Source organism: Schistocerca americana, chromosome X (assembly GCF_021461395.2).
Source record: "Schistocerca americana isolate TAMUIC-IGC-003095 chromosome X, iqSchAmer2.1, whole genome shotgun sequence".
NCBI classification, from domain to species: domain Eukaryota; kingdom Metazoa; phylum Arthropoda; class Insecta; order Orthoptera; family Acrididae; genus Schistocerca; species Schistocerca americana.
Genome location: NC_060130.1, coordinates 626,679,973 through 626,824,151, shown reverse-complemented (window position 1 = coordinate 626,824,151; position 144,179 = coordinate 626,679,973). Strand labels below are relative to the sequence as shown.

At 41.2% G+C, this 144,179-nt stretch overlaps 1 protein-coding gene and 1 non-coding gene across 3 annotated transcripts; both read left to right on the top strand.

The window, feature by feature from the left end:
* The first annotated feature begins 36,905 nt into the window (after window positions 1-36,905).
* Trnat-agu lies at window positions 36,906-36,977 on the top strand. The gene has a single exon. It is a non-coding gene; the product is annotated as a tRNA-Thr (tRNA).
* A 28,416-nt stretch (window positions 36,978-65,393) lies between these two features.
* On the top strand, window positions 65,394-140,708 carry LOC124555472 (protein arginine methyltransferase NDUFAF7, mitochondrial). 2 transcript variants are annotated; one of them, XM_047129394.1, is made up of 8 exons: window positions 65,394-65,581; window positions 65,654-65,863; window positions 83,630-83,740; window positions 111,972-112,238; window positions 122,109-122,225; window positions 123,724-123,867; window positions 140,089-140,262; window positions 140,352-140,708. In XM_047129394.1, the coding sequence occupies exons 1-8, from the start codon at window positions 65,528-65,530 to the stop codon at window positions 140,529-140,531; spliced, it is 1,257 nt and encodes a 418-aa protein (XP_046985350.1). In that variant the 5' UTR covers window positions 65,394-65,527; the 3' UTR covers window positions 140,532-140,708. The 2 variants fall into 2 exon arrangements, with proteins under 2 accessions (XP_046985350.1, XP_046985351.1); XM_047129395.1 differs by lacking the exon at window positions 65,654-65,863.
* Window positions 140,709-144,179: the final 3,471 nt, after the last annotated feature.

The following is a 144,179-nucleotide window of genomic DNA, read 5'->3' as shown; positions in this document are numbered from 1 at the left end:
GAGGGAAGAATACCAAGAAGAATGATGGAGTTCAAGATTGAGGGCAAGAGGCCAAGAGGAAGACCAAGAACAAGATGGATTGATACAATAAAGATGAGTTTAAGGAGGAGACACCTGCTATGGAACCAAATTGTGGAAGAAGATTAGTTGAAAGACCGAGCAAAGTGGCAAAATACCATTGATACCCTAACCTGACCAGATGTTGGATAGAGGGGAAACAAAAATGATGATGATGATGATGATGATGATGATGATGTACAGGTTGGGGAAGATGTGGTACGCACCACACTTTGAAGAAAGCCAGCATGTTTGTAATCACCTGTTATGCTGGTCATTTTCCTTCTGAAATATGCAGTGTTTCCCAAATAGGTACAGTATTATAGGTCTTCCAAATCATATGGGATCCTAATAGTTTTGGTTTTTAAGCTTTTTATCGCACTCTCAGATATCTCTGGCCAAAACCAGATAAAGAGGATAGGGGACAGACTGTTTCACCCCCCGAACTGATTCTGACACCACACCCATGAACCTTACTTGGAGGTTGTGTTGGTGAGTGTTGGTTTGATGAGATTTAGGATTTTTCGGTTGAGTCTTTTTTCTTTGAGGATAACAAAAAGGGGCTGCCAGTTGACTGAATCATATGCTTTCTTGAAGTTCAGAAAGCACATATGATCAAGCTGTTCCTGAGTATTTTCTTTTTTAATGCTGTTTTTAAATTTAATATTTGCCCTATACAATTTAGATCACTGCAAAAGTTGGTGTGGTGTTCACCAATTTTGTGACTGAGTTGCCTCTGAATTCTTTGCAGGAGGCATGGTGACGGAATTTTGTAGGAAGAGAGAGTCCTTGGTGGTTATTTAAATCCATTTTGTGCAGTGGCAAGTTAGTATGAATTTACAGTCCTTGAGGAGTTTTTCTGGCTTCCAAATCTATGCCATGATTTGCGTGAGTTCTTTGAGGGAATTTAGTCCAAGATTTTTTAGCAGTTCTGTGGTGATACCATTTTCTACTGAAGCTGTTTTATTTTTAATTTGAGGTTTTCCTGATTCGTCGAAGGTTAGTGTTGCATCTGATTTTCTGAAACATAAATGTTGAGGGGTATATCCTCAGTTTATTCCTGCAAAAGTCCTATAGAAAACTTGCAAGTTGTATTTTCAAAAATTTTCTTTGATTGAGTTCAGTTGTTTGCTTCATGCATTTCCTCTTTATTTGTCTAATAGTTTTACCCCTTGTTACCAGATTTCATGGATGTGTTGATAACACTCTAATGTTTTCTTGCTATTATACTTAAACAAAGCTTCTTTGCATTCTTTCAGCACTTTTTCACATTTTGAATTCCATCAAGAGTGTCTGGAGTCCTTATTCAGTGGGATTAACACAGGGTGGAGTAAATAAAAGTGGCCTGGACAAGTGGATACGATTGGATATGAATGTGTGCATAAAACCACACCCTGCAATGTGTGACAGGTGGTAAAACTGCCCATACAGCTGGCTGAACCCTGGAGCACATTTACACAGTCATCATGCTGACAGAGTTGTTAGCAGAGGTCAGTCTGGTGATGGCCCTAGCTGCCCACCCAGTTCACCTGATCTGTCAGTGTGCAATTACTTTGTGTGGTGAGCCCTCAAGTCTAAGATGTATTGCAATGACCTTCATAGTCTTCAAGAACTGCAGCAGAACATTTCGGGTGAGACTGCAGCAATTCCAGCAGTCCAGCTTCAGTCCACATTCAGAAACTTGCTGACCAGGCCCCAAAAGTGCCATGAGATGAATGGTGGTCACTTTCAACATCTGATACAGTCTGTTTAGTTCTCTATTTCCTTTCCTCTGCTGTGTTTCTTTGTACCCTGGAACTCTGTTCTCCGGGCCACTTTTATTTGCCCCAGCCTGTACTTTGTACTTCTGTGTGGAATTTGTCTCATGTGTTTGCACATTTGTTTCCCCATTTTTGTTTATGGTTGGGTTCTTTGGTATTTCTTATGTCAAATCTTTGTTGGTGTGATTTCTCCTGGCATATTTTCTTTGGGGCACATTTCAATTTGGTTCTTGTTAAATAGTGGTCTGAGTCAATGCTCCCCCCTGTACAAAGTGAACATCACAGATTCCTTTCCTTATGGAATAGGAAATTGCTACTTGATTGATATGGTATTCACCAACTTCTTGTATGGGGGGGGGGAGGGGGGGGGGGGTTACAGTGGTTAGCACACTGTACTCCCATTTGGGACGATGATGGTTCAATTCCGCGTCTGGCCATCCTGATTTAGGTTTCCCGTTATTCCCCTAAATCACTTCAGGCAAATGCCAGAATGGTTCCTTTGAAAGGGCATGGTCGACTTCCTTCCCCATCCTTCCCTAATCCGATGAGACTGATGACCTTGCAGTTTGGTCTCCTCCCCCAAATCGACCCTTGTATGGGGATCTCCAAGTCTTTTTGTTTTTGTGGAATTTTCCTCAAAGATTTTGCCATGATTTTTATGTTATTTTGTCAGCATAGTTCAAAGAGTCTTGTACCATTTTTGCTCATGAATTTGTGAGCTGGATATTGGCATACAGTTTTCTCTTTCTCTGCTGGTTTGTGCATTGAAGTCACCCAGCAGAATCTCCACATCTTCTTTAGGGATTTTTTCTATGACATCCTAGATTTTGGCCTATAATTTCTCTGTTTTTGTGGATCTTTTCTGTTGTCTATATTTGTGGGCACATGGATGTTGATGAATGTTTACTACTTCTTGGCACATTGTATGTGCATGCTTATAAGACAGTTGTTTATGAGAGAGCTTTCCTGGACTGAGTTGACTACAGGTTTTTGTGTCACAAAGGCCAGACCCAGAAGCAGATGGCCATTAACAACTTGTTTTCCAGTTTTATTCTTCAAGATCCAATACTTACCATATTCTATTGTGTCTTCATCGGTGAACCATGTTTCTTGGAGAGTTAGTATGAGGAGTTTTTGTTGAACAAAGTCTGACACTAGGGTGTGTAATTTTCTGGGCTGAATTAGTGTGTTGATGTTGAAAGTGCCAATGTATGCTTGAATTGTAGATCTCTGTTCATGATTGCTCAAGTGCCCAGAATCTGAGAACCTGGTTGCTTTCTGTCAGTGGGTGGCTTGATTACCTCCTGGGGTAATGACGTCTTTACTCTCACAACTCATGATAGCTAGTGACAGTTTGTCCAATGATTCCATTGGCTACATAGGTCCATGGATTGTCAGTTCATTGAGCAGAGAGGCAGCCATATCCACTGGATGAACAGACACTGACCAGTATGTTGATGGTTTCCACTGCAAGCACGTCTTGGGCTTTTTTGATAATTTTGGCCCACCTTGGGCATCTTTTTTCTCTGGTGCCTGGGTATCTTTTTTCCCTGGTACCTGCCATATTTGATATGCATTCCACTATCTACCTCTTGGGGAGGTGCGCAGTGGGAGACTTGCAAATCCACACACTGTGTGCGTGTGTACGCGTGTGCGCGCGTGCGTTCACACCAACTGTAATAAAATTTCCATAATACAAGATCTGCTCAAAAAATTCCAAAACTTTATCCACAAAATTTTCTACACTTATCTTTTACTTATTGTGCATGGTCTCCTTTGAAATACTCTCCTCCCCAACTGATCACTGCTCCCATCACTGTTTCCACCTTTGGAAGCAGTCTTGGTATGCCACTTGCTGGCTAACTTGAAGTGCCATCTGCGAATTTTCTTTTATCTCATCCATCATTGCAAATATTTATCCTTTCAATGGGGTTTGTAACTCTGGAAGTAAAAAAAGTCGACAAGGCCCAAGTCTGGAGAGTATGGAGGATGAGGCAGTGCAGTGAATTCATTTTTTGTTCAATAGTCATGCACCAAGTGGGATGAATTTGCTGGTGCATTATCATGGTGCAAGAGCCCTGAATTGTCTCAGCATGTTTCAGGCTGTTTTCTTCCCATATTTTCTTGCAGGCATCGCAACATCTCCCGATAGTACCATCGATTAAGAATTTGTCCTTGTGGCATGAATTCATAATGAACTAATCCCTCAAAGTAAAAGAAAACTGTCAGCATGGCTATGACATTTGACCTGACCTGACCTGACCTGACCTGACGGACTTTTTTTGGTCTTGGAGAACCTTTCTTGACTCATTGTGATGATTCAACCTTCGTCTCAACATTATAACCATAGACCCAATTCTCATCACCAGTTACTATTCTATTAAGGAACATCCCATTCTCATTTCCGTGATGCAAAAGCTCTTCATAGATTGCAAGGCAAAGGTCTTTCTGGTCTTGACTCATGAGCTGTGGGATGAACCTAGCAGCTACATGATGCACTCCAAGATGCTGTGTCAGGGTTTCATGACATGATCCAACTGAAATGTTACATTCTTCTGCAATCTCTCAGACAGTCAGTCTTCAATTAGCACCCACAATTTCGTTGATATTCCTGACATGAGCATCATCGGTAGATGTCAAAGGGCGTCCTGAGCGAGAGTCATCTTTATCTTCGGTCAGGCAATTTTTAAACCATGCGAACCATTCATAACACCAAGTATGGCTTAAGCACTCATCACTGTATGTTTCCTGCATCATTTGGTGTCTTTCTGTAAAGATTTTCTTGAGTTTCATGCAAAATTTAATGCAGATGCTTTTCTCCTTGGACTCTACCATCTTGAAATTCACAAACTCTATGACCCAACATTCTACTCAATACAGCACTGTACAATAACTAACAGACATACAACAATGAAACTTCCAGCAGTTACACATTAAACAGAGGCATGTGCAAGGATGCCAACTGCATTTTGCTCCAACACACCATTGGCACGAAATTACGAATGTTCCAGAGCTTTTTGAACAGACCTTGTATGGTTAGTCTCACCATTAATTTACTGACAGCTATTAAGGAGATTTCACCTGTTACTGCCATATATGTTGTGATAGTGTATAAATGTGCAGGTATTACAGCTTGAATTTTCAAATTGTGTTTGTACCACGCACAGTTGTTGCTATTTGTAAGAGCTAAATTTTGTAAATAAGACTTTCCACTTAATAATTCTTTATATCTATATTTTTTCCCCATTCCTTCTGTAGCTTAGTGAACAATTCTGTTGCTATTTTGTGATATTCTGGTCTGTTTGTCAATTGTTTCTGAAAGTATTCATGAGACAAATGAGTTGAGATGTGGACAGAGGTTTAGGCAGACCATTTAGTTTCATTCCCTTTAGTGTTTCAAATCCATAGTTATAGCTTTCACCTTACAGTAGTATTGTCATATAGAAAATGGACTAGTTACAATTTAACAAGTTTCTTGTGGTGGTCATTTTTGCAGCAGCTGTATATAAATTGCACTAGCTGAAAAGAAAAATCTTCAATGGACTGTTTTAAATCTATAACCTGTATGTGCAAATGATAACCTATATATGAAAAATGGAAAAAATCATGTAATATTTCAGGACTCTCACTGAAGATGCCTTGTAACTAAGGTGAAACAATTTTGGGTGCATAAGTTAAATTTAAAAAAAAAATTAATGTGCAGCATGCAAAAGGTGTCTTTCTTTTGAACTACTGCAGTTTATAGTTATGAGTTGTTGCTACGGTGTTGATACCAGAAAACTGTATAATGCATCATCAGATAGAGTTCATTGTATCCCGACAAAGCATTCTAGAAATTAGACTCAAATGGCACTGACCAGCAAACACTTCCATTGCACTGTCACAGAATGTGGCATGCTTTGTCACTCTACTCGGTAGAAGACATGTTTCTGAGGGCTCATGTGTGTTACTGATTTTGGCAGTTTGACAACTCACCCTAACCACTTGCAGCATGTCATGTCAAGTCAACAGCAGTCTTTAACATGCTCGCTGTTTGGATTACGTGCTTTATTCTACAGCCCACTAATTAAGTATTTTTTAGGATAGTAATCAGTTTTGAGTGTTCAGCTTTTTTGCATCCCTTCCCTCTCTCTTTCCCTTTCTTGATGCTTTGTGTAACCTATGGAAACTGGCTGCAAACACTTCTTGACAAATGGTATCACTGCTAACATTACTGTCAGGGATTGTTTTTAATGACATTTGACAGTTTTACTTGATCATGTCTTAAAAAACATTCTTAAAAAGCTTTGGTAGTTCTTATTTCTCCCATATCAGTGTTGTTGATTAATGCTTGGGTGCTGTAGTGGCACTGCTGCTTGTAGTCGCTGAATACTTCCAACATTCCTTATCCACTTTCCTTATTCTGCACTCTGGATAGGCATTGTCATAGCTCAGAATATTTTATTTGTACCCTCTGTATTCATGTCAGATGTTCTTTTATTCAATACATATGTAAACACATTTACAGTTATGATATATTCTCATAATACAAACCTAACCCCGTTATTTACTACCTATTCTTTTTGGTACACAAAAGGCAGTGTGTTTAATTTCATTCTTTACACAGCAAGTGACAAAATGTGATGAGATTTTATCACAAATGCTACAACTGAATTGACAGTGTGTTATAAACAAGTTCACATCTCAAAACTTCTACAGCAGTCAAGTGCAACCAAGGGATGTGAGCTATAAAAATAAACTGGACCTGCGGAACAGCATACTTCCACTGCTGTGGCATTTCACCACAGTTAAAGAGCTAAATTACTCACTTTTGGAAGTGATATCTGAGACTTGTCCAAAACCTTAGTGATGGAACGATTAAGTCAGTGGGCACCAATAACGAAACTCCTTTTAGCTGGACTCTGCTCTTGACATTTTCTTATCTCAGCAGTGTTAGTGAATAAACATTTATGTTATATATGCCACTGACAATGCTCCATTAATAATAAGTCTAGTAACTTATTTGTTATACATAACAAAAAGCTTGTGGAGGAAATAAACTGTAGCCAAGCACATTAATATCTTCATATGGGTATTGATAATCCAGCTTTCCATAAATTAATTTGTTAGTTGTAGACTGGGAATGTCCAGCCCTTGCACTTACAAAATGTAAATAATTTACATTGGTCCTAAAACTCCAAAGTTCATAAAATTGGAGAAAATTTCCAACTTTTCTTCACAACCACAGAAATTAAGAAGGGCTATGATATTCTAAAGATGATTGCTCCATAGTTCATTTTGTGAGCAGTTTGGAAACTGGCACACACAAGGAATTCCGGCTGCATGATAACTGGGAACTACATTTGCACAGCTAATTGTCAGGTGGAAATTAAGTAAGAGATTGCAGTAGTACATTTCATGACAGTACATCCAATAATGTATAGAGTGCAATGCAGTAACTGTTTATTATGTAAATGCAATTTTTAAAATTTTACTTTGCTTTATTTATTGTGATTTGTGTTGATTCCATGACAGAGTTGTATTGGTAATGTCTGAAGAGAAAAATCATCCACACGCAGTCACACGTATCATGATTTTTACGATAAAGCATGATGTGTTTTGCAGTGGCAGCCAGTTATCATGGGCTAATGTGATACAGCACACTGTAAATATTGCACAACAATTATTTCATTTTGTTTCAAATGTACGCCAGAAATTGCTCTAAAATTACACCATTTCTGTTTTAAAGTGAGCTGGAAATTGCACTAAAATTATGCCATTTCTCTTCAAATGCATGCTGGTATGCAAATATAACAGACCAAATCATGTTTTATAGTACTCTCTCTTTGATAACTAGAAACCAGTGTTGAACTCTGAAATGACAATCAACCACACTATGCTCAACTCAGAGAAGTGACAAAGCTGTCTAGTTCTACTGCGCTTGCTCTTTTGTAATATCATCCCTTCTGGCAATACTAGTGCTACATTGCTTACAGCACCAGGTTACAATTTTTCTTTGAAATTGGATGTAGCATATCATGCAAGTGTAGAGTATGAGAACTTTTTAAATAGCCATTGTCATGACAGCACTGTGAATGAGTGGCATATAGTGCAGACGTAATTTGCGCACCTGGGTTCGATTCGCAGTGATGCAGTGATACCAACTTCTTTTCATTTTACTTTATTCCTTGCCATGTTCAACTGTTGGTTATAAAATTTAAAAATAACAGTTTAGTTTCTATACATAAATTTAATATATTCGATTTAGCTATGATTACTACTCTTGTAAGTCAAAAGGCTATTGGCTAGATGGTACTAAAACAAGCAGGTGTAAAAGGAAATTTGGTGTGAAAGTGTTTTCTGTAGATGTTATGTAGATGATCTGCTAAAGAGGCTGTTTTTCAGTAGGTCTTTGGAGGAGAAAGTGAGGTTTAAACAGCTAGGTAGATGTACTTCAAACGTAAATTTAACAACAGAGGGGCACGGGACTAGGCTCATTGATTTGGCTTACATAACATTGAAAACTTTGAAATACTTGCAAAATATTTTGATCAGCTTTTAAATTGTCCAGAAACAATTCATAAACTCAAACACTCATGAAAATCTAGAATAATATTTACCCCAAGTATCAAAGAAATTAAAAAAGTTATTAAAAGCTTATAAAGCTAATGAAGATGAAATTGTCTCTACCAAATATAAAAAAATGAACTAAAATTACTCTGAGAAATCTTGCTAAACACAAAAACTCCTAGAAGAGTAGAAGGTGTCCTTGACACACCCACTATACAAGAAAGGTAATAAGCAGGATATTCACAACATACGAATTTCTTTGCAACCAGATGCATATAACATATTTTACAAGAGCAGAAACAACACTGGACATTAATTTAGGTGAATATCAAGGTGGTTTTAGGAAGGACAGATCATGTTCTAAAGAAATATTTACTCTGAAGTCAGTCATTTACTAAATTCAAAAAGTCAGTATTTTTCTTTGACATTGCATGTAGTGTATTGGGCAAGCATAGAGTATGAGGGACTTTTAGACTGTCGTTGTCATGATTCCACTGTGGGCAAGTGGTTTAGAGCATAGATGGGCAATTCACAGATCTGGGTTCATTTCCTGCTGGTACCAACATGTTTTTCGTTTTATTTTATTCCTAATAATATTAAATTATTAACTATAAAGTTTAAATACATTGAAACAGTTCAATTTATATACATAAAATTAATATATTCAAATTAGTTACAATTACTACCATTGTAAGTCAAAAGCTACTGACCACCACATTGTTGCACATTGGTACAATTTTGCACAAGCTGCCACTGGCAGTTTGAGCCATGTGGATCCAACTACACATACTTAACATCATTGTGTAGTCATTATTAGTACATTTGTTCCCACTGATCTCGTTCAGTTATTAGTTACACATGCTTGTAATATGAATAAGTTTTATTATAAAATACAGATTTTGCACATTACTTTGCTTTGTTTAATACATTAACATCTTGAATACCTGTGTACATTACCAAAATATAAATGTGCCAAAGGTTAACTTTATAATGAGATATCATTAATATCTTTTATGTTTATATTTCTGTAATGTACACAGGCATTCAAATAGTTAACATGTGAGTTATAATGAAGGTGGTATAATGTACAAAACTGTGTTTTACAGTGTAAATTATCCATAACTGAAACCTGCACAGCCGATAACAGAAATAGATCATTGTGGGCTCCTGTGTACAAATAACATAAGTATGTTAATGACCTGAAGACAGGACTTTGGATTCAAAAGTCATTGTGATTTTAATAAAAACTGCAACCTGTGACTGAAGGCAGATGTTTTACTGTTCATATTTTGCAATTTTTAAATGCCCGCTGATAACCAAAAGCACCCTTGGGTGTATCAAAATTTCACAATCAATCTTCTCTGTGATAATGACAGATGATGGAGAGTTCAAAATTGTTGTAGAGTAGGACATGTGTACACCACACATGAGTAAAGGGAAGTGTGATATACAGATAAACTACATGGATTATATATGTCCAGTAGAGCATACAGCCTGCCAAGCTTACACAAATCTGTTAACGTAAATATGCTAATCCAACCTGTAGTGTTATCTGGATGTGATAGATGGAATATTCAGAAATGGGACTACAACCATCTAATAACAATTGGATGAAAGATTTTGAACAAGATCTTTGTCCCAGTATAATAAATAGCTACTGGAGAATGGCAGATTTTGCATAATTATGAACTCAGGGAGTCATATTCAGAAACAAATGTAGTGGACCAAATGAGAACAAATATCTTAGGTGTGCGGGTTGTGATGTCCAGAGTAATGCCTTGTGTTGGTCTTTAAAGTTACTGGATTTTGTGCCACACTGAAGGAGGTCACCTGGCAGAATGGTTGGTTGGTTTAAAAGGGGGGAGGGGAGGGGGGGGGGGGGGAAGGGACCAAACTGCGAGGTCATCGGTTCCTTGTTCCCAGTAAAATAATTACACAAGGAAAAGAAGAAAAGAAAGGAGACGTACAGCACAATAATAGGAGAAAGGAAGAATGACAAAGTGACAACCAACACTACCACAGACAAAACAGGAAAAGAAAACCACAGAGAAAAGCAAGAAACAGGTAGAAGGGGTAAAAAACAAGCGAGCACATGACCATGGCTGGCCAACCATGAGAATAAAATGGAAAAACCAGCCACTCTGCAACACATTAAAACATCCACCCTAAAAGCATTAGAATATAGAAAACAAAGGGACGAAGGACAAGCACTAAAATTTATATAGAATTATAAAACCCACTTTCACAAATAAAACGTAAAACTAAATTAGCCAATGAGGCGTTGTCAGCTAAAATTAATGGCAACGAGTCCGGTATCTGAAGAGTCTGTCGCAGGGCAGCCAAAGGAGGACAGCTCATCAAGATATGGGCCACTGTCAGCCGGGCGCCACACCAACATTGAACTGGGTCATCACGGCGCAGGAGGTAGCCATGTGTCACCCAAGCGTGTCCAATGTGGAGCCGGCAGAGAACCACAGAGTCCCTGTGAGAGGCCCACATGGAGGACTGCCACACATTCTTAGTCTCCTTAATGGCTTCAAGGCAGTTTGTTGTGCATGCTGTGGTTATGTCATTTCGACTCCCAAAGCCGCAAAACCTTGTGGCGGAGTATTGAATGCAGGTCAGTTGCAGAGAAGCTGATCTCCATAAGCGGTTTCCATGTAGCCTGTTTGGCCAGCCTGTCAGCAAGTTCATTGCCTGGGATTTCGATGTGACCTGGGCTCCAGACAAACACCTCTGAACGACTGGACCATTCCAGGGCATAGATGGACTCCTGGATGGTTGCTACCAATGGATGACGAGGGTAGCACTGGCCGATAGCTTGTAAGCTGCTCAAGGAGTCAGTACACAGAAGAAACGACTCCACAGGGCATGAACAGATGTGCTCAAAAGCACAAGATTTAGCCACCAGTTTGGCACTGAAAACACTGGAGCCATCAGACAAAGGAATGCTGTTCAATATGTCACCCATGGACATATGCGAAGCCAATGTGAGCGTCAGTCATCGAGCCATCAGTTAACGTGCCACAGCAATGCCTCGGCGACGTGCTTGGCGTCATCGCTGGCGGCGCAGCTTTCCTGTGTATCGCAGTTTGAAAGCTATTGACATTGATTTGGCTGGACAGTTCAATAAACAACAGTTGATTGGAGGTCCAAATGTGTTTCGTGTACTCCATTTGAACTTTACATGTGATTTTAATTTAAAAAAAAAAAAAAAATCACACGGGAGAGATAAGGATGGTTCTCGGGTAGGACAATCTTTATTGTCTGTAATACAACATACAATCACCATTGATCTTTATTTTACAATTTCCATTGCCAATCTTGCACCATAAAAAAATATGTTCATCAGCATTCAATTTCTTCTTCCTTCGGCTACTCAAAGTAAATGGCATACTAGGAACAACTGTACCATAAGGCTGCTTAGCCAAAAGTCCTGTTGTCTCTGCTATACTCCATGTCTTCCATGTTAAAATATTTCCATCTGGAAAGGCTTCAAGGCTTAACATGCCACAGCAATGCCTCGGCGACGTGCTTGGCGTCGTCGCTGGCAGCGCAGCTTTCCTGTGTATCGCAGTTTGAAAGCTATTGACATTGATTTGGCTGGACAGTTCAATAAACAACAGTTGATTGGGGGTCCAAATGTGTTTCGTGGACTCCATCTGAACTTTACATGTGATGTACAAGCAGTTTTCGGAGGTAGTACATGGCTTACTCTTGCTGTAGTATGGAGCAACCATGCAGTCTCGGTGGCCTCGGTGCATGTCAAGAATTGAGAGGAAGTGGCAGCGGAGAGCTGCGGGGTTAACTGAGTCCTTAGAGCCATGTGAAAGGTCCAGGTGAAGCTGCTGCCTAGGTGTACACCATGGAGGTGTACATGAATGGACCTCAGGTATAGGTGGTAAAGGCAAGGACTCCAGTTTGGAAAGAAGAGATCGGACATAAACTCCAATTGGAGGCCCTGACCTGGGCCGCCGATACGGGAGATGAACCACCGTGGGTGGGAAAATGAGACAGTGATTCAGATGCACAGGAGAACTATGAACGTGTGCAATGTAACTGGCGAACAGTTGCGCATGCCTAACCTGCAATGGAGGGACTCCGGCCTCCACAAGGACGCTGGTCACTGGACTCGTCCTAAAAGCTCCGGTCACTAGATGAATGCCACAGTAGTGCACTGGGTCAAGTATGCGCAATGCAGAGGGTGCCGCCGAACCATAAACCAGACTCCTATAGTCAAGGCAGGATTGATAAGTGCTCTGTAGAGCTGCAGCAGCGTAGAGTGATCTGCACTGCAGTTGGTGTTGCTCAGGCAGTGGAGGGCATTGAGGTGCTGCCAGCACTTCGACTTAAGCTGACAAAGGTGAGGAAGCCAAGTCAATCGGGCATCGAAAACCAGTCCTAAGAATCGCTATGTGTCCACTGCAGTTAGTGTATCATCATTAAGGTAAAGTTCTGGTTCTGGATGAACGGTAGACTGCCATTAAACAGCTCAACAGTTGCCATAGCTCAGCCAGGCAGTGGAAAAAACCACCGCAATTCCAATGGAGGATGACGTCATTGTGAGACTGGGAAGGCATGGAACATCCTGTGAGGCAGTTTACGCCTGAGGGTCATCTGCTGCCACTGACTTTTTGCTTGAGCAGTCTATATCCATTGTGTCTGAGGGTCTGGCAATATCTAGGTCCTAGGTCCTCAGCGAATGCCAGAATCTCCACCTCATCTGCAGAGCAGAACTTGTAGGTAGTGGTGGTGTGGGTACCATCGTAATTCCCTTGGTATTGGGGACCTTCTTTTCGGATTTCTCTCGCTGCTCCTTGGGTTTCCCTGGCTGGGAGGGCTTCACTGCTTCAGTCTCTGGGGGTGAGGATGAGTGTGCCCTACGACCAGCTGCTTTTGGGCTCTTCAGCCACTGGCGGCTGTCATCTTTTCCACTAGCAGAAACTTGGGAAGGGAGTGACCCAAGGGACCCCTTCTTAGCAAGAGGAGCTGGAGAAGACTTACACTTCTCGAGCTCAGAGGTGGGGACTGATATCCCCGATGGTTGGGGAAGGGGGGGGGGGGGGGGAGTGGGGTTAGTGTTGCTCCTGAAGTAAGTGGAGCGGGAGAAGCAAAGAGGGAAGTGCTGCCACCATCAAGGGGGCAGGCAAGTCTTCTGGTTCTGAGAGGCAACAGCAATGCGAGGAACTGATGGGGCGACAACTGTTCTCGTAGCAGCGGCGTAAGAGGAGGTCATAGCCACAGGATGTAGGTGCTCAAATTTCCTCTTAGCTTCAGTGTAGGTCAGTCAGTCCAGGGTCTTATATTCCATGATTTTCCTCTCTTTCTGTAAAATCCTGCAGTCTGGTGAGAATGATGAAAGATGTTCTCCGCAGTTGACACAGATGAGAGGCGGGGCACATGGAGTATTGGGATGTGATGGGCATCCACAATCTCGACATGTGACACTGGAATTACAGCAGGATGACATATGGCCAAACTTTCAGCACTTAAAACACCGCATTGGGGGAGGTATATATGGCTTGACATCACATTTTGGACAAGCCCTCCACCTCCCCAAACTTGTCCCCCAAATGCTCCACAAAAAACTGGGGCTTCATGGACATGAAAGATTCCCCATCAACTCTCATACATACAAGGTACCCGGGCGAATAAGCTTCACTGCCATCCTTAGCCTGGCATTCCTGCCATGGTGTGGCCAGGGAGGGGAAATATTTGGGGTTAGCACTGTAGTTAGACTCTGCCTGCTTAGAGACTGCTGGCAGCGGACCACCATCGAGAGATGACATACTATGCTTCATGGCATATCATCCGCCCGAATGACACCTAATCCGACCAAGGGCCCTCCCCACAGACACCACACAGCCTCAACAAGGGCCACGTGGCAGGATGGCCATTGCTGGGAGTATTGATGTCCCAGGCTGACGGGCATCTGCTCCTTGGCATACATGGGGAGTTAACAGCACAGGCATCAGCAGAGCGATCCATGTGTGGTCGGGGGGCTACAACCATCAGGGTACATGGCGGCCCGACCACAACGGACTGGCTACCATGCTGGATATGAGGTGCTAAGAAGTCCATGGTCATCGTCGGTGCAGAAAGCGACACTGCATAATGCATGGTGGAGAATGCACCCAGGAAGGTGTTGACTGCAATGAGACAACAAGAAAGTTGGCTAAAGATCTCAATGCACTATGGACATGATGCACCATGTAAGGCGCTCTTCCCCAATTGGCTCGCTCTTTGTGAAAATATAGAAAGATGGAGGTTAAACCCAACAGGGAACAATCACATAAAGACCGAGATGTGTGAGACTCATTTTAGTCACCTCTTATGACAGGCATAAATACCTCAGGCCTATTCTAACCCCCAGACCCACAGGGGGGACCTGTCAGAAGAATAAACCAATCAAATGATGAAATCTGGGATGGGTAACCAAGAGCAGTAAATGAGAACAAATGGAGGAGAAAGCGTGTAGCAGTGCATGGTCCCCTGGACCTGATTTCAGAATGATGATAATGCAAGCAGAGATGGATTTACAACTATAGATAAGTTAGTTATGGAGTCAGATTATAGACAAAGGAATGGAAAAAATTGATTCGTGTGTAATCTCAAGTTTTGACAGCACTTTATCAACAACTATATCAATATAAAATGCTCTCCTGCATATGCTTTTCTCCAAGTATTCAATATATTTGTGGCCTCACCATGGATGTTGGTGAGCCTAGTGTGCCTTTCATACAAAACCTAATTGTTGTTTGTCATCAAATCCTGACGAAAAGACATTTTTAATTGTTGACACCTAGGCTGGTAATTTGGTGAAAACAATTAGAAATGTCCTTTTTTTAGTATTTGACAGCTGCAAGATGCAATGTACTGAAAACTTTCTTCATAGTCTCTTCCTTCTTTTATGCCAGCCTTACAGACTTACCCTGGTCTTACTTTCGCACTCTCTTTCAAATTTTCTTTCAAGAGATTAGTAAACTGTTATAAGTGAAAGAGTAAATATTGATCTGCCATAACAAAATTGTTTGTAACAGTGTTCTCTATAATCTTGTTTTCTAAATATGTCCATTTTTTTTTCTCTCCACCCTATCCAAGACAATTGGAGAGAGGCACTTTTTGCAATATTCTATTTTTATGTATGCATAACATTTTCTATCTGATGTAGTGTAAATCCATAGGTACTTAATAATACTTACATATGATAGTCTCTCCTCATCTAATGATATCATGGCATTCTGTCTGCGTAAAGTTACTGTTTTTGAGACACTGGATTTAAATTTAGGAGGAGTGAGGCTCAAATCCCCATCAAATCAAACAACCAGATTTAGGTTTTCTGTCTTCAGGCAATTTGCAGAATAGTTTCTTTCATAGAATTATGGTTGACTTCTTCTTCTATCCTAGTCCAACAATGCTTGTACTCTGTGTGTAACGATGTTGCTGCTGACAGGACATTAAGTTCCAACTTTACTTCCTTCAAAAGTCTGTTTGCCATCTTGCCTACACTCCACAATTTTGATTTTCTTGTTACTTATTTTCAATCTGCAGGTTTCCCTTAGGGCTATCCTATTTTGTGAGATTACTCTTTGGTGTTGGGAAACATAGCAATGGCATCTGCAAGCTAAATGGTCTTACAACACTCATCAATAATCCTTATTATGCCCTTGTTAGTTTCTGAGGATATTGTATTGCATATTCTACCCTATAAGTGAATGTTGAATATTTGAGAAAGTAAGCTACATCATTTTCTGGCATTGTCATGAAGCAAGCTGAGATAATTTTAATTCCCCACTTGTTTTACCATCTGCCTCCTTAAATTTGTTTTGTTACTTTTAACTATTTACCATTAACATACATGAATATTATCTGCATTTCCATAAAAGGGAAAGGTTGGCCCTCAGTTTTAAAGAATATAACACAAGATCTGATTTCATGCTTAGTTTTATTTTGACTATTTATTTTGAATATTCCTAGTTAGTATTTTTCATTATAGGGTGAAATCAGTAGCTGTTCTGTAACTTAAATTCTATTGTTGACGTATAAACAAATATAAATTGTGTACTAATTATAAACAATTGGAAGACGAAATGCTAGTATTCTTAAAGTATTTATTTGGTTCCATTCGAAAACGTGTTATCAAAGCTGGCTCTTAATTAATTCCAAAGTAATTAACAGTTTTGCCCAAAATTTTGTTTGCATACTTATATTTGTTAATTTCATGATTTAAACAAATAATTTGGCCTAACTCTTGCAGTAGAAGAAACTGTTAAAAAGAACCAGTTTTTTGATGTATTCAGTTAATTTAATGAGTTAAGTCTTAATTGTGATTTCTGTAAATTAAATATCGAACAATGTGTAGTTTCAGGGCCTATGGGCTTATTATTGTAAGGATATATAAGGGCCCGGTTTTCGGTCACGTAGCTGTGGAATAAGTGTTAAACAATTACGCCATGTATTAAAGCAATAACAGTGCCTGTTCCATGTGTACCTTTCTGTTCTTCAAGAACTGTGAGCTTTGTAATTAGGTTTTTACTGCTCGTAGATGTTCAATAGTAGACTATTGTAGCAGTATGTGGAGGTTTGCCTGCACACTATTAATGAGGCTTATCGAAAGTTGAACAGTAGTGCACTGTAGTGGTATTATTAGGGCGTTGTGAACAGTGAAATTAAAGTACTGTGAAACGCAACTGTGCACTTGTCGGTTACATTATTTACAGTAGTCAGTTTCAGAATCCACAACCCATTTTTCAGCCATTGTAACAATGCAGTACGTTGACAGCAAGGACATCAACAAAGGAGTAAATGTAGCAGGTGAACCTCTACAGTATCATTTGAAATTTTTGCATGTTGTGGGTCCTCACCTGCAAGAACTTTTGAGTCATGGAAAACTTCACAATAATTAAGTTTTTCTGTAATCCAGTTTAACATTTGAGAACACTTTGAACATTACATTCCAAGATACAATGCCAAAGACTTTTCTGACCTCATTGAAGACTCTTGTGTCTGAATTTTAAAGATTTTCCTTCTATCTCGATCAATTTTGTTGAAAGCCAGATGATCATACCATAAGTTTTTATATATTATTTCCTTTATGTGGTAGCATAAAATTCTGTATAGTATTTTTGAAGTATACATTATCGTACTCACTGCTCTGTAATTATGACATTAAAGTGCATCACTGATTTTAAGGCATTTGTAATATCTGTTCGTTCAACCATTTCAGAAACCGTAACTTTTATATACTCTCCATTTATGTAATACATACTATGTACCATGATGGGGAAGAACTCAGTTAATTACAGTGTATATTAAAAGACTGAGACAGACAGAACTGTGAGTAATTTATTGTGATAGGAGGAGAATCAAAATAAATGACATGAGTCAGGAGTCAGTCAACCAAGTAGCTATTACTTTTTTAAGTGATTAAGTTAACATCACACACTGACTGGAGACACCTAGACGCATATGTTAAATTTTATAAGTGAGTTGTGAATATGTACATCAGCAAATAATATTTTACTGATTAAAGCATATGGTGGAGACTTGTCTTAAACTGGTGAACTGTCAGTCACAACAGCTGTAAGTACTGAATTAGACAAGGTCATCGAATTGAAGCAATTATTTTTCTTGGATTAATGGTCAGATACAGATAATTGTCTAGGTGGATATCTATGGAAGAACTATCACAAGTAAACCCGTTTCACAGTGTTATGGATGGTCCATATTCATTTACTGTTATCATTTTCAACCTATGTAACTGGAATGATCTTGACATACTGAAAGGGTACAGTACCGCCCGACATTTAAAATAGGTACAACATATTTCATTATTTTTGTCAGAACAACACATTTTTTTATAAAATAACTCAATTTCAATTAATACAGCAAAGCCGGATACCAGTGTGGGAAAGAATGACAATTTATTTATTTAATTGATCACATGTGCACTCCCACAAAGTAAATCCCTACATCCAGTTTGGTGAGATCTGTGAAATGAATGAATGTATGGTCGTCTGCTAACCGCAGATAGTGAATGTGAATATATGATCATCTTTGAGACGATCCTTTGGCCACCTTTGGTGGGACCAAAGAGATGAAATTTACCTGAGTTTTGAGCGCCCGAAATGTGGCTGACCAATACGGTAGCAAGGTGCTCCCCCATTTCGACAGAGGTGTGAGAGGACCTGGAGAACAGCCATGTTTCAGCACTCTGCCGCTGGATCTTGTGCTGTTAAGACCTGTTTTAGTTGTGCTCCGTAATGACAAAAGAGTGGAGACATGGTATGCATGTGGAATATTTAAGAGTAGTATGAAATAATAATTTCTCTATTTCAGGAACTTTTGTGGGGAGAATTAAGTGTCAGGCAGGTAATATTAATGGGATTGTAGTGATCTTCGGAAGTGACCAACGGTCACAATGAAACCACATGTAGCAATAAGTTGAAATACTTCTGTGTGCTTAAGTTAAGCTGAATTACTAGCGTGTGTACAATAAGTTGAAATATTTAAGAAATAGCGTGTGTACCATAAGTTGAAATATTTAAGAAATGGCGTGTGCAGGACTTGAAATTAGAGACGAGTACTTCCACGTGGTGAGTACTGTGCGAGTCTCAAACTGTGTATGAGACAAAAGATAAAGAGAAGTATTCGTCCATGGTATCAGTTGAGGACTCGCGTGTGTGATGAATACGTTCTTAATATTACTTTGTGTGATATGATTCCGTGTGACGCTAGATTCAAACTCTGAGAGAGAAGCAAGGTGAGTCGGCCGTCTATCCAGCAACGCTACTTGGCTTGCATTGCACAGGAAGACGTGCATATATCTCCAGAGTTCATAGTAGGAAAGTAGAATTACGAAGTGGGGCAGTGTCGTGTGAAACTGGGATAAATATTAATTGAAGTGGAAAAGCTGAAAGTGATAGTGTTGTGACTATTTAGTGTTTTGTATTTCATATTGTAGTGTGATGTATGTCATGTAATTTGGGTATGTGTGGTTTGCATGGGAGAGTAGCAAGGTAGTTTCAAAAGATTAGTGGGTTATGCTTGTTCCTTCTGTACCGCTCGATCTGGAGGAAAGTTTCATGATGATGATTGTGAGAGTCGAAGTGTGAGATATAATAAAAGATCCACCATCCTATCCAGAAAGTGCACTGTAGCGTTAAATAATTACGAGACCATAATATAGAGATTCACCAATGTAAAGCAATGCCCACTGGGCTGAATTTCTCATGTGTTATTGTTGTAGGTTATAGAATTTGTGTGTTTAGGTTAGAGAATTTATCGGAATAAATGAGATAGTGAAAAGAAAAAGATTGGTGGACTTTTCCTTCGAATTGTATGTTGTCATAATGTCCCGAATTTATAATGTGTGTGCCATTCCTATTCAGTGCGGTGGCCACGTGTTGACAAAAACCGTTAAATAAAAGACATAAAGAAAATGTGGTATTGCCAGTGTGTAGTGTACAGTCAGAGTTCTGTAAATTACTGATAGTCAGATGCGTGTTTCCATTGCGTATTAATCATATAGGAGGATAACTTGTAACTTAAGTGTGAGTACTAGAGTTCATGTTACTCGATAAATAAGAATGAATCCACTCGCTTGGCAGACCACTCATCTTGCAGGCCTGACTGCTTGATGCCATAGTATGAGCAAGGCATGTGGGTGCCTCTCAATACATGCTGCTTGTTATTTGGGTTGTATTGGTTTGTTTGTCTGATTCACTCAAAGGGGACAACAGCTTTGTTGTACAGTTGCTTAACAACATGGTCACTTAATAAATACAATACAGTAGAAAACTCAAGTGACACAAGTAACAAATTTATTATGTAGAAAAATGTATGTCTGGTAAACATATGATACAATATGCTAAACTGATTTAAGCAAATAAGAATGGCATATTACTTCCAAATGCCTTGGTACTAATGTATTTGGTGAATAAAAAATTAATGAAAAACAGAAAGTGTGTCATACTTAATGAAACTGTAATTGGTCATTGCTATCAGTTTATTCCACTCCTAGCATTGATAAACTCAAAGTTAAACAGCTCTGTATGTAATAAAAACTTGTTTTCATTTCATAATTTTTTTGTGATTCATTTCCATTTGCCATTGTCAAATAATTTTAAGAAATGCAATTAAATAAATTTGTAGGTGCAAATACTTCTCACAATACAGAACTTCACATATCTCTCAACATCATTATGTTTTCACTTTTGGTCTGTGACACCTGTGTGTGCTACGTATCACACTACAATGTTTAATTTGTGTCATCACACACTTTTGAATAAAATATTTTTGTTCTCACATTGAACTGCCTGAGGACTGCTGTCTTACTGTAGCAAGGAGGTTTGTGCATTCTGCCATGACCCATAGAGCTATGCTGGAAGGAGCGCAAGCTCCTGGCATGGCCACCTTACCCAGACAGGTCTTTTGGGCAGGATTCAGATGAAGAGCAGTCCACAATGTATAGGGACAGAGGGGAATCTAAGGAGTAGAGAAGCCAAGCTTCCTAGAGGAGAAACCCATGATTAAGAACAAGGAAGGACACCCTACAAATCTGGAGAGCTGGATCCATTGCCATAGTGAAGGCAACCATCTTACAAGACATAACTCCTAAATAAAAATGGTGTGCTGGGACACCCAAAGGTACCAGCCTCACCACCTAGCTATCCTGGCTATGGGTCAGTATTTTGTAATGGTGGAAGTACAACAATACTCACAAAAATCAAGTAGAAACACAGACATATGTTTTGATGATACCAAGGTGAAGAAAAAAGTTAATAATAAAAGGAGTGGGAAAATGTCTAAAATAGACACCTGGAATATTAGAGGAATGAGCACTAAAGAAGAAGAAATAATAAGAGAATTAAACACTGCAAAACTCGATATTACTATAATATCAGAAACGAAGAAGAAACTACAAGGCTCTACAGAAATTAATGGCTATATTATGATATACAGTGGCTATTTTATGATGTACAATATAAATGAATGGGTATGAGCAGAGTTGCAGTTATGATCAAAAGTACCCACAGAAAATGGTTGGAATCATATAATTTCATAAATGAATTACTGATACATTTAAGATGGTGAATATATATGGTGTATTTGTGGCAGATGAGGAAAAGAGAAAAGAAATGCATGCAACCTATGAATGCTTGCAGATGATTAATGGAATATCTAAAGCTGAATATAAAATAATTGCTGGAGATTTCGATGTAAGGGTAGGTGAGTCTACCATTAAAGGAATTGTGGGGTCACGTGGAGAACATACTAATAACTACAGGGTGTACATAAAGTCTGAGAACTCTTTCAATTATTTATTACACAAGAACCAAAGATTGTACAGATGTCATGCATATGTCATTTTGAAGAAAAACCCTGAAAGTTTTTTTCATGTATACCGCCACAGCGTAGTTTGGTAATTTGCTGATAGTCAGCGCTAGTCGCAAACGTGGTGAGTTCAGGTGTGGAGCAAGCTTTCTGTGTTATGGAGATCAACAAAAACAAGTGTGCTACAGCTGTTCAACAGATGTTTAGAACCAAGTACGGTAAGAAGCCACCAACAAGGAAGGCCATTTACCGCTGACACGACAAATTTGTTACGACAGATTGCTTGTGCCCTGCAAAGAGAAGCAGACATCCCAGTGTGAGTGAAGTGAATGTGGAGCATGTATGAGAGACATTCATAAAGAGTCCAAAGAAATCGGTGCGTTGCTCATCCTGTGAACTCAAAATGGCTCCAATGACTGTGTGGAAAGTCCTGTGACAGAAGCTGTCTATGAAACCATTCAAATTGGAGCTAGTGCAGAAGGTCAATGACAATGACAAGGACAAGCGTTTTTAGTTTTGTTTACAGTTGCAACAATTGAGTGAGGATGAGGATGAGGATGGCATTGTTGATCACTTAATTTTTGGTGATGAAGCCACTTTTCACACTAATGGGAAAGTGAACAGGCATAATTGTAGAATCTGGGGTACAAAGTATCCACACGAATGTATTGAATTTGAGCATGATTCCCCAGAGGTAAATGTTTTTTGTGCCTTTTCATGTCAAAAACTGTACAGGCCATTCTTCTTCACCGAGAGCACTGTCACTGGATATTCCTACATGGACATGTTGCAGCAATGGCTGCCTCAAATACGATCAGACTCTATGTTCATCTTTCAGCAGGATGGGGCTCCACCCCACTTTCAGCGTGAAGTTCGTAGGTACCTGAACACAGATCTGCCGCATCGATGGATTGACTGTGCTACAAAAGGGGACAGCTGTTTCATGAAATGGCCTCCCCGATCACCAGATCTCACTCCGTGTGACTTTTTTCTGTGGGGACACGTTAAAGATCTGGTGTATGTACCACCTCTACCATGTGATGTAGCAGAGCTCCTGGAGAGAATACGGAAAGCAACTGCCACAGTCGACAATGCCGTGTTGGGACTGGTATGGCAAGAATTTGATTACTGCATTGATGTCTGCCGGGTCACTCATGGTTTGAATATCAAATGCATGTAAAAAAAACTTTCAGAGTTTGTCTTCAAAATGCAATATGTATGACATCGCTACAATGTTTAGTTCTTGTGCAATAAATAATTGAAAGTGTTCCTGGACTTTACGTACACCCTGTATAATGGATATCAGTTAAGAGATTTTTCTGCTTTCAACCACTTAAGGATAACTAATAGTTTCTTCCCCCCATGAAGCTATTCATAACTTTAAATGAAGTGCTGTAGGTACTACATCTATAATAGACTATGTCATTACAAATGAGAAATCCATTCCATTAATAGAGGACACCAGAATCTGCAGAGGATATGCAGTACTCATCTCTATGAGCTGACTTCTCCTGCTGCTTCTGGATCCTTCTTTGGCACAGAACCACTGCTCACACCTAGCAGTCCAAGAAACTATAATTGCTGTCAGAAGTGTATCCCTAAGTAAATGGCCCTGGTTGACTTACACTTATGACTACAGGTCCCACAGAGCCTATCCAGTTCCTTCATGAACCTTGAGGAGAAAGCAGTGAATTGGAAACATGTTTAATCCGCTTGCTCTCATGCAGAGCAGAAATATTTCCATCAATGAAAGTACTGCTGACCAGCCCACATGCACAAAATAATCCTCCTCTAATTTTCCCACTAATAGTGTTGCTGTAGCCCTTTTAATCAGATAAAATTTCATATAATTTGAATAGCCGTCCAATAGATTAAAAACACCCACCACAGAAAACAGATAACAGATTAAAGATACCTACAACAATAAACTGTTTGGGTCCCTCATGTATGACACTTCACATATCCCCTTCAATAGGTACAGTTGAAGCCCTGACATGCTGACACTGGTCACAGGCCATTACCCACTTCCTTTCTCTGTGCTATAAGTAATTGAATACCACCAACTTCTGTAGTTCTGTGATGCATTTTCACTCCCCATGATGTTCATAACTCTGGCATTAATCAATAGGAACATCACCATGCTGATCAGGAAAACATCAATTCCATTCTTTCCTATCAGTCCTCCTCCTCCTATATAACACACCCTTATGTAATTTATTGTAGACTTTCACTTTTGTGTGTTCCTTCAAATGCAGGAGACATTTAAGCACTAAAATACACACTAAGGAAAAACAAAGAAAGAAAGATACAAAGCACCATGAAGGATAATTAGCTGAATGGGATGGAAATTGGTAGATGTGATGTACATGTATAGATAAACAAAGAGGAAGAGCTTCACAAATGGAGTAAGTGTGTAACATATTGGTCCACCTCTGGCCATTACTGAAGCAGTTATTTGGCTATACACTGATTGACAGAGTTGTTAGATTCCTCATGAGGGATACTGTGCAACATTCTCTCCAGTTGGCCCATTAGATCATCAAACCCCCCTGAGTTGGTGCAGGACCTTGGCTACAGTGCTCCAAGTATTCTTAATAGGCGGAAGATCCCGCAACCATGTTGGCAAGCACAAATACAAGCAGTAGAATCTCTCACCCTGTGCATGTGGACAGGGTGAGAAATTGCTTAAATGTAAGACGAGGATGGCTAGCCATGTAGGGCAACAACATACTGCTGTGCTGTAACAGTACCACAGATGCCAACCAAAGGGGTCTTGCTATGAAAATAAATAGCACTCCAGACCGCCACTCCTGGTGATCAGACCATATGGTGAGAGACAGGCAGGTTGGTATCCCATCACTGTCCAGGGCATTTCCAGATATACCTTCAGCCTGGAATTTCATTAAATGGTGCAGAATTGTCTTCAGTGATGAGTCCCACTTCAAACTGAGCATTAGTGACCAGTGAAGACATGTCTAGAGACACCCCAGACAGTGATGGGAAACCAGCTTTACTGTTGCTCACTATATGGTCCAGCAAACATGAGTGATAGTCTGGGTTGCCATTTCACTTCCTAACAGGACTCCAGGACTTCTTTGGGTGTTGTCGATTGCACTTTTGTAAAAGTGTGTCAATTATATTCTATGCCTGCACACAGTGAGAGTTTCTACTGCTTGCCTTTGTGCTTGTCAAACCCTACCTTGGCCAGCCAGGTCGCCAAATCTCTTCCCAGGTAAGAATGTTTGAGCATTATAGGCAAGGCCTTGTAACCACTTCAAAATTTTGATGATCTAACGTGCCAGTTGGACAGAATTTGGCACAATATCCCTCAGAAGATCATCTAACAACTGTATCAATCAATTCCAAGCCAAATAACTGCTCACACAAAGCCCAGAGGAGGACCATGTTCCTCAATTTGTGAAACTCTTTCTCTTGAATAAAGCATCCAATTTTTCTGAAACTGTTATCTGTTTATCTGTACATATACAACACATTTGCCAATACCCATCCCATTCAGATAATCTCCTTGTCATGCATTGTTTTTTTCTTATTTTCTGCCCTTTCTGTAATTCCCTACAAACATTCTCTATCTCTGCTTCTGCTGTCAAACCTTCTAAGTAAAACAAGTTTATTCATGCTTGCCATTCTTCCTGATGTTACTGTCATTGCTGATTGGTAATCACAATGGTAAACACAAAAATACATGCGCAGTTGATTTTTCTCTTCACAAATCTAATTTCCATATCAAATTATTGAAGATATATCACCCACCTGGTGGTGTAAGGATACCTCAGGCAGAACCTGTTCATGAAATTAATGGTTTGTGGTCAGCACAGTTGATAGTGTGATAATCCATAAAATATCCCTCTAAGTACTGAAAATCATAGACGATATTAACACCTCTTGCTCAGAAACACAGAAATTCTCTTCTATACCTGTGTTCTGCTGGCAAAATCCAGAGTGTATGGAAGTTCTGCCACATCCACTGTTTATAGCTGGAGAAGATGCACACTCAAACATCCCTGCTTGAGTCAGTGAACATACAGAATAGTATGCACAAAACTATAGACCTATATCTCTGACGTCGATATGATGTAGAATTTTAGAACATGTTTTTTGCTCGAGTATCATGTCGTTTTTGGAAACCCAGAATCTACTATGTAGGAATCAACATGGATTCCAGAAACAATGATCGTGTGAGACCCAACTCGCTTTATTTGTTCATGAGACCCAGATAATATTAGATACAGGCTCCCAGGTAGATGCTATTTTTCTTGACTTCCGGAAGGCGTTCGATACAGTTCCGCACTGTCGCCTGATAAACAAAGTAAGAGCCTACGGAATATCAGACTAGCTGTGTGGCTGGATTGAAGAGTTTTTAGCAAACAGAACACAGCATGCTGTTATCAATGGAGAGATGTCTACAGACATTAAAGTAACCTCTGGCGTGCCACAGGGGAGTGTTATGGGACCATTGCTTTTCACAATATATATAAATGACTTAGTAGATAGTGTCGGAAGTTCCATGCGGCTTTTCGCGGATGATGCTGTAGTATACAGAGAAGTTGCTGCATTAGAAAATTGTAGCGAAATACAGGAAGATCTGCAGCGGATAGGCACTTGGTGCAGGGAGTGGCAACTGACCCTTAACATAGACAAATGTAATGTATTGCGAATACATAGAAAGAAGGATCCTTTATTGTATGATTATATGATAGCGGAACAAACACTGGTAGCAGTTACTTCTGTAAAATATCTGGGAGTATGCGTGCGGAAGGATTTGAAGTGGAATGATCCTATAAAATTAATTGTTGGTAAGGCAGGTACCAGGTTGAGATTCATTGGGAGAGCCCTTAGAAAATGTAGTCCATCAACAAAGGAGGTGGCTTACAAAACACTCGTTCGACCTATACTTGAGTATTGCTCATCAGTGTGGGATCCGTATCAGATCGGGTTGACGGAGGAGATAGAGAAGATCCAAAGAAGAGCGGCGCGTTTCGTCACAGGGTTATTTGGTAACCGTGATAGCGTTACGGAAATTTTTAACAAACTCAAGTGGCAGACTCTGCAAGAGAGGCACTCTGCATCGCAGTGTAGCTTGCTGTCCAGGTTTCGAGAGGGTGCGTTTCTGGATGAGGTATCGAATATATTGCTTCCCCCTACTTATACCTCCCGAGGAGATCACGAATGTAAAATTAGAGAGATTAGAGTGCGCATGGAGGCTTTCAGACAGTCGTTCTTCCTGCGAACCATACGCGACTGGAACAGGAAAGGGAGGTAATGACAGTGGCACGTAAAGTGCCCTCCGCCACACACCGTTGGGTGGCTTGTGGAGTATAAATGTAGATGTAGAATGTAGATGTAGAAAGAGAAATCTGGGTGGTTGGGTATTGTGACATTGACTAACTCAGCATTTAATTCCCGAAAACCGCTCTTGCACTCTTCAGCCTATTTCCAAGGAACATCCTTTTTCAATTATTAATTTAAATTAATATCATTAAAACTTATGTTGAAACAAAAAGATGATAAAAGCCAAATCAGCTCAGGAATTAATCAACTGCCCTTAGTTTTCTCACTTTGGGAGCAGTGCCTTTTTCAGTAATAACATGCTCTAGGAAGCAAATCTCGTACGGTACAAATTTGGCTTTTCCCAGTTTCAATTTTGTACCACCTACCTGCATGGCTATTAGCAGGTGACAGTGTTCCTCCCAATGGGAATTTACCTACAACATATCATCAACATAAATGGTTATCTGGCTCATTAATTATGAACCCAACACTTGATCCATTACACAAGTAAATCAACACATGACAGTATTGAGACCAAAGGTAACTATCATCCTATCTCTCTTGTAACAACATTTTCTAAAGTCTTTGAAAAATTAATATATGCCAGGATTGTCAATCACCTTGAAAAATTTGCACTAATTAGAAAACAACAATTTGGTTTCAGATCAGGCATATCTACAACCAAAGCAATTTACACACTTACAAATAACGTCTTAGAATGCCTTGACAAGAAAAAAATTACCCATTGGCATATTCTGTGACCTGACTAAGGCTTTTGACTGCGTAGATCACACAATACTTTTAGGAAAAGCAGCCCAATATGGAATCCGTGGACAAATGGGTAACTGGCTCAGATCATATCTAGAAGACAGACAACAAAAAATAGTATTAGGTGTTAACAATCTACAAGTAGGAGAGGTAGAGTCTGACTGGGGAACAGTACATCATGGAGTTCCACAAGGGTTAGTCCTTGGTTCCCTGTTATTTATTATCCACTCCTGGAAATGGAAAAAAGAACACATTGACACCGGTGTGTCAGACCCACCATACTTGCTCCGGACACTGCGAGAGGGGTGTACAAGCAATGATCACACTCACAGCACAGCGGACACACCAGGAACCGCGGTGTTGGCCGTCGAATGGCGCTAGCTGCGCAGCATTTGTGCACCGCCGCCGTCAGTGTCAGCCAGTTTGCCGTGGCATACGGAGCTCCATCGCAGTCTTTAACACTGGTAGCATGCCGCGACAGCGTGGACGTGAACCGTATGTGCAGTTGACGGACTTTGAGCGAGGGCGTATAGTGGGCATGCGGGAGGCCGGGTGGACGTACCGCCGAATTGCTCAACACGTGGGGCGTGAGGTCTCCACAGTACATCGATGTTGTCGCCAGTGGTCGGCGGAAGGTGCACGTGCCCGTCGACCTGGGACCGGACCGCAGCGACGCACGGATGCACGCCAAGACCGTAGGATCCTACGCAGTGCCGTAGGGGACCGCACCGCCACTTCCCAGCAAATTAGGGACACTGTTGCTCCTGGGGTATCAGCGAGGACCATTCGCAACCGTCTCCATGAAGCTGGGCTACGGTCCCGCACACCGTTAGGCCGTCTTCCGCTCACGCCCCAACATCGTGCAGCCCGCCTCCAGTGGTGTCGCGACACGCGTGAATGGAGGGACGAATGGAGACGTGTCGTCTTCAGCGATGAGAGTCGCTTCTGCCTTGGTGCCAATGATGGTCGTATGCGTGTTTGGCGCCGTGCAGGTGAGCGCCACAATCAGGACTGCATACGACCGAGGCACACAGGGCCAACACCCGGCATCATGGTGTGGGGAGCGATCTCCTACACTGGCCGTACACCACTGGTGATCGTCGAGGGGACACTGAATAGTGCACGGTACATCCAAACCGTCATCGAACCCATCGTTCTACCATTCCTAGACCGGCAAGGGAACTTGCTGTTCCAACAGGACAATGCACGTCCGCATGTATCCCGTGCCACCCAACGTGCTGTAGAAGGTGTAAGTCAACTACCCTGGCCAGCAAGATCTCCGGATCTGTCCCCCATTGAGCATGTTTGGGACTGGATGAAGCGTCGTCTCACGCGGTCTGCACGTCCAGCACGAATGCTGGTCCAACTGAGGCGCCAGGTGGAAATGGCATGGCAAGCCGTTCCACAGGACTACATCCAGCATCTCTACGATCGTCTCCATGGGAGAATAGCAGCCTGCATTGCTGCGAAAGGTGGATATACACTGTACTAGTGCCGACATTGTGCATGCTCTGTTGCCTGTGTCTATGTGCCTGTGGTTCTGTCAGTGTGATCATGTGATGTATCTGACCCCAGGAATGTGTCAATAAAGTTTCCCCTTCCTGGGACAATGAATTCACGGTGTTCTTATTTCAATTTCCAGGAGTGTATATATATTAATGACCTACCCCTGTCCTCAAATAGTGCTACCAATATCACAATGTTTGCAGATGACACAAATATAGTGAAATCCAGCAAAACCTCCTCTGACTTAGAGTTAAATACCAACCAAGCACTTGAAAATGCCCTGAACTGGTTCACGGCAAATTCTGTAGCAATAAACCTCAGCAAGACAAATTACATGCAGTTCCAATCCAGTTACATAAGACCAGAAGAGATTAACATTGCACACGAGAGCCAACAGTTACAGAGCGTTCAGTGCACAAAGTTTCTAGGCGTTCACATAGATAACCAGCTCAACTGGGAATTCCATATACAGCAAACACTAAAAAAGCTTAGCTCAGCAACATTTGCCATCCGAATAATCTCCAAAATTGGAGACATCAATGTATCAAGGTCTGCATATTTTGGCTACTTTCATTCCGTGGTGCTATGGAATAATCTTTTGGGGCAACTCACCACTTTCAAAATAAATTTTTGTATGCCAGAAAAAAGTAGTCCGAATTATATGTAGTGTCCCTCCAAGAACCTCATGTCGAAATCTTTTTAAACAGTTAGGTATATTAACCACTACCTCACAACATCTCTTCTCACTCATGGCTTTCACTCTTCTCAATTCCTCTGAATATGAAACAAATGAGGCATACCAATATTATAACACCAGACGGAAAGGTGATATGCACTGTGAACGGAAAAGTCTCTCTCTGGTACAAGAAGGAGTTAAATACACAAGTACGCACTCCCGAGTAATATAAAGTTTCTAAAAGAAAATAAAATGCTATTCAAAAAAAGCTAAAGGAATTCCTACTGGAGAAATGTTTCTACTCTTTAGATGAATTCTTCAACAGAGATAAATAATTTGAGTACTAATTCATATTATTTCCTTTGTCATTGTTATCTGTATTGCTTTTTATCGCTATTTTATTTTTGTATTGTATCGTATTTTTTATCATGTTGATTATATTATTGTTTTGTACCAGTTTTGAATCATTCATCTGTCATGTGTAATATACCAGTATGTATTGTATTGTATGATATCTATATTGTATCTACTTTGACTCGTTCCACATCCATGCATAATCACGCATTACTGGATCTATGGAATATGTATCTCAAATAAATAAATAAACCACACACAATGGAGCAGCCCTCCATGTAGGTAGGCTGTGTATTTTCAGAATTCAGATGCCAACCAAATGTTTCAGTACCTACACATTACTTCAAGAAAGGGCAAAAATTTTTGTCCATGAAATTTTTGTAATACGTCTTCGATATTATTCAGACAGTTACTCTCACTTTCTATGACTTCATTCAGTTGTTGAGCATCTAAGAGCAATCACATACTTCCATTGCATTTGAAACAACACCCAGTGGATTTATATAATTGCTAGAAGCCTTTTCAATAATAAAATAAAATTGCATGCTTCCAGAGACCTTTTCAAGTCAACATCTATGATGTTTATATGAAGACTGAAACAATGAATTAAAATATTTGTACCAAGGCTGAGATCTACATCTACATCTACATCTACATAGATACCCTGCAGGCCACCTTCCGGTGTGGCAGATGGTACCCCATACCACTACTAGTCATTTCCTTTCCTGTTCCACTCAGAAATAGAGCAAGGATAAAATGACACTCTGTATGCCTCCATATGAGCCCTAATTTCTCATACCTTATCTTTGTGGTCCTTATGCACAATCTATATTGGCAGCAGTAGAATTGTGTGGAAGTCAGCTTCAAATGCCAGTTATCTAAATTTTCTCACTAGTGTTTCTTGAAAAGAGTTTCACCTTCCCTCCAGGGATTCCCATTTGAGTTCCCAAAGTATCTGCATAACACTTGTGTGTTGTTCAAAGCTACTAGTGACAATTCTAGCAGCCCACGTTTGAATTGCTTCGATGTCTTCCTTCAATCCAACCTGGTACAGGTGCCAAACACTCTAAAAGTTGTCAAGAATAGTTACACCAGCATCATATATGCAGTTTCCTTTACAGGTGAACCACTCTTTCCTAAAAGTCTCCCAATAAACTGAAGTCAACCATTTGCCTTCCATACTACAGTTCTTACTTGCTTATTCCATTTCATATTGCTTCACAACATTACACCCAGATATTTAAATGATTTGACTGTGTCCATCAGGACATTAGTAATACTGTATCTGAACATTACAGGTTTGTTCTTCCTGCTGATCTGCATTAACTTACATTTTTCCACATATAGAGCTAGCTACCATTCATCACACCAATTAGAAATTTTATATAAGTCGTACTGGATCTTTCTACAGCCACTCAACTTTGACACCTTACCGTACACTACAGAATCATCAGCAAACAACCACACATTGCTGCTCACCCTGTCTGCCAAATTATTTATGTATATAGAGAACAACAGTGGTCCTATCACACTTCCCTGGGGCAGTCCTGACGATAACCTCCTCTGTGTTGAACACTCACTGTCGAGGACAACACACAGGATTCAGTTATGTAAGAAGTCTTTGAGACAGTTGCATATCTGTGAAATTATTCTACTTGCATGTACCTTCATTAACAGCCTGCAGTGGGGCACCGTGTCAAAAGCTTTCTGGAAGTCCAGAAACATGGACTGTGCCTGTTGCCCTTCGTCTTTGGTTCACATTATATCATGCAAGAAAAGGGCAAACTGAGTTTCACACAAATGGTGCTTTCTAAAACCATACTGATTCATGGACATAAGCAACTTCTCAGTATCAAGAAAGTTTAATTTATTCAGACTGAGAATATGTTCAAGGATTCTGCAACAAACAGAAGTTAGGGATACTGGTCTTTAATTTTGTGGATTCATTCTTTTGCCCTTCTTATATACTGAAGTCATCTGTGTTTTTTTCCGGTCACTTGGGGCTTTGTGCTGGGTGAGAGCTTCATACTAAATGCAGGCTAGGTAAAGAGCCGATGTAATAGAGTACTCTTTGTAAAACCACATTGGGATTCAATGTGGACCTGGTGATTTATTTGCTTTCAAATCTTACAGTTTTTTCTCTATATCAGGGACACTTATTATTATGTCATCCATATGGAAGTCTGCCTGATGATTAAATTATGATATGTTTGCATGTTTGTCATGTGTGAATGATTTCATGAATGTGAAATTTAAAACTTTGGCTTTCGTTTTGCTGTCTTCATCTGCCACCTCAGACTGGTCAACAAGGGACTGAATGAAAGCCTTTAGACCTGCTTAGCAATATTACATGGGACCAGAATTTTCTTGGATTCTCTGCCACATCTTTTGCTAAGGTGTTACAGTGGTAGTTTTTGTATGCTTCACACATAAATCTTTTCACAGATGCACAAATCTCTACTAACCTTCATTTTTCATCATTTGTGCAGTCTCTTTCGAACTAAGAATGTAACAGCCTCTGCTTTCTAAGCATTTCTGGAATTTTGTTATCAAACCATGGTGGATCATTTTCATCCTTAATCCACTTACTGAACACATAACTCTCCAGACCATGATTTACAATCTGCTTAAAATTTGTCCTTAATTCCTCTACATCCATTGTACTGGCACTAACTGATGTCAGTTCACTGTCTATGTGAGATGCTAACAATTGCTTATCTGCTCTGTCTAGCAGAAACACTCTCCTGGCCTTCTGGACTGATTTAGCTGGTTTATTAACTTTTGTAATCATAGTTTCTATAATGACATCATGATCACTAATCCCCTTTTTTATACTGACATCGTTGATAAGGTCCAGCCTATTTATAGCCACGATATAAGATGTTTCCATTGTGTGTGGGCTTCACAGCTCATTTCTCAAGGCAGTTTTCAGAAAACATGTTCAGAAGTATTTCACATAACTGTCTGTCTGTACTTCCCCACATCCCAATCTATACCCGGTAGTTTAAAGTCGCCTCCAACTAGTACTGCATGATCTAGGTATTTATGCACTACTGACCATAGACTTTCTTTGAATGACTTTAGAACTGTCACAGCAGAATCGTGTAGCTGTTATAAAGATCCAATTAATTTGGTTTCACCTACAACTGTTATATGTGACCAAATACACTACTGGCCATTGAAATTGCTGCACCAAGAAGAAATGCAGATGATAAATGGGTATTCATTGGACAAATATATTATACTAGAACTGACATGTGATTACATTTTCACGCAATTTGGGTGCATAGATCCTGAGAAATCAGTACCCGGAACAACCACTTCTGGCCGTAATAATGGCCTTGATATGCCTGGGCACTTAGTCAAACAGAGCTTGGATGGCATGTACAAGTATAGCTGCCCATGCAGCTTCAACGTGATACCACAGTTCATCAAGAGTAGTGACTGGCGTACTGTGACTAGCCAGTTGCTCGGCCACCATTGACCAAACATTTTCAATTGGTGAGAGATCTGGAGAATGTGCTGGCCAGGGCAGCAGTTAAACATCTTCTGTATCCAGAAAGTCCCGTACAGGACCTGCAACATGCGGTTGTGCATTATCCTGCTGAAATGTAGTGTTTCACAGGGATCGAATGAAGGGTAGAGCCACAGGTCTTAACACATCTGAAATGTGACGTCCACTGTTCAAAGTGCCGTCAATGCAAACAAGAGGTGACCGAGACCCCATACCATCACACCTGGTGATATGCCAGTATGGCGATGACAAATACACGCTTCCAGTGTGCGTTCACCGCGATGTCACCAAACATGGATGCGACCATCATGATGCTGTAAACAGAACCTGGATTCATCTGAAAAAATGACGTTTTGCCATTCGTGCACCCAAGTTCGTCGTTGAGTACACCATTGCAGGTGCTCCTGTCTGTGATGCAACGCCAAGGGTACCCGCAGCAATGGTCTCTCCGAGCTGATAGTCCATGCTGCTGCAAACGTCGTCAAACTGTTCGTGCAGAAGGTTGTTGTCTTGCAAATGTCCCCATCTGTTGACTCAGGGATCGAGACGTGGCTGCACGATCTGTTACAGCCATGCGGATAAGATGCCTGTCATCTGGACTGCTAGTGATACGAGGCCATTGGGATCTAGCACAGCGTTCCGTATTACCCTCCTGAACCCACCGATTCCATATTCTGCTAACAGTCATTGGATCTCGACCAACGCGAGCAGCAATGTCGCGATACGATAAACCACTATCGCAATAGGCTACAATCCGACCTTTATCAAAGTCAGAAACATGATGGTATGCCTTTCTCCTTCTTACACGAGGCATCACAACATTTCACCAGGCAATGCCGGTCAACTGCTGTTTGTGTATGCACGTTGTAGGTGTCGCCACCAGCGCCAACCTTGTGTGAATGCTCTGAAAAGCTAATCATTTGCATATCACAGCATCTTCTTCCTGTCGGTTAAACTTTGTGTCTGTAGCACGTCTTCATGGTGTAGCAATTTTAATGTCCAGTAGTGTAACTTGACTGTCACACTGAACTTCAGCATCGACAGTGACAATATTTTTGTCAACTGCAATGAACACTCCCCCTCCTATGGCCTCTAATGTGTCTTTCCAATATATGTTCCATAACTCACTAAATATCTCAGGGCTTTCCACCTCAGGTTTCAGTCAGCTTTCAGTCCTAGGAATAATTTCAATGTGAGAACTTTCCTGGAGGGCAGTAAATTCTGGAAATTTATTACGAATACTTTGACAGTTTACAGGTAAAATTATGACAGTCGACATGTCTTTATTCTGATCACTGTTTGGCATCTCTTGGTGTAAATTGATTGGCAAGTGTTCATCAGAGCACCTCAAACTACCATCTAGCCTAGAAAACCCTCTGTACACTCCATAAGTGCTTTGATCCTTGAGTAGCTGCTTCCTTTGTATAGTTAACTCCTGACCTATCAAGGGGAGCCCAACAAATCCCCACACAATAACCCAAGTCTATAAATTTGCAGCCAAGGCCATCACAGAGTTGATGAAGTCTTTGATTGGACCCTCCACTCAGCTCCAAACCAAAGGACCCAGATCAACTCTGGTAACAATGCTGAAAATTGTGAGCTCTACTTGCATCCCATACATGAGGCAAGCAGTCTTCACCACCTCCACCAGCCGCCTGTATATACTTAGGATGGCCTCAGAACCCATGTGACAGGCGTTGCTGGTGTCGACATGAGCCACAACTTGCAGACAACTGCACCCTGCACACTTGATAGCCGCAGGCAAGGCCACCTCCACATTTCAGATGAGCCCCACAGGCAGACATACCAAGTACACATTGGTTTTCTTTCCAGCCCTGAATACCATCTGCCTAATGGGTTCATTAACATGCATAACGTTGGAGCACTCAATAACTAGTAAACCCCTCCCCTCCAATGTGCATGCTCAGACCCTGCTGAAGCAGTTGCCACCTTTCCACTCACAGGGTGAATGGGCAAGGCCAGGTGCCCTGTCTTTACATTGGCCCTGTGGCTCAAGCAACATGAACACCTGCCACTCACCCTCCTGTGAGGGCAGAGCCACTGCATCAGGTGCACTAGGAGGTACCTCAGAAGCAGAGCCTGTGGGTAGAACAAGTGACACCTGAGGTGTCCCATGGGATGTGCCAGATTCTTCACCACCGCTACACCACAAGGCAGCAGCCTGAAGGTGATTGATGGTAGCAAGAAGCACATTCAGCTGTTCGCGAACTGCGGCTAGCTCCTCCTGCATCCACACTTAGCACATACACATCCTAACCGTCATAGCAAGAGTAACTAAAGAAGTACACTATGAAAGCAGGCAGAATCCTAGATATGTGACTTGCTACCCTCCTGATGTGTCACCAATGGACGCTGATTCATTAATGAGCTACGTAGCTGGCTGTTCAGTGGGCAACTCCTGTGTTACAGAGTGAATTAAATTTACACTTACAAAAATGTGAGATTAAACTTCTTAAAAAGAAAAAAACACACAAAATTTAATAAACATAGTACAAGGAAAACACAGAAAAAGATAAACACTTAACTCACCACTCTGTAGACATATATCAGCTGAGAGTGTGAGCCTGACTGCCTGGCTTACTAAATGAATGGATGATCACTTTCAAAACAAAACAAATGAGCTACTACTGCACTACAGAGTGAATGAATTTACTCTTACAAAAACGTGAGATTAAACATTTTAAAGAGAAAAACATGCACAACATTTAATAAATATAGTTTGGGGAAAACACAGAAAAAGGTAAACACATAACTTGACACTCTTTAGACATATATCACCTGGAGCCAGGTCTTCTGCTCACTAGGCAGATGCACCAATCACTACACCTCCATGGCACAACAGCTTTGCACCACTGCATGGACTATTGTAGCACATCTCACTCCTCCATTCAAATACCCATTCACTCCTCAGTCTGGTTGGTATTTGATGGTGAGGCGCTATTCCAATACAGTTGGAGAGTCTCTGCAATCCTGTTTGAGTTAAGGGGGATTCCAATTGGGCTGAGGCGTGAATGGGAATTTGGATTAATGAGGGAAGTGTGCTAGTGTTGTCTGTGCAGTTGTGCCCAGCCACTGTGCCAGGGTGGCGTAGTGGTTAGCACATCTGTCTAGTGAGCAGGAGACCCGGGTTCGAATCCCAGCCTTGATACAAATTTTCATTCATCATTTCAGTCTTTTAAATAATGCCCTTTTACAACGTGAGAACGATCTCTTTCCTTATTGCTTTCTTTTCAGAGGGAGGAATTGGGTACACTTTTACTGTAAAATTCTTGTGAGGGTTAATGGTTAGTTTACATACAAAGCCTTTCATAATACCTGGATGATTAGAAAATAAACTACTGTTATGTAACACTATGTTCAACAGGTCCAATTTCTGTTCAAAAATATATGTTTCAATGAACTGATTCTACCTCTTAATTTCTCCTTTAATAAGTTCTCCTTAACCCTACTACAATTAACTGACACACTAATGTTCCTTGGAGTGGCTTCAGTGTACATGCATTTTGTCTTGACAATATTCACTTTTAAATCTTTGTTGGCAATACAAAGATCATGGCTGACTTTGTTCCCTTCAGATAGTGCTATACTTTGAGGTGACAAAAGTCATAGGATACCCCCTAATATCATGTTGAATCTACTTTTGCCTGGCATAGTGCAGAAACTCAACATGGCATGAACTCCACAAGTCGTTGGAAGTTCTCTGCAGAAATATTGAGCCATACTGCCTCTGTAGCTGTTTTTAATTGCGAAAGTGTTGCCAGTGCAGGATTTTATGTATGAGCTGACCTCTCAAATATGTCCCATGTCGGGTGACCCAGATGGCCTAATCATTTGCTCGAACTGTCCAGAATGTTCTTCAAACCAATCACAAGCAATAATGGCCTGGTGACATGATGCATTACTGCCCATAAAAATTCCATCATTTTTTGGGAACACGAAGTCCATCAGTGGTTACAATTGGTCTCCAAGTAGCCAAACATAACCATTTCCAGTCAATGATCGATTCATTTGAACCAGAGGACCCAGTCCATTCCATGCAAACATCAGTCTACACCATTATGGAGCCACCATCAGCTTGCACAGTGCCTTGTTGACAATTTGAGTCCATGGCTTCGTGGGGTCTGCAATGCACTTGAACCCTACCATCATCTCTTACCAACTAAAATCAGGACTCATCTAGCCAGGCCATTGTTTCCCAGTCATATAGGGTCCAATCAATATGGTTACAAGCCCAAGACAGGAGATGCAGATGGTGATGTGCTTTCAGCAAAGGCACTCACATCATTTGTCTGTTGTCATACCCCATTAATGCCAAATTTTGCCACACTGTTGTAACGGATACATTCATCGTAAGTCTCACATTGATTTCCGTGGTTATTTCTCACGGTGTTGCTTGTCTGTTAGGACTGATAACTCTCCACAAACGCTGCTGCTCTTGGTTGTTAGATGAAGACCATTGGCCACTACATTGGCTGTGGTGAGAAATAATGCCTGAAACTTGGTATTCTGAGTACACTCTTGACATTGTGGATCTCAGAATACTGAATTCCCTAATTTCCAAAATGGAATGTCCCAAGCATCTAGTTACAATTACCATTCTGTGTTGAGAGTCTGTTGCTTCCTCTTGTGCAGTCATAATCACGTCGGACACCTTTTTACATGAATCACCTGAGTAACAATGACGGCTCTACTAACACACTGTGCTTTTATATCTTGTGTACACAATACTACTGCCATCTGTATATGTGCATATCACCATCCCATGACTCTTGTCACCTCAGCGTATTCCATTTTGCAAGGAATCACATAGTAATCCTGTTACTATCACCGGAAATTCATACCACAGGCAGCAGAAATTGTAGAACTTCTCTGTAAGCTCTCCGGGAAAAATGTAAAGTGGTGTTGGATTCTAGCATGTGACAGGGCTTTCAGAGAATTTAAGCAGGCACTTATCCACCATGTGTGTCTCACTCCCTATGATCTATCCCAACTGCTCATCTTAGTAGCAGATGCTTCTGAGTATTGAGTGGGGGCAGTCCTTTCTCCATTATCAATGGGGTGGAGCAGTCCATTGCATTCATCTCCAAGACTCTGTCCATTGTTCAACAAAGCTACAGCCAAATTGAGAAGGGGGCACTGCCCATCACCTTTGGCTTCAAAAAATTTCATGATCATGTATGTGTTAGAAAATTCACATTTTTGACTGATCATAAGCCATTATTACCCCTTTTCAAGGCTTCTGCATCCATACCCACCAGCACAGCTCACCAACTACAGCAGCAGGTACTATTTTTTCTGGATGTAAGTGTGACATCCAGTTCTGTTCCACCAGACAACGTGCTAATGCTGAGCCTCTGTCCCAGTTACCAGTAGATCAGGAATCAGAATTTGACAAGGGTCCAGAAGTATGTTTCCACTTGGAGAACAAGGCAGAAGAGGCAGTAGTCAGCCTCCCACAGGATGTGATGCTGCTGGCTACACTGTCTGCAGATGGCCCAGACATCAAGGAATTCCTTCATTTGATCCAGTGGTGGTGAGCCTCTGACTGTAGTCACAACAGAAACCTAAAAATCCAGGCATAATGATGCATAAGACACAAGCTTTCCACCCTTTGTGGCATGCTGCTCCTGCAGCACGAGAACCACTTCACTAGGATGGTTATCCCGACATCACTATGGCAACGGGTGGTGGCCTTACTCCACAATTTGCACTCTCACTGGCATGTGTATTGGCAGGGTATTGATGCCACCAACATTCAGATGGTTGTAAGTGGCATCACCAGCCATAGCAAGCAGTCCACTTCACTTCACTGATTCCTCCCATGTTCAAATACTTCCATGCAATGTTTGAGACTACACCTGGATTTTGCTGGACCATTTATGGGTCATACCTGGCTCATAGCCATTGATACAGGTACATGTTTTCCTTATGTCTCCTGTCTGTTGAGCACCTCATCTAGTCAGACCATACAGACGTTGTCCATTTTTTTTTTACAATAAAAGGCCTCCCAGAGACCTTGGTAACTGCTAATGGCCCACAATTCAGTTCAGCTGAATTTACTTCCTTTTGCAAAAAAGAATGGCATACAATTAATACATATGGCACATTTCCATCTGGCCTCCAACAGCCTTGCAGAAAGATATCTCCACACATTCAAGAATCAAATAACGACATTATACTGCTATCAATCTCTGGATGAATCCTTGACCTTGTTCCTAGCTTCACATCACACCACTCCACAAGATGAAGCCTCACCAGCAGGAAAATTACATGGTCAACTTCATAGGTCACAATTTTCAATCACCCATCCATAAATCAATCAGCAACAATCATGAAAAAGATATCACCACCACTAAATCCTTAAATATCTTGTCTAGGGCCTTGTTTTTTGTCAAGGATAGACAATTGCTCCCTGCAACAATAACAAAATTATTGAGCAGGGCCATGACCAGAGTTACCCTGACAAATGGCATGGTCTGCCAGAAACACATAAACCAAATACGGCCCCACAAAGGCAAAATCCCAAACATGGAAGGATTACCTTATGATCTTTTTCCAGTGATGGAGACCCAAGAGATGCCACAATAAGTTAACACAACGTCATATCAACTGCAGCCATCAACCAGTTCTGTGGGCCAGCCCTGCAAAAACCAATGGCAAGGGAAGTGCTTGTCATTACAAACCCTTCCCTGCCCACCATCAAGGACCTGAAGTAGCGGGGAGATGAGCTCTTCCAAGGAGGGGGGGATGATATGTCATGGTGTTACGCTTGAAAGGTTGACAACACATCATATGTCCCAGTGTCGGGGGATGCCCAATTGCTGGGCAACCATTTTTTGCCAAAAAGTAGATTACCTGGTTTTCCACAAGGCGGCCCTAGCAATGCTGCCAGAGGTTGCGGGTTGTGGGAACCTACTTGCTTCCACAATTCACATGACTGAAAATAGATTCTGAGATGTCCTGCCACCAGACAGTACTTAAGCTGGCACAAGGCCACCCATCGGCTGACTCCAAGCCAGGACTCCGGGTTGGACATCCAGTCCATGCCAACGCCACTATTTCCTCTGCCAACCAGCTGCTGCCACTATGGACAATGCCACGATGTAGCTGAAAGACCTGTTGTCATGGTTGTGGATGTCATAAAATTTTGCTTAAGTAATTCTTGTCGTACATTGACTGTAGACTGTTCCAAGGGAACTTTAATTCCATGCCTAGGCGGAAAAACTTAAACCTTTTGTGCAACTTTAACTGTGTGCGTTCTTGCAAGAACTGAACATTTAATTGAACTTTGCTTCAAGACAGTCTCAACAAGACCTAGCATTTTCATTTTGTGTGACCAACTTGTTTGTTTCTAAACTATGGCCTTCAACCACTGACTTTCAGCTTATCAATCTTGTATTATTATTGATCGGAGTAGACAAGCAGTGTTTCTTGGTTTTGTTAATAAGCTCTTTGAAGAATCTTGGACATTGTTTGTGTCACCTACAGTGGATTCTTCAGATGCAGATAACAAACCATGACATTCACTCATTACGACCAGGCATTATTTTACATGATGTTGATGCCTTCATGGGTTTTAAATACCATTCTTCATCATCAGAAATCAGTTCATTTCATCTTCATCACTGTTTGTGCCTTTGACACCACACAGATATCTACATCATCAAGAAAAACAAATATTCTTGTTTCTCACTGATTTTCTTACTCATGAAGTTAATTTAAATTTTGCCATGCTGTGCCAGAGCCTCAATTCTTCCAGCATATCATTTTGAATGGTTTATACCTGTAACAGGCAACTGAACTAAGCAAAATCATTTTTGACCACTATCATTATACTAGTCTCAGAAGTTTTGACTCCATGTTCCTCTACAATACTGGTAGTTTCAGATATTGCAGTTTCTTGGTCCAAAACATGAGAATCATCATCTTGCACTTCCTCACTGTCCTCTAATTATTTTCTGGAATTTATGTCTGTGATGTGAGACTTTTGCCAGGTGGAACATCCAGTTTTCTACTGTGACCTTTGTTGGCTTCAGAATTTAGAGAGCTATAAAGAACTTCCTTCGTGTGTTTCACAAAGACGCCAGACCTATCTGCTTTGAGTCATCTGTATCATTTTGCAAAATTCTATGCTCAGGTAAGGTGCCAGATGCACTAAATCCTTCAAGAATATTATCTGAATTTTTTTCACCCATGTTTTCAAATGTCATCGTCAACATCCTAAGAAAGTCACATTTTGAAAGAACACCTCTATTGCCTTTCTTCAAATCAGTCAATGCTTTCCACCACGCTATCCTCACTGGGCAAAGAAAGCCATGTATAGAGGCTGGCGGAAGTGTGAATTTGGGGGGAGAAAGATAAATTTAATATTGTTTTCCTCACACTGGGAGACTATAGACATGGCAACGGGACTTGAGAAATTGTAACCTTTCAGAACTTTGACTCTGTCAAGCTGTCTGAAATATGGAAAAGCTACTGTCTGAAACTAGTCTTCATATACACTGAGGTCACACCATGCACTTTGGTTTGTATTACAGGCTCCACTATTAACTCCACCTTCGGTCAAAGTTACTAATGGGACAACCAACAGCTGACTGTTTTCAACAACCAATTGGTCAGTTGATTGTTTTCTCCTCCAGCCAGAGGAAACAATGAAAGAAACTAGTCTCTGTGGCCATGTCAGCTATATGAATGTTTTCACTCACTCATCAAGTTTAAGTGGTTTCACTTAATGCAAGACAACCAACTGAAACAAGTCTCCATCAGCTCCAGCTGTTATATGAATGTTTCCTCTCACTCACCAGATTCAACTGGTTTCATTCAATGCAAGACAACCAACTGACCCAAGTCTCTGTCAACTGCAGCCATCACTCACACACCTGGTTTGAGTGGTTTCATTCAATGCAAGACAACTGACTGAGACAAGTATAACAACAGTTATATGAATGTTTTCAATCAGTGTATCAATATATAAAGCCCGGTTTTTGCTCACGAGACAGTCAGTCCATGGCTGATTTTCAGACAAGGAGCCTGTATTGGTTAGATCAACAACAATGCATCCACTTGACTGTGAAATGAGTGTAATAGGCCATATGCTAAAACAATGACAGTGCCTGTTCAATACGTACTGTATTATGCAGCAAGAACTGTATGGTTAGGTCTTTACTGCTCATAGATGTTCAACAGTAAACTATTGTAGCAGTATGCTGATGTTTGCTTGCAACCAGTTAATGAGACTTATGAAAAGTTAAACAATAGTGCACTCACCATATAACTGTGTGTTATTGGGGGGTTGTGAACAGTAAAAGTAAAGAACTGTAAAACGAAAATGTGCACCTGTCAACTACGTCATTTAAAGTAATCAGTGTTGAACTTCCACCCCCTAATTTTTCAGCCAATGTAGCAATGCATTACGTCAACACCGAGGAAAATCAACAAAGAAATAAAGCAGACAAACATCACACCCCTCTTGACCAACATGCTGACACCAACAGGATCATCAGAGAAGTTGTTCTCATTATAGTTGACTATATGACCGGGTGGGACACCTCTCACAGTCTCCATTCTGCCATTTAAATAAACCACTGTTTAAAGTCTTCTCCTCTTCTACCATAAAGGCACTCTGTCCACCTATTTTCAAAGGCGTTAGTGTACTAGCAGGTATTAGATATTTTAGATGCATTCCAGAGAGAGACTTTACATGCCTTGACTTAATTAATGGCTTTCTGGAGGTTCATTTTGCTATATTTTGATACCCATTTGGCATAATCTTCTTATTGAGCACTTGTATCATGTTCAAATTAACCCTGTAGGAATACTTCAGGCAATACAGACCCTATGATTTATTTTACAAGATGTGGTGGAGAAAACAAACCTACGTATACATTATTTGTAGATTTAGACAAAGCTTTTGACAATGTGGACTGGAACACTTTCTTTGGGATTCTGAATGTAGAATATAAAATATGGGGACTGAAAGGTTATTTACAATGTATACAGAAACAAAACTGCAGTTAGATAGTCATAGCACACAGATGAAAAGCTATAGTTGAAAAGGAGGTCAGGCAGGGTTGTAGCCTATCCCAGTGTTAATTCAGTCAATACATTGAGCAAGTTGTGAAGAAAACCAAATTGATATTTGGATACGGTATGAAAATTCAGGGAGAAAAATTAAAATTTGCTGATGATATTGTAATTCAATCAGAGGCAGCTAAGGACTTGGCAAATCAGCTGGATGCAATGGTTAGTGTCTTGAAAAGAGATTGTAAGTGGGACACCAATAGAAATAAGACAAGGGTAATGGAGTATAGTCAAAGCCAATCAGATGATACTGGGGGAATTAAATTTAGGACTTCAGATGCTAAAGATGCTACATGTTACTTAGACACAGAAATAACTGATGATGGCCAAAGTACGAAAGATATAAAATTCAGACTGGCAGTAGCAGGTAAAGAGCATTCCTGAAAGAGAGGAATTGTTATCATCTGATATAAGTTTAAGTGTTATGAAGTACTTAGGGATAAAGGAGACAACTCACCAAAAGGCAGAAGTGCCATGTCATCAATAAGTACACGAGCAAAAGATACAGAGTTTTGCTTTGCTAGCTTTCAGAATGAAATTCCTGTCTCAAGCTTGTAAGAGAAACATGTGCGTGCTCTCGCGCATGCACACACACACACACACACACACACACACACACACACACACACACAATTACACCATGGAGGTTGTGGAGGTGCAGGATATGCTGTAAGGATAGCTCCCATCTGTACATCTCAGGAAATCTGGTGGTGGCAGGGAGGATCCAAATGGCACGGGTTATGAAGCAGATATTGAAATCTCACATGTTGTGCTCTGCTGCTTGTTGTACCACTATGTGGTTACCTTGATTTTGGCAACAGTTTGGTGGTGACCATTTATTCTGGCTGACAGCTGGTTGGTTGTCATACCACTGTAAAACGGTGTGCAATGGTTGCAGCAGAGCTGGTATATAACATGGATGGTTTCGCAGGTGGCCCAGCCTCTGATGGGGTGGGATAAGCCTGTGACAGGACTGGAGTAGGAGGTACTGGGTGGATATAAAAGGTCTTCCATCTGGGTCTTCCACAAGAGTATGATCGCTGTGACAGGGGACTGAGGGTCGGAGTAGCATAGGGATGGACTAGGATGTTGTGGAGGTTGAGTGGGGGGCAGAACAACACTTTGGGAGGGGATGGAAGTATCTTAGGTAGGATGTTCCTCATTTCAGCGCCTGATGAGTGGTAATCAAAGCCCTGACACAGCACATGGTTCAGTTGTTCCAGTCCTGGGTGGTAATGGGTGACAAGAGGGGTGCATCTTTGTGGTTGGTTGTTTGGATGGATGTCAGGATTAGGTGTGTGGGGGGATATGGTATGGGAGATCTGTTTGTGTATTAGGTCTGGGGAGTATTGTCTGTCTGCAAAGGCCTTTGTGAGGCCTTTGGCACATTGGGTGAGAGAGTTCTCATCACTGCAGATACATCTGCGATGGGTGGCCAGACTGTACGGGAGAGATGTTTTGATGTGGAAGGGATTGCAGCTGTCAAAGTGCAGGTATTGTCAGTGATTGGTGGGTTTGATGTGGACTGAGGTGTGGCTGGAGATATCTGCGAGGAGGAGATTGACATATAGAAAAGTGACACAGTGGATGGAGGGGGACCAGGTGAAGTAGATGGGAGAGAAGGTGTTGAGATTGTGGAGGAATGTGGATAAGGTGTCCACGCCTTGGGTCCAGATTAAAAAGATGTCACCAGTAAACCCGAAACAGACCAGGGGTTTGGGGTTTTTGGAAGCTACGAATGTTTCCTCTAGGTGGCCCATGAAGTGGTTGGCATAGGAGGGTGCCACGTGGGTGCCCATGGCTGTGATGCGAATTTGTTTATATGCCTTTCCTTAAAATGTGAAGTAGTCATGGGTTAATTTAAGAGTTAGTGTCTTCCGGAGGTATTTATCTGAAGTGTGGCCTTGTATGGTAGTGAAACATGGTCAATATACACACATCAAGAAAAGTTTTGCATCACTTCGGTTCCGAGAGTTCCAGAACCTGTACAGAAAATTGGAATATAGATCAACGTAAACTTCATTACCGCCCTTTTTACTACTCATGAAAGACCTTCAGAGGTGGTGGTCCAGATTTCTGTACACACCGGTACCTCTAATACCCAGTAGCACATCCTCTTGCATTGATGTGTGCCTGTATTCGTCATGGCATACTGTCCACAAGTTCATCAAGGCACTTTTGGTCCAGATTGTCCCACTTCTCAATATTGATTTGACATAGATCCCTCAGAGTGGTTGGTGGGTCACGTCATCCATAAACAGCCCTTTTCAATCTATCCCACGTATGTCCGATAGGGTTCATGTATGGAGAACATGCTGGCCAGTCTAGTCAAGTGATGCCATTATCCTGAAGGAAGTCATTCACAAGATGTGCACGATGGCAGCGCGAATTGTCGTCTATGAAGACGAATGCCTCGCCAATATGCTGCTGATATGGTTGCACTATTGGTCGGAGGATGGCATTCACATATCGTACAGTCATTACAGCGCCTTCCAAGACCACCAGCGATGTACGTCGGCCCCACATAATGCCACCCCAAAACAGCAGGGAACCTCCACCTTGCCGGACTCGCTGGACAGTGTGTCTAAGGCGTTCAGCCTGACCGGGTTGCCTACAAATACGTCTCCGACGATTGTGTGGTAGAAGGCGTATGCGACACTCATCGGTGAAGAGAACGTGATGCCAGTCCTGAGCGGTCCATTCAGTATGTTGTTGGGGACATCTGTAGTGCGCTGCATGGTGTCGCGGTTGCAAATATGGACCTCGCTATGGACATCAGGAGTGAAGTTGTGCACCATGCAGCCTACTGCGCACAGTTTGAGTTGTAACACAACATCCTGTGGTTGCACGAAAAGCGTTATTTAACATGGTGGTGTTGCTGTCACGGTTCCTCCGAGCCATAATCTGTAGGTAGCAGTCTTCCACTGCAGTAGTAACCCTTGGGCAGACTGAGGGAGGCATGTCATCGACAGTTCCTGTCACTCTGTATCTCCCCCATGTCCGAACAACATCACTTGGGTTCACTCCGAGATGCCTGGACACTTCCCTTGTTGAGAGCCCTTCCTGGCACAAAGTAACAATGCGGACACGATCGAACCGCAGTATTGGCCATCTAGTCATGGTTCAACTACAGACAACAAGAGACGTGTACCTCCTTCCTACTGGAATGACTGAAACTGGTCAGCTGTTGGACCCTCTCCGTCTAATAGGCGCTGTTCATGTATGGTTGTTTATATCTTTGGTTGGGTTTAGTGATATCTCTGAACAGTCAAAGGGACTGTGTCTGTGATACAATATCCACAGTCAACGTCTATCATCAGGAGTTCTGGGAACTGGGATGATGTAAAACTTTTTTTCGTGTGTGTACAATTGAGCCAAGAAAAGGCAGAAGCTTCTCAAATGTTTTACTAGAGCATAACGCTGAGGAGGTACGAAATCGAAACAGGAAAAAAGTAATTTATGCCCAAACTTGATTAAAAGAAGGGTTTGGTTGATAGGACACATTCTGAGACATAAAGGAATTATCAGTTTTATAATCCAAGGAAGCTTGAGGGAATAGGAGCTGCAGATGGAGACCAAGGCTTGAATACATTAAGAAGCTTAAAAAGGAGCAAGGTTGCTGTAGTTATGCTGCAATGAAGATGCTTGGACAGAATAGACAAGCAGAGAGAGCACATCACACCAGTCTTCAGACTGAATAATACAACAATAACTACAACAACGACATACAGCTGTGTACACGCTGACTCCTGTATGGATGGATTTGGGAGTGTTTTATTAGTGATTTTGAGATATTAAATTTTATTTCTTTCATGCTCAAAATTATTGTCTGTTCACATGACTATTCCTGTGACTTAAACACTGGAATGATCCCATGTTTCTGGCCAAGAGTAGTTTGTATTGGTCAGAGACTGCTGGCAAGGAACTCTTTACATGTGTCGCCTATAGCTGAGCAGCTGGTGGCATGTTTGCCTTCCCCAGGCACAGCCCTTATACTTGTATACTGAAATATATCACACTTATTACCTATTTAATTCTCCTGTTATCATTTGAAGCTACTACAAGATGTCCACTCCTTTATCATTCCCAACACCTGTATAAATTTGGCATCAATCCAGTGAGGTTCCACACCTTAGAATAGATAAAGGATCGTATTTTCAGTGCTGGATGGCACTGTGTGCGTGTCATCATTAGTCGAAGATGCAGTAGGCCTACACATGGCTGGTAATGTCTAGGTTTTGGGGCTTGGGCCACACTCTGCATGTCCCATCAGACACATTCCTCCACTGATAGATGGCTGGGCAGCCAGCAGATATTTGTCAATCAAAAAATGTGCCTGTGTGTGCTGAACACAGGCCCCAGGCCACATGACATTCACACCAAGACACATCCACTGCCTCCAGGCCATGCTGTGCCACAGCTGGCTTTGTGTCCTGTCAACAGTTGCCATTGCTGATCTAGCGTGTTTAAATGGCTGCTACAGAAGCTCTTGCTACAGAGAATCTCTTTGGCTGAGGTGCCGCTTATCGGTTAGTTGTACAGCATATTTCGTTGGTGGGCAAGGATTTTATGCTCAGGATATAAAGGCCTGTCCCTGCTGTGCCTGTGAGAGTTCTGTTGCAGCAAAGACTCTACTGCAAAAGCAGAGTGGCCTGTGGTGGGCACCCTTGATGGCGTCCTCATCATAATAATATTGATACAGTGGGAGATTGATTGATTTTATTTTTGGTGGTAGTATTAGTGATGCACTGCAAAACAGTCTCAACAAATTGGCCAGTGATATCTCTTCGACACATATATTCTTGTATGCAGGAATGACTCACTAAATCTTATGCATTTTTAAAACCCAAGAATCCAAAATGTCAGCCTGTCAGGTCATCGCTGTCATGTCCCGATATATTGCCATTATATTGGTCATACTTTGTGGGGGAATTACGCTATGTTGATAAGCACTCACGACATGGTGTATAATTAATTTGTTTTGGTCATGAACTGAGTACACGGGTGTAGAGCTAAAATCCACTATTAAGATACATTATTGGGCAAAAGTGCCGAATCTTTTTTTTTAAAGATAATTTTCAGTTAGTGTGGTGACACCTTCTGTGCAATTAGGTGGCAACGCGTATCCTCATAGAAGATCATAATAAATCTGTATCAATTTCGGTACTGTTAAATACCAATAGCATTTACGGGGATTCTATTAATTCCTGGGGGTATATTGGAAGAAATTTGTTTCGTAATGACAGCTATTTCATCTTGATTAATGGGTTGTACTATTGACTGATCGTCAAAGTTCGTAGTCCAGGCGCGGCTCGTAATTAAAGGCTCTGAGGCGGAGCCGCCCCAAAATATATGTTAAAGTAAATTTCGCAAGAACGTATTACATAATTTAAATTATCAGGACGAATTTCGCATATTTCCCATTCCAATTAAAATAACGATGATCAACGTTTTTGGAACTGTTTGTATCGATGAATGTTTTCCGAACGATTAGTAGTGTTTAGCTGCGCCTTGGAAAGTCCGTAAGCCGCATGTAGTAGCGGTTTGGGGGCGTGGCTTCTACATAGCACTGCTCGTTATGGGCGATCCGAAGGCCCAGAGCTTGCAGCCTAAGGGTGTCATACCAACCACCACACGTTTTTCACGTTCCACTATCTATGTAATAAAGGAATATAGAGTGGCCGAAACATCGCAATCCAATCTCTGTTTCTGCACATCTCTACAACGCCTCGATGCGTCATTACTCGACGTTTAGTATTATTGTTTTGATAATGTTTTACATAGTAGTTTTGTTTCTGCCATTGGCTATTGTATCCACATTTAGAGTAAGTTTGCAAATATCCCGCCAGAGTGCACTAGACTACAGTAACATGACAGTACTGCCATCTAGCGAGAGTTTCGTAAGTGATTAGAGGACAAAGCGCGCGAAATTTGTCCCGTTACTTTATTTTCCTTGCTTGCTGATGCTGACTGCTTATGTTGATACCATGTGATATTAGCAAGTTTCCTTTTCGGAGTGTATTTTGCAAGATTTTAGTGAGTTTTACTTCCTTGTGAATATCTGCGACATACGGCGAGTGTGAAACCAGCGCAATATGAATTCAGTGTGCAATTTAATAGGTAAAAGCTTGGAACACGGCCACAGGATGAAAATGAAATAACTTGGTGCACCCAGACCCGATCTAACGATCAATCAAGAGCAGAAACAGTGCAAATCTAGGCAAGGATACAAACGCAGTTTTAATAGAACAATGTACGATGCAGCTGAGTGGTTGTGTGGCTGTGAAGTGAAAAATGCATTTTTCTGTTTCACCTGTCTTCTTACAAATAGTACTGATAGTGCCTGGACTGAAACTGGTATCGCTGACTTAAAGAATTTTCACGCAAAGGTGAAAAAACATAATTCCAGCGAAAAACATTTAAATGGGTTCATTGAGTTTTCAATGCTAGGGAAAGTGGACATAATGTGCCAATTAGACAGTGCTTACCGCCGTAATATAAAGATATGTAATGAAAATGTATCAAAAAATCGGTATATTCTGGGTAAACTGATAGACTGTATTAAATTTTGTGGCAAATTCGAGCTTGCCTTAAGGGGCCACGACGAAACAGAAGATTCCAAAAACCCAGGAATTTTTCGAGGATTAGTCAGTCTTATGGCAGAACTGGACTGCGTCTTGAAGCAGCACATTGAGAAATCAGAAAACCGTGTTTTCTTAGGCCTATCGAAGACAATTCAAAATGAACTCCTGGAATCAATTTATGAGGTATGCCTCAACCTCATCAGGAGTGAACTGTCGAAGGCAAACTTTCTCGCAATAGAAGTTGATGAAACTACTGACTGTAAATTTGTCACAATTGGTCCTAATAATTCGCTATGAGCTACTGGGACAAATAAATGAAAGATTTATTTCCTTTGTACGCCCAAAAAGTCACAGTGCAGACGATGTAACTGCAGCTGTTCTCTGCGAGCTAGAGAAAATGAATGTACATGAAACACCTGAAAAACTGATAGCTCAGTGTTACGACGGTGCTCCTGTTATGAGTGGCCATAAAAGTGGAGTTCAAACTAGAATTAGAGAAGTGTACAGGAATGCTCACTTTATTCACTGTTACGCCCATCAGTTAAATTTAATTGTTGAACGTTGTGTGACGGGCAATAAACAAGTGCGGATCTTCTTTAGCAATTTGGAAGGAATTTCCACATTTTTTTCCCGGTCTTCTATCCGTACAGCTATTCTTGACGAAGTAGTGAAGAAGCGTATTCCTACCTGTCCTCAGTCCATGAGATGGAATTTTAAATCACGGAGCGTAACCACTGTGTACAAATACCAAAAGGAAATTGTTGAGTGCCTAGAAAGAATTATTGATGATTATGCCAGTGATTACAAGACAATAAACAAGGCCACGGAACTGAAGGGTTTCCTGCAAGACGAAGATTTCCTCTTCTGGTTAAATTTTTTTAATACAGTCATGCCTCACTGTGACATTCTCTTTAATCAACTGCAGCAGAGAAATATTGATGCAGTGAAAACTGTTGAATATGTTTCGCACTTTGCAGATTCTGTCCAGCAAATTAGGGCCTCACTTGAAACCGACGATCACTGGGAACAGGTAGAACCAACTGCAAAACGGGGACGTTTCACAGAATCGAGAATAGTGTGTGCACGAAACGTTTGCGACCTCATCACAATTCAGATCAGAGAACGATTCAGTTTCAATGATCCCTTATCGATTGCATAGCGGTTTGATCCATCGTTGTTTGCAAAACATCAAACTATTTTTCCGGAAAAAGAGTTTAAAATAGCTGTTAATTTGTTCAATTTACAGTCTTCTGATCTACGTCATGAGCTGAACGTGTTGTACAGCCGAAAATGTTTTATGAAGGCGTCAGGTGCTTTGACCTTGTTGAACTTTCTTTACGATAACAATCTGGCTAAAGCTTTTCCTGAAAGTGTAAAACTTCTGCAAATAATAGAAACCTTCCCTATGACGACCGGCGAGGCAGAACACTGCTTCTCGACGTTAAAGCGAGTGAAAACATTCAATGGTCATAGACCATTTTGCTGCGCAGAAGGGGAGACGAGCTGACTTCGTCTATAAACAAATGAATTGAGGTAAGCAAAAGTGCATTCATACTTGATAAGAGGTAATTTCTTTATATTAAGTCCTACTTAGCCTATTAAGTGAAGTGAGTAAAAAAGTGTAGTGTCATGTTTAGCCAGTCATAAACGTGATGACATTTTCCGAAACGAATCACTTTTGGTACCGGTACAGTGTGTTGCGCTACAGTGTCACATTTTGTGTACTTTAGCACAACAAACCGTACTAAAAATGACGTATTTTGGAGAGATCTTTAGTGCGCTATTTCATATAAATGCATATTTTCATAATACACAATAAATACGAACTGTTCGCTTCTCAAACATGTGAATTAATATGGCAGTTGCACGGATTGCTCATGCCACCCAATCACAGCACAAGACTTGTGACGTCACGAAAACATCACAGTATCGTCATGCGAACTCGTAAACTTCGAGCTTTGGAGGTTAACCACAATAAACGCCTTAAGTTTAGTACTGAAAACACCAAAAATATTAAGCAACCGCAAAGTTAACATTCATTGAATTAAAAATCTCTCCAAAACGCGTCTTTTCATATGATTTGCTGCAAAGTGTCAGAATATGTAATGATGACGTATAAAAACACTAACCAAAGATTTTAATTCGAAGTTAGCTTTTAATCATATTTAATACCTGATTATAGAAGATGCAGTACATAAAATTATGGGTAGAGAATGATCTGCCACCCCCCTCCCCCTGAAGTTTTAGTTGTTTATGTCAGACTAATCTGTAGTGTAACCCGAGGTCTATGTTGGCTCCGATCGATAAATGCCGCAGCCTTCCCCAGTATAGAAACCACGAGCCGCGCCTGTCATAGTCACATGTTGGTATGATGGCTGGGACACCCAAGTCGGGATATGAGAATACAGAGCTTGAAAATGTCATAAAAGGTATGTTTTTTTATCTCTTATTTTGTGTCCCATATACGTTCCTGGGACTTGATTAGCGAACTGATGATAAGATGTAGTGGGCTGTGTCGCTCTTACATAATATGATATATTGCAGATTCTTGCTGAAAGTCTCTTGTGCAATTCATAGATCTATAACATATTCCGGTGCAGAAACACGTCACTTGCACAATTTTAGCTTTGTTCCAATTAATTTCAACTATGTTTTGTTGTATAAACTCTAACACAAAAACCGACTCATCAAGAAGGAATTGTCCCAACAGGACAGAAATAGGTAGATGTGATGTACATTACATTGATTGTCTAAACAAATTATTATATCAGGTTGGTTTGAAAATTTCTCGGAATCACCACAAGACGTCAGTGCTAGAGCATCGAATTGTTCACGTAATATTCATTGGACTGTTGCCTGTAAGCACGTGTCACGTCAGTGCTCTAGAAAAGAGCTATGGTGGTGACGTGGTTCTGTTGTTGTTCCCATGTAGTGATTTGTGAAGATGGAAAAAGTCGAGATTCAAACAGTGATTAAGTACTTCGTCAAGAGAGGTATGAAAGCAAAGGACATTCATGTTGATTTCCAGAATACACTGAGGGACCCTGCTCCTACATATTCAGCTGTTGCCAAGTGGGCAAATATATTTAAATTTGGTCGGGAGAGCTTAGATGATGATTTGAGCAGTGGTCGGCCAAGATGTGTCACTACTCCAGAAATCATTGCAAAAGTGCACAAAATGGTCCTGGAAGATTGCCGATTGAAAGTGCGTGAAACTGCTCACACTTGCCAGATGTCATCTGAAAGTGTATATCACATTTTAATTGAAAATGATAGAAAATATCTGCAAGATGGGTGCCGTGACTCTTGGTGCTGGATCAAAAACGAATGAGAATGGACATATCAGAAATAATGTTTGGCCCATTTTAGGAGATACGAACATTATTTTTGCGCCGTTTTGTGACCACAGATGAAACCTGGGTGCACCACTATACCTCAGACACCAAACAACAGTCAAAGCAGTGGAAACATGCTGGTTCTCCTTCGGTGGGAAAGGTCATGGCATCAGTGTTCTGGGATACGAAGAGGATTCTGTTTGTAGATTAGCTCCCCACTGGGCAAACAATTACAAGAGGATACTACGCTAACCTCCTGGACACATCACAACGAAAGATACCCGAAAAAAGGCCAGGTATATGAAGGAAGAAAGACACCTTCCATCAAGATAATATGCGCCCACACACATGTGCCATCGTCATGGCAAAATTACACGAACTAAGGTATGAATTGTTGCCACACCCATCTTATTCACCTGATTTGGCTCTGTCAGACTTCCATCGCTTCCCAAAACTGAAAATTTTTCTTGGTCGACGAAGATTCACTCCAAACGAAGAATTGACAGCCGGAGTTGGAAACTATTTTGCAGATCTGGAGGAAACTCATTTTCGAAATGGGATCAAGGCACTGAACATCGTTGGACCAAGTGCATTAATCTAAAAGGAGACTACATTGAAAATAAAAGAGTTTCATTGATGTAAGTACTTTATTTCTATTCCATTCCAAGAACTTTTCAAACAATCCTAGTTATTGCAGAAAAATGGGTTATTTATTCAAGAGAAAGAGCTTAACAAACTGAGCAAGTCAATAACAAGTTGGTCTACCACTGCTCCACCTCTGACCCTTATGCAAGCAGCTGTTTGGCTTGACAGTGATTGATAGAGTTGTTGGACTCCCCCTGAGGGATATCATGCCAAATTCTGTTCTATTGGTGCGTTAGATCACCAAAATCCCAAACTGATTGCAGGGGCCTGCTCATAAGCTCCAAATGTCCTCAACTGGGGAGAGACTTGGCGACTGTGCTGGCCCAGTTACAGTCTAGCAACCACGAACACAAGCAGTTGAAAGTAGCCGTGTGCAGGTGGGCAGTATAATGCTGAAATGTAATCCCAGGATGGCTTGCCATGAAAGGCAACAAAACGGGCGTAGAATATCGTTGCTGTACCATTGTGCTATAAGGGTGCCGTGGATGACAACCAAAGGTGTCCTGCTATGAAATAAAATGGCAACCCAGTCCATCACTTGTGGTTGTCGGACCGTATGATGGACGACAGTCAGGTTAGTATCCCATTGCTGTATGGGGGATTTCCAAACACTCTTTTTGCTGGTCATCAGGGCTCTGTTCGAAGTGGCTCATCACAGAAAACAGTTCTACTCCAGTCTGTGAGGTTCCTGGCTGAATGTGCCGCACACCACTGTAAATGGGCTTATCGGTGTACGGAGGTCAATGGTAGTCGGCGCAAGGGGTGCCATGAGCTCTGCCCACTTTCACTGATTACTCCAACTGGCTTCTTTGAGCCCAACAACACATCATCTCCCAAATACTGAGATCTGCGTATATTGTTCACACAACTGCCTGCGAGGCATTGTGACTGTCCAACTGGATGCATAGAATTAAATTCGAAAGGAATTTATGCCCTGGTATCGAAATCTCCCCTGTTTAATATCCTTGCCAGCTCTGCAGTTAAACTGTGTTTCACTGTCAAACGTTCATCAATCAGCCACCAAAGTTTACAATTTTGCATTTCCCGTCGACACCTGTATGAATATCAATTTGTGACCAATTTGCAAAACTCTGTGGTGCGTAGTTTTTTATCTTAAGAGAATATTTTCAGTATCCCGTATCAGCACTAAGTAATAATAACTCTGGGCGTTGCGTCTCCAGCAGGCAGTTTCTCTCGAAAATTATTTTACTAGTCATATAAGTTTGTACTTCGTATGGAATAACCACTTATCAATGCCTTTCACAATCTTGGAGGAAAAAACAACACAAAATACCCAACATTTTTCGATTTCGATCTTTACTAAGTTACGCTTTAAATGGCTAGCATTAAAGTTCCAAAGGCCGCTTGCTCTAAGTACTTTTTGAAACTTCCTGGCAGATAAAAGCTGTGTGCCAGGCCGAGACTCAAACTTGGGACCTTTGTCTTTCGTGGGCAAGTGCTCCACCGTTTGAGCTACCCAAGCACGACTCCGGACCCCTACTCACAACTTTACTTCCGCTAGTACCTCCTCATCTCCTACTTTCCAAACTTCAACACCTCTCCTGCAAAACTTTCAAGACCAGATCTGGAAGAAATACTTTTTATTTCGTTTGCTTTCATATAATATGGAAGCTGCAGTGGCCGGAAAAATGTCACTAATCGATATGTCAGGTAATAGTTTATTTAGTCTGATGTATAAACGATCGAGTTTGCTTGCATGTTATTTGCAATGTAGGTGAACGCCGTTTGCATGGGGTGGTCTTTGCATCGCATTCAGTGAGTTTCACGTCTTTGACCATGTTGTGCAATACTATATTTCAAGCCTAGTTTCTTGATCTTTATTGCCTATAACACAACTGAAATCTCTGGCAAGAACTGTGGCTGTTCGCGTGCTTGAAAAGAATTGTGCCAGTTGCGTAAAAAAAGGAAAAAAATCACGTCGTTCTAATTTCGCGCCAGTGCTCGATTAAGCATAGATGTTGATTAACTGTGTGTCGTATTAACTGGCATGATATACCTCTGCGTGATGCATGCAGAGAGGCAGGAGTAGATGGTAAACCTTGTTTGTACAAAATGACAGTGCCATAGTGTCGCCTATGTTTATAATTTGTTTGTAACCAATGTCTGCAACCACGGGAGAAGTTGTAGGTACTTGAGGTATACTATTCACACAAAGTAAACACACAACAATACAGAACTGATATACATTTATAACTCATTAAATACACCGATACAGAAAACACCACATGGGAGACATCCGTATAACAGAGCGTCCATACTCCAGTATTTAAAAAAAAACATCAACAAAAAAAAAATAAAAACAGGAAAGTTAATACTTGTTTTCGGTGGTCGATTGCATAGCTGTTGTCACCACATCAGCCATCCTCAACCCCTCCCCCTTCCCCCGCCCACCCTGTTCTAAGACTGAAGTGTGTAGCACCGCAATAATCAAACAAATCGAGGCACTGTACGTCACTAACACTTGGAGCTCCCTTGATATGAAGAAAGCGGTACTTAATCTGCTTTCCAGTTCGTGAAAACGTGAAAAACGGGAGGGAGATAGATGCTGGAGAAGGTACTGTATCAAGCTGCAGCACCTGTGACTGTTTAGGTCTCGCATTGTTAATTGAGTAATCCTCTGCTTATGCTGGCTTTAAGCAGTCAGTGGAGACTGTGTCCTTACATCCATTAATATCAAGGATAATGGTTATGTCTGAGCGACTCCATACTTTAAATGGATGGGCCCTTCCTTGCATGCAGGGGAGAGTGGTGGCTTAACTGCCCCTTCGTGGACCCAGACAAAACACCACAAACGTAAATCTTTGTAACAAAAGGCAGGTTTTGAACCACAACGACATGAAGCATTCATATACGATTGCAGTTTATGTAGGAAAAATTGAAAGTAACATGTATGGCAAGGGAGAAGGAGAGAAGAAATTACTCAGAACTTTTAGAGTTTCGCCACAAATAAGCTGGGAGGGGGAATAATCAATATCTTAAGGCTGTACACAGGCCAAGGAAAACCATTGGGGGGAGGGGTGGGGGGGGCTCGTCAGACCACAACTCAGAGTGACAAGGAAGCGCCGCCTTTAAGGTGTGGTGAAGGCACTCTACAATCCCGTTACTTGTGGGATGGTAGCTTGTAGTGTGGACATGGCCACACCCACACAAACGCAATACTTCAGCAAAAACGTGGCTTTCAAGTTGTTTGCCCTGTCTGTAGTGATACCAAACGGTGAAAACCATGGAATGATCAAAGCATGAGCAATCGAGGAAGCAAAAATATCCATGACCAGGACAGTTTCAGGCCAACATGTTAACCTGTTGATAGTTGTTGCAATGTAATGGAAACCCTGAGGAGTGGGAAGCGGGCCTACAATATCCAAGAAGATATGGGCAAAACGTCCTGAAAGGGCAGGGAAAGAGGAGATGGGAAGAGATATGTGGCGAGATATTTTTGTGGCTTGACAGCTTGGACAACATCTCGCCCATCATGCTGCAAACCGGGTCAGACTACTTTATCAGCAAGCAATTTTGCTGTTATTTTGATTCCTGGGTGTGCTTGGTCATTGTAAATGTTGAAACTTTGGTGACACCATTGAATAGGGATGGGGGGACGTACCTTGTTATGATATCTATCACACCAAACTTTTCGTTTAAAATCTTGCAGAGGGAGAAGCTCCAGATGCAGTCCAGTGGATGATGGATGTATGGCAAGGGACGGAAAGGATGGATTCTTGATCCGTGGCCATGGCGAACCAGTTGATGGCAGTGAGCAATGCACAATCCCGTGACACGCAGTCAGCCATGATGTTGGTATGGCCGGTGATGTTCCAGATGTTGGTGGTGAACTGCACAATGAAATCCATGTGGCAGCATTGACAAGGCGAGCTAATCTCATTAATTTGGCGAAATAGGAACGTGAGTGGTTTATGATCTGTAAACACCATGAAAACGTGCCCTTCAAGCTATGGTCTGAAATTCTTGATGGCCAGAAAAATTGCAAGCAGTTCTCTAGGAAAGATACTGTTGTTGCTGTGACACATATTTTGAAAAAAATGCTAGAGGTTGCCATCAGAACGAAACATGTTGTTGTAAGACAGCTCCCATGGCAGACTGGCAAGTATCAGCCATTAAAGCCAGAGGTACCCTTGGGTTGGATGTACCAGTAAGGTGGCGTTAGCGAGTTCCAATTTCGTAAATTAAAGGCAGGAACACCCAAATGAGTCCACAGAACACATCGCTTTCTGGAGATGTGTTTGCCAATAAGCAAAATATTGAGTGGTTCCTGAAGTGCTGCTAAATGCGGAATGTGACGTCTGTAATAAGTGAGCATTCCTAAGAAACTACACATTCCTTTAAACGTTTGTGGTAGAGGAAGTTGCTGGCTGCCATGCACTTTTTTTGGCAGAGGTGTGATTCCAGCTTTTGAGACCTCGTATCCCAGGAATTGAACCTCTTGCTTAGCAGAAAAGCATTTATTCAGATTTATCATGATTCCAAAACTTTGAAACCTGTCGAAAACATGTCTTATATGATGACGATGGTGTTTCAGGTTTTGGGAAAAATGAAATTATCATCCACGTAACAAAATTTCAATGCAAGTCTTGCAATACTTCATGCATAAAACGCTGCCATGTTTGTGCTGCGTTGCAGAGGGCAAAAGTCATTGTATTGTGTTTGAAGAGCCGAAATGGCATAGTTATGGCATTTTTATGCTAATCCCTCTTTGCCACTGGTATCTGTGAGAAGGCTTTTGCACTATCAATAACACAGGAGATACATGAGCCCTCCCCTCCACATTCGAGTTAAAGTTCTTACATTCAGAACTGGGTACCTATCTCGAATTGTATGAGAACTAACACCCCAATAGTCACCGCACAAGCACCATTTTCCATTTTCTTCTTGACCACGTGTGAAGGAGCAGCCCATGAACTGTGAGATATATGTATGGAATCATCTGATACTATTTCACTGAACTCACACTAGGCTGTCAGCAATTTACCAGGAGGTAGGCATCGTGATTTTGTGGTCACTGGATTTCCGGGAGTCATGAGACTGAAATGTCGTGTAGAGTGGCAGCAGTTTTTACAGGCCAGCACAGGTTCTGTAAGTGCAGGATATTCAGGTAGCAGCTTTATGCAAAGTCGTCGGCTTCCAGTGCACCAGCAGGCGAGAGCCTGAAAGTCATGAATTGTGGTGCATGTGGTCAGTAAGTTTTCAACTACAGCAGTTCACACTGTCCGTCATGGCATCATCACGTCATGGTACCGTCATGTCAAGGTGTATTCACAGTGTCTGTCGCATCACGGCATGTCAAGTCAGTTCAAGTCACGTGATCTCAACTCACATTGCTATCCTCAGCTGTTCTTCTCGCGAAGACTGCGATCTTTGCAAGATGATTTTCAACTGTTTTTATCCGCAAAGTGCACATGCACAATGCAATAGCTTATAACATGGATGTTATGAGTTCACAGTTTTACGAAAATGACATGTATTGGACTCAAATGGTTTGCAGCTTGTAGTGTTAGCTTGTATAATAGAGTAAAAAGACAGAGATGCAAAATAACACAAAAAAGAGTGTGCACTCTAAAAATGTCATTACGTGCTACAGAAGGGGAATTTCACACACTATACAAGGAGCTCGAGGGAAATGAATCCACATTTTATATTTTAGGAAGTCCATCCATCAGTTTTTTCATTTATTACATCAAATTGCACCCAGAATCACTAAAAGCTACAAATTTTATGAGCTGCCATCACATCCCATGAAAAATTGTTTTAAGGTTAAGTTTTGTTGCTAGTCCAGTGAAAATTTTTGTGCAATAGTCATATACTGGTACCTTTCCCGTCAAGATTTATAAGTTTTCTTTACATCTTGTATTTGGGTTTTAATTGTTCAAATGCCTTATTTGTACAGGGGTTAGCTAGTGAAATCACTTAAATATTGATCACTGATGCTTTTTACACACAATTCAGAATGCTGCTTAAGAATAAATAAGTCTGCCACAAACACATGTTTAACCACACAAGTTAAAGAGCCTGATGGCTCCAGTCCATTTCTCTATGAAATACTACAAACGCCTGATAACATTAAAATAAGTTCTATCTATTACTCAATCTTATTCTACCCACAGTACTTTTTTCACTTCAGAAGTTGCAGCCGTACTGCAGTCCACTTCATTGTAAAATATAAAATACAATACTGGTATGTATAAAAATCCACTTTCTAAATACAGTAGAAGACAAGTAATATAGTACGCTTGTGCCATACAATGCGGACTGTTATCTCACTGCATCAATTAATCTTTCGTCATTTATTATCAATTATAATAAAAAAAGAACTATTTATATCAAATAACAAACAACATACTACTGATATCAAGAATGAAAACCACAATGAAACGAAATATGGAGATCTGCACATGGCCGTGTATCAGGAGGAAATAAATTCATAGTTGATCACATTGTGCCAACAGGTGACCCGTCCAAGTACATAATGCGCAAGTTTGTGGCTGTCCACCATAATAGATGAGAACACAGTATCCAATAACATTTATACAAGACGCATCTAAAATGTATGTAAAAACTGAGAGGGCTGTCAGAGTGGGTCATAACAAGCAACTTTCATATAGAAACCTATGCGTTCGGCAACCCTTAAGCCGTCGGCACACGGACCGTGCATGCGAACTTTGAGTGTTGAGCGTGCCGAGTTTCTGACGTCATAGCGTGGAATAGCACGTTCGGGAGTCTTTCCGAACGTGCAGAGCAATATCTGGCATGTCAGATATTCTGAGCGTGCGTCTGTGCGTTGACCAATGAGATGGCACAACACCACCTACGTCACACGCACGCCGTCTCCCTTCAGTACAGAGTTGTGAGACGCCATATTAGCATTCATTTCAAGCCTATATGGATATATGCCGTTTTTGAGCACCAGAAAATTGAGAATCACTGGAAAACCCGTTGTTAAATGTGTGATTTGTTCCAATAAAATAATGAGAAACATCGTATTCGTGGCGAAAGCATTATTGTAACTTGCGTGTTATGAGAGTAGGCTATTTGAAGGCAGCGACACACTTTAGATCCACCCAAACCGCATTGTTCTTGTACAATTTGTTATAATTAAATTTCAATTAGCAACATATCTACAGTTAAGATTTTCAGCAAGGGGTAATACACACTGTTGGATCTTATAGGTGTCCGGTCGGTGTAGGCCGGCACAGTAGCTCAGCGTGTTCGGCCAGAGAGCCGGCTGGGCTCTGTAATAAAAAACTGAGTGGAAGGATCAACCACCGAACTTGAACAGGATGTCTTGCGACGTCCGCAACGACTGAACACAACGATCAGCAATGAACAAAATGCCAAAAAAAAAAAAAAAGCGCAATGAGTAGTGTCACTGTCCTGTTTAGAATTGTTAGTTGGGGCGGTGGTTCATGTCTTGACACTTCAAAAATTTTTTTCCTGACATTCACGTTTCTATTAGGTTCTGATACTTTATTATTAGTATGGGCTGTGCTTACGTGGAATGGACTGGGTCCTCTGGTCCAACCAAACTGTTTACATTGGACGCCTAGTCACCTGAATCACCTGAGTGCAAATAGCAGCTCTACCAATGCACTGCCCTTTTATACCTTGTGTATGAGATACTACCACCATCTACGTATGTGCATATCGCTATCCCATGACTTTTGTCACCTCAGTGTATCGCATTTTGCAAGATATCAGATTGTAATCCTGTTACATCTTCAGACATAAGACCAATAGACATCACAAGCCAGTCATCTACCTCACTAATTCTCGGTTTAGTACTACCAAAGTAGACTGAACTTCAGTATATTCTTCCAGATGTATGATTTAATGATGAGCTGAGGCACATTACTTACGAACTGATGTCTTCAGTCACTGTGCTCCTGTCACTGGATATGGTATGTACACTTCCTTCTACCTGCTGCTAAGGACTGAGCTTGACAGAAACAACAATATACACTCTGGTATGTACAGTGCCGCTGCATTCGCATTGGCCACTGCACAGCGATTGTATCACAGAAGCATGTAGCCTGTGGAAAATGCGTTCTAGCTTCAGTGAATTTTAGATACTTGGAAAATTCAAAATCCATTTTCTTGACAATTTTTGAGAGTTGCATTTAACTGCTTCAGGAGACTGATATCTGAATTCTGAACTTCATGTACCACAAATATAAAAATTACAAAAATCCTATTGCCTTATGGTCTCCTTGTATGTATCGTTACTTACGACAAGAGAAATTTAATGATGCCAAACAATAAATTCAGGTACCACTTTGTCAATTGATGCTGCACAGTGTGGTGTCAATATTTTTGCTGTAGACTGTATAATGTAGTTTTTATCTGCATTTTTACGTTTTGGGCAGAAAAAGTATGGGGTCTGTAGACAGAGTGAGTGTGTGGGTATATAGTGACTGGTCATACAGGGTAAGGGACAATGTACAAACCACAGGCTACCTGAGTGGGATTTACGTATGTAAGATAACTTCACTCTCATGCTGTCTTATGCTGGACTAGATACTCATGTGCTCACTCTGTGCAATAGAGTCCTGATATTTAATGCCATATTTTGTTAATTAAATAGAATATCATAAAAAATTCTTGTGTGTTGCCTGGTGTTATTGGTTACTCACTTCCAGTATCTTAATATTCACAGTTGTTAGAAGCAGATTCTTTGAACTTGAGTGGAACAGTGTTCAATAGTATGTGATGATGATGATGATGTTTGGTTTGTGGGGCGCTCAATGCGTGGTTATCAGCGCCCATACAAATTCCCAATATTTGCTCAGTCCAATCTCGCCACATGCATGAAGCAATGGTGTGTGGCCGCTTCTGTAGACAACCAAGAGCCAAACAATTTAATGGCAACACGCTGTTCCAGCAGCCTTGGTAATCAAAGGAAACATTCATTACCAGTTAAGTCACATGAGCCATACACATACTTGTGATGATTTTTTAATTTGACGAATTAAAAGTCTAATGTTTCTGTTTGAATTTCCCCAGAAGATTATGCTATATCTAACAACTGATTCACAATATCTTTGATGTACTACTTTTCTTTTGCTTACACATGAATAGTACCAGATAAAACACATTACAAAAGCTAGGTTATTCAATTTGTTTGTGACGAAATCTCGATAGGTTTTCCATTTTAAGTTTTTGTCTTGATTTTGGCCAAAAGAACTTCATTTCATTTCGCAATCATTGTGAGTCGTTTTTGTTCGAACCATTTCAGGTGATTTTGCTCAAATCTGCATCATCTGAGCCTTTGCCAAATTCAGTTTCAGTCCAATTTGGTGAAACCAGAATTACAGGTTTTCTTGAATATTTTGTGCACTATCTGGGATTTTTATATACACTATCATTGTGAAGCAGCACTGATGAGGAATCTGCAAATAATACTGAATAAACGTCAGTATTTAACGGCAAGTCATTCATATGCAGCTGAAGTAGATATGGACCAATATCGAACATTGTGAAACTGCTTGGCAAATTGTCTTAAATTCTGAGAACTAATTGCTTGCATTTGCTGTAAGTTCTGGTTTATATAGCTGTAATAAAGATAAATTACATATGGATGTATTATTGTGAACGTTTCAAAAGATATAGTTGCTATATTTCGATACACCAGTAACAGCCAAAACGCTGAACTAATATTGTACATGGAAATCATTACATAGTACATCTTTCCCGCTGTCTTATCGATAGTAATGCCATAAATCCAGTGGCATTTGTCTCAGAATGTATCTCTAGAGACTGGACTGAGGTCTAGTTTACGGTTCATGTAAATTTAAAAGTAGCTCACACTTGTAATGATCATCATCTCTAGCCATACACTAACTAAAGAAAACTAGAGAGGTTGAAGAAATCAGCCAACCAGTTTGAACAAAGTTTTATTGGAAGCCTTGACCTAGGATTCGAGAATTTTAAAATTGTCTTCTTCAGATGATATAATGCACCTTTTTACATCAGCTTCTGATAAAGTACATTGAATAAAGCCAGACGGCTCTTGTCATATCAACATTCATCTTAAGATCAGAAGTAATCACAAGTCATTACTTACGATTACAGGACTATAATATTATAGGTGTGCAGATCAAATACCAAGCGTAGTAAGACTAAGTCATGGCTTGTGATTATTTGTGTTCTTTAGAAGGACGCTGAATATGACAAGATATATTTGGCTTTATTAAATGTACTTAATCAGCATCTGATGTAAAAAAAGTCCATTATTCTTTCTGAAGAAGACCATTTTAAAATTGTCGAAACATAGGTCAAGTGTTCAAATAAAACTTTATTTGCACCATGTTGGCTGAATGTTTCAACCTCTCCAAGTTTACTGTCACATAGCTGCTGAAGTTGCAGCCATGTTTAGGAATGTAGAAAGAAATATTATTTTTGATCAAACAGGAAATACATTAGTCATTATAAAAAGACATTTACGATGATGTCTATGGGACATTCAAATGATTGGCTAACAAACTTAACTGCTAATGCAACATCTACACTGCTCCTACAATTTTTCTCATCTACTTATCATTCGAGCACCAATTTCGTTATTCTAGAGAGCCATAATAGATCTTCCACTAGCCTGGTCTTTCTTCTGGTGTGGATTTTCAATAGAGTTAAAAGACAACATCTAGTGAGGATACACTTTTTGTGGTGCAGTGTTGCTTGCATTCGGCATGTTTCTAATCCTTTGTTCATTTGGGCAGTTTCCTACCCGAAGTGCATGCCCGGTATTACGACTACAGAAGGAAGACAATTCGTTTGAAAATGGGCTCCAAGTGTCCATAGAATACCGACATGAATTTTTGACAGCTTTCGCTTTAATTTCAATATATCGATATCAACTGATTTCTGTTTCAGCTAACTTTGAATGTCAAAGATGTACACATTATTCACTGATTGTTTGTAAACAGTGGCGTGGGCGTTTGATTTGAAATTATACGACTCGGAGACGATATACTCTTTTTGCTTTTAAACAAAGTGACATAGATTTGTCTCTTTCCAGCTTCAATGAAGAAATGTTTACCAAACTTAAGAACACGCTGTCACGTCTTATAACTGTAACTCAGAAGGTAAAATATATATATTGGGCTTTAATAATGTTCAATCATGATAGAAAATTTATTAATGCACATTAATTACAGAGGTTCTGCCAAAATAATGGACAACACGAGAAGAATGGAATGTTTCTCTATTTGAAGGACAGAATTAAAGCGGGTGGACCTTTGACCGTTGCAGAGTACATGAGAGAGTGCTTGACGAACCCAAAGTATGGGTATTATATGCATCGTGATCCGATTACGGAAAAGGGCGACTTCATTACCTCTCCTGAACTTAGTCAAATGTTTGGTGAGGTATGCATAAATTTGAATATTCTCTTAGTTCTGCGCACCCAGTCCCATGCCGTTGTTTTATTGTAGTGGTAAAGGGTTACATGTCAGTTTCCACACAACTAAACGGACCTAAAATTTGTTTTATACTTTAAAAAATTACCAGCTGTATTAAAATAACATTTGATACGAACTATTGCTTCTTAATTCGCTTTTCATGGTGTAGAATTTTATTTATATCAAGTGGACAAATTAGTCTTTTTTTCCGTATGATACAATCATTATTGCCGAGCAAAACAAAGATGCGCCAACGGGGAAAATAATAAACGGTGCTATTGTTAAAGTTGTTGATAGATTTTGCACAAACGTACTGGCTTTTAATTTGGAAAAAAAAAATCCACGTCATTTAGTTGCATACTGTCAAAATTGATCGACCCTTTATTAATGTAGTGTGTCTTCAAAAAGTAATAAACCGGGTGGAGGGTCTAGGTCCATGTGTGTGCTTCTTGATGGAAAACTGAAGAGGAAAAACACCGTAGTAGACATGTTGAAACATTTAGGTTCAGATACTTTTGCCACAAGACACTTTGACAGGCACTTTTGTGGTGACAGACTGACCTGCTGTATAACTTGAGGTGTAGGTTAGTTTGGTAGGTGATAATTTGGTTATGGGTTGGCAGAGTCAATGAATGTGGTGGGGACAGATGATTTAGGTCATAGTGGAGATAACCCCTTTTGTCTAGTGTTATGACCATGGTATAAACTGTTTCTTTAACAGTGAACAGTGTTGTCCACCACAAAACTCATTAATGAATGTATATACTGTGTTGTTGTAGTCATAATGTCAAGCTTTTTGAAAAGGCTGCGGCAATATGTGCTTGGATGTACATGACACGAGTCTCTCAGCTCATTTTTGTGCTATGAAAATCTGCTTTCAAATTGACATATTGACCCTGAAAATTATACCATTAAAGCATGGAAATAACTGGAGTGTGCTGATATTGAGACAGTGATGCAACTAAGACAGAATATAATTCACAAGGCAAATGTTGCTGATGATGCCCTAATCTCCAGTTTCTGGAGAATTTGATCCTGATTCAACTTGCTGTGTATGTGAACACCTAAAAATTCAGAGGAGTACACTTGCTTTATAGTTGTTTGTTATGCATTATACAGATTTTCTCTGGATTCTTACAGTTTGTGTGGAACTGAGTGAAACTAGGTTTATTTAATTTTATCAAGAAAGAGTTAACAATGAATCACAACATAATTTCTTTCAGCATGTTGGTGATGTAAGATACTATGTCACTAGTAGACACACCATCTACCACACTGCTTGTATCATCAGCAAACACTACACTGTTCTATTTTCTGCTTATTGTTGAAGGTAAGTCATTGATATGTGTAAGAAACAGCAAAGGCCATTGAATATGTTCTAGAGGGTCTCTGTGACATATTATGTCCCATCCAGAGTCCACTAAATCTTTAGGAGTGCTCTCTGAGACATCTAGAACTGTCTTCTGCTTTCTGTCTGTGAGGTATAATTTTAGCAAGTTATGTACTGATCACTAGATTCCATAGTGGTGGTTCTTTTCTGTGAGTATATCTTGATACATATGCTGTGGACTGCCTTGGACAGATCACAGAAGATGCCAGTTAGCAGCTTTTTACAGTCTAGTTTCTCCAAGACATAATTTGTGAATGAGTAAATGACTTCTTGTGTAGAGACTCCATTTGGAAAACCAAATTTGCATTCTGCTTTCAATGTGTAGTTTCACATGATACAACAAGTATGATAGTTTTTCCAGAATGTTAAAAAATGCTCTCAAGAGAGAGATAGGACAGTAGTTAGTGATACTCGTTTCATCTCTCTGATCTGACTACATCATATTTCATTCTCTGTGGATACACTCCTTGGTATAGGGATGTGTTGCATATGTGAACCAACACCTGTGGATACACTCCGTGGTGTAGGGATGTGTTGCATGTGTGAGCCAACACCCTGCTTATCTCATTACAATAGGCTTTCAGTAGCTTACTGGAGATACTAGCTATACTTGCAGCATTTTTGCTCTGCAAAGTACCCACAAATTTTCTGATTTCTTTAATGGTGATGGGGATAACACCTATCTTATTTAAGTACGTGGAGAAGTTATGTTTTAATGCACTTGTGGCTTCACATAAGAAACCACTGCAATCTATTTGATAAGCAACAGTTAGAAAGGGTTTGTTTAAGGGTTTAGAACAATGATTTTGACACTAGTCAAGGGAAGAGCATGTGTTCCTCTGTTCACTGCATTACAGATGGTTTTGATTTGATAATTGGACCTTTTAATTTAAGACTTTATGCACAGATTTTGGACTACCTGATTGAACATAGAAGTTTGGTTCCACCTCCCTCCAGTCGACATATCTCAACACATGGTTGCTAACAATAATATATCTGCTGATTATTTTATCTGTTATGGCTTGAGAACTCTTGATTGTATAGATGTATAACAACAAGAAAACGGAATACAACCTATCAAAATTTCGCCAAATGTTCATCTTGTCTATCTGTAACCTGTTTTAGGACTAAGCTCATCTTTAGATTGTGGCATACATTTTGTAATCAATTTTATCAATTTTACGTGCCTCTAATGAGAAGAAAGTGGAGCACAAAAGCAATACATCAGCACATGTTTCTGTTAGCCTTGAGAATCAGTACAATGGAGAACTGAATGGTATCATTTAGTGATGTGGGCTGCACCCATACCTATATTTGCAGATGTAGAAGCTTACCATTCCATCCTTACACCTTGTTTTATTGTATCAGGAAGTTGGCGAATGTCCAAACAGTTTCAAGTGTTCATTCAGTGGGAGAAGGAAAAGTGACTGCCTACATTCATGATGTCATTTCATTTATCCTTTCTTTTGGCAATAATGATGTACTTTCTACTTCTACACTGTGAGTGTACAGTTCACTCTGATCATTCACTGTCAGCTGTGTAGGGCTAGTGTTGACCTGTCTCATGGGCTGTACCAACCATCTTCCAACAGGAGTGATAGTTTTCTTTATGGCACAAAGATACTGAGTGAGATGGTGTGGTGGTAAGACACCAGTCACATTTGGGAGGATGGTGGTTCAAATTCCAGTGTGGACACTGAACAATAGGTTTCACTTAAAGTGAATTTCGGGATGATTTCTTTGAAAGAGCATGGCCAATTTCCTTCATCAGTCTGATCTCGTGCTGCATTGCTAATGAACTCATTAATGATGGTACTTTTACTCCTAATCTTTTGTCTTACAAAGATAAAAACATTTCCAAGGCTGTTGCAATGGATAAATATAAAAGTAAGAAATTAGACAAAGGAATGATTTGAAGATGAATCCAGAGTTTCTCACATAAACCTAGGTAAAAGCCTCAAGACCCATCTCAAATAACATTAAACTGCAATCCTTCTCCTATCATTAATTCACATAAATATCTTGAGCACCCTGGAATTTTGTGTAGACCATACAACGTATTGGGAATACTTGGTTGTAGGATACCACCTGTCTGCTTCGACCAGTGACGTAGTTCTGCTGCACTGTGATGTGTTGTGTGATATCATTGACCGTAGTGTGTTTGTTTTGGAGTGAAATGTTGTTGTATAGGGGGTGGTGCATAAAGAGGTGCTGTCCCCTAATAGTTTAATTATGTGGTGGCAATGTGCTTGTTTTAATGTGCTACAGTCGTCATGATGTGGAGTGGTGGCATAATGAAATATATTGTGCAGAATGTTGTCATATAAAACAGAATATGTCGTAAAATTTAAACTGTACTCTTAGGTGCTTGCTGAACTACTGAGTGAGTGGATCATAGTTTCTAATTAAATCATGAAAGAAGTTAGGTGGACCAGTGTTTATTAATATACTGAACATGCGACTCTATTATTTATAAACATTGAGCCACCTACCTTCTCCCATGATTTTTGATTAAAAAACATTGATCCAACTACGACATATATAAAAAACGATTTTCTCATAGGTTCCATCATCTTGTCCTTTCCAACTCATCATTCACTGCACATACCTTTACCAGTTGCACCATGCAACAGAAAAGCTGCCAACATCATAAGTGCACTTTTGCAATAGGGTTTAGCTATTTAGGTTAGCTGGAGATACTGTGATCTTATGGTGATTTTTTTTTTTTAATTTTTTGACAGTTTCAGGTGTTTTGTTTTTTGCAGGAAGTTACATCTTCAACAGTGTTGTTGTTTTTTATTATGGAATTTTTAGTTTGTCCCCGTCCAAAAACCCATTTCTCCCACAGTTGTCCCGCTAATTTAATTGGGTTTAGTCAGTGTATTGGTTCGCATAGTTCTTGTGTTTTTGCAGATGTTATTATTGATGTTTTGGTCACCATTTTGGATATGCTCGAAACAGGTTGGGGAATATTATGTGTATCAATATATCCATATCTTGCATTTGCACATGCAATGCACCTACTTAATTAAACACTCTGCCACATCTCACCATCGTTTTAAAAGTGTTCTGCAGTATAATGTGAACTTTTAACTTGTGCCTAGTGTGCACCAGCTATTACAGTTTATGCAGCAAACATACAGGATATACCAAACCTTTAGGGTCAAAGTTATATGGATGACGGAGAATCCTGAACTGAGCATTTGGGATAAGTTACTAGCAGCTGAAATGAATATTTAGTATTTTATTGACATAAACAGCTTGCACCTTATAGAAATAACTTTAAGCTCATAGTAATTGTTGAAAGTGATGGCCAGTCTCATTTCATGCCTTACAACTTAATCTGATGTCAGAAATGAACTATGTACAATCATGTGGTCGCATTTCATGTACACATTGATTATGGCAGAGGTGTAATACCTGCTCCATCTGTACTTTCCACCTTGTATTAATCAAAGCATACATTTCACAAGCAAGTTACAAGTGTTTATCGTTTAATCTGGTCCCAAATGGTACATCACCATCTCCTTAAATTCTAATATGGAAACAATTCTTTCCAGAGGATGCCAGCCAGATATCTGTGGTTTTAATGGACCAGTTTCCCACAAGTTTATATTCACAGCAATAAATTTCTTCCAGCTAGGATGAAATTTGTTTCAAAACTTTTCTCTGTACATTTCTTCAGCTTTCCAGGCACCAGATTGTGCTGCACTGTGCATGTCTGCAAATTTCTGTCATGACCTCTCCAGGGTACCCACAACTTTTTTGTGGGTACATGTGTTATGAGCTTGGGACTGTGAGCTGTTGCACCATTTTTCTCTTAATTTTATGTCCTGTCATTTCCTTTCTCGACCCCTATCCCCTATCTCTTAATTCTCTGAATTTCTCTTCTCAGATTTTACTGACTCCAGTGTTAAGTCTTCACACTGAGCTGACTGATTCTTAGGTAGTGAATAGGATTGCTCTTTGTTTTCTTCTATCACCCTTTCTGCAAATTAGTTTGGTCCCCATTTTCAGATTTGACTCACTTTTTTTTCTATTTCAAAATTCTGACAGTGCTGCAGTAGGGAAGGTGACCTTAGATGGTGCCCTGTTCATGGTGTATGACGATCACCTATGCTTTCTCAGTATGGGAACAGCCTCTCCTGCTAAGAAGTCGACACAGTAGCCAATCTTATGTGATGAAGTCATCATGTAACCTGCTGACTGTAGCCCCCTGACAATCAAGTGCGTGCACGATTGATGCTTGAGCTGTTACCTCCCCATTTAAGCCAAAGAATCAATGCCCATTCTTTAGGGGCACAGGGACTCTGAACAGTAATCTTCGAATCAGGTGAACATTGCTGTGGCTGGGTGGCACCTGAGGTGAGAGCCCTCTACCAGAGTAGGTGTCATCATGGCAGTCACCTCACAAATAAAAAGAATTAAACTTGCATCAAACAATGGCCATGTAAATCCAGCTGTCTCAGTGATTGGAAGAAGAAAATTTGATGTGAAAACTCATAACTCCTCTGCCTTCCCTTCTATGATGGGATGAGGGGCACACTAAGAAACAAGGAATCAAACAATTTATCTAATATTTAGTTTGTGCTAAAAGAAGTGGTGATCAGAATCAACAATGAAACCTATTCTTCTTCTTCTTCGTCTTCTTCTTCTTTTTCCTCTTTTTAAATAGAGAATGTCGAAGATAAGTTTGGTGAAGTAGCCACCCTGGTAGAAAAAAGCCAAATTGATCCTTATTAATTGGAGAGTCACTAAAACACAATCTCAAGTACTTCAAGTTTGTACCAAGACATTAAGTTGTACTTCCCACCACCCATGAGATCCTTCTGATGGTTTCGTTAGGTAATTCTGACAGAACTCCTTCTGATGATCAACCTTGTGAACACCCTCCACTGGGCACAAATTGTCCAGACTATCACCCTCCTCACTTGCAAGTTTACTGTAATTTTAAAAACAAAATACAGAAATATTAGACATTTGATCACCCATCATTTTAAAGCTTACAAAACTTCCTCCTTCCTGAATCAGTAAATCATTTGAGGGGAAAGTTATCACCTCCTTTGAACACCACTCATACTGCATCAGTACATACCCCCCCCCCCCCCCCCCCCTGTTGACACAGCAGAAGGCCTTCCTCCAGTATTTTAACTGACCTATACACAAATAATGATCAATGGAAGAAAGCCATAAGAGCATTGGGTCATAGAGTGATCAGCTCATCCTCTTTCCCACATGTCTGGCTCAACAAATCCCCCCAGAAATTAAAAACTTATAAAGGCAAAGGGAAGATAATGAAGAAATTTAAACTAAAGATCTGGGATGGTACCACATGAATCTTCGCCTACAGCAGAACTGCCTGTAAATATGGATATTACACCTGATGTACAGGAAGCTGTGAAAGGAACAGTGACTTAAACAAGCTGCCTTTCAGTTTTGCTGCTCAATCACCCCCCTCTTTTAACAATAATGCAGTGGAACTGTACTGGGGACAACTACTTCTGCGAAGAAGTCAACCCTGACATGGTGGGATCATTATGTACTCTTTTGACTATAGCCCCCTGATAGTGAAGTGCTTGCACGGTGTGTTGCACTGTAGGAATCATGGTTATTGGAAGATCATCTACGTACTTTCGTAACAACCAAACTAATTTGCTGAGAGTTTCAAGAGGTGTTTGGTACAGTCACCCTTTTTTAGCAAACAGGTGTTAGTGGACACCACACTCATTGTTGTAGCTGTTTGGATTCAATCATCTACCTTGGTAACAATGCACAACATATACCTCCTACCAGTATAAATGTTGTTGAATAGTTCAAGTAGTGTGTAATACTTGAGCGCATGAAAAATAGGTGATTGTCATGATTTTTTTTTCCAAGTAAAATAAAAAGTAAAGTTAAATGTGGTGATATAGTTTTATTCCTTAAACTTTTGTCTTTAAAAAATAATTTTTGTGTCCACATTGGACGCTCCCTGTAACTGTTGCACCAAGTGATGGATCCCCTTGCAGCTGGAACATTGGTCACTGGCAGGAATTCCTGAAACTGTCGTATAGGACCTGTAACAAAATAAGTTTGTGCAAATCATTTTCAACAATTTTCTATCAGCATACATAGGATAATTGAAAAATATTATGTTCCAACAAAATGGCAACATGTTGAAACAAGTATCATTTTCTTTGCCCACAAAAAAAGCCAAAAGTGTGCACTGAAAATAGACTTATGGAGATGTTGAAAAACAGCCACATACATTGATAGAAAATTCAAATTAGAATACCGACATCAAATTCCAATGAAAATCATATGCACTGCTTTCAAGTTATGTTTCCCACCAAATGGAAATATTCAGTTTTGAGAAAAAATGTGTTTAAAGTTTTGGTGTACTTTTTTGTAGTTAAGTTAAACATTCCTCTAGTCAGCAATCCTTGGACCATACAGTAATCTGTCCAGGTCCAAAAGGAGGTCCTCCTCCATCTTCTTCATGGCCACAGTGGTCCTGGCAGTCCTCTTTGGCCACTTCTGTCATCTGTTGCTCTGTTCACTTGATACACTTTTCGTATGCTTTTGTGCAAAAGTTGTAACAGGGTGGTCTGATCTCAAGTTTGAGCAAGTTTGTAATTTAAATAATGCCTTCACTGAAATTACATGTCAGCTATTTTTTCCCTGCTGTGAATGGTTTTTGGAGAGACTTTCTGATATATCACTTTGTAACGGAGTTTCTGGCTAAGCTGGGATGAACACTACAATGAAGTAGACATCCCAGTTACTATAAGGTGCAAGCTGTTTATGTCAATAAAATACTAAATATTCATTTCAGCTGCTAGTAACTTTGGTTTAAAAAAAAATAATAATAATAATTCAAAGAGGACTATCCCCTTAAACGAGACATCACACAGAAAAGCAGGAGTGTTGAGTCATTGATAGGCACACGGGAGGGGGGGGGGGGGGGGGGGACTTGACAGCTTTTGCTTTTCGAGCTAGAGTACACACACACACAGACACACACACACACACACACACACACACACACAAAGTGCATGCACAGGTGCATATATGCCCCTTCGTGGTGCTGCATGCCTTTCAGCAAGTGTACTAAGATGTGGTGTGGACTGTGTTGGGTCGGGTGGCTACTGGGAGAGGGAGGTGGGAGGCCAGGTGAGGGGTTCAGAGTGGATGAGTAGTGCCATGTAGGGATCAGCCGGTTTGCTGGTTAGGAATGTGGGATGGAGGGGTGGCAGGTGCATGGGCTAGGCATGTGATGCACAGTGGTTAGGGCCGGAGGGGAGCAGTACATGCTGAAGGTGACATGTGGATGTGAATTGGGATGGGGTGACTGGGCAGTGGAATGGGAAACTGTTGGGTAGAGGGTGTGGAGACTGTGGGTTACTGGAGATTGAGGCCAGAACAATTATGGGAGAGAAGGATGTGTTGCACAGATAGCTCCCATCTGCGTGGTTCAGAGGAGCTGGTGATGGAGGGAAGGATCCAGATGGCACAGGCTGTGAGGTCATTGAAACTGAGCATGTTGTGCCCAGGTGCATGCTGTACTGCCAGATGGTCAACTTTGTTCTTGGCAACAGTTTGGCAGTGGCCATTCATCCTGGCAGACAGCTGTTTGGTAGTCACAGTGACATAAAAAGCTGTGCTGTGTTTACAGCAGAGTTGGTATACACCATGGGTACTACCCCTGCCTCTGATGGGGTAGAACTATAACAGGATAGGTGTAGGGAGTGCTGGGTGGGTGGATTGGGCAGGTCTGGCACTTTGGTCTTTCACAAGAATATGATCCCTGTGGCAAGGGGTTGGGAGTAACGTAGGAATGGACTAGGATAGTTTGTAGGTTGGGTGAACAATGGAACACAACTTTAGGAGGATTGGGAAGGATCTTTGGTAGGAGGTCCCTCATTTCAGGGCATGATGATAGATAGTCAAAGCCCTGACGAAGCATATGGTTCAACTGTTCCAATCCTGCTTGATACAGATCTGTTGGTGCGGCCCTAGTATTGATGAGCGATTTGCCTGCATGGACTAGGAAATGGGCTGTGGTGATAAAATCCATGAGTGATGTGAGCAGTAGTTGGTTGGTGACAGGCATTGGAAGTAGTCGCATGTGCAAGTGACGACCCGCCAATTGGAAGTACAACATGCTTTCGATTGGTGCCTGGTATGTGAAGTAACATTAGGAAGTGTCAGTGGCCGCCACAGTCTGTGAAGGCCTTTGTGAGACATTCAGTACACTGGACAGTCGGAGTTCTTCTCACAGCAGGTATGTTGTCCATGGGTGGCTAGGCTATATGGGATGGATTTATTTGTGTGTGCTGCCATCCCTTCCACACCAAAAAGTCCCTCCCATATATCTTAGCCACCCATGAATAACGTATTTGTAGTGACAAGAACTCTCTTGCCCAGTATGCTGAAGGTCTCACAAAGGCCTTTACAGACAGGCACTACCCTCGAAACCTAGTCCTTACACACCCCTAATACTTGCACCACCCCGAAGAATCAGCTACAGAGAGCACCTCCCTTGTCATCCAGTATCACCCTGGACTGGAACAATTGAACCACATCCTTTATCAGGGCTTTGATTACCCCTCATTGTGCCCTGAAATAAGGGACATTCTACCCAAGATCCTTCCCACCCCTCCTAATGTGGTATTCCAGCACCCACCCAACCTACACAACATCCTACTCCATAACTATGCTACTCCTATTCCCGACCCCTTTCCACAGGGATCATATTCATGGGCAAGACCAAGGTGCAAGATCTGCCCAATCCACCCACCTAGCACTTCCTATGCCAGTCCTGATACAGGCTTATCTTCTGAGGCATCATGCCAAATTTTATTAAAAATGTCCCGTTTCATCAGCCTTTTCAAGTTGAGTTGGTATGTCCTTTAATAATTGACATATACCTGAGAACTGGGTTCCATAGCGTTCAGTCTTGAGCACTATGCTCTTCACAGTTGCCACAAACAAAATTGCTGCCATTACGAGAGCAAATGTACTGTTGTTTCTTGTGGAACAGGTTGTAGTAGAATTTTGCTGAACTGACAATGGATGTATCTCTTACAGATCAACAGGCTCTTCTGTTTTAGACCACTAGGCCCTGTACATCCCAGAGGAGTCTGCCTGATGACTCGAACTCCCCACATAAGCCCTGACTGTAGTCTCTTAGCTGAAGCAGGTAATCCAGCTCTAAAGATACACTGGCAACATATCTGAATTAATTGCACAGTTAACATTTACTCTGGCCAGAATATCCTTTTTACAGGACACTTTTCCAGAACCTCAATATATGTCTTCTCATGAATCATTCGAAAATGGAGAGAACAGCAGCAGTTAGACTACAAGATATGCTTCAGGAGCTTCCAATCCCCCTCCCCGTGATATCTTGCTCACCTACTCCACAAACTGAACTTTTCCCCCCACCCCCCTTTCCCCTCCCCTGGCCTATTTCACAACCAGTAGCACAAATTGATCTCTGGTGTGGCATCAAAAATCACACGGATTGTAATATTCATTGCAGTAAGTTGTATTCAGTCTTCTGCACCTACACAAGCCTTAGTTATTAGATGCTGATGATGAGAAAGTCAGCTACATATTTATCAGTAAATATGTTAATGAATAAAACCACCTTTACCCTGTGTGCAGCATCTACATGGTGGAATTAATAGCAATATACAGAGCTCTAACACACGTACAACCAAAGCATCCTAGAAGCATGTTCAGACTCATTTGACCTACAGCGTAGATAACATGTTGATGAATCATTGCCACAGCTCATAGCTGACAATGCAACAAAAGCAGTTCACATTTTAACCTTTGTACAGACAAATGGATATTACCACTTGATTTAAACCACTCATCTTAATAATTGACTCGTGGGGTGAAGATGGGAAATGACCTCCTCCAGCTACTGCTTATTTATCAGTGGTTGAATGAGGGCAAAATAAGAAACTGCAGCAGGTTAAACCAGAAGTCAACCCATGTTAGACATCCCTTCAGTCACTCACATAGAAAGAAGTGACATTAACAAGATTTAGAATTTTGCCACATTAGCACTTCCTCTAGAGATTTCCGTAGTGTACTAATTTAAACACCCATGGTTTGTATTGTGACTTGGACAATCCTTAGTACAGTTGAAAATTTGTGTATTGTTTTTTAGGCAATGGAGATATTAGTGTAGAATGGATTTGAAAGTTTTGTATGTTGTCTGATATATCAGAATTGACAAGAAGAATATATTAAGTTTTCAAATGAGTGAGTCATTCTTCCCTTATCTGTTTGTTAATCTGCAACTCTTAGTTATATTTTTATTGTATTGTATATTTATTGGTCCTGTGAATCATACACTGTACAGGGGTACATAATGATATAGGACAAGTCAAATAATTTTCAATAAAGTTTAACAGAAAAAACTGTTGTATGGTTTTCAGTATATAGCTATATAACTCTAACATATGGGAATAACATTTCACAAATAAATTTCACATGCACACATTTCATACTTTTGGCCTTGATTATACAGACACACATATATGTAATATACCACATATAATACACATATAAATCTACATGTACGCATTTCTTATTTTGGCCTTAATTGTATAAACTATTTAAATTTTTCACATATTTACATTGCAGTTAAAAATTCATCAACACTATAGTAGCAATTCTGTAGCAAGTAGTCACTCACTGCAGTTTGAATTTATGCATGCCAGTTATTGCCTTAATTTCTTTAGGTAGTTTGTTATACAGTTTTTTCCTGCTTTTAAAGGTCCTTTTTGTTTTAGTGTTGTATGTGAAAACTGCATATGTAAATCTTGATTATTCCTTGTGTTGTATGAATGGATATTTTGGTTTTTTGGAGCAATCTTGCTATTTTCATCTACGATTCTCCTTATAAACATTGTTTCTAGGATATATAGGCATGGTAATGGAAGAATATGAAGCTTTTTGAATGAGGGTTTGCATGAAGATCGAGGTGCTGAGCCTTCCATGGCTCTTATTCTTTTTTGTGCAATAAAACAGCTTTTGCTGGGTGGTGAATTTCCCCAGCAAATTAAACCATATCTTAGTAGTGATTCTGCTTGGGCATAGTACACGTTTTTTTATGGCTTGCTATGCAACTGGTGCTGTGATTGAATAAAAAATTCCTGTATTTGTCAGTTATCAGTAATTTATTCATCCCTTACTAATTTATGTTATAATGTCAAGTTTGACACATATTTCAGAACGACACAACACATATAAGTCACAGAGTAAGTTGATAAGCAAGACATGTGTATACGTTAGCATTCAAATGAGCACTGAGTCCCGGTCTAGCGGCCGCTGCTCGGCTGGCCGCTTAGGTGGTGCAGCTGGTGCATGGCTGGCAGACAGCGCCGCACGTAGAGGACGCACGTAATTGCGTGGCGGCGCTTTCAATGATTGGCGAGTCACAACACTTTTCCCCCCTTTGAAATTGTTGCACTGGTCCTGATGGAGGTGTCCTGGAGATGGACAACGTCCATAGGCGTTGTTTGACTCGCCGTAAAGTCTTGAGGAGGAGGCTTCCCATACGGACGGAAGTGTCCCCAATGATAACGGGTCGAGATGACAGGAGACGTAGGGGTCGAATCTGCTGGGCCCCCACGCACCCATCTGCCCGTTGCGGCAAGTCCAGTTGATATGACAGGAGGCATGGGTGATGTGTCGGCGTCCGTTGGAGGAGAAGGTGAGTAGATTTGCTCTGACAGAGGGTGGTCATCCGGTTCCTGCATGGGCACGTCTCCTGGTGGCATCCGTTCTTGTGCTGGCATCGCGATGACGGTGAGAGGGCTGCGTTGTGAGTATTGAGGGATGCCAAGATCGCGAGCGTCAGGTAGAGCCAAAGGTGGTGTAGCGGCATTCGGAACAGGCGTTGCTGGCACACGAAGCCGAAGCTGGTCCGAATGACGCACTGCAACACCCGTGTCCGTCTGGATTTCATACAGGCGTCTGGCACGGTGTCGTAAGATGCGGCCCGGGCTCCATTTTGGCCGCCTGCCATATCCCCGTACCCAGACGAGGTCGTCGGTGGTGAACCGGCCAAGTGAAGGCACCCGCGGCCGTGAGGTGGAAGGCCGCAGAAGATGAAGTAGCGTGCGGGGCTTTCGGCCATGTAAGAGCTCAGCCGGGCTGTGGTCGCCCATGGGGGTGAAACGGTAAGACGCCAGAAACTGGAGAAGCGCATCATCAGCAGCAGAAGAAGTCAGAAGTTTCCGCATCTGAGCCTTAAATGTGCGGACCAGTCGTTCAGCCTCACCGTTTGATTGTGGATGGAACGGCGGGGCCGTGACATGCATAACGCCGTGACGAGCACAAAAATCCGCAAATTCGGAAGAGGCAAATTGCGGACCATTATCAGTAACAAGAGTAGAGTGGAGGCCTTCCAAAGAAAAAATGCGGGCAAGAGCACTGGTGGTTGCCGCGGTGGTAGGCGACGTGCGACGGACAATGAAAGGAAAGTTAGAGTAGGTGTCAGTTACGAGGAGCCAATAAGTACCTAAAAAGGGTCCCGCAAAGTCAGCGTGAATGCGCTCCCAGGGCTTCTCAGGCGAAGGCCACGGTGACAAAGATGACTTCGGGGCAGCGGCCTGTGACACACAAGGGCCGCAGGCAGCGACCGTGTGTGCTATTTCAGAGTCCATGCCAGGCCAGTACACATGACGGCGCGCCAGAGATTTTGTGCGAGACACACCCCAGTGCCCTTGGTGAAGGAGGCGCAAGACCGAAGCACGCAAAGATGCAGGTACCACAACACGCGGCGAAGCATTGTCAGTGAAAAGGAGGATAACACCATCCCTAGCCGTGAGGCGGTAGCGCAAAGCGTAGTAGTTCCGCAACGGATCAGAAGTCTTAATGTACGGGCGATGTGGCCAACCCTTCTGAATACAGCGTAAAACCTGGGAGAGGGTAGGGTCAGAACCTGTAGCAGCTGCCAGCCTGTCCCCAGTGATGGGGAACCCGTCCACAACCCGCTGCTCGGCAACATCCAGGTGGAAGCACAAAAGTTCGTCCCTATTGAATGCCAGATCAGGACCCATGGGAAGGCGATACAGAGCATCAGCATTTGCATGTTGAGCCGTTGGCCGGAAATGAATCTCATAATTGAAACGAGACAAGTAAAGAGCCCAACGCTGGAGGCGGTGTGCAGCCTTGTCGGGAAGTGACGATGGATGAAACAAGGAAACAAGTGGTTTGTGATCTGTAACAAGATGAAATTTTGAGCCATAGAGAAAAACACCAAACTTATGAAGAGCATAAATAATGGCCAAAGCTTCTTTTTCAATTTGAGAATACTTTTGTTGGGCATCCGTGAGCGTTTTGGAGGCATAAGCAATGGGTTGTTCCGAACCGTCAGAAAAACGGTGCGCAAGGACGACACCGACCCCGTATTGAGAGGCGTCTGTGGCAAGAACAAGATGGTGTCCAGGTCGATAAGTAGCCAGGCACGGGGCCTGTTTCAGCATAGTCTTCAATTTCTGGAAAGCCGCATCGCATGACACGGACCAGTGAAAAGGCACGTTTTTATGCAACAGGCGATGCAACGGCTGAGCCACCGAGGCCGCAGACGGTAAAAACTTGTGGTAGTATGCTATTTTCCCCAAGAAGGCCTGCAGTTCCTTAACAGATGTAGGGCGAGGAAAGGCATCGATCGCAGCGACAGTTTGCTGAAGCGGACAAATACCATCCTGAGAGAGTTGAAACCCCAAGTATGTGATAGATGCCTGAAAAAATTATGATTTCTGAAGATTACACTTATGACCGGCAGTCGGTAAGACATGAAAAAGTGTGTGGAGATTTTGAAGATGTTCTTCAGTGGTGGAGCCAGTGACAACAATGCAGTCCATGTAATTGATACACCCAGGGACAGGGAGCAATAATTGTTCCAAGAATCGCTGAAAGAGAGCAGGGGCGCTAGCAACCCCGAATGGCAAGTGTTGGTATTGATAGAGGCCAAAAGGCGTGTTACGGACCAGAAACTGCCGGGAAGCAGCGTCGAGAGGAAGTTGATGATAAGCTTCTTACAGGTCAGTTTTAGAAAAATACTGGCCTCCAGCAAGTTTAGTGAACAGTTCTTCAGGACGGGGCATAGGGTAAGTGTCAATGAGGCATTGAGCATTTACAGTGGCTTTGAAATTGCCACAGAGACGAATATCACCATTTGGCTTAGCAACGACAACGATAGGAGAGGACCACTCACTGGAAGTGACAGGAAGCAAGACCCCTGAAGTAGTGAGACGATCCAGCTCCCGTTTTACCCGATCACGAAGGGCCACAGGAATGGGCCGAGCCCGAAAAAACATAGGCCGAGCAGTGGTTTTGAGCGTGATATGAGCTTCAAAGTCGTTTGCACAGCCTAACCCAGGAGAAAAAAGGGACGAAAATGTCATCGACAAAGAATCCAGTTGAGCATAAGGAATAGCATCAGAGACAATATTGACAGAGTCATCTTTGGAGAACCCAAAAACGCGAAAGGCATCGAAACCAAAAAGATTCTCTGCGTTACTCTGGTCGACGACAAATATGGGGACAGTGTGAACGACGGATTTGTAAGATACCTCAGCATTAAACTGTCCCAAGAGAGAAATCTTCTGTTTATTGTACGTCCGTAATTGCCGAGTGACAGGTGATAGGAGTGGAGAACCCAACTGAAGATACGTCTGAGAATTAATTATAGTGGCAGCAGAACCAGTATCCATCTGCATGCGAAAATCTCGACCAAGGATTTGGACAGTTAGGAATAACTTCCCTGAAAGGGAAGAAGTGCAATTGACAGACAACACGGAATCAGAATCAGCGCCATGTTCATGAACATCATGTATGCGGTCGGATTTGCAAACTGAAGACACATGATCTTTCTTTTGCAATTGTGACACACAGCCCAACGTTGGGGACAATCCTCGCGTGAATGTTTCGTAAAACACCGCAGACATGAATGAAGTTGCCGGGGGTTTTGCTGCAGTTTCTTAGCGGGTTGTTTATGGTTAGGCCGAGGCTGCGCGTGGGAGCGTACTGTGGCCACGTCGGCCGGCAGGGACACGCCGCACGCTTCGTCAACAGTGCACAGAGGTTGTATTTCCCCGACATCACCCCACGCTTCTATTTGCGCCCCAGCGGCGCGAGAAATTTCAAAAGACTGAGCAATGGAGAGAACATCTAGAATCGGATTTGCCAACTGAAGGGCACGTTGCCGAACTTCTTTGTCGGGCACCGACCGGATAATAGCATCCCGTACCATGGAATCGGCATAGGATTCTTTGTGAACGTCAGTAACAAATTGACACATTCGACTGAGGCCGTGAAGTTCAGCAGCCCAAGCGCGATAGGATTGATGTGGCTGTTTTTGACAATGATAAAAGGCAACACGAGAGGCTACCACATGTGTTTGCTTTTGAAAATAGACAGACAGAAGTGAGCACATTTCAGCAAAGGACAAAGACGCAGGATCCTTCAAAGGAGCCAGTTGCGACAACAACCGATACATTTTAGGTGAAATCCAAGAAAGGAACAGAGACTTACATGGTTGTTCGTCCGTGACATGAAATGCTAAGAAGTGCTGTCGAAGACGTTTTTCGTAATCAGACCAGTCTTCCGCCGTCTCGTCGTAAGGAGGAAAAGGAGGTATAGCCAACGACAAGAAATGCCCCGCATTTGACGCCGCGACGAAGTCGCGAATCGCCACTGTTAGAAGCGTTTGCTGTTCAAGGAGATTTTGCAATAGTTGCTCGACAGTAGCCATGGAACCCTGTGGGTCAACGGTGAAAAGGAAAAATCCACTACCTCGTCGCGAATTGTTATAACGTCAAGTTTAACACACATTTCAGAACGACACAACACATATGAGTCACAGAGTAAGTTGATAAGCAAGACATGTGTACTCGTTAGCATTCGAGTGAGCACTGAGTCCCAGTCTAGCGGCCGCTGCTCGGCTGGCCGCTTAGGTGGCGCAGCTGCCGCATGGCTGGCAGACAGCGCCGCACGTAGAGGATGCGCGTAATTGCGCGGTGGCGCTTTGAATGATTTTCTTTGTGTGTGTGTGTGTGTGTGTGTGTGTGTGTGTGTGTGTGTGTGTGTGTGTGTGCGCGCGCGCGCGTGCGCGCTTAAATCATTGGGGGAAAATTGAATTGGTCTTGTTAATGCATATTTGCAATTATGCAGTACTGTTGAGCTAATACAAGAAAAAGAAATAAGGATTATGAAACTAACGCCTCAAGAATGGAAATTAGTGCCAGTTCTATTAAAGATTGTAGTACTGACTATTGTAATAGGTCATTAAATCTCCTTACACCTCTATCTCACAAGTTAATGTTTCCTTACAGCTTATTGGAGTTTGGATTCTAAATGAGTGGACCAAATTGGGTGCACCAAAACCTCTTCAGATAACTGAATTAGGTCCTGGAAGAGGGACGTTAATTGCTGATATTATGAAGGTCTGTATTTTGAGCTTTTACTCGTGTTTGTCCATTTTGTGGTCTGTACTGTGTAACAAATTTTTAAATATTTAAGTTTTTCAGCTAACATGGGGTTCTGCGAAGGCCATTAAAATTTGAAAATTGTTTAATGTTTGTGATGCTTCAGGCTTTCTTGACTTAGTAATGATTTGAATTATCCCCAGATTGAAAATCAGATATTTTCAGAATAACTGCCCAGTATTTTGTGAAGTAACTGTTTAGTGTCACCACCAGATATGATGGAAAACAAATTACAAATTGTCAGCATGCAGCTTATTTGTCTTCATGGTTGTGCAACAGAGCAAGACAATAAACCCACCTCCCCCCCCCCCCCCCCTGCATCCTTTTCTTGTTCTGCCATTATCTTTCTCCTGTATTCCCCCTATCTCCAGACGAGCGTGATGTCTCCAAAGAGAACATAATGAAAGGTACCCATAGTAGCCGAAGAAAGACATCTGCACTGTTATTCAGGTGATGGTAGCCCACAATGAGTTATGCTGTTTTTAGCATTTTTGTGGTAAGGTATTTGAGTCTTTGAGAGTGCAAAATATGGTCCTCCAACTGTTGCCATTCCGTGTTTGATACTGGGTATTGTTTTAATCTTATGAGCCCTGTTTCCCCAGTCTTACAGAGTTAAAAATTTGATGCACAAGAGAAGAGTATTGACTCTTTAATAACTAGTGGTGCTTTAGGACCACAGCCAAAATGAATTTTTTGATGGACATTATCTTTCTGTTGTTGACTGTAATGTTTTATTTCTCAATACACAATTGCAATTTTGGCATTTAGACCAGTGTGAAGCCCTTCTGCGACAAACAACAATTGTTAAATGTGTCATAACGTGTAACATAGGATACAGTACATGATCAAACCAAAATGTAACTACTTACAAAGTAGTGCATTAGCACAAGTAAAAGCTATCTGGCCATTATACAAACTTCAAGATGTCCAAGGCAGTTTCTTGTGTCAGCATTCCATTCTAGAAACATCCCCCAGGCTGTGGCTAAGCCATGTCTTCGCAATATCCTTTCTTCCAGGGGTGCTATTTCTGCAAGGTTCGCAGGAGAGCTTCTGTGAAGTTTGGAAGGTAGGAGACGAGCTACTGGTGGAATTAAAGCTGTGAGGACAGGGCGTGCGTCTTGCTTGGGTAGCTCAGTTGGCAGAGCACTTGCCTGCAAAAGGCAAAGGTCCCGAGTTTGAGTCTCGGTCTGGCACACAGTTTTAATTTGCCAGGAAGTTTCATATGGGCGCACACTGCACTGTAGAGTGAAAATTTCATTCTAGAAACATCTCCCAGGCTGTGGCTAAGCCATGCTTCCGCAATATCCTTTCTTCCAGGGGTGCTAATTCTGCAAGGTTCGCAGGAGAGCTTCTGTGAAGTTTGGAAGGTAGGAGACGAGGTACTGGTGGAATTAAAGCTGTGAGGACGGGGCGTGCGTCTTGCTTGGGTAGCTCAATTGGTAGAGCACTTGCCCGCGAAAGGCAAAGGTCCCGAGTTCGAGTCTCAGTCCGGCACACAGTTTTATTCTGCCAGGAAGTTTAAGTTTCAGAATTTTCTGTTCCTGTGTTGTAGAAGGGGGTAAAATGAACCAATACAAAAATCAGGCGTGTGGAGAAATTGAAAGAGGTGAGATGCAATAATGAAAGTAATTTCAATGTAGGTAGTAAATTTGATTCTGCTGTGGAAGGTGATTCAGCTGAGGGTGCATGTGCTGGAGGCCACATTAAATAGGTGCTTGAAGGAGGTGGCGTGTCAGCAGGAAAGTTGGTCAGTGACCTTCGAGGTGAACAGTTAATGGAAATGGAGATGGGTCAGTTAGTGATGGGTTGCTGCAAGGGGTCAGATCTCACAAATAGTATGTATAATGTAAATGGAGATTTTGTAGCTACTCCCTTTGATGCCTCTCTGTCAGAGTGGAAGCATTCACCTCCTTTGATGGTAAAGTAGATTCTAGATCATTATTTAAGGAAGGACCTAAATTCAGTCTGGCTGGTTGAAGATCATGTGTAGTTTAGTGGTCGGTGGGAGCAAGACAAGTTTTGAGTAGGGAGGGAGTTGGGGCTATGTAAGTGTGAAGCTGGGGCCAAAGATGTATTCTATACATTGTTCCATGATGACAAAGCAGTAGATAAATTGACTCGTCTAGTGCCTGACACACAACTACAGCTCCATGCTTACGAAGTGAGATGAGTTTTTACAAACTGAGGTGAGCTTTTACAAAATAATCGGAGCTTTTATGAAGCGAGCTGAGCTTTGATGGAATTGCAGTGATATTTACACAGCATGCAACAGAAATGCAGCTTAGTCTTTGCAACCTACCACTACACTGTGACATCGTTAGAAGTATATATAACCACAATGAAATTAAATTCAGCTGTAAAAGGGAGATATTTTACTTACTGTATTACATACTTATTCTCTGCTGCTTTGCTTTGTGTAAAAGTCAATGCCTGTTGCCTGTCTTGTAACAGAGAAACAGTGATGCCTCTTGCCTCAGTTGTACATGGTTTCTCAAAGTGCTGATGTGTGCTATTTTTCTCCTGTTCTTTGCAGAAAACACCCATCTCTTTTATACTTTGTTACCTTCTTGATGCAGCATTGCAGAGAACAATGCATTGATGATCTGTGTTGGTCTTAACAGCTGTTAGTTTAGTTTTCATGCTAGATATTTGGCATTTTAAAACTATCAGTTGTCTTGGAGAAGATATTTTGTCAATCAGATCAGTAAAATTTTGCTTAATTTTATCCTTCTGTTGATTTAAATCTAAAAGCTTAATGTTTTCTTGGCTGAGTTCGGCCAATATGCTTTCTTTCTCACATACTGATTCCCCTTTCTCTGTCAACATGTAACATATCTTTCTTGATGTCATCATTAACAGCACAAAAGTTATTGGTGTTCATTGAACTGGATGGCTGGCTTAGTTTGCTTATACATGTTTCATGTGATACTGGAATCTATGCATGAGCATGTGTATTATGGGTGCAAGCTTGACATAAAATACAAATCAGTTTGCAGCGGCAGTCTTGCAAATTTTTTTGATCAAAATAAGTGACATTTACCTCAAAAGTTGATAGTGCAAGCCTGCCATTTTCTTCTCCAACTAGGTATTTACGAACCACCTTTGCATGTAAGTTGTGCTTTTTGCAAATGTCCTGGAGCTTGCCTTTTTCTGAGGTACAACTCAGAGTTAGTTGTAACAGGATTTTAAATCAGTTGCTCCAATGATAAATAAAATACATGCTCAAAAGTTAGAACTTCTTCTTTTAGCATCAAACTCCTCACTAGATCCTAAGGTTCAGACTGTCTTTCCTTTGATTTGATTTTAGTACTGTATTTTTTTTCTCCATACTCCGTCAGTTTGCCATGAACAATACAGTCTTCTCACTGGTTCTTCCATTTGTGAAAGCCAAGCTAAAATCTGACAGAAAACACTTGAGGACTTATTATTCCTACTACAGTCTTTATTTCATTAAAAAGTAATGGTAGCACCTCTTAGTAAGACCAAGACCTGTTTGAAATAAGGGAGGCACAAGCAAAACCTTGTGTCATGTTGTACAGTACAATAAGTGTAATTAACTCAAAACCATAACCATAACTATTCATTTAATGAGTTCCATCAATGCTGTACTACTTCAGAATTTCACTTTGAGCATATAATGAGGACGAAGTTTTCTCTTCTCAGGAGCAGGTGATGTTGGCTGCTTGTAAAATGACACACAAATGTTATCACTAACATTGATTTTGATCATCCATGTTTCAACACTGGTGCTGTCATCTTAATGTCTCACGACACTGGAACATAATTTATTATGCTGCTCAATGTTGGCACCAGATTGCTGTAGCCTGGACTCACACGCATAAAGTGACTCTTGTTATGTTGAATATCACATGGAATGGAATCTTATTTGTGATATCAGCACTATTTGTTTCTATCTGCTTCTGTCAAACTTAAATGATTGATGATATTTTGATGTCCCACATGAGTAACCAAGTATTTTATTTTGCAGCTACTATCTCCAGCTTAGGTTATTTTATTCCTGAAAGGACAGATACCTCATATGTTGTTAGCACCTTGGGTCTTCATGTGTTGTATGCCTTTACATTTAGGTACATATTTTCCTGAATGACGATATGCAAAGAAATTCCATGTGACATTCTCCAAAGTACAATAAGACCCATGCTTTCTGTCGTAAAGTGAAAATGTGTTTCAGTTTCCCACTGCCAGTCACTGAAATCCTGGGTAGATGCAAATTCAGTCACTTCTGATGCAATAGACACAGCATGTTTCATTTCATAATAGCATTTCTTCGAAAGGCCTGAATTTGGTCGACAAGAAACAAAATAATAGTGGGGATGCAATTTAGAATTAAAGACCCATGCAGGTGCTGCATTTGGCGACACATTAAATGATTCTCTGTTTGATTTAGATTGTAATAATTTCATAATGCACCTTAATATAGGCATTCTATCAGTTGGAATGGTGAACAAGTTTTATGAGCTAGAAGTATTTGTGGAGAACACAAATTCTGTAAAAGTTATATGCTGAAATGAACACTGGCCTAAAAATCAAAATATAAACTTGATAAATTCACTTTCAGATTACAATTTAGCAGTGAGTTTTTGTAGAAAAAACAGTTTTGGAGCATTGTGCATTCTAGTAGAGGACTCACCAAACGATGATACAGAGTTTGTCAGGTATGTAAACAAATACAAAAAATATTTGGCAGAGTAGATAAACAGGAAAAATGTATGGCAAATGGTAAATACGTATCAAATGCCACAAATAAATCAAAAGCTGTACAGCAGATTGTCAAAGCTGAAACAAAAAGTTATAGTTGCTTGAACAAGGAACTACTGTTTGAAAGCTGCTGCACTGAACTTTTGTAATATGGTGTATTATTATCATATATCACATCCTGACTATCCAGTTACATGTCCATTTCTTGACAACTCTGTAACCTTGCTGAGTAGGTTGCAGGTGGAAAAGTTATGTAAAAAGATCATAATTTTTGCTGACTTCAACATAGATGTAAGTGCTGATGACAGGTTTGCCATTTGTTTGAAGAACTTGCTATCTACAAGTGGCCTAACATTAAACTTTAGTGAGTACACTAGAGCAACAGCATCTTCTGCGACATGTAAAGATAATATAGTGAGCAGTATCAACTATTGTGCTACAGAAAAGTTCATCTTAGAATTAGGCATATCTGACCATACAGCCCTATTTATATCACAGCCAAATTCAGATAAAGCTGTAACAGTGAAATGAGTCAGAAACTTCAGTGAACAAAATGTGAATACATTTGTTGTGAGACAAAATGAACTTTCTGGTCATTCAGCAACCAGTACTCAGTAAATGTGAACTAAAATGCTTTTGTATCAGAAAAGTGTTTTTTGATGAATGTTTCCCCTTTATAACAGCACATGAAAAAAATGAGAGAAAAAATAACCTTGTGAATAACTGAAGGCATCAGCACATGTAGTATTAGAAAGAGGAAACTGCGCGTGGAAGCAAAGAAAAACTATGATGCAGAGTTTGTCAGGTATGTAAACAAATACAAAAAATATTTGGCAGAGTAGATAAACAGGAAAAACATATGGCAAACGGTAAATACATATCAAATGCCACAAATAAATCAAAAGCTGTACAGCAGATTGTCAAAGCTGAAACAAAAAGTTTTAGTCTTAAATTAAAAATAGATTGGGAAATGATTTCAAACTACAGACATACATGTGAAGTATTCAACAGATGTCGTATAACTTCAAACAAAATTGATGTTCTTCCTCCTCCACACATAAATCCCAATATAATGCAACACAGATCATTAGAATTCAGATCTATTCATGTATCCAGCTATGGAGTGGTTAACATTATAAAATCCCTAAAAAATCTTAAATATGTGGGCTGGGGTGAAATTCCAACAAAAGTAATAAAGGCAAGATGCGATAATATTGCACCCCAAATCTGTCACATAATAAATCAGTCGCTTGATGGGGGTTGCTTTCCTGACTGGCTGAAATATGTGGAAGTTCAGTCTATCCACGAAAAGGACAGACAAGAGGAGAGAGGAAATTTTCACACAGAATCAATACTTACCAATTTTTTCCAAAATATTTGAGCGAATACTGTATAACCAATTAGAAAAATATAACAGAAACATAACACTATTCTTATTAATCAATATGGATTTAGAAAGGGGCAAAGTTCTATCCATGCTATTAATGAACTAATCATTAAAAAAAGTAAATGCCTCGATAACAAGGAGTGCATAGGCGGTATTTTCTGTGACCTCACTAAAGCATTTGACGTGGTAAACCATTAGCAGCTGCTCCTCAAATTACCTTCTTATAGCTTCCATGAAAAGCCTTTAAGTTAGTTCTCATCCTATCTCAAAAATGGAAAACAGAGGGTAGTTACACAATGTAAGGGTGAGAAAGCATGCTCTGGTGGCAAGGAAATAGAAGCAGGCATACCCCAGGAGACCATACTACCCCTGTTTCTGTGTTATATAAATTACATTTCGGATAAGGTAAATTCAGATTCAATTTTGTATGCAGACAACTCAGAAGCAGTAGTCTGCTGTAAAAACACTGAAGGGTTAACACTTAAAATGAAACAAACTCTTCAAGAACTAGAAAATTGCATAAATAATAATGCTATGGAGCTAAACCTAACAAAAACACAAATTGTACACTTGAGGATCAAACAATCTGTTGAATATATGACACAGTTAAGTTATGAAGGCATAACACTGATCACTGCAGAATCTTTCCAATCTCTTGGAGTGACTATAAACAAAAATTTGTCATTTACTGATCAAATGGATTGCTTACTGAAGTGGTTAAATAGTTTTGTTGACGTATGGGGGTTCTAAATAAAGTAACTGACTTAGCTGCTAAGAAAATTGTGTACCATGTATATTTTATATCAGTTGTAAGATATGGCATAATTTTTGGGGTGTTGAAAAAGGAAACCTGCTCAGAGTGGTGAAGCTACAGAAAAAAATTTATCAGAGCTATGACTGGAACAAACAGTAAACAGTCATACAAACCTTTATTTGCAAGCCTTGACTTTTGAGAATTCCTTCTATGTTTATATATGAAACACTTCTCTTTGAGCTAAAAACCCACACCTTTTTGAAGGAAATTTGCTTTCACATGCGTATGAAACAAGGAATAACCAAGATTACATATTACCTTATTATATGAATTGTTATCAGGAGAAAGAAAACTGGCGTTCTACGGGTCGGAGCGTGGAATGTCAGATCCCTTAATCAGGCAGGTAGGTTAGAAAATTTAAAAAGGGAAATGGATAGGTTAAAGTTAGATATAGTGGGAATTAGTGAAGTTCAGTGGCAGGATGAACAAGTTTTCTGGTCAGGTGAATACAGGGTTATAAATACAAAATCAAATAGGGGTAATGCAGGAGTAGGTTTAATAATGAATAAAAAAGTAGGAATGCAGGTAAGCTACTACAAACAGCATAGTGAATGCATTATTGTGGCCAAGATAGATACGAAGCCCATGCCTATCACAGTAGTACAAGTTTATATGCCAACTAGCTCCACAGATGACAAAGAGATTGATGAAATGAATGATGAGATAAAAGAAATTATTCAGATAGTGAAGGGAGACGAAAATTTAATAGTCATGGGTGACTGGAATTCGATAGTAGGAAAAGGAAGAGAAGGAAACGTAGTAGGTGAATATGGAATGGGGTTAAGGAATGAAAGAGGAAGCCACCTGGTAGAATTTTGCACAGAGCATAACTTAATCATAGCTAACACTTGGTTCAAGAACCATAAAAGAAGGCTGTATACATGGAAGAAGCCTGGAGATACTGGAAGGTGTCAGATAGATTATATAATGGTAAGACAGAGATTTAGGAACCAGGTTTTAAATTGTAAGACATTTCCAGGGGCAAATGTGGACTCTGACCACAATCTATTGGTTATGAACTGTAGATTGAAACTGAAGAAACTGCAAAAAGGTGGGATTTTTAAGGAGATGGGATCTGGATAAATTGAAAGAACCAGAGGTTGTAGAGAGTTTGAGGGACAGCATTAGGGAACAATTGACAAGAATGGGGGAAAGAAATTCAGTAGAAGAAGAATGGGTAGCTTTGAGACATGGAATAGGGAAAGCAGCAGAGGATCAAGTAGCTAAAAAGACGATGGCTAATAGAAATCCTTGGATAACAGAAGAGATATTGAATTTAATTGATGAAAGGAGAAAATACAAAAATGCAGTAAATGAAGCAGGCAAAAAGGAATACAAACGTCTCAAAAATGAGATCGACAGGAAGTGCAAAATGACTAAGCAGGCATGGCTAGAGGACAAATGTAAGGATGTAGAAGCATGTATCACTAGGGGTAAGATAGATACTGCCTACAGGAAAATTAAAGAGACCTTTGGATAAAAAAGAGCCACTTGCATGAATATCAAGAGCTCAGATGGAAACCCAGGTCTAAGCAAAGAAGGGAAAGCAGAAAGGTGGAAGGTGTATATAGAGGTTCTATACAAAGGCGATGTTCTTGAGGACAATATTATGGAAATGGAAGAGGATGTAGAAGAAGATGAAATGGGAGATATGATACTGTGTAAAGAGTTTGACAGAGCACTGAAAGACCTAAGTCAAAACAAGGCCCCGGGAGTAGACAACATTTCATTAGAACTACTGATAGCCTTGAGAGAGACTGTCCTGACAAAACTCTACCATCTGGTGAGCAAGATGTATGAGACAGGCAAAATACCCTCAGACTTCAAGAAGAATATAATAATTCCAATCCCATAGAAAGCAGGTGCTGACACATGTGAAAATTACCAAACTATCAGTTTAATAAGCAATGGCTGCAAAATACTAACACGAATTCTTTACAGACAAATGGAAAAACTGGTAGAAGCCGACCTCGGGGAAGATCAGTTTGGATTCTGTAGAAATATTGGAACACGTGACGCAGTACTGACCCTACGACTTATCTTGGAGAATGGATTGAGGAAAGGCAAGCCTATGTTTCTAGCATTTGTAGACTTAGAGAAAGCTTTTGACAATGTTGACTGGAATACTCTCTTTCATATTCTGAAGGTGGCAGGGGTAAAATACAGGGAGCGAAAGGCCATTTACAATTTGTGCAGAAAGTAGATGGCAGTTATAAGAGTTGAGGAGCATGAAAGAGAAGCAGTAGTCGGGAAGATAGTGAGACAGAGTTGTAGCCATCCCCAATGTTATTCAATCTGTATATTGATCAAGCAGTAAAGGAAACAAAAGAAAAATTCGGAGTAGGAATTAAAATCCATGGAGAAGAAATAAAAACTTTGAGGTTCGCCGATGACATTGTAATTCTGTCAGAGACAGCAAAGGACTTGGAAGAGCAGTTGAACGGAATGGATAGTGTCTTGAAGGGATATAAGATGAACATCAACAAAAGCAAAATGAAGATAATGGATGTAGTCAAATTAAATCGGGTGATGCTGCGGGAATTAGATTAGGAAATGAGATGCTTAAAGTAGTAAATGAGTTTTGCTGTTTGGGGAGCAAAATAACTCATCATGGTCGAAGTAGAGAGGATATAAAATGTAGACTGGCAATGGCAAGGAAAGCGTTTCTGAAGAAGATAAATTTTGTTAACATCGAGTATAGATTTAAGTGTCTGGAAGTCATTTCTGAAAGTATTTGTATGGAGTGTAGCCATGTATGGAAGTGAAACATAGACGATTAATAGTTTAGACAAGAAGAGAATAGAAGCTTTCGAAATGTGGTGCTACAGAAGAATGCTGAAGATTAGATGGGTAGATCACATAACTAATGAGAAGGTATTGAACAGAATTGGGGAGAAGAGAAATTTGTGGCACAACTTGACTAGAAGAAGGGATCGGTTGGTAGGACATATTCTGAGGTATCAAGGGATCACCAATTTAGTATTGGATGGCAGTGTGGAGGGTAAAAATCATAGAGGGAGACCAAGAGATGAATACACTAAACAGATTCAGAAGGATGTAGGTTGCAGTAGGTACTGGGAGATGAAGAAGCTTGCACAGGATAGAGTAGCATGAAGAGCCAGTCTCTGGACTGAAGACCACAACAACAACAACAACAACAACAATGAATGTGAGGTGTCTGTTCTTTCAGATATGTAAATTGAAGGTGGAGAGGCCAAGAAAGGAAAGGAATCCGTGTAATGTCCCAGTGCAGCTGACAGCAGTGATTCCCTCCCTTTCCTTTGTTCCCCTCTCCACCTTCAATGTACATATAATGTATTACAGCTGCAGATTCTGTGTGGTGTCTGTTCTTTCGGACATGTCTGAAAGAACAGACACCACACATTCATATAATTCGATAGACCTAGCTGAGCAATGGATCCACCATCTTCAGTGAAGATGCACAAATACATCCAACCTCCTGTGGGAATCTCAGAGAGTGAACATGGAGGAAATTGGCAGGGACTGCTGAAAGGTGGCGCTCGATGGGAGTGTGGATTGGCCATGGGGTTTGCCAAGACAGTACACGTAGAAGCGATAAAGCTGTGTCCCAGATGGTGCAGTGGTTGACATACTTGATTAGTAAGAAGGAGATCCCAGGTTCAAACACCAGGCCGGTACACATTTTCACTCATCGCTGCTTGTTCCACATAATGTCCTAGTGCGGCAGCAGTGATCCCCTCCCATTCCTCTCCTTGCCACAGACTAACATTATTTGAAAAGCTTGAAGCTTAGCAATAAAATATGGTTAAAGTTCAAGGACTGCTAGCTTGAACACACAGGAGCTAACACTGAAAAATATTAAAAAGAAGATGTTACTACAGTGTGGATGATTTTAATAAACAAGGAAGGCGGGCAGGAAATAGTAAATTTGGTTTGTTTTTCTGTTTTTTCTACATTATGTCCTATAAGATATGCATATGTTCCCATTTAATGAAGGTGTATGTTCTTTTTATATGTATGTATGTAAACCATGATTATTAAGTATCTAGTTGTATACACATATTCCCTTTTTATGGAGGTATGTGTTCTGGTTATGTATGCCCATATTTATAAACAAGAGAAAGAAGCATGAAAAATTTAAAAAGAAAAAAATTTAAACCATTGTGGATAATTTTAAGAAACAGGAAGAAATGTAACATGTATTTATCTCCTTATGTTGCAATGTGCTTCTGGATGTATACATATACTTTCTTCTGATGTATAGCTATTTAAGTATTAAATTATTCATTGAGAAGTCACCAATGTTTCAATTAAATGATTTTATTTAGCATCTCATTTGACGCTAAAGATTCTATTCTATTGTATTCTATCACACAACAGACATTTTTCATAGAACTATTCTCCAATGCGTGTGCATTTCTTTCATGGAATATTAAACTGTACTCTGTGTTGAACTGTTTGCTGTATAAAGTACACAAATATTTATAAAACTTTTGTTCCTTTAACAGTGGATCAATATCATTTAACTTTCCTGGATGTGCCTGTGATACGTGATTCCTCAGATTTTGTTGTAATCATAGCTTCTTCCACACACTCTGAAAATGTGCTTTTTTTTCTTCATTCCTTATATTTCTGATGGTGTTGTTCATACATACATACATACATACATACATTAATACTTGTTCCATAGATCATGAATATGACATTTTGTAATGATGTGGAGAGTGTCACTAACACATAAGTTTTCTTTACACAAAAAATAATAAATTTTTTTACAGTTACTACTTCATATCTCAAAATTCATCTATTGAGTAAAAGAAGTTGTCATTCAGAAATTCTTTTAATTTGCTTTTAAATGTTGGTTGGCTTTCTGTCAAACTTTTAATGCTATTTGGCAGATGACCAAAGATTTTTGTGGCTGCATAATTCACCCCGTTCTGTGCCAAAGTGAGATTTAATCCAGAATAGTGAAGGTCATCCTTTCTTCTAATGTTGTAGCTATGCAGTTCATTGTTATTTTTGAATTATGATAGGTTATTAATAACAAATTTCATAAGTGAATATATGTATTGCAAAGGTACTGTGAATTTCACGAGTTCCTTAAATAAATGTCTGCAAGGTGATCTTGGGTGGGCTTCAGATATTATTCTGATTACATGCTTTTTGCAATAAATACTTTCTGTCTTAAGGATGAATTGCTCGAAAATGATGCCGTATAAAAGAAGTGAATGAAATTAGGCATAGTAGGCTAATTTACTGATATATTTATCACCAAAATTTGCAGTAACCCTAATAGCATAAGTAGCTGAACCTAACCGTTTCAGCAGAGCATCAATGTGTTTCTTTCAGTTCAGTTTCTCATCAATGCACACACCCAGAAATTTTGAATATTCTACCTTAGCAACAGACTTCTGTTCATAGTCCATATTTATCAAGGGTGTTGTGCCATTTACTGTACAGAATTGTATAAACTGTGTTTTCTCAAAATTTAGTGAGAGTCCAGTTGCAGAGAACCATAGAATTTTCTGAAAAACATTATTTACAATTTCCTCAGCTGATTCTTGTATTTTGGGTGTGATTATTATACTTGTATCATCAGCAAAAAGAACTAGCTTTATATCTTCATGGATATGAAGTGGCAAGTCATTAATATATATATATATTAAGAACAATAAGGGACCCAAGACTGAACCCTGTGGGACACCATTCTTGATATCTCCCCAGTTGGAAGACTCTGCTGATTTTTGCAGACTATCAGTACTGTTAATTTCAACCTTCTGCAGTCTTTCAGTTAAATATGAATTAAACCATTTGTGCACAGTCCCACCCATACCACACTACCTCAGCTTATCTAGAAGAATTTCATGATTTACACAATCAAAAGTTCCCCCTGCGGGTCCGGGGTACGAATAGGCCCGAGGTATTCCTGCCTGTCGTAAGAGGCGACTAAAAGGAGTTTCAACCGTTTCGGCCTTTTATGTGATGGTCCCCCTTGGGGTTTGACCTCCATTTTTCAAAATTCTACAGAAGTACGAGCCTTTTGGGGAAGGACACCTTACATGGTGTACCACTGGTCCTAAGTGCACTAAGACCTTGGCACTCAGCATTGCACCGGCGTTGTACCCATACCTCAAATTGGGCCTAAACGCCTGATGGGTTGTCCAAGTTACGCCCATAGTGCATCTCCATCTGCACCAGCGGTCATGATGGACTTTCCATGGCACCAGAAATCCAGCACGGTAGCCAGCCCGTTGTGGTGGGGTCATCATGTACCCTCTAGGTTGTAGCCACCTGACAACACAGGGATCGTACTGCCGATACCTGAGCTGCACCCTCCCCACGTCAGCCAAGGAGTAGATGCCCGTCTCCTTGGGGCATCAGGACTCCCGGCAATGGTCATCCTGCCAGGTGGCCCTTGCTGCGGCTGGGTGGCGCCCGTGGGGAGAGCCCCTGGTCGGAGTGGGTGGTATCGGGGCGGACGTTTCGCAGATGAAACGTCAACACGTATCAGGTCACTCTGCGGCCGAGTCTTTCAAAAGAAAATGTACCGTTTCTAGTTCTGGTTCTCCTGCCCTTTCCCCCTTGGCCACTCCATGGGAGGAGGGACAGGCCCGCCGGCTTGGGGCGAAATACTTCCCCCGCTATTTGGTCTGTTCTCGAACCGATGGGGGGACGTTCGCCACCTCCAAGCCCATGTTCTTTGTTCAGCACATTGAGGACGTCTTCGGGGAAATCGAGGCTCTCAGCAAGATGCGATATGGGTCCGTTCTTATCAAGACCACCTCCGCCACACAGTCGGCGGCGCTCCAGGCGTGCAACCGCCTAGGGGACATCCCAGTATCCATTGTCCCACATCTGGCACTAAATAGGACGCAGGGGGTTATTTTTCATCGTGACCTCCTGCTACAATCTGATGAGGAGCTCAGGGCCAACCTGGAGCGCCGCGGCGTGCATTTCGTCCGGCGAGTCCAGCGCGGCCCCAAAGACCGTCGCATTGACACCGGGGCCTTTATCCTCGCCTTTGAGGGGGACGTTCTCCCAGAGAAGGTCAAGGTGATGTGCTACCGGTGCGACGTGCGACCTTACGTCCCGCCTCCTATGCGCTGTTTTAGGTGTTTGCGCTTTGGGCACATGTCGTCACGGTGTGAGGCTGAGCCCCTTTGTGGCGATTGTGGACGTCCTCTTCGTGAGGAACATACATGCACCCCACCACCTCGGTGCATTAATTGTCCTGGCGTCCACTCGCCTAGATCCTCAGACTGCCCCGCCTATCAGAAGGAGAAGAAGATACAAGAAATTAAAACCTTGGATCGGCTCTCTTATTCTGAGGCCAGGAAGAAATATGACCGCCTTCATCCCGTGCCATTGACCACTTCGTTTGCCTCAGTTGTGTCCACTCCTTCCGCGGTATCCTCACCCCTATCCTGTCCCCCCTCCGCCTCCTCCACCCATCAGGGGGCTCTGCCTCCGCCTCCCAAATCCCTCCCTTCCAAATCCTCCTCCCCCGTGGCCCCCACCCCCTCTGCCCCAGGGGCCACCCTTCCTCCTCCTCCTCCCCCCACGCCACCTGAGAAGCGATCCTCTTCTCAGGCGTCCATCGGGGAAACGTTCCGGACCCCAGCTTCTGAGGTCCGGCGTTCCAAAATGGACCCCGCGCGTGAGGACCTTCTTCGGGTCCAGCCCACCATCCCTGTGCCTCCTCGGCCTTCCAAGAAGGCCTCCAAGAAGAAGTCTCTATCCCCCTCTCCACCCCGGCGCGTTTCGTCTGACGCTTCATCCGTGAGTCGCTGCTCCCGGCCGTCCTCAGTTTTGCCGGGACGCTCTGCTGCCAGGCGCTCCGCCGGCCTTTCGTCAGCAAATGATGCGGCCCCTCCTACACAATCAGGGACAGCGGCCGCAGCTGGCGACGAGTTGATGGAACCGGATCCGCCTCCCGTCGGTTGTAGCGTTGTTCCCTCGCAACCTGGCCCTCCACGGCCGTCGAGGTGACCAGCTCTTCCTCCGTCTCGTTCCCACAACTTTTTGACTAGCGATGGCGTTGTTTCATTGGAACATAATAGGTATTCAATCTAATCGGGAGGAATTACAACTGCTCCTCCGCCTGCACTGTCCGCTCGTCTTTGGTCTCCAGGAAACCAAGTTGCGCCCGACTGACCGTATTGCCTTTACCCACTATACCTCGGAGCGATATGACCTCACCCCTGTGGACGGTATCCCAGCTCATGGTGGGGTCATGTTGCTCGTTCGGGACGATGTCTATTACCATCCCATCCCATTGACCACCCCCCTCCAAGCAATAGCTGTCCGCATTACTCTTTCTGCTTTTACTTTTTCAGTTTGTACCATCTACACTCCACCGTCATCTGCTGTTAGTCGGGCTGACATGATGCACCTGATCGTTCAGCTTCCCCCGCTGATCTTATTGTTTGGCGACTTCAATGCCCATCATCCCCTTTGGGGCTCTCCTGCATCCTGTCCAAGAGTCTCACTCTTGGCGGATGTCTTCAACCATCTCAATCTTGTCTGCCTCAATACCGGCGCCCCGACTTTCCTCTCGGACTCTACTCATACCTACTCCCACTTGGACCTCTCGATCTGTTCTACCACTCTTGCCCGTCGGTTCGAGTGGTATGTCCTTTCTGACACCTATTCGAGCGACCACTTCCCCTGTGTCGTTCGTCTCCTGCACCACACCCCATCCCCATGTCCTTCGAGCTGGAACATACTGAAAGCTGACTGGGGACTTTACTCCTCCCTGGCGACCTTTCCGGACCACGATTTTCCCAGTTGTGACAGTCAGGTCGAATACCTCACGGCTGTTATTATCAATGCTCGTACTACTTCCATTCCTCGTACTACTTCTTCTTCACGTCGCGTTTCCGTCCCCTGGTGGAACGAGGCTTGTAGGGACGCTATCCGTGCTCGACGACGTGCTTTACGCACCTTTCGCCGCCATCCTACGTTGGCGAATTGTATTGGATACAAACGACTCCGAGCGCAATGCCGTAGAATCATCAAAGACAGCAAAAAAGCTTGTTGGGCCTCTTTCACCAGCTCCTTTAACAGTTTTACTCCCTCCTCCGTCGTTTGGGGTAGCCTGCGCCGGCTGTCGGGCATTACGGCCCACTCCTCGGTACCTGGCGTGACCTCAGGTAATGAGGTCCTTGTTGATCCTGTGGCTGTCTCCAACGCCTTTGGCCGCTTTTTCGCGGAGGTTTCAAGCTCCGCCCATTACCACCCTGCCTTCCTTCCCAGGAAAGAGGCAGAAGAGGCTCGGCGACCTTCCTTCCACTCGCTGAATCTAGAAACTTATAATGCCCCCTTTACTATGCGGGAACTCGAACGTGCGCTTGCACTGTCCCGATCCTCTGCTCCGGGGCCAGATGCCATTCACGTTCAGATGCTGGCACACCTTTCTCCGGCGGGCAAAAGCTTCCTTCTTCGTACCTACAATCGGGTCTGGACCGACGGTCAAGTCCCCAGGCGTTGGCGTGACGCCGTTGTTGTTCCTATACCCAAACCCGGGAAGGATAGACACCTACCTTCTAGTTACCGCCCCATTTCTCTTACAAGCTGTGTCTGTAAGGTGATGGAGCGCATGGTTAATGCTCGGTTAGTCTGGATTCTTGAATCTCGACGACTACTTACTAATGTCCAATGTGGCTTTCGTCGCCGCCGCTCCGCTGTTGACCACCTTGTGACCTTGTCGACATTCGTCATGAACAACTTTCTGCGAAGGCGCCAAACGGTAGCCGTGTTCTTCGACTTGGAGAAGGCTTATGATACCTGTTGGAGAGGAGGTATCCTCCGCACTATGCACAGGTGGGGCCTACGCGGTCGCCTGCCCCTTTTTATTGATTCCTTTTTAACGGATCGAAAGTTTAGGGTACGTGTGGGTTCCGTATTGTCCGACGTCTTCCTCCAGGAGAACGGAGTGCCTCAGGGCTCCGTCTTGAGCGTAGCCCTTTTTGCCATCGCGATCAATTCAATTATGGATTGCATTCCACCTAATGTCTCAGGCTCTCTCTTTGTCGATGACTTTGCGATCTACTGCAGTGCCCAGAGAACATGCCTCCTGGAGCGCTGCCTTCAGCGTTGTCTAGACAGCCTCTACTCATGGAGCGTGGCAAATGGCTTCCGGTTCTCTGAAGAGAAGACGGTTTGTATCAACTTTTGGCGATATAAAGCGTTCCTTCCGCCATCCTTACATCTCGGTCCTGTTGTTCTCCCATTCATGGACACAACTAAGTTTCTAGGGCTCATGTTGGACAGGAAACTGTGTTGGTCTCCACATGTCTCTTATTTGGCGGCCCGTTGTATACGTTCCCTTAATGTCCTCAGAGTTCTTAGCGGTTCATCTTGGGGAGCGGATCGCACTGTCCTGCTTCGCTTGTATCGGTCCATAGTCTGGTCGAAGCTGGATTATGGGAGCTTCGTCTACTCGTCCGCTTGGCCATCCCTCTTACGCCGGCTCAACTCCATCCACCATCGGGGGATACGTCTTGCGACCGGAGCCTTCTACACTAGTCCTGTCGAGAGTCTTTATGCTGAAGCTGCCGAATTACCATTGACCTACTGGCGCGACGTACTATTGTGTCGGTATGCCTGCCGGCTGTTGTCTATGCCCGACCACCCCTCTTACAAGTCCTTCTTCGCCGATTCTCTCGACCGTCAGTACGGGTTGTATGTGTCTGCCCTGCTGCCCCCCAGAGTCCGCTTCCGTCGCCTGCTTCGACAATTGGATTTCGCCCTCCCTACCACCTTCAGAGAGGGTGAGAGCCCGACACCACCTTGGCTCCAGGCTCCGGTTCATATTTATCTCGACCTCAGCTCACTCCCGAAGGAGGGTACTCCGGCTGCAGTGTATTGCTCACGGTTTGTCGAACTTCGTGCTCGCCTTGCCGGTCACACCTTTATTTACACCGATGGCTCCAAAACTGACGATGGTGTCGGCTGTGCCTTTGTCGTCGGGGCCGCCACCTTTAAATACCGGCTCCTCGACCAATGTTCGAGCTTTACGGCCGAGCTTTTTGCTCTCCGTCAGGCCGTTCAGTATGCCCGCCGCCACCACCATTCATCGTACGTACTCTGCTCTGACTCACTCAGTGCTCTTCAGAGCCTTGGAGCTCCCTATCCGGTCCATCCCTTGATTCAACGGATACAGCAGTCCCACCATTCTTTCGCTGATAATGGTGGTTCTGTCAGCTTTCTGTGGGTTCCCGGACATGTAGGAGTGCCTTCCACTCGCTGAATCTAGAAACTTATAATGCCCCCTTTACTATGCGGGAACTCGAACGTGCGCTTGCACTGTCCCGATCCTCTGCTCCGGGGCCAGATGCCATTCACGTTCAGATGCTGGCACACCTTTCTCCGGCGGGCAAAAGCTTCCTTCTTCGTACCTACAATCGGGTCTGGACCGACGGTCAAGTCCCCAGGCGTTGGCGTGACGCCGTTGTTGTTCCTATACCCAAACCCGGGAAGGATAGACACCTACCTTCTAGTTACCGCCCCATTTCTCTTACAAGCTGTGTCTGTAAGGTGATGGAGCGCATGGTTAATGCTCGGTTAGTCTGGATTCTTGAATCTCGACGACTACTTACTAATGTCCAATGTGGCTTTCGTCGCCGCCGCTCCGCTGTTGACCACCTTGTGACCTTGTCGACATTCGTCATGAACAACTTTCTGCGAAGGCGCCAAACGGTAGCCGTGTTCTTCGACTTGGAGAAGGCTTATGATACCTGTTGGAGAGGAGGTATCCTCCGCACTATGCACAGGTGGGGCCTACGCGGTCGCCTGCCCCTTTTTATTGATTCCTTTTTAACGGATCGAAAGTTTAGGGTACGTGTGGGTTCCGTATTGTCCGACGTCTTCCTCCAGGAGAACGGAGTGCCTCAGGGCTCCGTCTTGAGCGTAGCCCTTTTTGCCATCGCGATCAATTCAATTATGGATTGCATTCCACCTAATGTCTCAGGCTCTCTCTTTGTCGATGACTTTGCGATCTACTGCAGTGCCCAGAGAACATGCCTCCTGGAGCGCTGCCTTCAGCGTTGTCTAGACAGCCTCTACTCATGGAGCGTGGCAAATGGCTTCCGGTTCTCTGAAGAGAAGACGGTTTGTATCAACTTTTGGCGATATAAAGCGTTCCTTCCGCCATCCTTACATCTCGGTCCTGTTGTTCTCCCATTCATGGACACAACTAAGTTTCTAGGGCTCATGTTGGACAGGAAACTGTGTTGGTCTCCACATGTCTCTTATTTGGCGGCCCGTTGTATACGTTCCCTTAATGTCCTCAGAGTTCTTAGCGGTTCATCTTGGGGAGCGGATCGCACTGTCCTGCTTCGCTTGTATCGGTCCATAGTCTGGTCGAAGCTGGATTATGGGAGCTTCGTCTACTCGTCCGCTTGGCCATCCCTCTTACGCCGGCTCAACTCCATCCACCATCGGGGGATACGTCTTGCGACCGGAGCCTTCTACACTAGTCCTGTCGAGAGTCTTTATGCTGAAGCTGCCGAATTACCATTGACCTACTGGCGCGACGTACTATTGTGTCGGTATGCCTGCCGGCTGTTGTCTATGCCCGACCACCCCTCTTACAAGTCCTTCTTCGCCGATTCTCTCGACCGTCAGTACGGGTTGTATGTGTCTGCCCTGCTGCCCCCCAGAGTCCGCTTCCGTCGCCTGCTTCGACAATTGGATTTCGCCCTCCCTACCACCTTCAGAGAGGGTGAGAGCCCGACACCACCTTGGCTCCAGGCTCCGGTTCATATTTATCTCGACCTCAGCTCACTCCCGAAGGAGGGTACTCCGGCTGCAGTGTATTGCTCACGGTTTGTCGAACTTCGTGCTCGCCTTGCCGGTCACACCTTTATTTACACCGATGGCTCCAAAACTGACGATGGTGTCGGCTGTGCCTTTGTCGTCGGGGCCGCCACCTTTAAATACCGGCTCCTCGACCAATGTTCGAGCTTTACGGCCGAGCTTTTTGCTCTCCGTCAGGCCGTTCAGTATGCCCGCCGCCACCACCATTCATCGTACGTACTCTGCTCTGACTCACTCAGTGCTCTTCAGAGCCTTGGAGCTCCCTATCCGGTCCATCCCTTGATTCAACGGATACAGCAGTCCCACCATTCTTTCGCTGATAATGGTGGTTCTGTCAGCTTTCTGTGGGTTCCCGGACATGTAGGAGTGCCTGGGAATGAGGCTGCGGATGCTGCAGCCAAGGCTGCAGTCCTCCTGCCTCGGCCAGCCTCCCACTGTGTCCCGTCATCTGACGTTCGTGGGGATGTATATAAGAGGCTTGTGTCGTTGTGGTGGGATGCTTGGTCATCCCTCCAAGGAAACAAGCTCCGGGCAGTAAAACCGCTCCCAACTGCTTGGACAACATCCTCCCGACCATCTCGGCGCGAGGAGGTTCTTCTGACCAGGTTGCGGATTGGGCATTGCCGGTTTAGCCACCGCTACCTGCTCTCCGGTGACCCGGCCCCGCAGTGCCCTTGTGGTCAGGAATTAACAGTGCGCCATGTTTTATTGTCGTGTCCCCGTTTTAGTCAATTTCGTGTTGTCCTGTCCCTGCCATCTACTTTACCGGATGTTTTAGCTGATGACGCTCGAGCAGCTGCTCGTATTCTGCGTTTTATAACTTTAACTGGCTTGTCCAAAGACATTTAACCATTTTACTTATTTTATCTGCATCTTTGTCAGGTCCTTCTGGTGTCCCCCCATCCCCTTGAGTTTTAACAGATTCCATGTGCTCTAACAACAGTGACTGGGCGCTAATGACCTCAGCAGTTGAGGGCCCTTAAACCCAACCAAAAAAAAAAAAAAAACAAAAAAAAAAACAATCAAAAGTCTTTGAGAGACCACAAAATATTCCAATGGGTGATGTTAGGTTATTCATTGCATTTAGTATTTGATCAGTGAAAACTTATATAGTATTCCCTGTTAAAAAGCCTTTCTGAAAACCAAATTGACATTTTGTTAGTATTTCATTTTTACAAATATGTGATGCTACTCTTGAATACATTACTTTGTCAAGAATCTTGGAAAAAGCTGTCAGACGTGAGATTGGGCAGTAGTTATTAGCATCAGACCTATCACCTTTTTTATGCAATGGTTTAACAATAGCGTATATCAGTCTATCTGGAAAAATGCCCTGTTTCAGCAAGCTGTTACATATGTGGCTGAGAATCCTACTTATTTGTCGGGAACAAGTTTTTAATACTCTGTTGGAAATGCTATCAGTTTCATGTGAGCTTTTACTTTTGAGTGAATTTATTATTTTCCTAATTTCTGTAGGAGAGGTGGGTTGAATTTCAGTTTTTTCAAATTGCTTAGGTATTGTCTCTTCCATATACTGCCCTCCATTTTCTAATGAATAGCTGGATCCTATTTTTTCTACAACACTTAAAAATGATTATAAAAATGTTTTCTACTTCTGACTTCTTGTTAATACAGTGCAGTACTTTTTATAATGTTTGACTGTTTCTGGATCATTACTCCTTCTAGATATGACACACATTTTCCTTTTGTGTTTACGAGATATTTTTATCCCTGTAGTAAGCCATGGCTTTTTACATGGTTTCTTACAGTTACATTTCATTGTTTTCTTAGGAATACTGATTTCAGATATACTCACAAAAGTATCATGAAATAGGTTAAATTTTAAATTAGCATCAGGTTCCTTGTACACCTCATCCCAGTCTTAACTGCTGCAACCTTTCCCTAAAATTTTCAATTGTTAAATCGTTAATTGGATGCACTATTTTGGAGAACTGTTTAGCATTACTGTATGGAGCTATGTCATATACTGTAACTAACTGTGCATCGTTATCAGACAGACCATTGTTAACAGGAAAAGTTTTTGTTTGATTAAATTTATCTTTGTCTATAAAAACATTATCTAATCTGTGTGCTATATCACACATGTAGGAAAATCAATAACTGACGTCTAATTGAAAGAACCAAGTAATACTTCAAGGTCAATCTTTCTATCGGACTCTTTCAGAAAATCTGCATTGAAGTCCCCACAAACAATAATTTGCTTCCCCCTGTCTGACAATAGCATAACAAAGAATCTAAGTTTTTCAAAAATTGTTGAAAATTTCCCAATGGGGACCTATAGACGGCTACAATTATAAAAGTACCATTATTTAGTTTAAGTTCACGTGCACATGCTTCTGTATGTTGCTCTATACAAAATTTTTTAGTTTCCAAATTTTTCACACTATGACAGATTTTAACATACACAAATAAAAAAAAAAGTTTTGCATCACCTCGGTTCCAAGAGTTCCAGTACTTGTACATAAAATTGGAATAGAGACCACTATAACATCATTTCCGCCCTTTTTATTGCTCATGAAACCCACACATTGCATGTTGTACCACCATACTGCGAGACCTTCTGAGGAGGTAGTCCAGATTGGTGTACACACCAGTACCTCTAATACCCATAGCACGTCCTCTTGCATTGATGCATGCTTGTATTCGCCATGGCATACTCAGTCATGTTGGTGGGTCATGTTGTCCATAAACAGCCCCTTTCAATCCATCCCAGGCATGTTCGATAGGGTTCATGTCTGGAGAACATGCTGACCACTCTAGTCAGACGATCCTGAAGGAAGTCATTCATAAGATGTGCACGATGGGGGTGCGAATTTTTGTCCATGAAGATGAATGCCTTACCAATATGCTGCTGATATTTTTGCAGTATCGTTCAGAGGATGGTATTCACATACCGTACAGCCATTACGGCACCTTCCACAACCCCCAGCGGTGTACGTCAGCCCCATGTAATGCCACCCCAAAACAGCAGGGAACCTCTACCTTCGGGTGCTGATGACCACGCAGTTGAGCACCCCACAAACCAAACATCATCAACTCTACATTGCTGCACTAGCTGGACAGTGTGTCCAAGGTGTTCAGCCTGACTGGGTTGCCTCCAAACACATCTCTGACAATTGTCTGGTTCAAGGCATAAGTGACACTCATTGGTGAAGAGAACATGATGCCAATCCTGAGCGGTCCTTTTGGCACATTGTTGGGCCCATCTGTACCACCCTGAATGGCGTTGTGGTTGCAAAGATGGACCTCGCCATGGATATCGGGAGTGAAGTTGCGCATCATGCAACCTACTGCACACAGTTTGAATCATGACACGACATCCTGTGGCTGCACGAAAAGCGTTATTTAACATGGTGGTGTTGCTGTCAGGGTTCCTGTGAGCCATAATCCGTAAGGAGTGGTCATCCACTGCCCATGGGGGACCTGAGTGAGGCATGTCATCGACAGTTCCTGTCTCTCTGTATCTCCTCCATCTCTGAACAACATTGCTTTTTTTCTCTCCGAGGTGCCTGGACACTTCCCTTGTTGAGAGCCCTTCCTGGCATAAAGTAACAATGCAGACGCTGTGAGACTGCAGTATTGACTGTCTAGACATGGTTGACCTAAAGACAACACGAGCCGTCTACACCTCCTTCCCGGTGGAATGACTGGAACTGATTGGCTGTTGGACCCCCCCGCCCCCGTCTAACAGGCGCTGTTCATGCATTGTTGTTTACATCTTTAGGCTGGTTTAGTGACATCTCTGAACAGTCAAAGGGACTGTGTCTGTGATACAATATCCACAGTCAATGTCTATCTTCAGGAGTTCTGGGAACCAGGGTAATGCAAAACTTTTTTTGATGTGTGTATATGGCAACTCCTCCTCTCTCCATAGTGTCTCTTACATGTGCTGAAAGCTTATATCCACCTACATTTACCATTTCCATACCTGTGATTACATGATGTTGAGACAGGCGTAGTACATCTATTCCATCCTTAGTTTATAAATCTTCTAACCAACAAGAAGCTCATCTACTTTGTTTTTTAATTCCCTGGTATTCTGATGTGATATACTAACATTATTTTTCACCGTGCTTTTATGAGAATCTTGTGACACACTGACATTATTTTTCACTGTACAATTATGAGAATCTTGCAATATTTTAACATCTGTAGTACCTGCCTGTCTGAGCTTCTCATTAAGCTTAATGTCAATCGGTGGATGATTGGACACTGATCTTAGCCTAAAAAAGAAGTACTCCCATGAGTTTCAGTGCCTCCACTTAAAAATTTTGCTATCATCCCAGCCAGTTTACCCTTCCCTTTCCTAATGAGATGCAGGTCATATCCTCTTAAGTGCCACCTACCAATACTATCAACAAGAACCAAACCTATGCCTGACAAAATAGCTGCACAAAGCAGCTGATCTAACTCCATATTGACCCTCCTGACAGGGCTGTTCAGTTGGGTCAATCATATTGCAGGAAAGCAGGAACCAAGCCAATATTTGTATGGTTCGTTTCAGATGCTTCTTTTACCAGGTCACACTCAATATTGTAGCCCTGATCCCTATCAATAGTGTTTCCTGCTCCACCCATTACCCCAACATGATCCCGCTTTGTTAAATCCTTGCACAATTATCCTACATCCTCTATCACTTGGCTAAGACATGCACTGGGCTTGGAAATATTAGTTCAAGGAGAAAATCCTGGATGTGCCTGTGATACGTGTTTCCTCAGATTCTTGTTGTAATCATAGCTTCTTCCACACTCTGAAAATGTGCTTTTTCTTCTTCATTCCTTATATTTCTGATAGTGCAGTTCTACTTCAAGAAGGAGAAAATCTTAAAAATTTCATACCATGTCAGCAAAGACTGCATACTTGATAGATATACAATAGATCATGTGCACTATTAGGCATCTGGCTGCTACCTTCCGAACAGCGTGTATTTTCCTCATGTGGCTTGGGCTCTTTGTGTGAGAGATTGACTCCGTGGAGCTGTAGTTGAATGCCAGCTGCTAGTCACAAGTGATAAATTGTCATTGGAATAGATATTCAATGTGGGTGTGGAGGTTAGAATCTGTGGTATTGAAAATGATTCATTGGAGGAAAGACATTTAAAGAGGGATGTTGTAGAAAACGTAGTCAGTCATCTAAATTAATATAAATGGTATACAAACAGGCATGCCTCTGGATTCTGGGTGTTGTGTGTCAGCTGTGGTTGAATTCCTTATGCAAAGAATAAAGTGTTGTGTCTATACAAGACAGCCTAGACACAATGAGAGGAAGCCGAAAGGCACGCGCTTAAACTCATCCAGGCTGGCGTGAGGTCTGAAACAGGATACGTAATGAATGCTATAAAGAAAAGTACGTAGCTGCTGGAATACTTAACTTTAATCCACAATTGGTGAACATTGGTCTTGTTGATACAGTATTATCATCTCAATATAACTTGGTGATGGCGCCTTGCTAGGTCGTAGCAATTGACTTAGCTGAAGGCTATGCTAACTATCGTCTCGGCAAATGAGAGCGTATTTGTCAGTGTGGCGTCGCTAGCAAAGTCGGCTGTACAACTGGGCGAGTGCTAGTACGTCTCTCTAGACCTGCCGTGTGGTGGCGCTCGGTCTGCGATCACTGACAGTGGCGACACGCGGGTCCGACGTATACTACCGGACCGCGGCCGATTTAAAAGCTACCACCTAGCAAGTGTGGTGTCTGGCGGTGACACCACATAAAGCGTCAAAAACTTGTAATTTTTCTTCTGATGGGGCGAAAGTAAAGACAAGCAACAGGAGGAATGAGCAAGTATGTGAACCATGAAATGTTATTAGTTTAAAAGTAGTATTTGTGATTTTAAAATAAGTTGTTTAATGGTTGTGGGCCTGGTAAAGGATATAATTTTAGGTACTAGTTCTTGATACAGTCTCAGAACAATATAAGTTATAGAGACAATGTTTGGAATTTGATAGTTGCAGAAATCGCAAACAAATACAAATCAAATACTTTTTTTAGGGATGAGACATGAGTGGCCCACATAATTACACCGCACGAGGAATGTGTGTGTGTGTGTGTGTCTGTGTGTGTGTGTGTGGGGGGGGGGGTGCATGAGTGCACATGCAAGATGATGAGATATGTGAAAATATCTTTGAATCACAGCACGACAAAATAAGTAATTTTCTGTGTTATGCAGAGATATTTTTGGACAGACCAAGTTGAGTAATTGGTTTTTAGTCGTGCCACACAAAGCGATAAAGATGAAACTGAAACTGATAGCAGTTGCTGACAGGGACACTGTATGATCTATGCTTGAGTAGTTATTGGAGTGGAATGTAACTGAGATTTGCTGCATTGACACAACTCGACAAAATAAGTAATTTTTTGTGTTATGCAGAGATATTTTTCGACAGACCAAGTTGAGTAATCGGTTTTTAGTCGTGCCACACAAAGCGATAAAGATGAAACTGAAGAAAAAAGATAACTTGGTTAGGATCACTTTAGATGCCCAGAAGTTAAACAAGATAATAATAAAAGATTGTAACCAGCCAGGAAATACAGAGCAGATAGTACACAACTTCAAGGAACTAACATTAATGTCCACCATGGACATAACATGTGGGTTTCGGCAAGTGCCATTAGTGGTGGAAAGCCAGCGATATACTGCGTTATTGTTTGAGAGACATATTTAGTAATTCCAAATGGCACCATTTGCGCTATCAGTAACAGTCCCAGAATTTGTTAGGTCATTGAGTCATGTGCTAGGGGCGAATCTAATGTCCAAGCTGTATGTAGATGACGTTCTCGTAGCAATGACATCATGGTGAGAGCACTGTAATCTTATCCATATCTAGATCATGTTTTTGTTAATTTTTAGATTAATATGTATGTAGAATGTTTTGGAAGGTCAGAAAGTGACCATCTTTGGGAAGCGCTCATTTCAATGTGTTTAGTGTTAATGTAATTTCATGATCATCGTTTTAAAGTAAAATTGTAAGAAGTTGTGAATGTGAATAGAGCGCTATGATTTCCTAAGGTTTTAAATAGGTGGAACTGCTATACCTCACGGTCTTTTCACGTGGATCTATCTCATGTGTTGGTCAGAGAAGTTGGTGGTGAGTCAGTTTGGCTTTCACCAGGTGTTGAACTTAGTTGCTGGGCAGCAAGCCAGTTGCACCATATCAACACTTTAAAATTTTATAGGTTATAGAATTTAAGTAGATAGTGAATGCGTAGATTTTGTCATGCTGATTTCAAGTCTTTGTTTGTGTGACTCAATAACTTTAACTTTGCATGAGTGATAGTGATCACAGTGAATATTTTTCATACAGTGAAGCAGCATCACCAAGCAGAATTTAATGTTAAGCAATAATTGGGACTTGGATTTTGGTTCTGCTTTCACAGCTTATGTAATAGGAAACTCTGCCAAAGCTTGTTCGCTATTTGTGCAGTTTTAATTGCACTTAACTATGATCTTAATTATTTAACTTTAATGTGGAATTCCAAGACATTTAGCTCTTCATTTTTTCCCTGTGCCTTTGCCCCCACACTGCAGCAGGATTGATGTGGTTATTAATTGATTTGGCATGCTTAATTTAAAGGTTGATCAGATGTCCTTCCTGTCGTCTCCTGGTAACCCTTTGGGGACAGAATATGTGTACCTCAGCTGTCTGCGTCTAGTGTTATTCATGTGGAGATGAGCAAAAGTTTTCTAAATATTTGTGAATTGTGTAACTGAGATGGGATTTGGATACCAGTATGGTATTCACCTAGTAGGATGTGGGAAACCACATCCAGGATGGCTGACACACCAACCTTCATTGTTAATCTGTTGGGTGGATTCGATCCGGGGCTAATGTGTCTCCCCATTCCAGAAGCAGCAATGTAACACACATGGCCATCTGGGCAGTTGGAAACTCGTACACATTAATTACTTGATATGTTTTGAGTGAACAATATATAATATTCAAACTTAACTTCACTACTGGGTTGACTACATTTTTATTTCTTTCCAATGAGTTACCATTTATTTTCCTTAACTTATTTATTTATTTGTTTAATCATTTAATTTTGCAATATATGCCAAATTTCAAACATGTCATCAGTGTTTGCCTGGTAAAGTCTATGTTAGGCAGGTGGTGCTGTCATAGGTGTTATGTACAGCAGTGGGTGACCCACCCCTGAGATTGTAAAGCCACACTTTATCTTCAGAGTCATTCACCATCCTGAACTCCAATAAAATTCTGTAACTAATCTCAGAACATTGATGCAACACTTTGTGAAAGATTTTCGTAATAGGTGCTATCAGTTTGCAGTATGACATTTCTTTTAATGGATTACATGTAGATGGGTCCTTTTTTGTTAAATTGCTGAAATTAAATGATTGTGTTAGTGCAGTACATCCAGAATTGTTTCCTATTAGACAGTACAGAACCACAACATGAAAGTAAGTGCTGTATATTTTGTGTGCCCAGGTGCTGAGAAAGTTTAATTCTACAGATGGTGTTAGCCTTCATTTGGTGGAGATAAGTCAGCACATGAGTAAACTGCAGGCCCAGGCCCTCAAATGTATCCAAACAAATGAAAGTGGATTACCGAATGTGAACATGGAGTACCAATCCGCAGTTACTACTGATGGAATAACTGTGAAGTGGTACAGACTGATACAAGATGTACCACGTGGATTTTCATGTATAATTGCTCACGAGTTTTTTGATGCCTTGCCTGTTCACAAATTGCAAGTAAGTATTACATTAATCATTACAGTCTGCTTCACTGTAAAATGAGTGTTAAATAGTGCAAATATTGGAAGAATGAAACTATATCTAGATGTAGCAGAGTCCCCTTTTCAGTTATGATATCAGCTGAACCATACAAGGAAAAAGGAGAGGTAATGTATGCTTGACAGCACAGAGAAAGGGCAGTGCTGAAACTTGAGCTACCCAGTGTATTATGCGAAAGTCAATCATATTACGGGGTGTGGAGCACTGTTTGCAAAAGTAATTATGAGTGTGACTGAAGCTGTTAACCTGCTTGACACAAATCATGAGGACATTCTCTTTAAAAAAAACGAAAACGTTCATTGTAGGCGTCCTAAGATTACAAACCTGGGAAAAGTACTTAATGTGAAGAAGAGAAGTCAAATATGCAGCAGTGGTGCTGGGAAATAGTGGAATATTGGAGCAACCCAATGATGAAGTCAACAAACTAACAGTGGTCACATCTCAGTTTGTTTGCTTTGAACTCTAAGACAAGAGATTTTTTTGTGGTTTTAATTGTTTCACGTGTATAGAAGACAAAATTAATGTAACAAAAAAATCCTAGTTTTTATTTAAGATGGCTTGAGGAGATCTTAAAATGGCACAGCGCGTGGTTTATGCACCACTTAATATCCTGTCCAAAGGCCTTCAATTTAGTGACTGTGTTGTGCAATGAAGGAATTCTATAAGTAGACAATAAATCTTTGCCTCTTTTGCCACCTGCTCGAATTATGTTCCAAAGAACATCACAGCCTTCTGGCATAGTATCAAGCCAATTTTCACACATCAACTCTGTGCATATGTTTTCAGTTGTATTGAGTACAGACAAAGGAGTTGGCCAGTCTAGAAGAGCAATTTGCTCTAATCTGCAAAACTGTGCCTGCACTATTGCTGATGTAAATATTGAAGACTGGGCCTGCTCCTTCAAGAGTAGCTGTTGCACTGATGAGGCCATGCCTTTACTCATAATTTGAGTATTCGGAGCAGCACTTGGTTGACTGCCTATACTCTGAAGCATTTTGAGTTCATGGAATGACATACACCCCCATATTGTCACAGCAAACAACCACAGCAAAATGAACATATCTCGGATGAAACCATATACCTTGTGGCCTGTCTATTTTTATCGGTTCATCGTTTGCTGTGGAAAATACTACTTTGTCAGGAAATATAAGATTTCACCAGTCACGTTTGTCTTTGTCCCTAGCAGATGCTAGCAGGTAGAGTTGATGCCCAGGGTATAGGCTCTCTCTGCAAGCTGTGCACTTGCTTTGTAGGTCTTCTGAAGATGGCACCAAACTGCATCCACCAACCTAGGAAATGCAATAGGGGAGATTGTCTAATTACATGTGGTGTTTTTTTTTAATTTTTCCTCTCCCTCCCTCTTCCTCCCGTGGTGAGATATGGTCAAACCCCACCCCCCTCCTACCCCCAACACCCCATCATGTAAGGCTTTCCCTCTAGTCAGATAAAAGTACATAAAAATGAAAGTTTTTAATCTGTTTCAAACATTGATTAAAACACTTTAATAAAAGTTGGCATGCAAATTCATGATGAACACAATAACATCAGCACTGTGTGCATTGCAGAATATCACAACTCACTGGCTGAAACGCAGTGATTTCAACTGATGCAGTGAGAAACTCCCCATATGAAGTCTCACACTTTTGTGATACCTGTCTCAAATTGGGAAATCTGGAGCATGCACACATGTAAAGCATTCATTCTGTTCAGAGAGGCCATATACTCATGTTAATTTTATAAAACAAAGTGTTATCCATCATAATAATGTATATTCCTGAATTAAAAAGTTCACTTGAAATGCTCCCCCTTTAAATGAGATTTGCTGGGATTTTACCAGACCATGCCCCCAATTTTGAGCTCACGTAATTAATGGACATCCCTATAGTGTGTATCAGCTGCACTGCATTTAAAAACAGATTTTGTCATGATGTGTTCACCACTTCGTTATTTTGAGCCAGTGATGGCATATTCTTATACAAGATTATATCCTGTACCAAATTGTTTGGAAAGTACTTAATGTGCAAGTGTGCAAACAGTTGATAACCACTGACACCTGTGTGAGCAATTTTCAACCCTTGGAGGACAAAGTTAACAATTTGATAATTTTTCATGAAGACTGCAGTGAGCTCAACATTGAAGTAGATAATTTGTTGTAATTATTAAAATTTAGCTTAAAATTCAAATGAATTTTATGATTATTGTAATTAGCTTACAGCAAAAGTAGATTTTAACAAAATAAAAAGTCACTGTAAAATGAACTTCCCCATCATTAAGCAGTAAGATAATAAATAGTTTGACACTGAAAGAGCTTGTGGTCATTTGAAGTCTCATGTTACATATGAGTAGCAATTTGAAACAACGGGGAAGCCTGGATACACAATACTGGGGGGAAATGTATAAAGAACTCTAATTAATAACACCTCACATGACATAAAATAATAAATAATGTGTGTGCTAACAGATATACTACTGGGAAATAGCAGTCACTCTACTGTCCTTTAGTTTTTCCCGTGTTCTTCAGTTTATAACAAAAAACAAAGCCCAGACACATTTCACTAATAACTCTCTTCCATATCTTCAGAGACTTTTTTGTGAAGCAGTTTGGTATACCCAGTGTACTATATATTGACTGCTACTATAAGCAGTGGAAGTCAGATTTCAGCCATACTGCTTTGGGATGTACTACACTAGGAACAGACACATAAATATGTTTCAAGGTTCGTGACAACTTTACTGAATAAGCCTTATATTTTTGCTTCTTACGGCACACTTAAGTTGTTGTCAAACATTTGACCTCCTGAAAGCTAATCGATTAGAGAAATATCTATTGTTTACATGACGTCACACTCGATCTGCCTGTAAATGTTACATTGGGCTTGTACTTCTCTCTTGACATGTCTCTTTATGGTGACACATACACGTCTGATCAGTTAGAATGTAATAAATTTCCTTGAGATGGGAAAGCTTCTGTCCATGAATCAGCACAGCATTAGAAACCAATGCTCGTGCGAAACTCAGCTTGCTCTTTTCTCACATGATATACTATGAACTATGGATGAAGGGCAACAGGCAGATTCCGTATTTCTAGATTTGTGAAAAGCATTTGATATGGTGCCCCACTGCAAACTGTTAATGAAGGTATGATCATGTGGAATAGGTTCCCAGATATGTGAGTGGCTCGAAGACTTCTTAAGTAATAGAACCCAGTAAATTGTTCTCGATGGCAAGTGTTCATCAGAGACAAGGGTATCATCGGGGAGTGCCCCAGGGAAGTGAGATAGGACTGCTGTTATTTTCTATACACATAAATGATCTGGCAGACTGGATGGGCAGCAATCTGCAGCTATTTGCTGATGGTGCTGTGGTACACGGGAAGTTGTCGACGTTGAGTGACTGTAGGAAGATCCAAGATCTAAATGTAGAAAATGTAAGTTAATGTAGCAGATGAGTAGTAAAAACAAACTCATGTTCAAATACAACATTAGTAGTGTGCTGCTTGACACAGTCACATCATGTAAATATCTGGATATAACGTTGAAAAGTAATATGAAATGGAACAAGGAGGTAATTGTTGTAGAAGGGAAGGTGAATAGTTGACTTTGGTTTATTGGGAGAAGTTTACGAAAGTGTGGTTCATCTGTAAAGGAGACCATAAATGGGACACGTGTACGACCTATTGTTGAGTACTGTTCGATTGTTCGGGTTCTGCACCAGACGAGATTAAAGGAAGACATCCAAGCAATTCAGAGGTGGGCTGGTGGATTTGTTACCGGTAGGTTTGAACTATATGGAAGTATTATGAAGATGCTTCGAGAACTCAAACGGGAATCCCCGGAGGGAAGGCGATGTTCTTTTTGAGGAACACTATTGAAAAATTTAGAGAACAGCATTTGAAGCTGACTGCTGAACAATTCTACTGCCACCAATGTACATTTCACTTAAGGACCATGAAGATAAGATAAAAGAAGCTGGGGTTCAAGAAAAGGCATATAGACAGTCATTTTTCCCTCACCCTGTTTGCGAGTGGAACAGTAAAGGAAATTACTAGTAGTGGTGTAGGATACCCTCCATCACACACTGTATGGCGGCTTGCAGAGTATATATGTAGATTTAGATATGGATGTAGATGTAGCCCTCATGAATGGCTTTTAGCAACACTGCACTGGATGACTGTTGTTAATGTTTGCTATCACTTACCCACTTCCTGTCTTTCCTCGACAGTTTCCCTTGTAGTGGAGTTTGTATCTATGCCCATGCTTTAAAAAGTTTTAAACCATTATTTTATGTCCCTGATGTGAAAAGTAACTTCCTGCCTCATAAATTATCATTGGCTCAGTGATCATAAGGCATTGCTGCGTCCAAAATGGATGTGTTGTAGCTGGATACTTGTTCATTTCTTGTGTGTAAAATTGTCATAATAAAACCTGTTAGGAGTGGGGCTTATGGGTGCTCAACATCGAGGTCATCAGTGACCTGTTAGGAATCCCATTGGTGTTCGTAGGGCTGTAGCCCAGCAGGACAGGTGTACTTTGCCATATGATTTCATATTGTCAGCTTTATATGAGATCTTCCACATGACTGGAATTTTTGCAGAAAATTTGACCCCATGTGGCTGAGAACTTTTTTCTGTGTCTAGTTTCTAGTTATGGATTAATCTAATTTTGGGATTCTGAATTCAGAGGTGCAACCAGATTTTCTGTTTAATGTCACAGTTCTGAGACACAAAATAATAATATAAACTATCAATTTTATTTCAATATGTGGTGAATATTAATAAAATCTAAGTATGAGACATGTACTCAAACTTTTACATGAACCTCAAAATAGACATTATATTCCACAAAAAATCACACGTCATCAAAACAGTAATCATAATTAGTAATGTTAGTGTATTACAATACAAAGTTTAATGCCAATTTATTTAGAGAAATGGGACAAGAATGCTTGTATTTTGTAAAATCTCTCATCAATTGCTGTAAACAAAAACTGTAAGTAATCAGTCATCATTGAAGGGTTCTAACATTCTTGCTAGTGATAGTGATCTTCTGTTGCAAGAATACCTTGGTAGAAGGATTCACCCTGTTCATTGCTAACAGCACCCAGGTTTATAGCAAAAAATCAGTGTGCAAATGGGAAAAAGTGTATGTTTAGTGACACCACATACTCCAGTTTTTGTAGTCATCTATAACAGTTCATTCGCTATAGAAGTGTAATTCTCTTCTCTTGTATTGGCCAAAGAGCAACGAAGCCTTTGAAATATATCCAAGCATGTAATTCACAATAAAAGTAAACACAGCAGATAATTACTGAATGCCACAGCATAACTGACTTTAACTGCCACAGCAAAAACATGCAGCAATGTTCAATAAATAATGGTAAAGAATCTGGCAAATGATAGTATACTCACCTGTCATGCAGCAATTGTATTTAAATTGACACTATATAACACAAAATTAGAAAGTAACTTCATAGTGACCCATTTTTATATTTTGAATGTGTAAAGAAACAAAATTACAAAACTTACCTTGAAAACCATATGTGATACCACACTTCACAGGGCAAATATTGATTCTACAACAAAAAATTACCTTTAAATTGATATGTCACATACCAAATGCAAAACGGTTGCTGCCCAGTGTTATGAGTAGTGCAGAGTGCAAGGCAAGGCTGTGTGGAGTAGATGACGTACTGGACATCGAAATGAAATACATTAGCCAAAGGAATAGTAATTAAAAGGGATGTTAGTTAATTGGTATTTGATATTTTTGTTAACTGTCAGTTTCTGGCCAAGATGACTTGTAATTTTTGTTTGTTTTTAATTATGCCTACTAATTTCATTCATTTGAAAAGGTTGATGACATGTTATGTTTTAAGTGTAATTTTAATTGAAATCAATTTTGTGACAAGTTAATGGTAGTATTTTATTTATTTCATTTAGATGTCAAAGTTTTCTGATTGTTGTAAGTTGTTTACCTCTCGCACCTCCTTGGTGACAGTATGGTCAGCATCCATGAGGTTCCCAGCCTTTGAATTCCATATTTCTTTCTCTGTAACAAGTCTAACTTTTAACTATCCTGCATACCATGTGTTTTCTGTACAAAGAGTTAGTGGTAATTTGCTGAGCTGTTTTAGAATCTTCTTGAGAATTGTATTAAGCATCCAAAAGACATATACATTCCCATGTTTGTAGTAATTTGTATCAATACTGTAAAAACGAAATGCTTATGTGCTTTGCTTTGCTGATGTGATGCCTTGCCTGCATAAGTACACTGTGTCCAAAATTAAAGCAACAAATCACTATTCCCCTGTCCTGTGTGTAATTCATGATATAATCATACAAACTGTCAACAGATGTCCATACAGTCATGTTCTCCATGGAAGATTGCATTCCGATCAATGAACGACCATGCTAACGATGACATCAGGGCACCTATCAAATGGCGTAGTGTTCGTCGGGTAGTCCCACATCCACAGTTGCTGTTTTCGCAGTCACAGATGGTGCTGTATGGCACAGAAAAGATGCCTACCAGATTCTATGTGGTGAAGGGCCATAGGAATAATGGAAGCAGAACAGTCACAAACTAATGTGGCCTGATGGCTTAATGTGAATCGTTATGTTGTTTCTCAAGTGTGGCAACAGTTTATAGAGACTGCAACTGTATCCTGAAGACCAGAGCAGAGCTGACCACGTGTGACATCAGAAAGAAAGGACTGTTATTTGGCTGTAAGGACACGACGGTACTGCCTTAATACTGCATGGAACTGGCATCTGACCTTGCAGCATCCACTGGGCATGTTGTATCAAGGCAAACGGTGTACAGAAGGTGTCGGAATAGTGGCCTTTGTTGTCGGAGACCTGTGGTATGTGTACCTCTGATGCATCTTCACAGAAGGGAATATCTAGAGTGGAGTCATCAACATACCTGGAAAATTGAACAAGGGGCAATGTTCCTTTCACAGATGAGTCCCAGTTTGGTCTGGAGACTGATACTCAACGGATTTGTGGAATACGATTTTGGGACCCAAACATTGTGAAAAGAGACCAATATAGAGGTGGATCCCTAATGGTGTGGGCAGGGATTGTGTTGGCCACTCTAACACCTTTTCAGGAAATTGTATGGGTGAACTGGCAAGGTTTAAATGCTGTCAGGTATCATGATGAGATCTTGGGGCCTCATGTGAGGTGCTGTGGGCCCAGACTTCATATTGATGGACGATAATGCTCGACCTCATAGAACATGGGTGGTTGATGTTTTCTTTGAAATGGAAGTGTTGTGGATTGGCAAGAGCGCCAACCCACTATGAGAGGAAGCTGAAAGGCACGTGTTTTAGCTCACGCAGGCTGGCGTGAGGTCTGGAAAAGGCCAAGGAAATTAGACTAGCAAAAAACGTACGTAGCTGCTGGAATACTTAACTTTAATCCATAATTGGTGAACATCGCTCTTGACGGTACATGTTTTACAGCATCAATAGTAACTGGTAATGGCGCCTTGCTAGGTCGTAGCAAATGACGTAGCTGAAGGCTATGCTAATTATCGTCTCGGCAAATGAGAGCGTAATTTGTCAGTGAACCATCGCTAGCAAAGTCGGCTGTACAACTGGGGCGAGTGCTAGGAAGTCTCTCTAGACCTGCCGTGTGGCGGCGCTCGGTCTGCAATCGCTGATAGTGGCGACACGCGGGTCCGACGTATACTAATGGACCGCAGCCGATTTAAAGGCTACCACCTAGCAAGTGACACACATGGCATTGCCTGCTCAGTCTCCCAATTTAAATCCCATAGAGCATGTCTGGGATGAAATTGGGATACGGGTTGCATCACATCAGCATCCACCAACCTCCAAGACTTGCGAGCAGCTCTGCAGGAAGCACGGACGTTATTGTCTCAAAATGAGACTGATGACATCATTTAGAACATGTTCATCATTGTCAGGCCTGTATTACTGCCAGAGGTGGTCACACCCCGTACTGAGCACATTAACCAGTTGGCGGAATGTGTGTGCAAATCCATTAAGTTGGAAAAAGTGAAGAACATTTTTGTCTACCACTATGCATGTTGCAGCAGTTTATGTTCTGTATTCTTTACATTGTTTTTACTTTACTGTCAGCTGTTTATACTATTTTGTGGCAAAATAAATGCAACCTTGCAAAATTTCTGTTTATTGCTTTAATTTTGAACACCAATGAGGTTAGTGTGTACTTGCACTCCATAAAACTAAAAGTAACTCAGGTAAGAACTATAATCGGTAAAGCAATGCAGCAATGTTAGATTTCATGGTGTCATCACAACAGATGTTGAAAGTGGCTTTCATGTGATGCAATGCTTGCGTTCACATGTCAGTAAAGAGGACTGATGACAGAAATCTCACAGTTGTGATGGTCTGTTGCTAAAACCATTGACAAAATCCTTCCCATAGAGGGAAATATGCTGCTGATAATCCTTGCACCTATTGCAGGTGATAGTGATAGTAGCAGTTGTCATACAGGATACACATAATCATACTTACACCATGTTGCTGGGTCACATGCTTATAATAGGGGTTGTCTCAGTATTGTGTACAACCCAGTCCTCCAAAGCTGGTGTAATCACAGTCTGCTGCCTCCCTGCACATTCGTCCGCCTTAGAGGACCCATGATCACACAAATGCCCAAAAAGGGCTGGAAATGTTGTGTTTGGTGGTGGGTGTCTGTGAGAGTATGTGTTTTGTTACAGTCATGCTGCCTCTCGATACATTTCCATCTGCTTGACCATACACAGACACCATCTCAGCTTGCTCTTGACATGAGTACTAAGCCATTACAATACACTGCATCAATCGCACAACCTGCAACATGCATGGAACACATGGCATGTGGTCAGAGGAACTTTCATTTGTCAGTGTGCCACCTACCGTGGCAACAATGCATTTCCGGACACATTTTCGTAGGACTTTTTTCCTTCCATTTCCAGTCGGGAATCAATCCTTGTGGTTTGTCGGTTTTATTACTGTTCACCCTGGGTACATATTTATAAACAAGCTAAACCAAATCTTTAAAAAAAGCTGGTACATAATTTATTCATGTTGCTTCACTGGTGCCGGCCGAAGTGGCCGTGCGGTTAAAGGCGCTGCAGTCTGGAACCGCAAGACCGCTCCGGTCGCAGGTTCGAATCCTGCCTCGGGCATGGATGTTTGTGATGTCCTTAGGTTAGTTAGGTTTAACTAGTTCTAAGTTCTAGGGGACTGATGACCTCAGCAGTTGAGTCCCATAGTGCTCAGAGCCAATTTTGCTTCACTGGTCACTACTTACACCCACACAAATGCTCTTACAGACAACTATTTAGCACTGACAGCAGGCTAAAAGCATATTTACTCCATTATGCACTTTGTTGTCAACAATTTATCACAGTTCAACAGTTCAAAACCAAAGGTAACGCTATTTTGCCATTAGTTGGCGCGCGCGTGCCCACACACACACACACACACACACACACACACACACACACACACACACACACACACACACACACACACACACACCTTGTGTGTGTGTGTTAGAGAGAGAGAGAGAGGGGGGGGGGGGGAGAAAGGGGAGGCATAGTTAAGTATAAACCATTGTGTGTAAAAGAATACAATGAAGGTGAATATCTGTGCATAAAAATCCCTCAGTGAAAGAAAACTATAATGTTTTTATACTTAGCTACGTGAGAAACAAACATGTAACTTTTTTGATGGTTATCTTGTTTTGGAGGGATTTGCCGTGTAATAATATTTTCCAGGTGATTTGTTAAATTGATCGAGAGGCATGATAATTTACATGAGTTAACTTTACTACTTATTTGTATGTTACAGAGAACTAAACATGGATGGAGAGAGGTACTTATTGACATAGACATGTATTCTGATGGCAACAGATTCAGATATGTAATTTCCCGTTCACCTACACCAGCCTCAAAACTTTTTGTACAGGTGTGTTAGTACTTTAGCTAATCCTATGTAAATATAAAGAAGGTGTAAGCAGTATGAAACCAGTAAACTTTAAAAAACTGAAGTAGACATAGATTACAGGCAACAAATAAAATTTTCGCAAGTGTTTTCAACAGTGTTGTATGCAGTAGTTTCCTACAAGAAGAAAGAGAAAAGTTAAAGAGCCAAATATCTTAAGAAGAAGGCCCAACACAGGATAACATTGTCTAAAAACTTCTAATGAAATTATTGATTCAGGTCACTAATAAGAGAATGGGAAAAAAGCAGGGAGAAAATTATACAAATGTAGATGAAAAACTATGTATAGTCAGTAAACTGGGTAAGTACACCAGATTTATGGAAAGTTGGCAAGGGCAAGAAAATAAAATGGGAAAGATGACTCACTGCACAGAAAAATATAAACAGAAAAGAGATTGTGAATTACATTGTTAATATTAGTCAGTGAAATATCCATGTATGTTTCATATCTTTTCTTAGCAGGATGGGAGATAAAAGTTACTTTCTCAATGTTCAAGTATAATGAACATTACATTATTAGTGTGTGTGATCTCTGAATTGTGACCATCTACATAATAGTATGTTCATTGTGTTGCACAATCATGTGCCACCCCTGCTGTAAGCTATTCCAGCTTGAATTTCTCTTGTTTTGCCATTATCGTCATTTCGTAATTTTTATGAAAAGTAATAAGTAGGAAGTTCCTGACAGATTAAAACTTTTTGCCATAGTGGGCCTCGAATTTGGAAACTTGTCTTTCGTGGGCAACACTCTGATTGCTTATTGCACCAAATGTCTAGCACAAATGGGAAACCTACACAGATAATGACATTTTTATGAATCAAACAAGTAAATGCTAAAATAACTGTCAGAAGCAATCCAGCAGCACATTACAGGGGAGAAAAAACAACAAGATGGTATTAAAAGTATTGATCTCCAGTTTCAAGTAATTTATCTGTAGATAAAACGGAGCTCAAATCAGTGGATGAGATATTGGTTCATCACAACTTCAGCGTAAAGAACCAAATTGTAGCAGTAAATAGTTAGTTCTCTAGATTATTAAATGTGTGGGGATTCATTGGCATATTGTGACAAAGATCGAAATCAACAAGCCAGTCATGTGTATAACTAGCTGTAGTGTTATAGTTTTGAGGGACCAGTGGAAATGACTAGGGTTCTTTTGAAACTGCACATTACATCTTTAGAGCTATAATTTAAATTCATGGATATGTTAGAATCTTGTTAAAGTGATCTGACATGATTATTTTTGTATGTGCTTAATTTTCTGCCTCTCCATTCATATCTTCTTTTTTCTATGTATAAAAATGGAACTCCACGACAGAAAAAATTGCTGTCCTGTTATTAAATTCTCTGATTCACTTTTCATTAGCTTGCTTTGGATTTTCCTTAAAGTCTTATCTTTATTTGTTCAACTTAACTACAACAATTTTTATATTAACACAAGTATTATGTATGATTTTCTAGCCTGAAGAGAAAAGGGATCATTTAGAAGTGTGTCCAGCTGCCGGTGTTATAGTGGATCATATTGCATCACTTTTGGAAGAGGAGGGTGGCTTTGCCTTGATTGGTGATTATGGGCACAACGGCGAAAAGACTGACACTTTACGGGTAATCTCCCTCATAAAGATATAATCTTTCTAGCATAAGGGGCCACACATTAGTGTATTGTATCTTTATTCATTCCTTTTTATCATTTGCTGTACAACATGTACATGATGTTGGGCAAATCATTTCTGATATTATGAAAATGATGCCAAGATGGAAAACTTACTGGAAATAATGAGAGATATGTTACATGATTATGATGGTGATGATGGTGAGATAATACAATAATATTCATATTTAAAATATGCAAGACTGCTTAAGTAGATTTAATCATTTAATTGCATCACTCATGCATATATTCATATCAAATCTGTACTCATCCCATGTTCATATTGTATAAGTACATCAAGAGTGAACCAAGACAGAAAAATGAATGTCAGATACTATTACTCCTACATATATTCTTTACAAGTCTCTTATGTTGTTTATCAGGGGATATTTTGTATACAACTGTTATTCTCTTTCGTGTTACAGTTGTGAATGGTGGAAATAAAGAACGCCTGTTGATAAGCATCCATATGAGATGGAATCTGTCTTATTTCATGTTCAGAGTATTTGTTACAAGATGTGTGAGAGGAATCAATATGTTAGTTGACTGTTCTAGGAACATGCATTCTCAAAATTTTAGCAGTAAGCCACACCATTATGCATAATGCCTCTCTTGCTGCAGTTGGGACCAGAGTCAGATGAGTATCACCATGAATGACACTCTTCTGCTCACCAAACTAACCTGTGAAGAAAAACGGTGTTCTTCTTTGGAATGTCTGTTTCCTCTATTGATTCCATGTGGTAAGGGTCCCAGGCTTTAGTGTAACACTATCATATTGGTCAGATGAGAGTCTTTGTAATCTACCTCTTTCTTCGGTGGATCTCACTTCCTGAGGATTCTTTCTATGAATCTCACTGGGTTATGTGGAGGATCCACGGCCATCCTTGTACCAAGTGTTACTCCTCACAGGCCTTCCTGCATTTTGCTACAGTTTTGTAGTGTTGCAACTTCCCTTTATAAAACAGCATCATTTGTGAACAGCCTGATGGAGTTTCCAGCCTTTTCCACCAGATCATTTACATACACAGGTGTGGAAAACTTAAGGATGAAAGTGAATTTCACATTATGTGTCATTGCCGGGTATCATAGCTCAGTGAAACCTGGACCATACATAGAAAGAATTCACAGCTGTGTAATACAGAAGGCAACTGAAAGAAATGCACAGTGAGATGAACAGAAATGACACTTTTATTTAAAGACAACAATTACACGGAAGCCATTATAATTTATGGACATCGCAAATTGCGGGGCATGGTTCTGAATAAGTTGTGTGATCACCACAGGTGGCAATGCATGCTTTGCAATGTGCTCCCATGCTGGCCACAAGGTTGGTAAGGAACTCCTGCGGTATAGAGCATTCTATTGCTCCAACAGCATGGTTGACAACTGGTGGATGGTAATTGGTGTTTATGGATCTTCTGCAGTATGTCTCCCCAATGCATCTCACACATGTTCTATGGGATTTAAGTTGGGGGAATGGGCAGGCCACTCCATTCACCAAACATCCTGTTACTCCAAGAGCTGCTCCACCTGCGCAGTTTGATGCATTGTGCATTGTCATCCATAAACATGAATTCAAGGTGGAATGCACCTCGGAAAAGATACATATGAGGAAGGAGTACAGTGTCACAATAATGTTGACCAGATAGTGTATCCTGACCAAAGTATTGGAGGTCAATACACCCCTTAAACATTATGCCTCCCCCGCCATAATGCCTTAACCTCCAAAACAGTCATGTTCAACAATGTTCCTGGGTGCATTATGTATGCTCGTATGGCGAGAGGTGGAAACGCAGAATGCATCTAGGAACATTGTCGAGCTTTCTCTTCCAAATGCGAAAATACATAGGAGAAATGATCACCGTAATAAAGTAAGGGAAATCAGAGCTTGTACGGAAAGATATAGGTTTTTCATTCTTTCCCCACACTGTATGAGATGGGAATAATAAGAGAATTGTGAAAGTTGTTCAATGCCAGGAACTTAAATGTGATTTGTAGAGTATCCACGTAGGTGTAGATGTAGATGTTGATCGTTTTGGCGGTTCAGGTGTTGTGGAGTGGGGAGGCATAATGTTATGTGGGCATACTGACCTCCAGATCTTTGAACACAAAACACTCACTGATCAGCTTTATTGTGACACTGTATCCCTTCCCCATGTGCACCTCTTCAGGGGTGCATTTGGCCCTGATTTCATTTTTCTGAACAACAATGCACCACTGTATCAAACTGAGCAGGCAGAGGACCTCTTGGAACTAGAGGATATTCAACGAATAGACTGGTCTGCCCATTTCCTTGCCTTAAATCTCATTGAGCACGTGTGAGATGTATTGGGGAGACTTCCTGCAGTACATCCACACATACCAATGACCATGCACCAGTTGTCAGTTATGCTGTTGAAGGAATGGAACACCCCTACCACAAGAACTCCTTACAACCATGTGGCCAAAGTGAGAGCATGTTGTAAAGCTATCCTTGGTGATCTCACAATCTATTAAGTACCATGTCTCACCATTTGTCATGTCCAGGGAACCATAATAAATCATGGTGACAGTGCAATTATACCCTATAAATCATCCAAGGCAAGGAAACATTATATATATATATATATATATCTCAGAACTACTTTGCTTCCACAAAGTGGGGTGCTGATAGACATTCTTCTGTCAAGTGGGACATAACAAAATGCACTGCTGATATTCGTTCAGTTCTGTGTTGGGATGTTGTTACTGAATGTTACTATTAATTCAGGACAAACATCCAGTGTACAAGAAAACTTGTTTACTGCTATAGTTCATTAAAATGGGTGACAGGCTGCACGCTAGTACTATCAAATTATACACTGCTTGACAGGGCAGCATTAGAATAGGGATATGGCAACACAATAAGAAATAACAACAACATTTATTAACAATTATGATACAGTGTAGTACTTAACTTTGGTAACAGTGTGACGCATGGCACTGGACATCCTATACCCACATTGAAATCTAAATAACTTTGCTGTCTCTTGGCAGTCTGTGATAGTGTCATAATGACTGAAAGTAATTATTCAGACATATGTATTAGACTATGTCTGCTGCTCAGTAAACAGTGACTGCTAAGTTGGAATGTAATCTTCAGAATGGAACTTGTGGAAATGTCACCTGTAGCATAATTCCAGGAACTGTACTTCAGCAGTGTGTCATCTTTTCTGCCTGTCAGAGGAAGGATTTCCATCTCCGCCAGTAGTAGATGGAATCAAAGTAGTCTCCGATTGACAGCAGTCTCTTCAGTGGTCAGCAACATTATCAGTGGATGAGTATGATGCACGATGGATGTGGCACGGAAGCAAAAAGTAGTCAGGATTCATGAGTGCCATCTGGAGGCCGCTGCATGGAACTAAGAGGTACATGGCAAGTGGTTGTGCCCGTGTGGTGGTGGTCTCTCATGGTATTTGTTGTGTACCTCTTGAGCCTGGTGTACTATGTCCCTCTCTCTTGGACGGGGCAGTGAATCAGACTTGATGAAGCCAACTGACTTCATTAGCATCCTGCTTTCTTGCTTGCCGGTGTGCATATTTGGTGAGTGCACATATTTTGCTGCCCCCGGCATTCATGTGCACCACCATGAGAAAACTGCTCAAAACAACAGTGAGGGAGCAGAGCATTTTGACATCAGCCTCGTCTGAGATGTGAGGTGCGACATTCACTTCTGTTGGTTCATCACTGGCTGGGTGCAGCTGGGCCACACTGCTTGAGGTGGTGATGGGGGAGGGGGGGGGGGGGGGAGGAGGCAGCTGCCAGCTTCATCGTCAGGTTCCTCAGATGGCTGGCTGTGTACAGGTCTTCTGACTGTATAAAAGAAAATAGCTTATGAGTTCTATATGCATGTGAGTGGAGTGTGGCCTGTGATTTGATTTTTATGGTTGCAACTGTGTTTGAACATTTACCAGCTGTAGAAGTTTGGAACAGGATTTTCCCTATAGGCGGTGCTAGCCATCACTGTAGGGCCCATGAGATCAAGTCTGCAGTGCCATCTGTTTTCTGTAATAGCTGACGACGAATGTCAACACACAGTAACTCAAGTTCCATACATTGGTATCTGTTTCAAGCCCGTAAACATGTTGAGTTTTGTGCCTACCAACTACAATTTGCGTATAGCATTGGTTTTCTGTTATCATTTGAAGAAAACTGCTGCAGAATTGCATGCTTGTCAGAGCTTTCAGCGAACATGCCCTTGGGAAAACACAGTGTTCTGAGTGGTTCGAAAAATTCAAAAGTGGGATTTTGACGTGAGAAATGACGAGTGCAGGAAACCACCAAAAAAGTTCAAAGACAACGAATTGCAGGCCCTTCTGGATGAAGCTGACACTCAAACTCAACAGGAGCTCGTCGAACAATTGAATGTGACACAGAAAGCCATTTATCTTCAGTTGAAAGCTATGGGAAATGTGCTTCCGCATGAACTGAATAAAAGACAGCAAGGAAATCGAAAGACCGCTTGTGAAATACTGCTTGCCAGATACAAAAGAAACTCATTTCTCCATCAAATAGTGGCAGGTGATGAAAAATGGATATATTTTGAGAATCCTAAGCATTGTAAATTATGGGTGAATCCAGGCAAACCATCGATATCCACTGCAAGATCAAATCACTTTGGAAAAAAGACAATGCTCTGTGTTTGGTGGGATTAGAAGGGTGTCATCTATTATGAAGTGCTAACACATGGTGAAACCATTAACACTGATCGCTACCAGCAGCAAATGATCGATTTAAATTGAACATTACACGAAAAAGACCGGAATATGGAAAAAGGTAACACACAGTCATACTGCTCCATCATAATGACCCATCATACCCAGCAAAATGGGTCAGGGAAATGATTGAGGCATTCAGTTGGGAAACACTAGGGCATGCGGCTTATTCTCCAGATTTGCCTCTGTGCAATTATCATCTGTTTGCATCACCGGGACATGCTCTTGCTGAATAACACTTCAATTCATACGAAAATGTACAAAAATGTCTTGCCGACTGGACTGCTTCAAAAGAAGAACTGCTCTTTAGCGTGGCATTCGTAGCCTGCAGGAGAGGTGGGAGAAATGTATAAATGGCAATGGAGATTATTTTGAATAAAATATTGTTTATCAGTTTCAGACAACAGATGTTACAACCAAATTCCGATTTAGTACTTCTACACCCGGTAATTTGAAACGTGAGATTGATGAGCGGCTCTATGACTGTGCCTGGTAGCCAGGTCCTTTTTCTTACTTGTACATTAAAATGAGTACCAGATCATTCAAAAAAATCAGCTGTTGTTGAAGCTCGGCTTGTGTATGCACGAATGGCTTAAAAATTGACATCAGTGTTCAGTATGGTCTTCCATGGAGTTTCTCAGCTGAAGATTGTGCATTGTGTGGAGTGGCTGTGTACTGAGAGAGGAAGATCAGTAAAGCATTGTCTTTATTGCACTGTTGAACTTTGTCATTTGTGACATGAAAGTTTTATGAATCTTTCAGCAAGTCCATTGGCCTCAGGACGAAACTGTGCAGTTCTGAAGTGTCAAATGCTATTGGTTTCACAAAATATTTTAAACTCCTGGGGACAGAACTGTGTGCTACTGTCAGTGACAATAGATTGTGGCAAACCTTCAATAGAGAAGACTGAAATAGTCTTTGTTGAAGGTGTCAATGACAAGTGTATTGTAAGTGGAAAGTTGGAGAAAGCATTGATGAGGATAGGCCAATTGATTCCTAAAAAGAATACTGCAAAATTAGTCTGCAGACATTACCAGGGTTCTGCTGCCTGTGGCCATGGAAAATATTGTCGAGGCAGACATAAATGGCATTTAGCCAGCATCATTTCGATGTCTTTGTCAACATTTTTTCAGTAGCAATGCACTCTGGCAATGCATTTGCTATGAACTGTGCCCCAATGGCATTGATTTAAGCACCACAAGGATAACCACTCGTGTCTTGCCCGATTCAGAATACACCACAATGACACCTTCATACATTGTACGATTGTATGTGTATGCCGCATATTCTAGTAAGATTTAATCTCTGGTTGATTAAGTAACTTCTTATCATTAGGCCATTCCATTTGAATATAATGTTTAATCTTAGACAAAAGAAAATATTTAGACACAAGTTTGCTGGTTAAATTGGTGTTTACTGGGAGATTTTCCACAGTTTCTTGATTACTGATATCTACTAAAAAAAACAAACAACAGCTGGTGAGTCAAACTGTGAATAGAATTTCATTGTTGTAATTCAACAAAAATAGTTCCCAGCACTGCAAATGTTGAGCTGTCCATGTAGAAACTGTATTGTTTGGTCCAAATATAGCGCTAATGGTATATAGTCTGTGAGGAGGACAAATTTACATTCATAAATTTAATCCTGATATTTCTTGACTGCCTCTTTCTTGATTTGACTGTGATTTCTTTGTGGCACTGTTAGACTCTTTTGAAGTGAAAGCTACTGATCTTTCAAAACCACAATGCTGATGCAACAGAATGACACCTGTGCCATAATTTGAAACATCTGCAGCAATTGTGAGAACTTTGACTGGATCAGATGTCAGAAGATATTTGGCATGAAGCAAATACTGTTTTAATTTGTGAAATGCACATTGACATAGACTGTTCCATTTCCACTTGGGGCCTTTATGTAACAACTTGAACAGTGGTTCACTGGTGGAAGCTGCACAAGGGAGAAACTTCCAGTAATAATTTTTATTTGTCCAAATACTGAACATAATTGCTTGACATCCGTGGGGGTTGGCAGATTTTTAATAGCATCAGAATGGGGCAGCATTGGCTTGATAATGTGTGCAGACAGTATGTGTCCTAAGTATTGCACTTCATGTTGAAAGAAGATCCACTTGCCTTTATTATTGTTATTATTCGTTACAGTCAACTTTGGACTACGCTAAGCATCAGTCATTTCTTGTGCTTTTTCTTGCGTTCTTCCCAGTACTACTTCATTTTTTCTGAGTGGGCTTCTTTACGTTCTTGCGACCAGGTTGTTCCCGTCTTCTTTGATTGCGTTCGGTCTTTGAATCCCTGTATTTTGTTGATGGCATTCCTATATTCCATTCTGTTGTAAACTGTCTCTGGTATAATGTTCATTTCTGCAATGTCTTCTTTTACTTCTTTCAGCCAGTTAATTTGTGTCTTTCTGCTTTCCATGTATTCCAGGATTTTCTTTGCCGTTCTTTCTGGTGCCATTCTTTTGACATGCCCATAGAAACTCAGTCTTCTCTTTTTAAAGGATGTTGTCAGTTTTTCAATTTCCTCGTATAACTCTTTATTGGATCACAATTATAATCCTGTCCATCCTTTTTAGGTCCTAAGATCTTTCTCAGTATTTTTCTCTCTTTTATTTCCAATTTCTCCAACAGACGTTTTCTGTTCAGTGGGATGCATTCAATCGCATACAAACTTTCTGGTTTTATTACCGCATTGTAGTGCCTGAGCTTGGCATTGATGGAGATCGACTTTTTATTGTATACATTTCGGCATAACTGGTATGCCGTTTCCATCTTTATTGCTCTTTCCTGTAGTGAAACATTTGGTAACCCTGTCGGTGTAGTCCATTCCCCTAGATACTTAAATTTATGAACTCTCTTAATTATTCCATATTTAGTTTGCAATGTCTGTGTTGGGTCTGTTTTGTCCTGTATCATCAGTTCTGTCTTTTCATACGATATTTGTAGACCTGTCTTCTCAGCGATCTCATGCAGCATTTCTATCTGAATCTTTGCTGTTTCGATGTCATCTGCCAATATTGCCATGTCATCAGCAAATGCCAGACATTCAATTTTTGTTTTATTTCTTCCTAACGTTATCCCATTTTTCACTCCAGCTTCTGCCATCTTCTTTCTCCATTCCCTGACCACTTTTTCAAGGACAATGTTAAACAACAGCGGGGAGAGCCCATCCCCTTGTCTAACACCTGTTTCAATTACAAACGGTTGTGACAATCTACCCAAAAACTTCACTTGCGATTTTGTTCCCGTAAGGGTTTCCTGGATTAGACTTTTGCTTTTATCATCAATCCCAAATTCTTCTAATGTGTTAATCAGAGTTGGTCTATCAATAGAATCATATGCATTTTTGAAGTCTATGAATGTAATTACTAGATTTTTCGATGTGCGTGCGCGAAGTTGTATTATGGAGAGTAGACTGAATATCTGTTCACTGCATGATCTTCCTTTTCTAAACCCAGCCTGATATTCACCCAGTTCTTTCTCTACCTGATTTTCAATCCTGTTTTGTAGTGCCTTGGATGGGATCTTATAGGCCACTGATAACAATGAGATACCTCTGTAGTTATTTGCATTTGTCTTGGCACCCTTCTTATGTAACGGATGAATCAATGCTGTCTTCCATTCCTCCGGAATCTTCTCTGTATTCCAAATCTCTTCAAACAGCGCCTCGAAATTATTTATTAAGTTTTCTCCTGCGTATTTCAGTAGTTCCGCGACTAACGAATCTTTACCAGATGCTTTATTGTTTTTCAATCCTTTCAAGATCTCTTTAATTTCTTCTTTATTAGGTGGTTCAGAGTCTGGTAGCTTATTCTTAGGCTTCTCAAATGTCAAGGTTTCATCAGGTCTTTTGCAGCTTAGCAGCGTTTCAAAGTAGTTTGCTAGGTGTTGGCAATTTTGTTCCACGCTGGTGATCAGATTTCCTTTTTCATCTTTGAAGCAGAGTGTCGGTGGTTTATATCTTGTTATTGTAGTTCTGAATGTTTGAAAGAAATTGCGTGTATTATTCTTAGAAAATTCATCTTGTATTTTCTGTATTTGTTGTGTGTCATATTTCCTTCGTTCACTTTTAATGATTTTCGTCGTTTCACGTCTTTGCATTTTGAACTGCTCCCAGTCAGTTGGCCTTTTGGTTGAGTTGTATTTCTCCCAAGTTCTGGCTCTTTTCTGTAGTGCTTTCTCACAGACCTCATTCCACCAGGGATGCTTTTTCTTTTTGGTTAGTAAAATTGTTTGTTCTGCTGCGTCTCGTATTGAGGTTGCAATTTCTTCCCATTTGTGACTTTTGATTTTATCTGTCTTTTCCTTGTAGTCGTCTAAGACTTGCTGATTGAGCATTAAGTCCTGTACTCTGTATTTGGCTATTTTTGTTTCGTCACTCTTGTGACTTCTTTCTGGTGTTAATTTCATCTTAATTTTGGTCAGATAATGGTCAGAATCAAAGTTGGCCCCTTTCACCACCTGTACTTGCCTTTGTTGTATTCCAAATTTACCAATTTTATGATTTTGGAAACAGATAAACAGATTGCAAATTCTGTAAGAGTTCCTATGGAGTTGTGCCTGGCTCACTTAAATTGTCAAGGAACTTTCCAGACTAATTGTTCTAAATATTGCTGAAACAAACTTGGTGCACCGACTATTCGAAAGGGTAACCATTTGTAGCAGTAGAGATCAATTGTAATATTTATCACCAAAATCCGTGGGTGTCCATGTCCAAAGGGATTTGCAAATACAGTTCTGTAAGATACAGCTTGGTGAAGTACACACCACCAGCTAATTTTGACATCAATTCTACCAGCTTGGGAATAGGATATGAGTCAGAAATAGACTGAACATTGACCGTTGCTTTGAAATCTCTTCAGATTCATAGTGAGCTGCTCGGTTTCTGTACAGCTATGACTGGTATTACCCATTGGCTGCTGGTTATGACTTCTGTAACCTCATTCGGTTCGAGAAGGTCAAGCTCCTGCTCTACTTTATTTTTAAATACAACAGGAATGTTGCATGCTTTGCAAAATTTTGGCACTCCATTCAGCTTCTATGTAATGTAGGCCTCATAACCTTTGATATTGCTTGTTGCTGTGGAAAAATGTCAGCAGGAAGTGATCCAGATTTTTGAGCACCATCTGGAAGCTGGTGCTCAAAACTGAGAGGCACTGGGTGACTGGTTGTGCCTGTTTGGTGGCCTCCTCATGCGGTATTTGTTGTGTCCTTCTTGAGTCTGATACACAATATTTTGCAACTATTTGGAACTGCATTAAATGCCTTCTGGAAGGCAAGGAATGTGGCACCAACCTGGGTCTCATGGATTAAACGAGTGAATCAGGTATTGCAAAATCATTGTTTCTGGGATCTGTATTGATTCCTTCGGAGGAGATTTTTGGTTTCCAGAAACACAATGATAGATCATGTTCGCCGGCCAGTGTGGCCGAGCGGTTCTAGGCGCTTCAGTCTGGAACCGCGCGACCGATGTGGTTGCAGGTTCGAATCCTGCCTCTGGCATGGATGTGTGTGATGTCCTTAGGTTGGTTAGGTTTAAGTAGTTCTAAGTTCTAGGGGACTGATGACCTCCAATGTTAAGTCCCATAGTGCTCAGAGCCATTTGAACATCTTTTGAATAGATCATGTTCCTCAGTTGGACAGCAGTCTTACAGTTTTGTACATCTGTTTGGTGACTCTTCTCAAAACTGAAATGAATTGCAATTTTTTTCAATTGTATGGAAAGTTTTGTATCAAGCAAGGTGGTTTGGTTGTAAGACAACAGACTTGCTTTTGGGAAGGTGGTAACTCAGTTTCCTGTTTGGCTGTACAGATTTAGGTTTCCTGTGGTTTCTTTAACTTACATAGTGGAAATGCCTTGATGGCTCCTTTGAAGAGGATGTAATCAATTTTCTTACCCATTCCAAGCTTGACATAGTAAATTTAATTTTTCTGCTCCATGAAGGTCATTCCAAGCATAAAACGAATGCTGTTATCCCTCATGTTGTTACGTATGTGTGCCTCAACCTGATTCAGGTAATGAGGGATTGTTTATAGCAGCAGCATCTCATTAGCTTTGTAAAATTTTCTTGTAAAAAAATTATAGCACTTGCTTCGGGAATATTGCTTGTGAGCTGTCTACAACATCTTCCTCTTGTGAGCTCCCTGAATCTATAGTGTCTTCTGATGAAAATACCAGATACCTCCCCCGTGTAATTCACTTGTAGAGATGGACTGTCCAGGTTCGTGCTCACAGTATTGCAGAAGAGGCAGAATAATTGGTGGTATTGCTGTGAGTAGCTCAAAACCTACTGGGTATGTGTTGTCAACTAACATGGTTAAGGCCTCTAAAGGCTGGAGTGATGTCAGCTGATAGCTGTAGTAATGATAGTGATGTAGGTTTTACCTTAGCTGGCTCTGAAAGAGATTTCACGTCCATCGGTTCCAGTGAACATAGATGTTGCTGGACTGGCAAGGTGTGGCATTACTTGAGGTGGATGACCTTGACGAGATAGTAGTACCGATGGAGACAGATGATTGTCTCTTAGTATGCAGCTTATTTCTATGGCAGATGCTGTTCTTACTGTGATATGGGTGGAAGCACAAGTATTGCTTCTCAACTATCAACTGTATCAAATGGCTGAGTAGCATCCATTGTTGACACATGTGCTATGTTGTTGCTTATCAAACTCAATTTGTATGAACTCAAGAAAAGAGTTAATGCTGCCTCAATATATGACTTGCTCATGCGTTTTATCATTTGCTGCATAAATGTCCTTACTGTCCTTTGTGCTTTTCATTTCAAGTGTGGGTAGACAAGCGAGTTGTCAGGCATTCAGTTCCATGTTACTGTCCATTGTGGCTTGCATTTAGAGTGTGGGTAGACATGTGAGTTATTGGGCATTCAATCCCATTTCAGTGATAGAAAACTTCGAAGTAGTTCATCATGAAATGTAGCCTCATCTGATTTTAGGGTATGTTAGACCTATCCTATTGTGAAGATTTTCTCTGTACAATGGCCTCTGTGGTGTGAAATATCATAATATGTATTATATGTTGGAAGTTTGTCATGTTGTTCATAACTAGCAACATGGGCTGGCATAATTCCTGTGTATTTAGTTGTAGGACTCTTGGAGTGTTAACTAGGGAGAGAAGCTTTTTGACTGTGAGCCCAGGTTTTATTTCCATAACTGATAACAACATACTACACACTCTCTTTCAGCACATGAGGGTCACATCATGATTGTTATTTCCCTATAACCTCAATGGTAGAGGTGGAGTACTCTTCCCAGGAGAGCTTATTGTAGTCTGTTGCCAGATGGATGATACCATCCTTTGTGAATGAGCTTTACTGCTGTCTGCAGTGTGGGCACTTGCTATGCTTGGCTGTATAGGAAGCTCACATATTGCACATTATTTGTCTGTGTCCAATGCACATTATTTGTCTGTGTCCATTTGGAAGCACATGACTTTCTGGGAATCATAGTTGTGACCCAGTTGCAATATTGGCTAGAACCAGTGCTTCTTTCTCAGTTTGAAAAGAATTAATTTAGACATGACTCAAAGTTTTGGATGAAATGTAGTGGGTTATTGTGATTCACTAGCATTTTATTTGGCAAGACTGCTCCTGTACCATGTTGCGGAAGCATCTGTTGTTAGAATTAAATGCTTGCCTGCATATAAAGTTCAAGGATAGGTCCAAATCTGAGTTTTGACTTTTGTGAGTGGAAAGGTGTATCACATTCTGTAGGGCATGAAAGGTAGACCCATTTTCCTTCATTTATTTACAGAAAATAAGATTTGTTCTGCATTGAGTATGAATTTTTGACGTTAGTGTTCATTGCTCTTCCTTCAGATTTTTACAAACAGGTAATTTGTCAGTTTCTGTCCTGTTAACTTGTTTAGCCAATTTTGATATGTGTATGCCCTATTCTTCTTCATTGGCTTGGGAGAATTTAAAGATAAAGTAAGGTAAAGTTCTGCATTCTGGCCCTAGATGGGCCAATGAGGCCCGACCAACTGCTGTATCGTCATCTGCTAATAGTGTCATTGGATGTGGTATGGAGGGGCATGTAATCAGCAAGCCACTCTCCTGGTTGTTGTTGGGTTTCTTGACCTTGGAATCACTACTGATTGGTCAAGAAGCTTCTCAGTTGGCCTCACGAGGCTGAGTGCACCCTGTACCAGTCCTCCCACAAAGGAAAAATCCCTGGCAGTACCGGGAATCAGACATGGAACTCCCACATGGCAGTCAGCTGCACTGACCACCCAGCTATGCAGGCAGCCTTCGGGAGAATTATACCTGTTAAATTATATTTGAGACTGGGCTGTTCAACAGTGACAAATAATGTAATTCTTCAGGCTTTCCCAGAGATCTAATGACATCTTGGGTTGTTGGGTGTTCTTCCAGATATCAGTGCCGTACTTGCGTGATATTTCAGTAACATAGCTCATAACCTTCATCAGGTGTGACCTGAGATTGTTCCTCGAGTGGACCTGGTCCAGTATTTATGTCTGTGGCTTTCCCCTTCCACTGACGGTTGCAGGTGTTCCCTCTGTGGTCTGTGCCAGCTTGCTGCAATCTTCTGGAATGTTGCTGTTCTGTTTTCCATCTGGTGCAGTTCCGAGTGTTCCCTCTGTGGTCTGCACCCAACAGACCAGCTCCTGGGTGTTCCATCTTTGGTCTGGTGCATTTGGAAGTCTGTCTCTGAGGTACCAGGCATTCTCCCTGCAGTCTGCTCCCACCCACTGCGATCTGCTGGTGTGTTGCTTTTCCATGTTTGGTCCACTGTGGTTCTGGTTGTTCCCTCAGCGGTCCGCACCCATCGGACCTGCTCTTGGGCATTCCATCTTTGGTCCATTGTGCCTGGCGCTTTTTCTGGTGCTTGTTTTCCATATACACGCCTTCCGTTCTTTGTTCGTGGAATGCTGCAGCTGTCCCTGTTGCTCCTTTAACAGTTCCAGAGCAGAACCCCAGGCTCTGCTTAGCTGGTACCCAATGTTGCGGTTCATGAGATTGTCAGTCACTTTTATTGCAATCAATTCCCTTATAACACTGTCCCAAAATTATCTAGTTCCAGACAGAGTTCAGCAATGGCTGACTTTGTCACCTGACGTAATCGGGTGTGCCTCTCATGTTCTTTGCACCTGATATCCACTGCTCTTATTGTCTGGCCATTGTAGGACATGCCACATTGACAAGGTATGTTATAAATTTCTGGTTTCTGTAAACCCAGGTCATCTTTAACACTCCCCACCGGTCCCCAGATCTTGCTGGGTGGACAGAAAACATACTTGATATTGTGTTCATGGAGGATCCTACTGATTCTGGCAGAAATAGAACCATCATATGCCAGATCACCCATGAGCACTGCAACAATCCAACAATTTGGCTTCACTGTCATCTTTCACCCTCCATACAATCCCAGTGACCACGTCCAATTTTCATTTGTTTCCAAAACTTAAGAAAACACATTTGAGGACTTCACTTTGATAGTGATGAAGCAGTGCAAGCAGAGGTGAGGTTGTACCTCCATCAACCAAGTCAAACACTCTACAGAGATGGTATCAATAAATTGGTCTCTTGCTGGGGAAATTTGTTTGTTGGCAGGGTAATTATGTTGATAAATAACAATGTAGACATAAAGAATAAAGATGTAGAATGTTAATAATGTTTGTTTTGTTTAAAACGCTTAAAGAATTTTCACTTAAAAAAATTTGTAGGCATTATTTTTTAGCACACCACCACATAAGTACGTTTTTATGAGTGTTGGACAGAGAGCCAGATGTGACTTTACTGAAGGAAGTATCCCGGCATTTGCCTGAAATGCTTTAGGAAAACCACAGAAAACCTAAATAGTTAGAAAGTTTACACTGTTTCTGTCAGCTCAATGTTTAATTGAACACACATTATAAAACAATTTTGTAGTCGCTATTTCACACTGAACAGCACTCATATACTAACATTTTCATGGCCTGCTCATGGATTTGTTTATTTATGTATTTATTTGTCTCAGTACTGTATTATCTTTGCCTATTTAAATGAATTCACAAACCATATTAGCCATACAGTGAACTACTGTGCTTATGCAACAGCATAAGTACTTATTGAGTTACATGGCTGTCTTCCAGATCTCATTTTACTTTTATTAGTGATGATATCTATGTGCTGGAGGCTACTCATACTTATATACTTGTATTTATAGTTATCCCATCTTTTGTGTTCAACTTTGGTGACCTTTTTTCGCACCCTACAATCACATGTAGACTATCTTAGTGACTGCACTATCTGTCCCTGACAGGAGGCTTCTTATAATTACCATGACAATCTACCATATAAACAGGTTATTTGAGCCACTGTAGCTTACCACATCCTCAGTTGTGCTCATTCAGATGTGAGAACTATGTTTCAGCTATGTACTTGTCAAAGGAACCATCCACCAGTTAACTTTAATCACTTAAGGAAACTGTGGGAAACCTGGATCTAAATACCCAGAGGATGCTTTGAACACTGGTTCTCCTGAATGCAACTCCAATTTATTGATCACAATTCTCCCTCACTTGATTTCCTATTTCCATGTTGCAGATTTCCTATTTCCATGCTGCAGGGTTTTGAATCACTTTACTCTTTTATCTGTTTAATGTCTCTACACCTTTCTTTGTCACCTGAATATTTTTGGTGATAAAGCATTTGATTTTCAATGCTTGAAATCGATCTTTTGATGTTTATGTGCTTGTGTGCCCAACCTCATATCCTCTGGTTTTGGTTGTTTGTGTGTATGCTCTTTTCATCAGTTCATATATAAATAGTAGATTTAATTTTCTAACTGTGCTTAATTGCTTGCAGTTATCCCTCCTCTTTTTTATTTTAATTGTAAATGGTATTTCAACAATTTCTTTTCAAAGCACAGTTTTGATAAAAAATTATTTTCCATTAATATTAAACAATGGAAAATCCAGGATGGAATGTAACAATATTATGACAAGGAAATTTGCTACTCACCATATAGCGGAGATGCTCAGTCGCAGTTAGGCACAACAAAAAGACTGTCACAAATAAATAAAGCTTTCGGCCATTAAGGCCTTCGCCAAACACACACACACACACACACACACGCACACACACGCACGCACGCACGCACATGCACAATTGCAGCCTCAGGCAAGTGTGACAGAGTGGTTTCAATTGCCTGAGACTTCAGTCTCGTGTGTGTGTGTGTGTGTGTGTGTGTGTGTTTGTGTGTGTGTGTGTGTGTGTGTGTGTGTGTGTGTGTGTTGTTGATGGCCTTAATGGCCAGAAGCTTTATTTATTTGTGACAGTCTTTTTGTTATGCATGTATGTGGCTCAACATCTCCGCTATATGGTGAGTAGCAACTTTCCTTTTCATAATATTTTCATTAATTTTGTTTGTATGATATCCAATGTAATACATTTGCATTTTACATAGGCTTTTAAAAATCAAAAGATCCATCACCCTTTGATTGAGCCTGGTTTAGCAGACCTTACAGCAGACGTGGATTTCGAATATTTGAAAAAACGTGCTAAAACAAAATTAATCACATTTGGCCCAGTGACGCAGTCGTTCTTCTTAAAGAACATGGGAATTGATTTGAGACTAAAGGTAACCAGATTTTATACATCTTTTTTAAAATTAGCTTTTGCTGTCTACTTTCCACAAGGAAAATTGATCACAATATTTTTTTCTACTAGGTGCTGTTGTCACAGAGTGATTCTGAAAAAAGAAAAATTATTCAGGCAGCTTATCAAATGATGGTTGATGAAGACAACATGGGTCAGCGGTTTAAGTTCCTATGTATGTTTCCAGCCGTGCTACAAGATCATCTGAATAAGTTTCCAGTCGCTGGGTTCTCAGGCACACTTTTTCGATGAACAAATACACTACAAAAGTTGACTCTGTGTCAGTATACTGTTGCATAAGATTGTTAAAAAGTATTATGATATTGCTGCACGAGTTTTTTGGTCCTGTAATTATGGACATACTCAATAGTATTAGCTGTGATCAATCTGTTTTTTAGTCTAAATTAAAGAGTATTTTTGTTCCTTTAATGTGATTTTGTACCTTTTTATTTTGATATAATTATTTGTTGCACTTTAGCACTGCATTGCACTGTGCATTGTCATCCATAAAAATGAAATCTGGTCTGAATGCACCCCTGCTCAGTACGCCCATGCAAAGTTATGACTCCTCACACTGTAACACCTGGACCACCAAAATGATGAAGTTTGACAGTGTTCCTAGATGCTATGTGTGTTCCCCCCTCATACCATATAAGGGTATGTATAGAATCACTACCTGGACTGTATCTGCTCTCACTACAGAAGAGCATGTGACCCCCACTTCTTGTTCATTCATTTCCTATTCTCATGGTACCATCACAAACAGTGCCATTGATGTGCAACTGTAAACAGAGCACAACACACTGGTCATTGGGCAGAAAGACCACCCCATGCAGTGGCCATGCCACTGTGGAGCATGATATTGTGTCTTGCAATCCTTTTAAATGTGTTTGCAATTACAGCCACTGTATGATGTGGGTCCGCCTTGTGAGTGGCACAATGTAGCGGTCGTCTTCAGTTGTAATTGACTGTGGTCAACCACCTCTTCTCCGGGCAGCAATGTGTGTGGTTTTGGATGCTCCCCATGAACCTACATCAATGCTGCGAGCAGTACCAAAGTCCTGGGCTACACCTGTCATACCTCATCTTTCTTCCAGTTTCCCAACAATTCTTCCCCTGCAAAGTAATCCAAGTGTAGTTTTTGGGCCATGTTGTAATGAAGAACACAATGGCAGTGCACCCTAAGTGCTCGATGATTGACACGCGCTGTCTTTTCCTGTTTATTCAACTGCCTCATGTTGCAGCGCCAGTCCTATTTAGCAGTATAATTACGCGGACCTCATGCCATATGATGTTCAGCTTTCTGTGCACGACTAGGAGACCTCTGGCAACATATTCCTGCACGTTCATTCATTTGCACTGAGTTGTTAATATATTATGATACTTTATCTATCTCATCCTCAAGTTTTACAGAGCAGTGTAGTACTGACAACACAAGGACAAAATTAGAAGAATGCATAAGGCAAGTTCTCAAAACACTAAGCAGTTTGTGGTTTGAAACTAAATTAATGATAGCAACACATAAAACATTTTATACATTACTAAAAGGAACATTACTAAAAGTGAGAAAAAAAGCAGTGTATGGATACCTCAGTTTAGAGGTCAACAAAAACAGAAACCTTTATGCATAAACGGGAACCATTTGCCAGAGAGACATTAAAATCCTTAACAAAATAGGATCAATTGACCAAAGAAGTTTTCAGTTGTCTCTAAGTGCAATAACAACATACTACAAAGCAATCCTAATCACTATATTTGGCTATGGGGTGAGATTTATGGGATCATAGAAGCAGAAAGGTTAAGACAGCACCGGCTCTTCAGCTAGCACAGAGGAGAGGGGTATACTCTTGTGACAGATGGCAAGAGGAGCATGCTCGTAGAGTTACAACCAGTGGACCTAACTGTAAGAGAGAGAGGAGCACAGTATTGGCTCAAAAATGATGAACAGATAAGGTGGAGAAGTTACTGAGCACAAGAGGCACATCAAAAGAGAAAATAGAGGCAATCATCAGAGAATGGGATGAAATGTGGGACAGGCAGAAACAGGGAGGAGGACCTACCAGTTTCTTCATAACATAAAAGAAAGTTAAAAAATGACTTACTTCTCACCACACACGGGAATGCTATGCTACCTATTGGAGTGTGGTCCATATCACAACTATTCACTAAAAGTACACCAATGCAACACAGACATCTGAGAATGTGGAGCAATCGGCACTGAAGAACACACAGTGTGGGAGTGGAGTGTGCCAATTGATATAATGTTACCAGGAAACTGTTAATACAGCAGTCTATAGCATAATAATGAACACTGCCATTTCTACCATTAGCCAAGACTAGGTGGCTGTCTACGGTGGCAAAATTTTAGGGGCAGCAAAGGACAGAAAAAATTAATTTCAAATCTAACAGTGAAAATGAGAAAAAAATTAAAACACTGAATTTTTTGAAGAAGCATATGGAACAGTTACTTATTAAGTCTATACTTACTTTGACGAAAGTGGATGCTGAAAAAGATTAGATTTATTTCTCATTATGAAAATATTTCAATTAAAACAGAAAAGAAATAACACTAGGATCATCCAGATGACCTAGTTTGATGTTTCGGTATATCTTCCATGAGTAGAGCATAATTTCTAAATCCAAGTTAAACTCATTCGCACCACAAAATAGTTCCACACCTTTATTAGTCCGTTTTCTTGCAGTTAAATAAGTAATTGATGCCTAATTTGGTTGCACTAGTATATTCAGTTGAGTTCTAGTTTAAAATGTTCAGCATATTCTTCCTATTTAAGTTATTTTGGGAAATTTCAAAATTTAAGGAAAAATTAAGTACAAAAAATTGTTGTCCTCAATCAGTTTTAAAGGAATTGAGGGCAAAATTGAGGACTTTCTCCACAAAATGAGGATGTCTAGTCACTTTAGTTTAATGATTTAAAGCGTAATAGGAGATTTCCATTGTTGTGCTGTTGTATGTTGTGGTAGTGGTGGAGGGGGGGGAGGGGATACTGGGGAGACTGTTGGTAGTAAGAAGAGGAGGTGTAATTTTTCAGTTCTCACCTAGGGTAGCAAAACAACTAGCAATGGTCCTGATAAGGAATGAGGAGCTGTGGCACAAGCTGAACTTACTTACGAACAGAATAGCAGCTTACAAATTGCAAGCCTACCTGCATGAAATATGGACTAAAAGTAGCCACACATTATGACAATGGGACACACCAAGTTGGAACACTGATCTATACCGTTCTCTCAGAAGCTGTGAGGGGATGAGCCTTGAGAAAGTCACGCTCAGAATGAATTCTTGGTTGTCATCTCCCAGTCTCTACACCTTGGATCGTATGACAGCAACCCCTGCGAATCCAAAGTCAAGCATCGGTGTGCCAGAGGCTAACAATCAAGATAAAATGAGAAAAACAAGTTTTAGTTCTGATACCAAGTACAGTAGTGTACTGCTATGTAATGTAGTGTAGTGTAGTGTAGTGTTGTATGGTGGCTGAGGCTGTGCTGAGAGCTTTTTAGCTTAGGTGATTCTCCACCCAGTCCAGATAATGATAGTAATAGGAGACCCCAAAATATTTGAGCAAAGATCAAAGAAAATGCTGCTATGCATGCCTGAAAGAACAGAAACTTTTTGCAATCCACACTTGTACAAAATAATTTGAAATTAATTTACTAAATTTGAATCCGATGACGTAAACTAGTCAATATTGCCAGGTTTTACATTATTTTCTGTGGGTCTCACATAAGCCCTACTCACTCAATAATTTTTTTCTTGGCCATTAAAAATTGTTTGAGCACATAAAAGCATCTTTGACTGCTCAAGCAGCTAAGAAATTGGATTTAAATTATAAGTTTGGGGAAAAAACGGGACATTACATTCAACACTGTAAAGTTGCCCAAATT

Bases quoted from the DNA above. Each gene is read 5' to 3' on its own strand.
- LOC124555472 (XM_047129394.1), top strand. From the start codon at position 65,528: ATGTTTACCAAACTTAAGAACACGCTGTCACGTCTTATAACTGTAACT. The intron at 123,868-140,088 runs GTAATCTCCCTC...CATTTTACATAG, and splicing joins AAAAGACTGACACTTTACGG to GCTTTTAAAAATCAAAAGAT. The intron at 140,263-140,351 runs GTAACCAGATTT...TTTTTCTACTAG, and splicing joins GAATTGATTTGAGACTAAAG to GTGCTGTTGTCACAGAGTGA.